Consider the following 134,828-nt stretch of genomic DNA (forward strand, 5'->3'; position numbering starts at 1 on the left):
CAGCTCCACCTCTCGGCTCGCTCCCCATGTCCCAGCTCCACCTCTCGGCTCGCTCCCCATGTCCCAGCTCCACCTCTCGGCTCGCTCCCCATGTCCCAGCTCGATCCCCATGTCCCAGCTCCACCTCTCGGCTCGCTCCCCATGTCCCAGCTCGATCCCCATGTCCCAGCTCCACCTCTCAGCTCGCTCCCCATGTCTCAGCTCGCTCCCCATGTCCCAGCTCCACCTCTCAGCTCGCTCCCCATGTCCCAGCTCCACCTCTCGGCTCGCTCCCCATGTCCCAGCTCAAGCCCCATGTCCCAGCTCCACCTCTCAGCTCGCTCCCCATGTCCCAGCTCCAACTCTCAGCTCGCTCCCCATGTCCCAGCTCCACCTCTCGGCTCGCTCCCCATGTCCCAGCTCCACCTCTCAGCTCGCTCCCCATGTCCCAGCTCCACCTCTCGGCTCGCTCCCCATGTCCCAGCTCAAGCCCCATGTCCCAGCTCCACCTCTCAGCTCGCTCCCCATGTCCCAGCTCCACCTCTCGGCTCGCTCCCCATGTCCCAGCTCGCTCCCCATGTCCCAGCTCCACCTCTCAGCTCGCTCCCCATGTCCCAGCTCCACCTCTCTGCTCGCTCCCCATGTCTCAGCTCACACCCCATGTCCCAGCTCCACCTCTCGGCTCGCTCCCCATGTCCCAGCTCCACCTCTCGGCTCGCTCCCCATGTCCCAGCTCCACCTCTCAGCTCACACCCCATGTCCCAGCTCCACCTCTCGGCTCGCTCCCCATGTCCCAGCTCCACCATTCAGCTCGCTCCCCATGTCCCAGCTCCACCTCTCGGCTCGCTCCCCATGTCCCAGCTCCACCTCTCGGCTCGCTCCCCATGTCCCAGCTCCACCTCTCGGCTCGCTCCCCATGTCCCAGCTCCACCTCTCGGCTCGCTCCCCATGTCCCAGCTCCACCTCTCGGCTCGCTCCCCATGTCCCAGCTCCACCTCTCAGCCTGCTCCCCATGTCCCAGCTCCACCTCTCTGCTCGCTCCCCATGTCCCAGCTCCACCTCTCAGCTCGCTCCCCATGTCCCAGCTCCACCTCTCAGCTCGCTCCCCATGTCTCAGCTCCACCTCTCAGCTCGCTCCTCCTACCCCAGCTCCCTCCCACTCTCTGCCCGCTCCCTGTGCTCCAGCTCCCACCCTCCCCACTCTGCCTGCTCCTCCTACCCCAGCTCCCTCCCACTTTCTGCCCGCTCCCCGTGCTACAGCTCTCACCCTCCCACTCTGCCCACTCCCGAGCCCCAGCTCCTTCCCGGCACTATCTCTCTTGCCCCCTCCCCTGCATGCTCCTCCCAGACCTGTGAGTCTGTTCCTGGAGACCTGCTGACATGTGCATTGTGTTGTGACATTTCGAATTCCATAAATGTCTGGGATCGTTCAGAATCTGTTTGCTGAAAGCAAACGATCCCTTTGAGAAAGGTGACTCTGGTGATTATGTATCTCCGTATCAAACTGAGTATTAAATATCAGCATGGTGCCGCTTCCTGTCAGTGATCTGTGCTGAGGGGACCTCGGCTGTTTGTTTTTCTTCTGTCTGCTCTGTTTCTCCATCCACATACACGTGATCCAGGGACACACAGCATCACCTTTACTGCTGCCCCAGTTGTGAGCAGTTCGATCACCAGAGAACAGTGGCAGCAAATTAAGAACATTGCCTGAGGAAAGCATGGCCCTGTTCAGGGGCAAAACCAGACCAGTGGTGAGCTGCTAATTTCCTTGGAGAAGAGAAGTGTGAGAGGAAATTTGATGAAGGCATTCAAAATCATGATGAGTCTAGACTGTGTAGATGGCGAGAATCTATCCCACTTATCAAAGGATTGAGAATGAGGGGGCACAGATTTAAGATAATTGACGAATGGCAATGGCAACATGAGGAAAAGCTTTTTCACGCAGCAAGTGGTTAGGCTCCGGAGTATGCTGCCGAGCAGTGTGGTAGAGGCATTCACCAGGGAAATGGATTGTTATCTGAAAATGTAGAATGTGCATGGTCACAGGCGAAGGTGGGGGAGTGACACTAGTTAATTGCTTCATTGACGAGCTAACACAGACATCACAGACCGAGTGGCCTCAGCAATAACTGACTGTAAAAGCTAACAGCCTCTTTTCTATCTTCCCCGTTCATAGGTTGGATTTGTGAACAGTTTGAAGTTTTCCAGTTCAGGAGATTTTTTGGTAGCTGGCGTGGGGCAGGAACACAGGTAATGATATGGGTCACAAGGTACGGCCCCCAGCTCGATTGCGCCCTCGTGCCCCCCCCCCCCCCCAGTGTGACCGCGTCATTGCAATGCACCCCTCCCCCGAGCACGACTGTGCCCCTGCTGCGGCCCCCATAGCGGACCCTGTCAGCGACTTTGGTTTTTCTCAGGGGATACTCTGGTGGAAAACCAATGGAACGTCAAAGAAATGGAGTGAATTGCTTAAAAATATCATTCTGTGTACATCAATTCAGGGTTAATCTGGCCTTGTAGAAATTCAGGCCTAGCAAGTTTGTTTTTTTAATAATCTTTATTGTCACAAGTAGGCTTACATTAACACTGCAATGAAGTTACTGTGAAAGGCCCCAGTCGCCACATTCCGGCGCCTGTTCGGGTACACAGAGAGAGAATTCAGAATGTCCAAATTACCGAACAGCACATCCGTGCCACCCACAGTTTCGGCTATTGTTCGCCCCATTTCCTCTATTTCCTGTTAATGGCCTTTTGAATGATGAAGTGCTCTGCTGGATGAGAATTGTTACAGCACGCAAATGAAATGAAATGAAAAATGAAATGAAAATCGCTTATTGTCACAAGTAGGCTTCAAATGAAGTTACTGTGAAAAGCCCCTAGTCGCCACATTCCGGCGCCTGTTCGGGTACACAGAGAGAGAATTCAGAATGTCCAAATTACCGAACAGCACATCCGTGCCGCCCACAGTTTCGGCTATTGTTCGCCCCATTTCCTCTATTTCCTGTTAATGGCCTTTTGAATGATGAAGTGCTCTGCTGGATGAGAATTGTTACAGCACGCAAATGAAATGAAATGAAAAATGAAATGAAAATCGCTTATTGTCACAAGTAGGCTTCAAATGAGGTTACTGTGAAAAGCCCCTAGTCGCCACATTCTGGCGCCTGTTTGAGGAGGCTGGTACGGGAATTGAACCCGCTCTGCTGGCCTGCCATGGTCTGCTTTAAAAGCCAGCTATTTAGCCCTGTGCTAAACCAGCCCCTTTCTGCTCATGTGGAATTGTCATTTAAAGCCGCGCACTGTAATTGTGAAACACTTATTTATTCATTGTTGGGATCCCCACTTGTTTGCTTGTGATTTTGTTTGTGACGTTTGACCTTTGGAAACATGCTTATCAATGAACATTGGGGCGGCACAATGGTTGGCACCGCTGCTCACAGCACCATGGAGACTAGATCAATTCCGGCCTCGGGTGACTGTGGAGTTTGCACTTTCTCCCCCTGTCTGCGTGGGTTTCCTCTGGGTGCTCCGGATTCCTTCCACAGTCCAAGCTGTGCAGGTTAGGTGGATTGGCCATGCTAAAATTGTCCCTTAGTGTTCAAAAGTTAGTTGGGGTTACGGGGATAGGGCAGGGATGGGACCAGGTGGAGTGCTCTTTCAGAGGATCGGTGCGGATTTGATCGGCCGAATAGCGTCCTTCTGCACTGTAAGGATTCCATGAATAGGTTGTCTGGAAATGTGTCAAATGTGTCAAAGTGTAAGATCAACTGGTAACTAGCATTGTGGCAGGTAATGAACACGATGGAAGGTTTGTGGAAAGGCCGTACATGAGAATGGGTGCACACGCAGATTGAGCAGGACCTGACTTAATACTGATCATTGACTAAAAGCCAGTGAAGCTGCAATCAGCAAAAACGATGTGACGTTTAGGTGACCGTGCAGTCCACATCAGCAAGTCTGATGTATAGTTGCTATTGATGACCCACTTTCTCACCCTCTCCAAGGTTTTTCCCTACCCGAGTATTATGACGTGTTGATGAGCGAGCCAACTACTGGATACATTTAATGTGCGTGCAGTGTTTCTAACCATCAACCTAAACTCTGCTGCAGCTGCTGTGTCGTTTTTCTACAGACTACAATTAAACTCTCACCAATATGATTAACGCTTGAGCAATGCCAGGGTCAACTTCTCTGGAAATCTGTGCTGCATTGATTCAAATAGCTGTACCTCCTTCACAATCAACTTACAGGACAGCACTCTGATCAGCAAGATCCCATGTCCAGGGATTTCTCTGAGCACAGACTTGTTCCTCAAGCCCATGTGTTTTGGATGTGGGAGAGGTGTGAAGGAGGAATTGGCCAGGGTTCCCACTGGACATGTATACGGCAGGTGGCTGGGCTGTGATGCTGCAATGTTGATTAGCCTTTCAGTGTCGGGCATGTGTATGAAACAACCATTTGGGCAAGCAAGTTAGAGAGCAGTTAGTAATAGTCATCCACATTGCTGTGGGTCTGGAGTCACCTGTAGGCCAGACCAGGTAAGGATGGCATATTTTTACAATTGTTTAATGGTCACCATTTCTGAGACTAGCTTTTCAAATTCCAGATTTCTGAATTGAATTTAAATTCCACGAGCTGCCAAGACGAGATTTGAACCCATGTTCCTCAGATCATTAGCCTGGATTACTTCTCCAGTAACATTGCCACGATGCCAACACCTCCCCTCAGTTGCTGTCCATATTGGGACTGGAAAAGGCCATTTGTCTCCAGCTTGCCCCATCCTATTTGATCCGTGCCTCCATTCCTTTGTTTCATATATCGTGGTAGCTTCACCGAGCAACTAAATGCCATCAAATAAGTGTTTGCAGAAGGAAAGGGGACTTTTATTTTAATAGAAAGGTTTTCGGGAAAGAGGAGCTTCAAGTTGTTTGTCAATTTGTGTAGCTTTGTAATGTTGTGCAGTAATACCGAGTGACAAGCTTCCAAGAATTTCATGCGCAATCTCCCAACATTAGCTGCTGAATTTACATTTTATTTTAAATCCCACAAGAGTAATTATTGATGCGAGGGTAGCAGATTGTGTTCAGGAGTTGCCAAGATTGTCTGGCCCCTCAGCAGGAGGATACTGCCACTGAGCTTTTATTACTGGATGTTGTTGGTTATGATCTTTGCTTTTGATCTTTTTGGAGTGTTTATTGCATACTGCCATTGTAATTATTTGTTTCTGACTTGAAAGTGATTACTTGTAAGCCACCATTACCAGATGTGTTGAGACCTGTGCCTTGGGGCCTTTTTGTGTGTTTCACTTGCAGTTATAAAGTGTTCTGATTTTAATGAATGCTACAAGTAAGGATTTCTATAAGACCTCTCCCAACTTCCATGCAATTAACTTATTCTGGACTGGTTGGCAGTGGTGGGGGGTGGTTTCTGGTAGCACTGATCAGCCAGTGTGACCCGCTGACAGATGATTGCGTCAGGTTGGCTTCTCAGGCTAACGTGTCTGCCAGCATTAGCAATGCAAGCTTGTGTGAAGAGTGAACCAGTTGATAAAGATAGCAGAGGAATAACCGTGTCTATGGAAACCACACCATTACAAGAGTACATGTGGAAATGGCATCAGTTTAAATTTAGCACTCTGATGAGATTGCCAATACCTGAGAATTTTTGCTTATTTGGCTGCATCTGAACTGCTCTTAAATTCTGTACAATTGAATAAAAGTTGTTTAATTGAATAAAATTTCTACTTTACTTTGCAGGTTAGGCCGCTGGTGGAGACTAAAAGAAGCTAAGAATGGAATCTATATTATCCCATTGAAGAAGACGGAGAACAAACAAGAATCTGGGGATAGCAAATAACTGTGGTGTGATTAACTAATGTTTAGACTGGATCGCCCATACTCCACCTTGGTGACTTTGAGAGTCTATATTTTGTAAATAAAATTGTGGTGAAAATCCCTCTGTTTGCTGTGATGTTCACACTGCTACACTCAGCTCTTTTCTAGAAAAACTTGTGGCACTCCCTCCTCCTGACACCATCTACCAATCCTTGTTCAGTCTCCAATTTTTGTCTGGACGTGACTATTTTCAGCAGCTTTCAATCACACATGGAATAGGGACTGGACTAGCAGCGCAGAAGACATCAGGAGCACTTTGGACCTCAGGCAAAAGATAACTATTCCTTCTTTGATATTAGATATTTTGATAGTAGATATTGATATTTGTTTTCTGGATTCTGCATCTTGAGAATAGCTTATTTAAACAAAGGCACTTTGAAATGGGGCAAACTGTTCAACACACAAGTTTGTGTTGAAAATCAAAGAGGAACAAGATTCAACCTTTGGTCAAGCACGGTGAACTCTGGTCTTTGGCGAGGTGCAGGCCAGCAGATTGAAACCAGGTGATTCTGCAGTCATTGGTCTTTATCTAGTGTGTAGAAAAGGCAGTGCTCTCTAATGTGTGATGCGTTCTGTGTGGTGCTCTGAATTCATCCGTACTTGCTTATCACTGCTAAATATATCCAATGTTAAACCTGTCCCATTGGAGAATCTACCATTGTTCACTTAACATTTTGGAGATCACAGTGTCAAAGGAGCGGTGATCTGTAACCATCTATATTCCATAGACCTGCCTTCTCAACCTTGCACCTCACTTGAGGTGTGGTGATCCTCAGGTTAAATCACCACTAGTAGCTCTCCCCCTCAAAGGGGAAAGCAGCCGATGGTCATCTGGGAACCCAGATCTTTCCTTCTTTGGAGGGCCAGATCAGGGAGATAGAGGGGTGGGGGAGACTGCTCGGAGGTCCCCAAGGATGGGATTTATCTTGGAAGTTCCATTGGGCAATTCCACTCCGTCTGGAAATCTCCAAAACAGAATTAAAGTTGGAGACTTTACGTAGCTACCCAGGAACGGTTCGAAGGATTAAAACCAGATCTAACTTCTAGGTAAGTATACTACTGGCCCCAGAGACAACCTACCCCCTCACCCACTAACCATACCCACTTACCTTCTCTCCTTGCTTGGCAAGGTGGATGACACTTTTTTTATACTTGCTGGGATATGGTAGCTAGTGCTATAAAGAGTGGGGGCACATGGCTTTGTTTACCCCGGATTCTCCTACACTACACTGAAGGACTCCAGGAGCATCTATGATTTTTTTTTTCTCAGCAAGCACGCATTGAGATTCTGGGTGAGAAATGTGTAACCCACGGGCAGCACGGTAGCATTGTGGTTAGCACAATTGCTTCACAGCTCCAGGGTCCCAGGTTCGATTCAGCCTTGGGTCACTGTGTGCGGAGTCTGCACATCCTCCCCGTGTCTGCGTGGGTTTCCTCCGGGTGCTCCGGTTTCCTCCCACAATCCAAAGATGCGCAGGTTAGGTGGATTGGCCATGATAAATTGCCCTTAGTGTCCAAAATTGTCCTTGGTGTTGGGTGGGATTACTGGGTTATGGGGATAGGGTGGAGGTGTTGACCTTGGGTAGGGTGCTCTTTCCAAGAGCCGGTGCAGACTCGATGGGCCAAATGGCCTCCTTCTGCACTGCAAATTCTATGATGAAACTGCAGGCGAAGCGAAGAAGATAAGATGCGGAGTGGCAATCCAATGTCACTACAGGAAGGATTCACCCATCATGCCATTTTTCACCCACCATTACTTTGCAATGGAGGTGTGCACGATGGAGACAATGATGCAATATCCCATTCGACTGTTCTGATCCACAGTAACATTACTGGGAGAAGGTTGCAAGAATTTGAGAAGTTTAATTTATCACTATTCCTTTCATGACTGGAATATCTCATTATTTGAGGAGCTGCAAATGGGCAAAAGGGCTGCGACCATCAGTGAACAGCCCTCGTTCTAATGGAGAGAAGCTGAGTATGTTTGAGCCTAGGACACCACACTGAAGTCCAGTCGAGTTGCATTGATGCCGTACAGGAGAAGCATCATCGTCATTGGTGAACCGTGGCTGGAGTTGCTCTGTGTGTCCTCCATACCTCTTTAAGGGAGGGTTTGGAATCTGGTGGTTTTTAAGCTCTCCACTGCTGCTGTTTCATTGACTTGCTCTCCTGCAGCTATGTCATGATTTGTAAGACATGGACACCATCACGTGTTTCAAGAATTGACTTGAGCAGCTTCTGACGACATTTTCTCTCTACTTCGCCAGAAATTCATCTTTCTGAAACTGATGATTCCTCCTGACTCTTAACCATCCCACCTGGCACTGACTGGCTGCACGAGCAAGTTTTAAAACTGAACTGTTGCCACAGGAGAAGCTGAGCTTATGTATTTCAGTGTTTGTCATCTGTGCACATTATTACTTCTAAATGTCAGTCCTACCATCATATCTGTGTTGACAGCTTGGCAGTATCATTGTACAGTACAAGTAGGAGATGGTTTTCATCTGATATGAAGCTGAAAGAAGTGATCCCCAGGGGATAATCTATTATTTTTCTCAAAGCTAGTCCAATCTCTAGCATCAGCTGAGAAAGCAATCTCCAGGCGCAGTTAGAAAAAGTGTTGCTGATTTCTGAGTGTACAGGGCTGACCGAGGTAGCTTCTGTTAACATAAGAACTAGGAGCAGGAGTAGGCCATCTGGCCCCTTGAGCCTGCTCTGCCATTCAATTAGATCATGGCTGATCTTTTGTGGACTCAGCTTCACTTTCCGGCCCGAACACCATAACCCTTAATCCCTTTATTCTTCAAAAAACTATCTATCTTTACCTTAAAAACATGTAATGAAGGAGCCTCAACTGCTTCACTGGGCAAGGAATTCCATAGATTCACAACCCTTTGGGTGAAGAAGTTCCTCCTAAACTCAGTCCTAAATCTACTTCCCCTTATTTGAGGCTATGCCCCCTAGTTCTGCTGTCACCCGCCAGTGGAAACAACCTGCCCGCATCTATCCTATCTATTCCCTTCATAATTTTAAATGTTTCTATAAGATCCCCCCTCATCCTTCTAAATTCCAACGAGTACAGTCCCAGTCTACTCAACCTCTCCTCATAATCCAACCCCTTCAGCTCTGGGATTAACCTAGTGAATCTCCTCTGCACACCCTCCAGCGCCAGTACGTCCTTTCTCAAGTAAGGAGACCAAAACTGAACACAATACTCCAGGTGTGGTTAACTGTTAGTATAGAGAAATACAGCACAGAACAGGCCCTTCGGCCCACGATGTTGCACCGAACTTTTGTCCTAGGTTAATCATAGAATTTTGGACAATTTTTCATGGCCAATCCACCCAACCTGCACATCTTTGGACTGTGGGAGGAAACCGGAGTACCCGGAGGAAACCCACGCAGTCACGGGGAGGATGTGCAGACTCCACACAGACAGTGACCCAAGTCAAAATCGAACTTGGGACCCTGGAGCTGTGAAGCAATTGTGCTATCCACAATGCTACCATGCTGCCCTTAAGAAGTTAACCTACACTCCCTTATTCTACCCTAATCCAAGTACCTATCCAATAGCCGCTTGAAGGTCCATAAATTTTCCGACTCAACTACTACCACAGGCAGTGCATTCCATGCCCCCACTACTCTCTGGGTAAAGAACCTACCTCTGACATCCCCTCTATATCTTCCACCATTTATCTTAAATTTATGTCCCCTTGTAATGGTGTGTTCCACCCGGGGAAAAAGTCTCTGACTGTCTACTCTATCTATTCCCCTGATCATCTTATAAACCTCTATCAAGTCGCCCCTCATCCTTCTCCGTTCTAATGAGAAAAGGCCTAGCACCCTCAACCTTTCCTCGTATGACCTACTCTCCATTCCAGGCAACATCCTGGTAAATCTCCTTTGCACCTTTTCCAAAGCTTCCACATCCTTCCTAAAATGAGGTGACCAGAACTGCACACAGTACTCCAAATGTGGCCTGACCAAGGTTTTGTACAGCTGCATCATCACCTCACGGCTCTTAAATTCAATCCCTCTGCTAATGAACGCTAGCACACCATAGGCCTTCTTCACAGCTCTATCCACTTGAGTGGCAACTTTCAAAGAACTATGAACATAGACCCCAAGATCTCTCTGCTCCTCCACATTGCCAAGAACCCAAACATTAACCCTGTATTCCGCATTCAGATTTGTCCTTCCAAAATGGACAACCTCACACTTGTCAGGGTTAAACTCCATCTGCCACTTCTCAGCCCAGCTCTGCATCCTATCTATGTCTCTTTGAAGCCGACAACAGCCCTCCTCACTATCCACAACTCCACCAATCTTCGTATCATCTGCAAATTTACTGACCCACCCTTCAACTCCCTCATCCAAGTCGTTAATGAAAATCACAAACAGCAGAGGACCCAGAACTGATCCCTGCGGTACGCCACTGATAACTGGGCTCCAGGCTGAATATTTGCCATCCACCACAACTCTCTGTCTTCTATCGGTTAGCCAGTTTGTTATCCAACTGGCCAAATTTCCCACTATCCCATGCCTCCTTACTTTCTGCATAAGCCTACCATGGGGAACCTTATCAAATGCCTTACTAAAATCCATGTACACTACATCCACTGCTTACCTTCATCCACATGCTTGGTCACCTCCTCAAAGAATTCAATAAGACTTGTAAGGCAAGACCTACCCCTCACAAATCCGTGCTGACTATCCCTAATCAAGCAATGCCTTTCCAGATGCTCAGAAATCCTATCCCTCAGTACCCTTTCCATTACTTTGCCTACCACCGAAGTAAGACTAACTGGCCTGTAATTCCCAGGGTTATCCCTATTCCCTTTTTTGAACAGGGGCACGACATTCGCCACTCTCCAATCCTCTGGTACCACCCCTGTTGACAGCGAGGACGAAAAGATCATTGCCAACGGCTCTGCAATTTCATTTCTTGCTTCCCATAGAATCCTTGGATATATCCCGTCAGGCCCGGGGGACTTGTCTATCCTCAAGTTTTTCAAAACGCGCAACACATCTTCCTTCCTGACAAGTATCTCCTCAAGCTTATCAGTCTGCTTCACGCTGTCCTCTCCAACAATATGGCCCCTCTCGTTTGTAAATACTGAAGAAAAATACTTGTTCAAGACCTCTGCTATCTCTTCAGACTCAATACACAATCTCCCGCTACTGTCCTTAATCGGACCTACCCTCGCTCTAGTCATTCTCATATTTCTCACATATGTGTAAAAGGCCTTGGGGTTTTCCTTGATCCTACCCGCCAAAGATTTTTCATGCCCTCTCTTAGCTCTCCTAATCCCTTTCTTCAGTTCCCTCCTGGCTATCTTGTATCCCTCCAGCGTTCTGTCTGAACCTTGTTTCTTCAGCCTTACATAAGTCTCCTTCTTCCTCTTAACAAGACATTCAACCTCTCTTGTCAACCATGGTTCCCTCACTCGACCATCTCTTCCCTGCCTGACAGGGACATACATATCAAAGGCACGCAGTACCTGTTCCTTGAACAAGTTCCACATTTCACTTGTGTCCTTCCCTGACAGCCTATGTTCCCAACTTCTGCACTTCAATTCTTGTCTGACAGCATTGTATTTACCCTTCCCCCAATTATAAACCTTGCCCTGTTGCTCGCACCTATCCTTCTCCATTACTAAAGTGAAAGTCACAGAATTGTGGTCACTACCTCCAAAATGCTCCCCCACTAACAAATCTATCACCTGCCCTGGTTCATTACCAAGTACCAAATCCAATATGGCCTCCCCTCTGGTCAGACAATCTACATACTGTGTTAGAAAAGCTTCCTGGACACACTGCACAAACACTACCCCATCCAAACTATTTGATCTAAAGAGTTTGCACTCAATGTTTGGGAAGTTGAAGTCGCCCATGACTACTACCCTGTGACTTCTGCACCTTTCCAAAATCTGTTTCCCAATCTGTTCCTCCACATCTCTGCTGCTATTGGGGGGCCTATAGAAAACTCCCAACAAGGTGACTGCTCCTTTCCTATTTCTAACTTCAACCCATATTACCTCAGTAGGCAGATCCCCCTCGAACTGCCTTTCTGCAGCTGTTATACTATCTCTAATTAACAATGCCACCCCCCCCCCCCCCCCCCCACCTCTTTTACCATCCTCCCTAATCTTGTTGAAACATCTATAACCAGGGACCTCCAACAACCATTTCTGCCCCTCTTCTATCCAAGTTTCTGTGATGGCCACCACATCGTAGTCCCAAGTACAGATCCATGCCTTAAGTTCACCCACCTTATTCCTGATGCTTCTTGCATTAAAGTATACACACTTCAACCCATCTCCTTGCCTGCAAGTACTCTCCTTTGTCATTGTTACCTTCCCCACTGCATCACTACGTGCTTTGGCGTCCTGACTATCGTCTACCTTAGTTGCTGGACTACAGATCCGGTTCCCATTCCCCTGCCAAATTAGTTTAAACCCTCCCGAAGAGTACTAGAAAACCTCCCCCCCAGGATATTGGTGCCCCTCTGGTTCAGATGCAACCCGTCCTGCTTGTACAGGTCCCACCTTCCCCAGAATGTGCTCCAATTATCCAAATACCTGAAGCCCTCCCTCCTACACCATTCCTGCAGCCACGTGTTCAACTGCACTCTCTCCCTATTCCTAGCCTCGCTATCACGTGGCACCGGCAACAAACCAGAGATGACAACTCTGTCTGTCCTGGCCTTTAACTTCCAGCCTAACTCTCTAAACTTGTTTATTACCTCCACACCCTTTTTCCTACCTACATCGTTGGTACCAATGTGCACCACGACTTCTGGCTGCTCACCCTCCCCCTTCAGGATCCTGAAGACACGATCAGAGACATCCCTGGCCCTGGCACCCGGTAGGCAACATACCTTTCGGGAGTCTCGCTCGCGACCACAGAATCTCCTATCTATTCCCCTAACCATTGAATCTCCTATTACTATTGCTTTTCTATGCTCCCCCCTTCCCTTCTGAGCCCCAGAGCCAGACTCAGTGCCAGAGACCTGGCCGCTGGGGCCTTCCCCCGGTAGGTCATCCCCCCTCAACAGCATCCAAAACGGTATACTTGTTTTGAAGGGGAACGGCCACGAGGGATCCCTGCACTGTCTGCCTGTTAGTTTTCTTTCCCCTGACTGTAACCCAGCTACTCTTGTCCAGTACCTTTGGTGTGGCTACCTCCCTGTAACTCTTCTCTATAACCCCCTCTGCCTCCCGGATGATCCGAAGTTCATCCAGCTCCAGCTCCAGTACCTTAACACGGTCTCTGAGGAGCTGGAGTTGGGTGCACTTCCCGCAGGTGTAGTCAGCGGGGACACCAGTGGTATCCCTCACCACCCACATCCTACAAGAGGAGCATGCAACTGCCCTAGCCTCCATCCCCTCTTACTTTACAAAATTAGCTGCCCCGTGGACCAACTGGACCTCCGCCCTCCGACTTTACTTCCAGTCAGCTGTACTCTAAACTCCTGTCTCCCTTCACGCTCTTTGATAAATATAGGAAATGAAATGTAAGGAGCACCTTACTCCCTCCTCACCTAACTCCCTCAGTCACCAAACTCTCACTATAGCACTCAAATGCCACAAGCTCAGCACTCAGTGTTGTAACCCATATCTGGTCAATTTAAATCCGTGTCCTAGCACTGAATTACCTGTTTCCAGTGTTACGGGCGCTTGGTCAGCTCTCAACGATGGCTCAGAGACTGGACGAGATGCCATAACCTTTTTTATGTGTTAATTGATACATTCCAGGAGTAATATAAGAAATAGGGCTTGGTTATTTTAAAAACAAATTATATTAAAACAAAAGAAAAGAATATTTAAGCTTTTACTTCAGCTCTAACGCTGACAGATTTATATGCAGTTTCTTAACCTTAACATGCTAGTTCCTATTGAACATCACTTTAGCCAACCAATCCGCTCTCATGCCGCCTACACAGACAGGTCAAGGCAGTACTTGCATTTACAAAGCAAATTTTCTTCTGTTAGGGGCATTTGTTCAGAATCCTTTTTCAAAACCTGCTTCAGTGGCAACTTTCATGACCTCTCTGGTTGATTTCCACAGCCTTCTGCCTGTAACTGTAACACTAAAAGAGCCTTTCTTTGCTCTCTCTCTCTCTCTCTCAGCTCTGCCCAGAGACTCACTTTTCAATTTCCAGATTTGAACCTATTGTATTCTTGGCTGATGGCCCACTCCCGTTTATACAAAAGAACAGAGCTATGCAATTTATATGCAACAAAGCTTCCATTGATGGACAAATAGGTCATCAGACTCTATGATGGGCGGCTGGTTAAACAAGGTTGCCCATCTTTTCCCTCAGTCTGTTTATCCTTCAAATTGCCTGCAGCATCTTGGGACCCCATTTCTGGACCCAAGTTCCTAATATCTCCCTGTTATGACAACAACCCATCATATGCACATGATGGGACACAACAGGAGAAACCATGGTAGCTAATTTTGCGCCTAGCAAATTCCCACAAATTGATGTGATAATGATGATGAAATCCGTTTTGTGTAGTTGAATGCGAGATAAATACTGTCTAAGATAACTCTTCAAAATAATGCTCCTTTGGTGATACCACATAGAATCCATACAATACAGAAGAAGGCCATTCAGCCCATTGAGTCTCACCAACCCTCTCTGAAACTGCACCCCACCTAGGCCCAATCCCCCATCCTATCCACTTACCCTCACCTAGGGGCAATTTAGCATAGCCAATCCATATAACCAGCACATCTTCGGACTGTGGGGGGAAACCGGAGCACCCAGACGAAACCCACGGGAAGAGAGTGCAAACTCCACACATACAGTCAGACGAGGTCAGAATCAAACTGGGGTGTCTGATGTGAGGCAGCAGTGCTAACCACTGCCAACATTATACAGTTTTGATTTCCTTACTTAAGAAAGGATGTAAATGTTTTAGAATCAGTTGAGAATATTATGATCGAATCCCTACAATGCAGAAGGGGAGGCTATTCGGGGCATCAAGTCTGCACTGACCCTCTGAAAGAGTCCCCCCCACCTGGACCCCATGCCTGTAACCCCACCTAATTGTTGGACACCAAGGGGAAATTTAAGCATGGTCAGTTCACCTAACCTGCACATCTTTGGCTTGTGGCAGGAAGCTCCGGAACACCTGAATGAAACCCACACAGACACTTTGGCCCACAGGGGACACAGTTTAAAAGTAAAGGGTCTCCCATTTAAGATGGGACAGTGGAAGAAATGTTTTCTCGTGTGGGGTTCTGAATCTTGGAGCGTTCTTCCCCGGAGAGCGGAGTAGGCGGGATCATTTAATATTTTTAAGGCAGAGGTAGGTAGATTCTTGAATAACATGGGAGTCAAAAGGTCAGTATGGGGAAGCAGAATGTGAAGTTGAGACCACAATCATAACATCTAAGATCTTATTGAATGGCCTAGCAGGTTCGAGGGGCTTAACGACCTAATCCTGCTTCTAATTCATATGTTCATCTATCTGGGCAGGCAGGTAGAGCCACAGTTTAACGCAATCGAACGTCGGCCTTGATTTTGTGCTTAAATCCTGGAGTGAGGTTTAAAGCTGAAACTTTGTGTCTCAAAAGGTGTGAGTGCTACTGACTTGAGCACAACAGACATTCCGTTAGACACCGCAAATAGGCACTGGTCGTCTTACCAAGTACTCTATCTCAGGAGTTTGTTTACACGTGGCTCATTGGCATAAATCACTGACAATTCCTGCAGTTTGATGAGGCTCTGACTTACTTACCATAGCATCTGGATTGTGGGGGGGGGGGGGGGGGGGGGGGGGGGGGGGAAACAGTCATGTTGGCTGGCCGAACAGTTTCATCTGCACTCTCGACATCAGGGTGTATTACTTGAACTGTTTAATATTCGTATTGTAGTTATGCTGTTAACATTGCTCGATGTCCACAAGTGCACTACTGTCTTCAGTCAATTATCAAGACTACAGGACTGTTCCATTTGTAGAAAGTAATGTTTGTTTCAATAGTCAATGTGATCACGCTATGCAAAGGCAAAATAAAACCAGATGGATGACTTGGCATTGACGTAGGCATCTGATTCTGACATGAAAAAGGTCTGCTGAGCCCAGCTCAACTGTGAAAGAGAAACCTACTTGAGCTCACCCTCATCAGTCTACCTGTTCCTTGTTATCTATCCCTCACCCTCCTGACTTGTATCTTGTAGATGGTGGACAGGCTTTGGGGAATCAGGGGGTGAGTCACTTGACACAGAGTTACCAGCCTCTTCAGCTCTTGTAGCTATAATATTTATTCCAGTTAAGTTTCTGATCAATGCTAAGCACCAGGATGTTGGTGGGAGATTCAATGATGATAGTGGTGTTGAATGTCAGGAGATGATGGTTAGATTTTCCCTTGTTGGAGTTGATCAATGCTCACAATTGAATTCCAACAAAAGGAATTGACTCAGCTCTCAGTCCAAATGTCAGCAGATATACCCCCACCTTCTGGAGATTGTGCAGTTACTTTACTGGCCCACCCAACATTGAGTAGACACCAGACCCTGTTGTTACATGAGCAGGGTTTAAGATCTGACACTGCAAGAGAAGTAGTTTCATACATTTCAGTGAATTTGTCAGCTATATAGATTGTCTCTGATCATAAACATCAGTCTGATCATCTCACAGGTGTCGACAGCTTGGTATCATTGTACAACGCATATAGGAAATGATTTTTATCATCTGATATGAAGCAAGTGCAATCTGAGTGATGCTGATGGTTATTTTTCTCAAAGCTAGTCCAGTCTTTAGCATCAGCTGCAAAAACAGTCTCCAGGGACAATCAGGAAAAAGAATTGCTGATTTTAAAGTGTGCAATGCTGCCTGAGGATGCTGTTCATTTTAATAACACATATCCAGCTATATTTGTCAATGTCAAATTGAGTATCTAGTTCTGCAGATCCTGTTTATTGACCCTTGGAAATAGGGAAGGCGAAGTCAGGATGAGAAACGATTGTACTAGTGCCCTATCACTTCATTCCCCCATGACAAATTCTGCATTTTCTGATGAGTTTACATGAGGTTGAGCATTGAGCCCTCTAGAGTATAGTTAAAGCCATGTGTTTTTCTTTAATCGTATCAAAGTTTTATTAATGAACTAAACATACTAAACATCTGAGATGCAAGAGCCAGTGCTGAACTCCATGCCATCTGTACAGGCACCCAACAGGAGAAAGCCACATGATGTGATCATGACACAGATGACATGCCCATGCAGAAAACATGTGGCTCACCTTTCACCTCACAGACAACGCGGTTTCAAATCTCTGCCCGCACACTCCTGGCAAACGTCCAAACAATCGAAAACGAGCTGGATGAGCTCAATGCTAGACTCACCTCTCGGAGGGAGATAAGAGACTGCTGTGTGCTCTGTTTCACAGAGGCATGATTCATCCCTGCCTCACCAGACTGTGCCATATAACCTGATGGCTTCTCAATACACCAGATGGACCGCACGGCATCAGCGGGCAAAGCGAAGGGTGGAGGGGTTTGCCTCCTCGTCAACTCCTAGTGCTCAGATGTGGTGACCCTGGCGAATTACTGCTCCCCGGACCTGCAATACCTGACTGAAGTTTCACCCGTACTACCGTCCACGGGAGTTCACCATCATCATGGCAGTCCACATCCCACCCCAGGCTGAACTGAAGAAGGCACTTGACGAATTTTACACTGCTATAGATAACAATGAAAAAGAATACCCGGAGGCCTTGTTCATCATGGCCAGGGACTTCAACCAGCCCAACCTCAAGAGTGTACTGCCAAAATTCCACCAACACATCTCTTGTCCCACCAGGGGCGCCAACGTTCTTGACCACTGCTACACAAAAATCAAGGGCGCCTACCGATCCATCCCCTGACCGCACATCGGAAAATCGGATCATTCGGAGAGGTGACTTAATAGAGACATATAAGATAGTCAGAGGGTTAGATAGGGTGGACAGTGAGAGTCTTTTTCCTCGGATGGTGATGACCAACACGAGGGGACATAGCTTTAAATTGAGGGGTGATAGATATAGGACAGATATCAGAGGCAGTTTCTTTACTCAGAGAGTAGTAGGGGTGTGGAACGCCCTGCCTGCAACAGTAGTAGACTCGCCAACTTTAAGGGCATTTAAGTGGTCACTGGATAGACATATGGATGAAAGTGGAATAGTGTAGGTCAGATAGGCTTCAGATGGTTTCACAGGTCGGCGCAACATCGAGGGCCGAAGGGCCCGTACTGCGCTGTAGTGTTCTATGTTCTATGTATTAGATAGTGCTCCTTCTCCCGGCATACAAGTAGAAACTTAAGCGGGAGAATCAGTTAAGAATGTCGTGCAGTGCTGGTCCGAGGCAGCAGAAGAGCTCTTACGTGAGTGCTTGGAGTGGTCCATATTCAAGAACTCAGCGACCAACCTGAACGAGTATGCCACCACCGTCGGAGACTTCATCAGCAAGTGTGTAGAAGACTGCATGATAAAGAAGGTAGTATGTACGTTCCCCAATCGGAAACCATGGTTAATCGGGAGATTCACTCCCTGCCAAAGGCCAGGTCTGAGGTGTTCAAGACAGGTGACCCTGACCTATACAAGGTCCCTATACAAGAAATCCAGGTATGACCTCCGCAAAGTCACCAGGGATGCCAAGAGACAATACCAGACTAAGTTAGAGTCACAGACTAACGTCACAGACTCTCGTCGGTTGTGGCAAGGCTTAAACACCAGAACGGGCTACAAAGCAAAGCCGAGTAGAATCTCCGGGAGCAGCGCACCCCTCCCCGAACTCGATACATTCTATGCCTAGTTCGAGCAGGAAACCATCAAAACCTGGACTGCGAGGAAGAAATTGTGACAAAGCATCTCCCAAAAGACATTTCAGAATGAGCAAGGTGGAAAGTCAATCCTGGGACTCTGCCAACTAGGCAAGTCAATGTAAGGGAAGTGCTGTCCTACGATTGAACATTGTGTACACATGTCACCCGCTGTCCCTGTGTTATGGGTAGAGTCTCATTGTGATAATTCTCTGTTCAGAGGCCCAATGTTGCTTGTGTTTGGCCTATAAACCAAAATGAGGTCTATTGCCATTGGAGGATACAGCATAGTATTTGAGTTGATTGGATTTCTACTTGGACCTATACATGTGTTTATTCCTCGATCAACATCAGTAAAACATCAGTAACAACTAGTTTCCTCCTACAGTCCAAAGATGTGCAGGTTGGATGGATTGGCCATCTTAAATTGCCACTTAGTATCCAAACATTCAGGTGGGGTTACTGGGTTACGGGAATAGGGTGGGGTTGTGGGCCTGGGTAGGGTACTCTTTCCAAGGGTCATTACAGACTTGGGCCTTCTGCACTTTTGGAATTCTTTGATTCTATTCTATGATTCTAAAACATTATCTGATCATTGCAGGAACTAGCTGTGCCGAGATTGACTGCCCCATTTCCAACATAATAATGGTAGTTACATTTCAAATGTACATTATTGACTGTAAAGCACATAGGAAAGTTTGCGATTGTGAAAGTTGCCAATTGAATTTAGTTTCCTTCATTGATGCATCGGCATCCATTGCATGATATAGGCCATAACTTCCCAGCTCCAGGGCAGGATATTTGAGAGACACGGTACCCCAAAGATGTGCTGGGAAACCCTCTTTCCCCCCCCCCCATTCCCTGCTTGGACTTCTGCCAACCCCCTGAATCCCCAGGGAACTCCCCCATAAACCTCCAAACACCATGGGAACTCCACACCCCCGCAGAACTTTTTTCCTCTCACCCCACCTCGGGGGGACTTCACCCCCAACCCCGACTGCCCACCCACATGAGACCCCTCTCCACCACCCTCACCCACCAGTCCAGCTGTTGGCCTTCATGACCCTCTGCTGACCAGTCTTTCCGCGCCCTGTCATACATAATATAATATAATAATCTTTATTGTCACAAGTAGGCTTACATTAACACTGCAATGAAATTACTGTGAAAAGCTCCTAGTCGCCACATTCCCGCACCTTTTCATCTACACAGAGGGAGAATTTGGAATGTCCAATTCACCTAACAGCACGTCTTTTGGGACTTATTAGAGGAAACGGGAGCTCCCATGGAAACCCACGTAGACACAGGGCGAATGTGCAGACTCCGCACAGACAGTGACCCAAGCCGGGAATCAAACTTGGGACCCTGAAATGAAATGAAAATCGCTTATTGTCACAAGTAGGCTTCAATTAAGTTACTGTGACAAGCCCCTAGTCGCCACATTCCGGCGCCTGTTCGGGGAAGCTGGTACGGGAATTGAACCATGCTGCTGGACTGCCTTGGTCTGCTTTAAAAGCCAGCGATTTAGCCCAGTTTGTTAAACCAGGTCCTGGATCTGTGGAGCAACAATGCTAATCACTGTGCTACCGTGCCGCCCACATAACTGACAACCTCTCCCGACAAATCTCCCAACCAGCTCCACCTCCTCTCCTCCATCTTTTAATGTTTGTTTTTAGTAACCTATCACAAATTTAGTTGCTTTAGTGCTGTTGGCTTTTTAAAACAAATCTGAACATTGTCGCGGAAATTAACTTAATCATAAAAGATGCAACACAAGGAGCAAACAGAGCACATACCTGGCATTTAACTGTCAGTGGGCATATCTACACCACATGGACTGCTGCAGTTCAAGAAAGCAGCTCAGCGTCACCTCAAGGACATTGAAAGATTTAGGATCCTGAGGGGACTTAACAGGGTAGATGGTTAGAGGATGTTTCCCCTTGTAGGAGAGACTACAACTAGGAGAAACGGTACGGTAGCACAGTGGGTTAGCACTTTTGCTTCACAGTGCCAGCGTCCCAGGTTTGATTCTGGCTAGGGTCACTGTCTGTGCGGAGTCTGCACTTTCTCCCCGTGTCTGCGTGGGTTTGCTACGGGTGCTCCGGTTTCATCCCACAAGTGCCGGAAGACGTGCTTGTTAGGTGAATTGGACATTCTGAATTTTCCCTCAGTGTACCCGGAGCGTGGTGACTAGGGGCTTTTCACAGTAACTTCAGTGCAGTGTTAATGGAAGCCTACTTGTGACAATAATAAAGATTATTATTATTATTTCCATGTTAAGAGTGAGACGAGGAGACATTTTTCTCTCTTGAGGGTCATTAGTCTGTGGAATTCTCTTCTACAAAGAGCAGTGATGGCTGGTTCATTGAATATATTCAAGGCTGAGACATAGATACTTGATCAACAAGGAGGCCCAAAGGATTATGATGGACAGAAGGAAAGTGGGGTTGAAGCCACAATCAGAGCAGCCATGATTCTATTGAATGGTGGAACAGATTCGAGGGGCCGAATGGCCTATTCCTGCTCTTAAAATTTGTGTTCCTGTGACAAATAGGGATGGCCAACAAATGCTGGCAGAGCCAACAATACCCATAAATTGCCAAAGAAGGAAAAAAAGTTGTTTTTCTGATTTCTCCAAGTATGTAGTATATTTTAATCCAATCACATTAAGCAATCTCCGTTTTCATCTTACTTTATCATTGGGTTTTATGTTTCATTGCCGTCTGAGTCATTAACATGAGATTTCACTGAGTTTGTATCTACACTGAGAACTAGTAAAGAACTATATTTAAATATATCTAGGGGAATAAAGACAGAGTGGAAGTACAAGTACTAATAATGCCAGATGTGGGATAGGAACTCCTAGATTGTTGGGCAATCTTTATAAAAGGCTTTGATTAATTTACTTTCATAGATGCTGTTTGTGTGGAAGTGTCTGCGTATGAGTGTGGGTGTGTATTGGACATATATTTACACACATATATATGCAAGATGCTCTTTGTGTGATAAAATGCTTCTGGGTTTCATTCCTGAATTGTTTAGCTCTAACTTCAAGATGGTTCCTAATTGTTCTAATTCCTCACCAGAGGGTGAAGATGATATAATTAATGGGAAGAATCTGTAGTTGTGGTTAGTTTCTGGAATCTGAACAATAGTTTTTACAGAAGGCTGTAAGATTCAGCATTAATCTGACAGACCGGGTTCTTCTGCAAGCTGTTTACTGAAAGGATCTTTCTCTCTTCAAGCAGTCTTTTAAAATAACTCTTTATCCAGAGGCTGGCAAGTAATCCTGTGTTTGCTAATTTTATTTAAAAGTGTTTTTTGACCTGTTATGGGTTTTGTTTGATTGGAGATAAAGGAGGTATCAGTGAGGAGTTACAGTTTCCTTTCATTGTTAAGCATTGTGTTACGACACCTGGGCTGTGCTCAGTCGATTCCAGCCCTGGAGTCCCAACAAGTGAATTAATCAATAATCCATATAAAAATTCTGGAAATCTTTGGCCCTTGGCTGCCCAATAATTTACACTCACCAGGTTTGTAAGTTGAAACACAATTACTGCTTATTTATGACCGAAGTAAAGATGAAATTTGCAAGAAATCCTACTACCTCCCTTCAACTGTCCCATCTTCTATCCCTATCCACAGAAGACAAACAAAAACAGAGGAGTGGAAAGGGCTAAAAATAAGGATTATGGTAGAAAGGATAACAGGCCTTGCTTTTGATGTTGAATTATTTGCAGCAGGCTGTCCTGTCAGCACGCTGATTGATCAAAGCCACCGGAGTACAGTTGGTGATGGTCTTCTTGCAAAAACATTTATTCAGTACTCACGGGCAGTAGGATTTCTTCTGGAGAGACATGTTAGCCTTTATTAAACTGGGCCTTCAACTCAGAGTCTACTTCTCTCTTAAGACTCTTTGTCTTGCACCAAACCCAGCTTCCTGTCTGAGTTTTAACCTCAAACCTTTGCAGTTTCAATAAAATGACATCCAGCCTTACTAGGGAGAGAGAAGAGTTCTTACACTGGATTTTTAGAGGGAATTCATCAAATCATTGAGAGAGAGAGCTGGTATTCCTCCATCAAGCTTACAGAATGAAAAGTGAAGGAAGAAAACCAGTCTTGTGACTCAAAAGCACCTCAAAGGAAAAATATCCAATCACTACCTGTTGCTAAGCAGAATATATCCTTTTAGGCTCATTCATTGCCCCGCCCCCCAGCTGTCAATCAAATTGAGTCAACACTGATGCCAGCCAATCTGCAAACACCAGCCTAAAACTGCACAGTCTTCTGGAAACTGCATGTTTGAATTAAAGGCTGTTTCTTTAAGAACTGCTTTGCCTTAAAGTCACAGGTCAATCTCCAAACCAGCCCAGGCTTCGGCTCAAATTAAAGACACGGGTCCATTAATCATCCTTGGATCAAAATGTCATTAGCAAAAGGAAATAGGCAGGAAAAAGTAGGACCCTTGCAATTGTTTAACTAGTAATTGTAAACTATACTCCTGTGGTGTTTGTTTAGTTTAATGTTGTGTTAATAATAAAGTTTGTTTTAATATGCCATATCCCTACTTGTGAGTGGGATCACTCCTAGAGTGAAGTATTCTTTCCTCACAGTTTACAAATTTATACAAAGGAATTGGGGTTCCAGTCTAGTATCATAGCAAAGGTTGGGATCTGGGATTGTAATACATCTGTAAAGATGGATATACAACCCTCTAATCCGGTGTTTTACAAACTTTTTTTCCAGGGACCCATTTTTACCAACCGGCTGACATTCGGGACCCACACCGGCTGACCTTTGTGACTCACGTCAGCCGACATTTGTGACCTTCACAGTCTGAACTTCACGACCCACCATGTTTGCTTACGTTTAATGCGACATGTGAGCCTGCTTGGTTCTCATAATCGCACTTGCTTTGTTATTCAATGTTACTTTCTGAGCAGGTGACGTGGTGACACAGTGGTTAGCACTACTGCATCACCACCATGGATCTGGGTTAGATCCTGGCCCCGGGTCACTGTCCGTGTGGAGTTTGCACATTCTCCCCGTGTCTGCGAGAGTCTCACCCTCACAACCCAAAGATGTGCAGTGTAGGTGGATTGGCCATGCTAAATTGCCCCTTAATTGGAAAAAATAATTGGGTACTCTAAAATTATTTTTAAAATATTACATTTCTGTATGGGTTGTTCATCAGTGGTCCTGGATCTCACACCAATACTGCTTTATCCTGCCATGGACTTTCCTGCGAAGCTCTCTCCAGCAGATTCAGTTCTAAGATCCTGGCCTGTTGGTGTCCATGGCCCTCCTTTGTCTAAAAAAATAAATCATGTTCACCTGGTCCATCTCAGACACTTCCCTTCTCTAACTTGATCTTTCTGTCTCCATTTTAGGCATTAGACTATCCACTACACGCTCACTGACTCCCACAACTATCTGAACTATAGCTCTTCACACCCTATACCCTGTAAGGACTCCATCCCTTTCTCTCAACTCCTTCGCTTCCGTCGCATTTGTTCCGACGATGCCACTTTCCAAAATGCTGCTTTGAAAATGTGTTCCTTCCTCAACCGTGATTTCCCACCTACAGTTGTGGATAGGGCTCTCAACAATGTGCGGTCCATCTCCTGTGCCACTACCCTTGCCCCCTCCCCATCCTCCCAGAACAAGGATAGAGTCCCCCTCATTCTCGCATTTCACCCGACCAGCCTCCGTATGCAAAGCATAATCCTCCGTCATTTTCGGCAACTCCAGCGTGATGCCACCACCAAACACATCTTCCCTTCACTCCCTCTGTCAGCATTCTGCAGAGACCGTTCCCTCTGAGATAATCTAGTCCACTCTTCCACCATACCCAGTACCTCTCCCATCACCTATGGTACCTTCCCATGCAATTGCAGAAGGTGTAACATCTGCCCCATTACCTCTTCCATGCTTAACATCCCAGGCCCAAAACACTCATTCCAGGTTAAGCGGCGTTTCACTTGCATCTCTTTCAATCTGGTCTGTTGCTTTCGCTGCTCCCAATGTGGCCTCCTCAATATCTGAGAGACCAAACGCAGACTGGGTGATCGCTTTGCTGAGCATCTTCGATCTGTGTGCATTCAGAACCTTGACCTTCCCGTTGCTTGCCATTTTAACACAAGACCCTGCTCCTATGCCCATATTATTATTACTATAATTATTTTTATAATTATTATATTATGTCTGTCCTTGGCCTGCTGCAATGTTCCAGTGATGCTCAATGCAAACTGGAGAAACAACATCTCATCTTCTGGTTAGGCACACTGCCTTCCAGTCTCAACATCGAATTCAACAACTTCAGATGTTCAGCTCTACCCCATCTCAACCCATTTGTTTTCATCCCATTTAATTTTAACTGTCTTTTATAATTTATTTCTTTATATATATTTCACTCCCCACCCCTGTGTCTTATCCACCTTTCCTTGCCCTTCCTCCCCTTTGCTTCCTCCTTCCCCTCTGCCCACAACTACATCTGTCACAGTTTACCCTCTGATGTTAGTTTCTCTGCTGTTTGGCCTTTCACATCTTTTGTCCTCTCTGGGCACTGCCATTAGCACTCTTTCCCATTGGTTTCTGCGGCTATTAGCACCCTGTTTCCCTAGGTTTCTGTGGTTATGACTCATCTTTCATTCTCTCACTCCACAGTATAAATATTTCCTACTTTCTCTGTCTTCTAGTCTTGACAAAGGGTCATCTGGACTCGAAACGTTCGCTCTTTCTCTCCCTAGAGATGTTGCTAGACCTGCTGAAAATTTCCAGCATTTTCTCATTGGTTCAAGATCCATCTTCAGTTCTTCACACAGCTTGTTTGTTTGCTGACAGCTACAAAGCAGAGGAAGCTCTCCCCAGTAATTATGTGCCCAGTGTACCTGATGTCAGCGTACCAGGTGTGTGGCCTGCTCTCTGCCGCCGCTTCTGGTGGCAAGAAGCTCCTGGGATAGCTCGCTGACTGACATACGGAGGAAGCAGTCTGCCCTGCTGGGCTCCGGGTCTGCATACTGCTACATCTGGCTGAGGGGGCACACATGTGCAGGATGGCTGGCATTTTTCAAAGCTGGTCGCAGCCGGCATTTATAAAGCCTGTCGCGACCGTTGGCCACTTCTTCTTATAATTGGGAACATCGTGACCAATCGCTCCCCGACCCGTCTGACACCCGCCTGCAACCCACCCATGGATCGTGACCCTGAGTTTGAAAATGTTCCAATCCTTCAATAGCAGCAAAATACTGTAGATGCTAGAGATCTGAAATACAAAGTGCTGGAAAAGTCAGCAGGTCATAGAGGCCAACAGCACAGAGAAGGCCCTTTGGCCCATCATGTCTGCACTGGTAAATAAACAACATCTAAATATTCTAATCCCATTTTCCAGCACTTGGCCCAAAACCTTACCTTGGCATCGCAATTGCACATTGAAATATTTCTAAAATGTTATGGGGGTCTCTGCCTCCATCACCTTTTCAGGCAATGAGTTCCAGGCTCTTGCCACCCTCTGGGTGTAAAGGTTTTTCCTCACATACCCTCTAACCCTCCTGCCCCTTGCCTTAAATCAATCCCCCTGGTTATTGATCCCTCCACCAAGGGGAAATGTTTCTTCCTGTCTACTCTATACCCCTCATAATTATATCCATCTCAATCATGTCCTCCCTCAGTCTCCCTTGCTCCAAGGAAAACAACCCCAGTCTATCCAATCTCTCTTCATAGCTAAAACTCTCCAGCTCATTTTCATTTTTTTTTCCATTTTTCTCAGGCAACATCCTGGTAAATCTCCTCTGCACCCTTTGTGCTATCACATCCCTCCTTTAATGTGGATTCCAGAACTGCACATAGGACTCTAGCTGTGGCCTAATCAACATTTCACACAGTTCCAGCATAACCTCCCTGCTCCCAAAATCTATCCCTTGGCTCATAAAGGCAAGTATACCATATGCCTTCTTCACCACCTTATCCGCCTGCCCTGCTACCTTAGGGACTGACGTACGTGCACACCAAGATCCCTCTGATCCTTGGTGCTACCCAGGCTCCTGTATCATGTATTCCCTTGCCTCGTTTGTCCTGCCCAAATGCATCCCATCGCTCTTATTGGATTGAATTCCATTTCCCACTGATCAGCCCATCTGACCACCCGTTCTGTATCTTCCTGTAATCTAAGGCTATCCTCCTCACTATTTACCACCCTGCCAATTTTTGTATCATCAGCAAACTTACTGATCAACCCTCTTACATTCATGTCTGAATCATTTATACAGGCAGCAACGGCCCAACACTTATCCTTGCGGGACCCCACTGGACACAGGTTTCCAGTCAGAAAAACACCCCTTGACCATCGCCCTCTGCTTCCTGCCACTCAGCCAATTCTGGATCCAATTTGCCAAATTTCCTTGGATCCCATGGACTCTTACCTTTGATATTAGCTTCCCATGTGGCACCTTATCAAAAACCTTGCTGAAGTGCAAGTAGACTATGTCAGATCCATTGCCCTCATCTACACACCTGGTCACCTCTTTGAGGTTTGGCAGCACTGGTGGGGCGAGAAACAGTGTTAACGTTTGAGTCCAATATGACTGTCCTTGGAACTCCGTTAACTCTGTTTCTCAGATGCTGCAGGAGCTGCTAAGCTTTTCCAGCACTTTCAGTTTCCAGCTCGAATCCTTCACCCCAAGTCACTAATAAATATGATGAATTGCTGAGGCCCCCGTTCCGATCTCTGGGCATCACTACTTGACACATTTCATTAATCAGAGGATAATCCCCATTTTCCATCCTCTGCCACTCGCGCAACTATCAACACACCTCCCAAGATTACCTCCACAATCCATTTACACTCATTTCATAGAATTTACAGTGCAGAAGGAGGCCATTCAGCCCATCGAGTCTGCACCGGCTCTTGGAAAGAGCACCCTACCCAAGGTCAACACCTCCACCCTATCCCCATAACACAGTAATCCCACCCAACACTAAGGGCAATTTTGGACACTAAGGGCAATTTATCATGGCCAATCCACCTAACCTGCACATCTTTGGACTGTGAGAGGAAACTGGAGCACCCGGAGGAAACCCACGCACACACGGGAAGGATGTGCAGACTCCGCACAGACAGTGACCCAAGCCGGAATCAAACCTGGGACCCTGGAGCTGTGAAGCGATTGTGCTATCCACAATGCTACTGTGCTGCCATTTGTGTTCATAGTGCCTTGTAATAATAATTTAATGCCTTCTGAAAGTCCATGAAGAGAATAACCATGGACATTCCTTTTAAACACCATGTTGGTGACCTCCACAGAAAAAAGTAACTGGACGGACATGTCCAACCTTTCACAAATTCACTGACGAATAAGCACTGATGACCAAAGTGCTGCTGCACACTTTGCCCTCCCTGCCATTACTTGTGGTTTCAATGTGTGCAGGTTGCAAAATAAATCAGCAACTAAGAGGTTTTTCTCACTCTGGTTTTTATTCAGCACCTTAGGTTTTCAAATACCTACAAAATATGAACTCAGTTTAAAAAAAACACTAAACACTTTTAAGTTCTCCAATAAAACATTCAGCACTGATTCAGTACAGTTTTGAATAAGCATTTTGTCCTTTTGAAAACTTTACAGCGAATGCTCCATTCAATCTATAACAGGATGCATTGGAAACCTGGTGGACTGCCCTGGAGAACCTGACCTTGGGAACACTGCAAACAAACACCTTGTGATTTCCTTCAATCTGTGATGTCCTTCTATGATTCTGAATCTCCCTTACTTACGACCTTGGTATCCATGATATACAAGGTCTTTGCTATCTCTGGCCACACTGATGTACCTTATCTTAGTACCCCTGTCCATCTTGGTGTGTTTGACACTCTTTGGTTTTCCTTGGGCGGGATTCTCCGTCCCGTCAGCCCATTTTCCGGCGCAGCGAGCCCCCGCTGGCAGCAGGATTCTCCGTTCCCTCAGGCACGTGTGTGCTGCCGCGAGGCGGAGTGTCCCGCCGATGGAGAATCCCGCAGCTTGTGTCCATAGATGTGCGGGTTAGGTGGATTGGGCCGCTAAATTGCCCATTAAGGTTAGTTGAGATTACAGGGATAGGGCACGGCACTGGGTACAGGTAGAGTGCTCTTTCAGAGGGTCAATGCAGACTCGATGGGCCAAATGGCCTCCTTCTGCACTCTAGGAATTCTCTGGATTCTCTCCTTTGTGGCCCTTAATGTCCTTGGAACACCTGGCCACTTAGACTTCCCTAATCTGCTCAGTCATCCTGGACAGTCTTGTAACCCTGGTTTGTTCCAGGTAGCATTTAATGTTCTCTCTTAGAAGCGAAAGTGGGATCAAGAAAGCTGTGAATTCAATTGCATCCCACGAGCGGAGTACAAAATCCCAAGTTGAAGCTCCAGTATAGTGCTGGGGGAACCTGTGTTTATGTAATACATTGCATGGCCTCAGGGCATCCTAAAGATTTCATAGCCACTAAAGGCTTAATTAAATTAGAAAATTGTTGCCATGTAGGAAAGCACTGCGACTAATTTGTGCATAACTAAATTCAAGAAGCAGAAAAATGTTAGTTGATGGATTAATCTCTGCAGCGCACTGGGTGAAATACCTCCTATTCCTCAAATAGTGCCATCTGATCTGGGAGAACAGCGAGAGCTTTGGTTTAATGAGGAGGCAACCAAGAAACAGCACTTTAATAGTGCAGCACCCCACCCCCCGCCCCCAAACCTGTACTACACTAGAGTATTGGCCTAAATGAAATGCTCAGTCCTGGGATGTTGGTTTAACACAAGCTTCAAAGAGTGCTACCCACTGGGCTATGGCTGAGAACAAGTAACCCTGCAGATAAGATGTTAAACTGAGGCCTATTTAGCTGCTCCAGTCTATAGCTGAATGTTAAAGATCCCTTTGCACCATTTCGAGAGCAGAGATTTCTCTGGGAACAAAGGAACAGAAATAGGAGGAGAGGTAGGCCTTTTGAGAGCTCAATTTACCTCAACTTCACCTTCCCACCCTATCTCCATATTGCTTGATTTTCTTAGTCCCCAATTGTCATAAACCCCACGAGGATCACGGGGAAACCATCATTGATCTCTCCGTGGAATACAAGCTCTCCAGGTAAGGGCAGAAGCTACCCACCTGGGGCTCGTTATGAGCTAATATAAAAACAAGCCTAAAACTGGATTGTAGGAGTGATATGCTGTGTTATGCAGACCTTTGTAAATAGTGTAAATAAATCTAGTTAGTTCACCCCAGCCTCGTCATTAAGCCAGTAATCTATATATTTTAGCCTTGAATATATTCTTTGACTGAGCATTCACATTTCTCTGAGGTGAAGAATTCCAAAGGTTCACAATCCTTTAAGTGAAGACCTTGCTCCTCATCCTAGTCACCCAAAACAGATTAACTGGTCATTCTTAACTTAATTATTAACTTGTGATTTGTTCAAACTTTGCTTTGTGCAAAATAGCTGCTATGATCACATACAGCAGTAACTGTATTCCAAAGAAAAAAGCACGGGAAGCACTTTGAGATTGTTTCCAAGAGGTGTAACCGGCCACTTTGATGCCTCTGATTCTCACGGTCTAGCTGCCAGCTAAGATGCCCCCAAAGTCTTTGGCTATCTTTCTGACACTGAGATTGTTTGATCTCTTTGGCGACACGAATGTTCCTGATTTCTTAGAGCTCAACAACTGCGTCAACAACTTGCATTTATACAGAAAGTTTAACATTGTGAAATGTCCTAAAGGGTTTCACTGGAGTGCCCTCAAAGCAAATCTGACACTGGACCTCTGGGGACATTGACCAAAAGCTCGGTCAAAGAGGCCATTTTGAAGGAGTGTCATAAAGGAGGAAAGAGAGGTTGGGCGGTAGAGAGGTGGAGAGATGTAGGGAGGGAATTTCAGAGCTTGATGCCTCGACAGCTAAATATGCAACTTTGGTGGAGCAATTCAAATTGGAGATGCTCAAGAGGCTAGAATTGGAAGATATTTTTGAGGGTTATGGAGCTGGAGGAGGTTACAGGGATAGGGAGGGGTGAGGCCAATGTGTGATTTGAAAACAAGGATAAGAATTCTAAAAACAAGGCATTGTTTAACCAGGACCCGATATAGGTTAGCAGGCACAGGGATGATAGGATAATGGGACCCAATATAGGTTAGCAGGCACAGGGATGATAGGATAATGGGACTTGATCTGCATTAGGATATGGCACCAGACCTTTGGATGAATTTAATTTTATTTTGGGTGGAAAATGGGTGGTCAGTCAGGAGCACATTGAAATCATCAAGACCAGAGATGACAAAAGCATTGTGAGGGTTTCATCCGAGGATGGGCTGAGGGAGGAGCAGAATCGAATGATGATGTGAAGGTGGAAATGAGCGGTCTTAGTGACGGGGAGAACATGTGGTTGGAAACTCACCTCAGGATCAAATATGGCACCAACCTTCCTGACAGTTTGGTTCAGCCATTGAAAGTTGCCAGGGAGAGTTGGTTGTTAGGGAGCAGAGTCTGTGGTTGGGGCTGAAGATAATGCCTTCAGCATTTTCCCAATATTTAGTTGGAGGAAATTTCTGATCATCCAGTACTGACTGTCTGATAATGTAGAGACAGCGGAGATGTCGAGAGAGATGGGGTAAGCAGGATTTCAGCGTCGCCTGCCAACGTGTGGATGATATCACTGAGGAGCATCATGATGCGAAATCTGTTGTCGCTCTGCTGTTCCCAATCACGGGTGGGATTCTCCGACCTCACAACCGCGTGTTATTTGGCCGCAGGAGGCGGGGTGCTGTTCACTGGCGGAGGGATTCACTGCTTAAGCCGCTGTCGATGGGAATTCACATTAAAACCACCCCACACCGCCGGGACACCTGTGGGCAGGGGTGTGCTGCCAGCGACATGGAGAATCCCACCGCCAGCAAACGGTCAGAGAATTCTGGCCCATGTTAATGTCCTGACTTCTGAACTCCTTATTCTTCCTGGCCTCTCTGACACCCTCTATCTCCTTGATGTCTCTGAATGTTTGGGTGTCTCTGACCTTCCTGTGAGTGATGCAGCAATTCGGGGAGAAGTGGACTTTCTGAATTTCTTTGAAGTTAAAGGTTTCTGAATTGTCTTCCTTCATTCACAGAGCCAGAGGGGAGGGTCATTGACATTGACTGTTACTGACCACCAAGGTGAAGGAAGCATTACATTTCACTGCACGAGCAAATTATGTTTTAATTAAAGCTCTTTGCTAAAAATCTGTCTGGAATGTTGTATAATTGAATAAAAGTTTCTAAATACTCTAATATTCCTAATCTTGCTGGCCTCTCCAGCCAATTTGGCTGCTTGTCAAACCCTTGCTGTTTGCTAGTCCCAATCTTTTGGAATTTCTCCCAGTTTTAGATTAAACTGTTTATGCTGGATTCACAGATTTTATGCTGTCCATGTCAAATAAACCACCTAAAACACCAGTATAATGTAAACAAACAATTTGATAACATATACATATAATTCTAACCACTGTTAAGTTTCAAAATAAGTGGTGACCCCTTTTATGTTAATAGCAACCAAATCCAAGCAATTAAACAACATATTCCCAGACTCTGCATCCACATTCTACTATTCAGACAAAAAGTATAAAATATAAACTAATTCTTCACAAATTCTGTTACAACAACCCTGAATAAAAAAATGAGAAAGATATTTCAGCAGCATCTCATCGAAACTCCTTTCTTGTCCTGAATACCTTCTGATCATACCTCGGATTGTTGTTATCTTTGCTTTTTGCAGCTGCTCAACATGTAACTTCACAGTATCTGACAGCATAGAAAGAGGCCATTCAGCTCCTCATGTCTGTGCTAGATCTTTCAAAGATCTAGTCAATTAGTCCCACTCCCCTTCTCTGTTCCCCAACACTCTCCAAATTCTTCCTTCTCAAATAGATATCAAATTCCTTTTTGAAAGCTTCTGTTACTCTGCTTCCTCCACCCCTCCAGGCTATTCTTGTGGTCACTTGAGACTGAGCTTGTCAGCTCGTGTGAGAGTTTATGGGAAGCTTTGTGAGGAGCTACGGCCGCTGGAAACCGGGTTAAAATTGTTCTAATGCCATTAACCCTAATGGCCTTGAGGAAGGAGTCAATAAGATGAGATGGCAACATTTAAAATGTAAGTGGCTCCAAATTTACACCTTGTAAACCCATTGACTGGTGTGGAAGAGAGCTGGACGATTTAGTGAGATCTCACTTTGTTCTCCTTAGAGCAGAGAAGGTTGAGGGGGGATTTAATATGGAATTAAACATTGAGAAAGTTTGATTGAGTAGACAGAGGAAAACTGTTTCCAGGGGCACAAGGACCAGTAACCGGAGGACACAGAGAGAGTGAGAGAGCAGTGGAGACTGGGTTACTGAATGAATTCAAGGTCGAGTTACATAGATCCTTGATTGACAAGCGAGTCAGAGATTATGTGGATACAGACAGGGGCCAAAATCAGATGACCTTATCAATTGGCGGAGCAGACTCAAGGGGCTGAATGGCCTCCTCCTGATCCTAATGCTTTGTGCTTGTAACATAGTTGGTAAAGAAGCCAATGAGAATGTTTTAATGCAGTGAGTGTGTTATGACGATCTGGTACGCACCGTCTGCAATGGCACTGGAAGAAAATTCAAGAGTAACTTTCGAAAGGGAATTGGAGAAATACTTGCAAAGATTTGTGTGGAAATGGAGAGAGAGCAGGGAATTGGCACTAATTGGATAGCTCTTTCCATGAGCTGACATGGGCACAATGGGCTGAATGGCCTCCTTCATGCTGTACGTCCTACGATTTTATTCTATGATTTGATCCCCATTCTGGACTGTTTCAGCTAATAGCAGCCAGGAAAGGAAAGAGCATATGAGAACTGGCCTAGTATAGGGAAGAGTAAAAGTAACCAAGGATGCTGTACCAGTTGCAATCAATTGAACTTGGGTACATCAGATGAGGACAGAATGGAGCTCGGCTCTGATGCCTGCCCGGGTTGACTACACCCAACACCACGCACGCATTAAAAATGAGTCCATGGCTATACGACAGGGGAGCTGACTCCAGACAGGAGCTGCATGGCCTCTGGATGGGGATTTTCACAGCGAATCACAATAATCTCCCATTAAAATTCTAGAACCACCCAGAACAGAGACCATCCAACACATCCTGCATGTGTCTGCTATCTGATAAATCCCATTCCCCTGCTCTTTCAATTCTTTTCTCTTTTCAAGTATTTATCTATTTCCCCTTTTGAAAATTAGTAACATTTTCTCCCGGTGCCCATTCAGGCAGTAGATTCCTGATCGCAACAACTTGCTGTATAAAATATTTTCTCCTCATCTCCCCACTGGCTTGTCAAGCCTACACTGTTTGGTTGCTGAACCTCCTGCCAAGGGCAGCAGCATCTCCCTATCGAAACCACTCAACAGCTTGGAAATCCCACAGTCCCACGTGATAAAGGAGGCATGGAACTCACCATGGATAGGCTTTCCAAGTCCTTGCCTTCTGCTGTGAGCACATACTGGGAAGCTGGTGGGAAAAGAGTGGGAAAACATGGCAAATCTGGTCGCCGTGAACCAGTGACCATGGTCAGCTTCCTCAGGAGGCAGAGCCAGTGTGGGGTGGGGGGAACTTTTTAGACAAGAAAGTTTGACACCAGGGAGTCACTAGGAACCTCTTAGCTGCCAGAATTTCATACATTGTTGGGATCTACTTGATAATAATTTGTCCTAATGACTCCACTGACCTGGTTCTAATCTAGGAGTGGTTACGAGTGACTAGGTTACACTATTTATTAAAAAAACCCACTTTATTTACATTAATTACAATAGCACAAACTAATTCACGAGAAGTCCACTTATTAAAAACCTTTTATACATTGAACATAATAACCAGTTTTGTCACTTTTATTTGTACATTTCTCTGGAGGAGTCATGGCGAAGGGAGTGGGGGGGTGGGGGGGGGGGGGGGGGTCATTAGCAGGTGAGGAGGTTAGTGGCAGGTAGACAGGCCTACATCCAGTCCTCATAGTGACGATGTCGTGGAGTCCACGATCTCGCGCCCGTTACACACAGTTGGTACATAGTGCACGGCGGAACCTGCAAAGAGAAATGACAAGGTTTAGCTCAGCGACACCTCCTGTGGGCTGCCGTGCACTGCCATGGCAACCAGCAGTTACGGCAGCTTGGCAACACCAAAAGCAACAAAGCAGAGTGTCAATTGGGAGCTTCATGCACACGGCTGGGGGCAGAGGCTGCCTCTCAAGGATTGGCGTTCGCGAAGGCGAGCCAAATGAAAACACCCCACCAAAACGGATTGTTTTCTGTATGTCCGTCATCTCTCCTAGATAGAAGGATGCAAACACTGCTGTCCCTGCACTTATCGGGGCCCACAAGCTCTCTGTATCTGTGCACATGTTGGACACGTGTGGTGAAAGGAGGGGCACAGTTGTCTTCAGTGTCCTCTCGCTCGACTCATGGAGGGAGAAGTTCAGTCTTGATTTCTCTGTCCCCACAAATATATTTAAATAGCTTATCATTTGGACTTTGAAGTGTGAAGAGTGCTCAATGGGCTGTAAGGTCCAATGCTCAGGGGGGCTGAGATTGACACACAAAGGGACCATACCCCAACAGAAGTCAATAGTACAGGGAGAGGGAGGAAGGAGGTTACTGGTGTAGGGTGAAAACTCTCACAAAACGAGCACTTCCGGTCATCTATACAAATGTAAACCATTTTTTAGACAAGTACATAGGGAGCATCAGGCAGAGGAGCAGTGGAAGGGTTAATCCTCTCTGTGAGAGACGAGGAAACCTGAAAATCCAGCCTGAGGCAGGGGGAGATACTCACCGTGAGAGTGGACAGCTCCTGACCCAGTCACGCTGAAGCGACTGGTCGCCACCCGGTGAGTGACCACATTTTTCTGAGGCTGGAAAAGGATGATGTGGATTTTGGGGGCGAACAGACAACCCAACACGACGGAGCCACTCAGACTAATGGAGATACACATGGTGGTGGTCTGGACCTGTGAGGAGAGAGAGAGGGAGAGCGTCAGATCAAAACAAGGACTCCCTTCGGACAGTGTTGCTCACTAAAACCCAGGCATTTCTCCATAAGACAGGCCAAATCCTGAACTGGATCCATAGAATCCCTACAGTGCAGAAGGAGGCCATTCGGTCCATCGAGCCTGCACCGACCCTGCCAAAAACACCCTACCGATGCCCACTCTCCCCACCCTATCCCTGTAACCCCACCTAACCCGCACATCTTTGGACGGTGGGAGGAAACTGGAGCACCAGGAGGAATTCCACGCAGGTATGGGGAGATTGTGTAAACTCCACATTGTCACCCAAGGCCAGAATCGAACCCAGATCCCTGACACTGTGAGGCAGGAGTGCTAACCACTGTGCCAGTGTGCCACCCCTAGAGCCACACTGTCTATTTATGGAGATGGAAATGATGCCTTGCCACTTTCCCAAAGAAAAGCACAGAGTTCTCAGTGTTACCTCCATGGCAGATTTAATTGGTCATTTATTTCATTTCATGTTTGTCGGATCCTACTCTGTACTAAACTGGTTTGTGTATTACCTGAAATACAATGTTGCCTACACATCTGAAGCAATTAATTGGCTGCAGAAGACTTTGGAATGGTCTGGTAATATGAGGGGTGATCTATATGAACTATATGTAACTCCAGTGACTCATTCGCCCCTACGATGTGTCAAACCTAAAAGAAGCTACCATCTTCTCAGGGCAGCGAAAGAATGGCAATAAGTGCCAGCCTTGCCAATGTCCCCCCCCCCCCCCCCCCCCCCCCCCCAACCCCTCCCCCCCGCCCAGAGAATAAATTAGCAGAAATAGATCAGTTCCAGGCCTTTCCTTTTAAGGTGAAATCCCAGATCCGGTGAATGACTCAGCGACACGTAACCCAAGACAACTGCTGCCTTCATTTCACTTCTACACGCAAAATGAATAGTTCATCCATAGCATGTATTATTAAATAGTCAGATATGAATAAGAACAAAGATAAATAATTATTTATAGTTATAAAAATCCAACAGGATGACAATTGGCAGTGTTCTTTACGTGGCTCAACCCGACTCATTGTGACGACAATATTATCAGTCACGTCGGAGATCGCTGTTTGATGATTAAGATGGTGAAGGTTACAATTCCAGCTTAAAGAAACATCTCTTAAAGCTCTTCAAAGTTTCCCAATGTCTATTAGCTATTCAACATGTCAGCAATATAGTGAGCATGACCAGACTGGTCGCAGATGGAGAGGGACAATGAGAAAGGGGAAGATGTGGAGGGAAAGATATAGATGATCCTATCAAGTCAAATATAGGGAGAGGACAGAGGAGGTCACAGGGTTCATTCAAGGGTAGAAGGCAGAGTTCATAGGTCATTAATGGGAAGATAGTAGAGGGGTCGTACATGGGGAGAGGGTAGAGATCACAGGGCCATACACGGGGTGAGGGTAAACGAGGTCACAAGGTCGTACATAGGGAGAGGGCGGAGGAGGTCACAGGGTCGTACTTGGGGAGTATAGCAGAGGTCACAGGATCATACATGGGAAGAGGATGGAAGTCAGAGGGCCATACACGGGGAGAGATTAGAAACGTCACAGCAACATACACAAGAGGGTGGCGAAGGTCACTGGGCCATACATGGGGAGAGGGTAGAGATCACAGGGTCATACATGGGGAAAGGGCAGCATGGTGGCACAGTGGGTTAGCACAGCTGCCACACAGCGCCGAGGTCCCAGGTTCGATCCCGGCTCTGGGTCACTGTCCATGTGGAGTTTGCACTTTCTCCCCGTGTTTGCGTGGGTTTCACCCCCACAACCCAAAAGGTAAGTGGATTGGCCACACTAAATTGCCCCTTAATTGTAGAAAATGATTAGGTACTCTAATTTTCTTTTAAAAATACACAGGGAGAGGTTGGAGGAGGGCACAGGGTCGTACATGGGGAGAGGGCAGAGGTCACAGGGTCATACATAGGGATTGGGTAGAGGTCATAGGGTAATTCATGGGAAGAGGGTAGAGGAGGTTACAAGGTCGTACATGGAGAGAGGATAGAGGTCACAGGGTCATTCATGGGGTGAGGGTAGAGGAGGTCAGAAGATCATACATGGTGAGAGGGTAGAGGTCACAGGGTCATACATGGGGAGAGTTTAGAGGAGGCGAGAGACTTATACGGGGAAAAGTTAGAGGAGGTCACAGGGTCACAGGGTGGCACATGGGAGAGGGTCAAGGTCACAGAGTTGTACATGGGGAACAGGCGTGAGGTGAGTGATAAGCTTGAAAATTGGAGGTGGGCTTGGGGTGCTGTTCAGGGAAGAGAAGCAGTTGAGGTTGATTTAAACTCAGAGATAATGAAAGTGAGGTGAAGCCAATGGAAATAGAATCAGGAATAAAACCGGAATGAATTAGAATCAGTAGCAGGAAATGTAAGTGGATGGTAGCAGAATGAACCCAGTGCCTGTGTAAACACCATCTATCCCCCAATGGGACTTGTTCAGATTCAGATGGTGAAGGTTATGGTTCCAGCTTAAAGAAACATCTCCTAAAGCTCTTCAAAGTTTCCCAATGTCTGTTAGCTCTTCAACATAGAACAGTACAGCACAGAACAGGCCCTTCGGCCCTCAATGTTGTGCCGAGCCATGATCACCCTACTCAAACCCACGTATCCACCCTATACCCGTAACCCAACAACCCCCCCCCCCCCTTAACCTTACTTTTTTAGAACACTACGGGCAATTTAGCATGGCCAATCCACCTAACCCGCACATCTTTGGACTGTGGGAGGAAACCGGAGCACCCGGAGGAAACCCACGCACACAGGGGGAGGACGTGCAGACTCCACACAGACAGCGACCCAGCCAGGAATCGAACCTGGGACCCTGGAGCTGTGAAGCATTTATGCTAACCACCATGCTACCATGCTGTCAACATGTCAGCAATATAGTGACCATGACCAGATTGATGGGATGGGATGAAATTCTCCTCTGCCAGCTGATATCAGGTCGCGGGAGATTATTCTGGGTAGTCCTGACAGGAATGGAGTCAGATGACAAAAACAACTTTGCATGACATGACAATTGTGCTCAGAGAGGCTACAGGACAGCTAGGGATGTGATAAATGTAAAGAGATGGCCACACCAGAACAGCGTGATTGTTCATTGATGTAGCTAAGGGGAAGCTGGGCAAATCCATGGTGGCAGACAGTGCAGGGCAAATACAGTGAGGGACTGAAAGGAATATCAGGATCTTCTGGTGGGGTGACATGAGGTAAAATGAAAGGGGATCTGTGAGGGGCTTAAACCCTAGCACACAATTGCCATTTTTCTGTTTTTTCCTGCTATAAATGTTATGTAATTCTTCTAAGGGTTAGAGCTGTCGTGCATTGGAGGGTGAAATGGAGGAAGCTGTACGCTAATACCCGTGTCTGTGTTGTCCATGTGATAAGAGTGTTCGATGCTCATGCTGGGGGCCCGAGAAAGAAACAGACTCCATTTCCCAGCACGAACGTGCCTCATCTCAACTAGCACACAAATCCAAACTCAGACCAGGATCCGGTTGAATACCCATGGTGGGAACAGGATAGAGGAAATGAGAGAAAACCAGGACAGGGGGGAGTGATTGGTACTGTGGGGGAAGGTGGGCGGGCCAGCGAGCCGGACCTTGGGGACCATGAGGATTTATAAAATATTAAATAACCCATGGAAAATCAGGGCCACGTTTGGCTTCAGAACTATGGGGCAAAAATGAGAAATGTTGCTGAAGTCTGGGCCAGCTCGTAAGTAAGTGCTCAGCAATCAGACGTTAGGGTCAGTTTAAGGTTGGTTCCTTCCTGGTACAGTAAAGACCTTGGCACATTGCTTACCCGATAGTCGCTGGAGGTGACGTAGAAGATTGGCAGGAAGGCCAGCCAGATTATGCATGTGGTATACATGGTAAACCCGATGAACTTGGCCTCGTTGAAATTCTCCGGGCACTTCCTTGTTTTAAAGGCATACACAGTGCAGAGCACAATGAGAACCACCGTGTACGTCAGTGAAGTGAGCATGCTGGACTCCTTCGTGTTACACTTCAGAGTGACAATGTCCCGTTTCTCGGGTGTTGTCTCCTTTCTGGTGCCGGGCGTTTCCACCACGAGCCACACGGTGACGACAATCAATTGGCAAGAGATCAGTGCCAAGCAGATGACTACTTGGGAAGTCGGGCTGATGCAGCGCGGTCTCTGCGTGCCGTCTTTGACCCCGTTGAAGATTCTGGCGATGCGGTTCGTCTTGGTGAGGAGGGCCGAGTAGCAAACTGCGAAGGAGGATCCCAATCCTAACCGGCGCAAGGTACATACTGTGGTGGAGGGTTTAGCGATGAAGATGAGGGTCATGCTGTAGCACATCAGAACCCCGATGAGAAGGATGTAGCAGAGTTCGCGTCCTGATGCTTTTACCACTGGGGTGTTGTTGTTTTTAACAAAGATCCCAAACACACAGAGCGTTGAGATGAAGCCAAGGCAGGAGATGGTGATGGGCCCAATGGCCCAGGAATCCTCCCATTTGATATACTCTTCTGGAAGGTCATAGCAGCTGCTGAGATCCTCAGTGGGCCATCTCCCAGGCCCACAATCCATGCAAGTGAACTCATCATAGAGGAACTCGTAATGATGACAGGGAATACAGAGCCAGCAGCACACATCTCCTCGCTGCATACTCTTGGCTTCATTCTTGGCACAGGGATCACTGCACTGAGAAGTGGGGATGGATGAATCGGCCCAGGGAATCAAGCTGGTGTTCAACGTGAGATCTTCTCCCCAGTACCCAACTTTCTGATAGGTGTATCTCCCACCTTTCGACTGGTAATTTAAGATATTGTACCGGCCAATCCCATCTCCAAATGTGTCAAATCGGATTTCACTCCTTGTACCTTGAGGTCGGAAAGGAGCTGGGGAGAAAAGAGAAAAGGATTGACAGGGTCTCTGAAGTAAATTAATGCAGTGAGGCAACAGGATCAAACTAGCACACATAGGATCAGACCGTAGGTAATGAGATTCTGGCCTTGTCAAAGTTCAACACACCATCCACCTACTGGAGGTGCACAGTAAGGTGTGTGTCCCTGATTCCTGTTCTATCCTTCACCACCTGACAAAACAATCAGAAGGACGAGCACTACCTGAATTGTCTCCTCCACACTCGCCCTGGGGCACTGAGGCAAATTGTCCTGCCCGACAAAGTGCCTTCTGCTGATATCAGCTTCCTCAGCACAGAACTAGAATCAATTCTAGGTCGTGGCTTTTTATCTGTATCGCTCAGCTCCACGGTGAGCAGCAGGGTGATCAACTCTGGGAGAATAAATTGGGGGAAGCTTTGAAGGAGGAATGGTGTTGGAGAGAGTGTGAAGGGAAGCTGCCAAATCTCTGAGAGAGGGGTGGGGGTAGGGCAGTCTGTCCTTGACCCAGGATGGAGGGCTCATAGCCCTCATTCCAGACACCTACTGGAACACAAGTCACCAACCTGCCACAGTTGACGTATGTGCAGAAAGCTACCCTGCTCAGCAGATGAAATCTGGGGCAATATGCATCCCAGGATGACCTGACTTGGGACGCTAGAAGTAAAGGAAAATTATGGGACAGTCCCAGAAAACCTGGGATAGTTGATCACCCTGGATTTATCAAGTGAGCTGCTTAGGAGTCACTGTTATCATGTCCATTCCTTGCCTGATTGACATCCCGGCCCACTCCATAGAATCCCTACAGTGCAGAAGGAGGCCATTCAGCCCATCAAGACTACACAGACCCTCTGAAAGAGCACCCCACTTAGTCCCACTCCCCGCCCTATCGCCGTTGTCTCGCCTAACTTGAACAGCTTTGACTCAGGGGGCCTCACTCAGTCTTCCTATGTGAACCAGGGCTAACCCACAGCCAGATAAATCCAGTCTCATAGTTAACATTCGTCCTGTGGTCTGAGAGCGCTAACAGGAAAAGGAAGAAAATGAGTAAATGGAAATGACATGAGCAAAATACATCCAGTGGAAACAGTAAGAGCACTCTGGTGCTAATGTACTGTCTGATGTGTCAAAGGTTATCAGGGTGGGAGTTGGGGGGGGGGGGGGGGGGTAGGTGTAATATGGGCCAATCAGATCAGCCAATTATTTTATTGAGTGATGGAGCAGGCTCGAGGTTGCCAATGGCCTACTCCTGCTCCTAATTCGGATGTTTGTATGCAATATTTATCCTGTAAACATCACTGTAAAGACAATCGAATCATTTATCACTTGCTGTTCATGGGGCTTGCTATGTGTAAATTGGCTGTGGAATTTCCAATATTATAACAGTGACTTCAATAGTCTGTAATCGGGGGTAACATGCTTTGAGATGTCCTGAGCTCATGAAAGGCGCTCCAGAAATGCAAGTCCTTCTTTTTATTTGCTGAAGTACAGCAACGAGGAAGAATTAATTTACCATCAAAGTGAACTTTGATGATGTAATCCTTGTAAAACTTCTTCCCATTCATGGGTCTCATGTTATGGCAGATCCTGGTGCTGTTGGGACAGAGGGCCTGTTGCATGTTGTGGAGGGCGTGGGCCATGGCGTACACCGCATTCAACACAAACATGATCTTTGTCTCCTGCTCAAACTTCACTTTGAGAGAGTTCCTCCCACAGTCAAGTGTCCTTAAGCTGCAATGGAACTTCTGTTCCCAGAACTCCCTAAACCAGGAATTCCTGATGTTGTTGTGAGGATTGAGGTTGACGAAATAGGTGGTAAACTCCTCAATGTTGTGGGATGCCAGCTCGATAGTTATGGCCCCATCGGCTGCCTGCTCGTTGCCTTTGACCACGTTCTCCAGCGCACCCCAGCCATCACTGGCCACCCACATGAAGGACACATTGAGCCTGCGTGCAGCAGCCAGCAACTCCCGGGCATCCTCGCTCTTTGTGAACAGGACCACCACTTTGGCGTTGGGCTTCTGCATCAGCGCTTTGATGACCCCATCGTAAGTCTTCTGGTTCATGGAGCGGCCAACCTTCTCCGAGGTGGCGATGCAGATGTTCCTGGAGCGTGCCTCCTGCTCAAAAGCCTCGATACCTGTCTCGCCATAGTCACCCTCAGATGCCACGGTGGAGACGTACGTCCAGTTGAAGAAACGCAGGATGTCAGACATGGCTTTTGCTTGGTAGAAATCTGGAGGTACAGTTCGCGCAAAGTAATCGTAGCGCGATTTATCACTTAGCTTGGCACTGGTTGAGGCATAGCTGATCTGCGGGATCTGGAACAAACGCAGCAAGTTGGCCACCTAGGAACAATCAAAAGAAGAGTTTTAGTACACCCTCCTCTTGGGGAAAGCCCTGCACTAGGCGTACACTCTGCCTGATTGCTTGGTTCCCCAGTATGTTGTGCAAAATTCCTTAAAATTTGAATGAGGCTCTGAAAGCCTGTTTCTAACAGAAATCAAAGAACAAAGAACAATACAGCACAGGAACAGGCCCTTCGGCCCTCCAAGCCTGTACCGGTCATGATACCAACCTTTGCCAAAACCCTCAGCACTTCCTTGTACCGTGTCCCTCTATACCCATCCTATCCACGTGTTTGTCAAGATGCCTTTTGAACGCCGTTAAGGTATCTGTTCTCCCAACCTCCCCTGGCAATGCGTTCCAGGCACTCACCACCCTCTGCGTAAAATACTTTGCCCCACGGGCCTTTAACCTGTGCCCCCTGGTGACTGACCCCTCCACCCTGGGAAAGAGTGCCTGCCCATCCACTCTATCCATGCCCCTCATAATCTTGTAGACCTCTATCAGGTCGCTCCTCAACCTCCGTCTTGCTAATGAAAACAGCCCAAGTCTATTCAGCCTCTCCACATAGCTGACACCCTCTAGGCCAGGTAACATCCTGGTAAACCTCCTCTGCACCCTCTCTAAAGCCTCCACATCCTTCTGGTAATGTGGCAACCAGAATTCTTTAAAAAAAAACATTTAGAGTACCCAATTATTTTTTCCAATTAAGGGACAATTTAGAATGGCCAATCTACCTATCCTGCACATCTTTGGGTTGTGGGAGTGAAACCCACGCAGACACAGGGAGAATGTGCAAACTCCACACGGACAGTGACCCAGGGCAGGGATTTGAACCCGGGTCCTCAGCGCCGTAGGCAGCAATGCTAACCACTGTGCCACCGTGCTGCCCGGCAACCAGAATTCTGCGCAATATTCCAAGTGCGGCTTTACCAAGGTTCTATACGACTGTAGTATGACTTGCTAGTTTTGTAACTCGATGCCCAGTACAATGAAGGCAAGCACTCAGGGCAGCATGGTGGTGCAGTGGTTAGCACAGCTGCCTCATGGCGCCAAGTCCCAGGTTCAATCCTGGCTCTGGGTCACTGTCTGTGTGGAGTTTGCATATTCTCCCCGTGTTTGCATGGGTTTCGCCCCCACAACCCAAAATGTGCAGGGTAGGTGGATAGGCCATTCTAAGTTGCCCTTTAATTGGAAAAAATGAATTGGGTATTCTAAATGTATTCCGTATGCTTTCTTGACTACCTTGTCCACTTGTGTTGCCACCTTCAAAAATCTGTGGACCTGCACACCCAGATCTCTCTGACTTTCCATATTCCTAAGCGTTTTGCCATTTACGGTATATTTCCCCTCTATGTTAGACCTACCAAAATGCATTACCTCACATTTGTCTGGATTAAACTCCATTTGCCATTTCTCTGCCCAAGACTCCAACCTATCTATGTCCTGCTGTATCCTCTGACAATCCGCAACACTATCTGCCACTCTACCAGCCTTGGGGTCATCCGCGAACTTACTAATCAGACCGGCTACATTTTCCTCCATATTGTTTATGTATACTACAAACAACGGAGGCCCTAGCACAAATCCTTGTGGAACACCATTGGTCACAACTTTCCATTCAGAAAAACACCCTTCTACTGCTATCCTTTCCCTTCTGTGACCGAGCTAGTTCTTGCCACCTCACCTCTAATCCCATGTATCTTACATTTTGTACCATGAGGCACCTTGTCAAATTCTACACCTTCCAATTGCTCCTGTTATGGACGATAGGTGGATAAGGTTCCCAGTGAATTCTGCCCATTACAACCCAACTCCTGACTGCTGTTCTACCTCAGCTCAAATCCTGTCGTGGACTTGGCAATCCCAGTTCGAGACCTCACATCTGACAGTAGGAAATGCTGCGAATCTAATCGTTACCATTACAATCAAATCAGAGCGAGTTGCCGCCAGTTAGAGTTGCCGGCACTGAGTGTCAGGGTGTCTTCTGTTAACAAAGATACATAGTGTGGGCTATCACACCACTGCCTTTAGATATACATTAATACCCTATCCTCACCCCACCCTACAAACAAGGAACAAGAGGATGCCATTCAGCTCCACGTTTTGCTGCAATATTCAATTAGACCATGACATGACCTGGCCCTCAGCCCCATTTTCCCACTGTTACTGCAGGGTTCCTGGTAGTCTTCCCCAACAAACATCTGTCAGTTTCAAGCTCCAATTGTCTTTTTTTAATAATCTTTATTGTCACAAGTAGACTTACTGTGAAAATCCCCTAGTCACCACATTCCAGCGCCTGTTCGGCTACACGGAGAGAGAATTTTGAATGTCCAAATGACCTAACAGCACGTCTTTCAGGACTTGTGAGAGGAAACCGGAGCACTCGGAGAAAACCCACGCAGACACGCGGAGAACGTGCAGACTCCGCACAGACAGCGACCCAAGCGGGAATCGAACCTGGGACCCTGGCGCTGTGAAGCAACAGTGCTAACCACTGTCGTATTTCCCTCCACTCCATCCACAAGGACTATAGGTTCTTCATCCTGCTTGTAATGGTAATGATTGGATTCGATGAACCCAGGGCTACAGTTGAGCCTTTCCGTCTCTATCAGAACTGTTAAGTTAGTGAAGACTGTCTCTTCTTTTACCCATGTTGGCTGGTTTAATCTCTTGACTGGGTTACTCTGCCCTTTTGGGACATACATCATGTGAATAAGCTGGGAAATCTGATTAGTTATGTACCATCCTTCGAAACTCATCCTTTCAGTGCCTTAGTGATCCATCAGATACATCTATCATGTTTCAAAGATCTCCAGTCATTCTGCCCAGTGAATTATTATAAACATTTAGCAAAGTTCTGCAGGAAATATAGAAAAATTGAAAATGCTAGAATTACTCAGCAGGCCTGGCAGCACCTGTGAAGAAAGAAGCAGAGTTAATGTTTCAGGTCAAGGACCTTTCATCTAGAGGAGGGATAAATACCAACAGCAGAATCATTCGCCTTGAGTTCCCACCAACAAAATGAACAGCAGTTATTATCTGAAATTGTTGAAGATTGTGTCCTGAAGGTTGTAAAGTTCTTCCTAACATTTATTTTAAATTCACTTTTAACTCCTTTAAATTTAAATAAAATGCACAGTCTCAAAGGTAATTGTCACAATATGTGGACATTGTAGAGTACATAAAGGGTTAATGTAATGTTACTACTCTAGTCACTAGATGGTGCAATAGAGCAACCATATAAATATCACAGGCTGGATTCTCCGTATCCGAACGCCGAAATCATGTTCGGCGACGGGGCGGAGAATCCGTTTTCCCGCACAAAATCAGGACCGGCTCCGCTTCCGCTATTCTCCATCCCCCAAAAAATGGCGTACTCGGGGAGTACACGCGCCGAGTATCCACCGTCTCAGGCAATGGCTTGAGGCCAGCCCCGCTATTCTCCGGCCCTGACCAGCCACATTCCCGACGGCGTGGTTCTAATATGGTCCTGCCATTCGGGAACCTCGCATGGCAGCTGGGGACTCAGTCTGGGGCCGCCACAGTTGGGGGGTGCGATCGGAGGGCAGGGGAGGCTTAATTCAGGACTGGAGCTATGTGTGCGGGCAGTCCGGGTTGGGCGAGATGCTGATACGGGGCACTATTTCGGCGGTCAAGGTCCGCCATGGAGCACGGCGCAGCTGCTGGAAGCCACCGCCATGCGCATGCGCGACCTCTGACCAGAAGTGTGGATGGGCTGCATCGGCAGCTGGAGCTGCGAGCTCTACGACATCTACCTTTTTTTTTTAATTTAGAGTACCCAATTATTTTTTTCCAATTAAGGGGAAATTTTGTGTGGCCAATCCACCTATCCTGCACATCTTTTGGGTTGTGGGGGTGAAACCCACGCAGACACGGGGAGAATGTGCAAACTCCTCACGGACAGTGACCCAGGGCCGGGATTCGAACCCGGGTCCTCAGCACCGTAGGCAACAATGCTAACCACTGTGCCACCGTGTTGCCTCTACGACATCTACCTGTTATCCCCCTGCAAGACGGTGAATCTGTAGCGTTTTGATGCCAGTTTTCCTGACGTAAAAGGCCACAGTTTTCACGAGGACGTGGGGGACATAGTCTCAAAAATAGAGAATCCAGCCCCACATGCCTCCTTGACTTCTGGGAGAGAGTGGGAGAGAGCAAGAGAAGTAGAGACAGAGTAGGTGTTAGATAGTTTAACTGATAGCATAGTTTAGTATTGTCGATGCATAGTGTAAACTTTATTTAACTATTTCCTTTGTAATATGTTCAAATCTAATTCAGTGTAGTGTAATAAATTAGCTTTGTTTGTTAAACACTGCTTGCTGTTCTTTGTTAACACTACAGCCATCACCATCCTGAGACAACAAAAATAAAGAACACAACAGTAATCATCCCTGGATTTCTACCTGAACCACAAGCAAACTGGCAGTGGGTCGAACAGATTGAAGAGTTAAATGCATGGCTGAAAGACTGGCATGGGGAAGAAAGGGTTACATGGGACACTAATGCTCAGGAAAGAGGGAGCTGCTGTGTTGGGATAGGTTTCACTGAAACTAGATTGCGACTAATGTCGCAGTGAAATGTGCAACAAGGACTGTGGATGGGGCTTGAAACTAATGGGTAAGGGGGGGGGGGGGTAGGAGGGTTTAGGTGAAGGGAGATTTCAAAATCCAAAGAGGGAAATTGAGACAGTTGTTGGAACCAACTATTCTACGGACACGTGCTTGTAGGATTAGAATAGCGGTTTTAATATACTCACAACAGAGCCAGCCTGTTAGCCATTGAACTTTTGGTGAACTGGCCGGCTGACCATGTGGCACTGATCTTTATGCAGCAGCTCCCGTGGGAGGAGTCCAGGGCGGAGCAAGGGAGAAGCCCAGTACAATTCTCGAGCATTCCCAGAGCTACTCCCCCGGTGGTCAGGTAGTGCAACTGCACTTACAATATAGACACATGTATATACAGATTATAATCCGGTGTGAATCACATTCACCACATTCACCCCCTGTGAAAAAAATCGAGTCCAGCGGGGGTGGTGGCTCACAGAGTTAGTCTGTCCGGTGGTTGAACTGTTCTTTTCGCTCTGTGGAGCACCGGGGTTGCAGCCTCTTGCGGTGGCTGGGTGGTTGTTGAGAGCTGGGGTACGATGGCAGACTCCGGGGCGGGTCTCGTCCGAACTTTATACACCTATGGCTCGACCGGAGACTCCCCAGCTGGGGCGGGCTGGTTCTGGCGCGTGGAACCGGTGGGGTGAGTTTGCGGAATCGGGGGCGCGAGGGGGCGGCAGCATAGGGAATGGGGTAAGGGGTTCCTCAGCGGGGGTAGGGGGGTCTGGAACCAGCGGGTGCCAGATCCCGAAGGGATACTGTGTCCTGACGACCGTCCAGGAACTCCACGAATGCGTACTGGGGGCTGGAATGGAGGAGGCGCACCTTTTCAACAAGAGGGTCTGTTTTGTGCGCCCTGACGTGCTTCCTCAGGAGGACAGGGCCTGGTGTCCTCAGCCACGCCGGAAGTGAGACTCCCGTGGTAGTGCCCCTAGAGAAAATGAAGAGTCGCTCGTGAGGGGTTTGATTTGTAGCTGTACAGAGGAGGGATCTGATTGCGCGACTTCTTGCCATTGGGAGACTTGGAGTTTTCTAGACCGGAGGGTCAGTAGGACGGTCTTCCAGACCATCGCGTTCTCCCTCTTCACCTGTCCGTTCCCCCTGGGGTTGTAGCTGGTAGTCCTGCTCGAGGCGATGCCCTTGTCGAGCAGGTACTGACGCAGCTCGTCGCTCATAAAGGACGAACCCCGGTCGCTGTGCACGTAGCTGGGGAAACCAAACAGGGTGAAGACACTATGCAGGGCCCTAATGACTGTGTGGGAGGTCATATCAGGGCATGGAATGGTAAAAGGGAATCGGGAGAACTCGTCGATGATGTTGAGGAAATAAATGTTCTTATTAGTGGAGGGGAGTGGCCTTTGAAATCGATCGCAAGGCGTTCAAAGGGCCTAGAAGCCTTGACCAGGTGGGCCCTGTCTGGTCTATAGAAGTGCGGTTTGCACTCTGCACAGATCGGGCAGTCCCTGGTGACTTCCTCGTTGGAGAAAGGCAGGTTTCGGGCTCTGATGTAGTGGGCGAGCCGGGTGACCCCTGGATGGCAGAGGTCAACGTGGATTGCTTTCAGACGGCTGATCTGCGCGCTGGCGCATGTCCCGCGGGATAGGGCATCCGAGGGCTCGTTGAGCTTCCCCGGTCGATATTTAATATCGTAATTATAGGTGGAGAGTTCGATCCTCCACCGAAGGATTTTATCATTTTTATTTTGCCCCTTTGAGAGTTGTCAAACATAAAGGCAACCGATCGTTGGTCGGTGATGAGGGTGAACCTCCTACCTGCGAGGTAGTGGCTCCAGTGACGAACAGCCTCCACGATGGCTTGTGCTTCCTTCTCGACTGAGGAGTGTCGGAGTTCTGAAGCGGATAGGGTACGGGAGAAAAATGCAACAGGCCTCCCTGCCTGATTTAAAGTGGCTGCTAGAGCTACCTCTGAGGCGTCGCTCTCAACCTGAAAGGGAGTGGATTCATCCACCGCCCGCATGGCTGCTTTGGCGATGTCCTCCTTGATGCAGCTGAAGGCCTGGCGCGCCTCAGCTGACAGGGGAAATCGTGTGGCCTTAAAGAGTGGGTGGGCTTTGTCCGCATATTGAGGGACCCACTGGGCGTAGTATGAGAAGAACCCCAAGCACCGTTTGAGGGCCTTGGGGCAATGGGGGAGGGGGAGTTCTGAGAGAGGGCGCATACGGTCCGGGTCTGGGCCCAGGACTCCGTTCTCTACGACGTAGCCGAGGATGGCCAGTCTGTTTGTGCGGAAAACGCATTTCTCCTTGTTATAAGTGAGATTTAATTTCTGTGCCATTTGGAGAAAACGGTGGAGGTTGGCGTTGTGGTCCTGCTGGTCATAGCCGCAGATGGTAACATTGTCCAGATACGGAAACGTGGCCCACAGCCCGTACTGGTCTACCATTCGGTCCATTGCTCGTTGGAACACCGAAACCCCGTTAGTGACGCCGAAGGGAACCCGGAGGAAATGGAAGAGGCGGCCATCGGCCTCGAACGGCGTGTAGTGGCGGTCCTCCGGGCGGATTGGGAGCCGGTGGTAAGCAGACTTCAGATCCACCGTGGAAAATACCCGATATTGGGCGATCTGATTAACCATGTCTGCAATTCTGGGGAGGGGATACGCGTCTAGGAGCGTAAAGCGATTTATGGTCTGGCTATAGTCGACGACCATGTGAAATTTTTCCCCGGTCTTGACGACCACCACCTGAGCTCTCCAGGGACTATTACTGGCCTCTGTGATCCCCTCACTGAGCAGCCGTCAGACCTCCGATCAGATAAAGACCCTATCCTGTAGGCTGTATCGCCTGCTGCGAGTAGCTACTGGTTTGCAATCTGCAGTGAGATTGGCGAAGAGAGGAGGGGGAAGATGCGCAGTGTGACTAGGCTGCAGATAGTGAGTGGGGGCAGGGGCCCGCCGAAGCTGAGGGTAAGGCTCTTGAGGTTGCACTGGAAATCCAGGCCTAACAAGAGTGGCGCGCAGAGGTCGGGCAGGACATAAAGTTTAAATTTCGAATAACTAGCGCCTCGAATTGTGAGCGTAACAACGGTGTGTCCTTGGATTTGGACTGAGTGGGAGCCCGAAGCGAGGGCGATAGTTTGGCTCACCGGAAAAATAGAAAGTGAACAGCGTCTTACCAGCTCTGAATGTATAAAGCTCTCGGTTCTCCCGGAGTCAAAGAGGCATGGCGTGCTGTACCCGTTGATCTGGACCTCCGCCATCGAACTTCGTAGGTGCTTGGGGCGGGATTGATCCAGGGTGACTGCGCTGAGTTGCGGGTAGTCGGCGGCTCGATCAGCTGGAGTGGCCCCGTGATGACTGCCCTCTGAGTTCGTAGTCGTCGAGGTGAGTTTCAGAGTTTGAAGGGGATGGATCCCAAGATGGCCGCCCCCATGAGTCGCACATGGCCGGCCGCATGGAGGAGGATTGCCAAGATGGCTGCCGCCATGAGTCGCACATGGCCGGCCGCATGGAGGAGGATTGCCAAGATGGCCACCCCCATGAGTCGCACATGTCGGGTGGGGGCGGAGTCGGCATACAGGCTGCAGCATTTCGAGGCCTGCAGGCCTGTGAATTCAGGGAACAAGTGCTTTGAGCAGTGGGAGGGTTAGAGGCTGGGGCGGAACAAGTGCTTTGAGCCGTGGGAGAGTTAGAGGCTGGGGCTTTCTTCACCAGACACACTCTGGCATAGTGTCCTTTTCGGCCGCAGCTGTTGCAGGTCGCGTTACGGGCCGGGCAGTGCTGCTGCGTGTGCTGGCTTTGGCCACAGAAATGGCAGGCTGGAGCAGCCGAGTAGCTGGCTGGGGCACCAGAGTAACTGGCTGGGGCAGCAGAGTAACTGGCTTTGGCAGCGCGGTAGCTGGGGGGCCGTGTGGCACAGACTTGGGGGGACTGTTGGTCGGGGGTCCACGATGAGGTCACGGGGTCCGCGGGAAACGAGGTGAGGCTGCGGAAGGAAACTTCCATAGTGGTAGCAGCCTCCACAGTAGTGTCTAAGTCCTGGGCCCCCTTTTCTAGCAGTCTTTGGTGTACATAGTTAGACCTAAGGCCCACCACGAAAACGTCCCGCACAGCAAGCTCCCTATGTTCAGCCGCGGTAATGGCTTGATAATTACAGCCATTGGAAAGATTGTTCAATTCCCTTACAAACTCGGCTAGCGTTTCTGTACGCCGCTGACAGCGAGTCGTAAACACGTGGCGTGCATAAACCTCGTTAATGGGCCTAACGTATATTTTGTCCAATATCGCCAGCGCTGCGGTGTAAGAACCGGCCGGATTTAGCTGTGTGGAGATTCTGTGGCTTACCCTCGCGTGCAGTAGGCTGAGTTTTTGTTCCTCCATTGTTCCGGCAGTGCTGGCTTCTGTCAGGTAGGCTTTAAAACATCTCAGCCAGTGGGAGAAAATTTCCTTAGCCTCTGCATCCTGCGGGTCGAGTTCTAGGCGTCCGGGCTTGAGGGCTGCTTCCATGATTTCTTCGACTGTTTCCTGAGTATATTAAATTGTTGGAACCAACAATTCTATGGACATGTGCTTGTAGGATTAGAATAGCGGTTTTAATATACTCACAATAGAGCCAGCCTGTTAGCCATTGAACTTTCGGTGAACTGGCCGGCTGACCATGTGGCACTGATCTTTATACAGCAGCTCCAGGCGGAGGAGTCCTGGGCGGAGCCAAGGGAGAAGCCCAGTACAATTCTCGAGCATTCCCAGAGCTACTCCCCCTGGTGGTCAGGTAGTGCAACTGCACTTAAATATAGACACATGTATATACAGATTATAATCCGGTGTGAATCACACTGTTAGCTCAGCAGAATGGGACAGGAAGAGACAGAGAGTTTAACTCTGATAGTGCATCTGCGAAGAAAGTCCATGCAAAGAAGAACAGTTAGAAAATAGTAAATAGCTCTTTACCTGAATGCACAGAGCGTCCGTAATAAGATGAATGAACTAGCAGTACAAATACAGATAAAAGGTTCAGATCTAATCACCATTAGAGACACATGCAGCAGGCGCCCAATCACCGAGAAGCTCTGTGTAATAGCAAACAATCAGGGGCGGGCTGATAGGTGATGAGAAAGCCACCCGGGAATATTACAGGCCACGCTCCCCATCTGTAAATCAATTGATGGGAAATTTATAATATTTTTCCCTTAGTTAAAAGGTGACCAAGGCTGGGAAATAAATATTCTCGGGTATTCAACATATTTTGAGATGGACCGAATAGTAAAGGAGGCGTGGTATCCCTAACAGTAGATAGAAGAACAGTAGTGAGAAATGATCTTGGCTCAAAAGATCAGGAAGTAGAATCGGTCTGGGTGGAGAATAGGAATAGCAAGAGTCAGAAACTGATGGTAGGAATATTTCATAGATTTGCACCTCGCCCACACCAACAAATATTTTGTGTCTGTCTTCACAATAGAGGGCACAAGTTACACACCAGAAATAAAGGGTAACCGAGAGGCTAAAATGAATGAGGAAATTAAAGTAATCAATATCAGCGGAGGCAAAAGACTGGAGAAACATAATGGATTAAAATCAATCAAATCTCCAAGACCTGTGGATATCAGTCACATAATTGCAGAATTATTGCAACACAGAAGAAGGCCATTCGGCCTTGCACTGGCTCTCTGACTGAATACTACACCTAGTACCATTCCCCTGCCTTCTCACCGTGCCTTTTCACTCGCTGCGTCAAAAAGGTTCTCCTCATGTTGCCAGTGCCTCTTTTGCCAATTACTTTAAATCTTTGCCCTCTCATTCCCGATCCTTCCACCAATGGGAACAGGTTCCCCCTACCTATTTTGTCCTTACCCCTCATGATTTTGAATAACTGTATCAAATCTCCTCTCAGTCTTTTCTTTTCCAAGGAAAACAATCCTAACGTTTCCAATCTGTACACCTAACTGAAGTTCATCACCCCTTGAGCCATTCTCATTGATCCTTTCTGCCCTCTCTCTGATGGGTTCACATATTTCACAAAATGTGGCACCCAGAACCGAACAAACTTATTCAAAACATTGGGGTATTAAGTTTAATATGATTTCCCTGTTCTTGTACTCTACCTGCCCTTAATAATGAAAAAAAAAATTTAGACATTGTGGACATCGTTGGCTAGGCAATTAGTTATTGCCCATCCCTAATTGCCCTTGTGAACATAGAACATACAGTGCAGAAGGAGGCCATTCGGCCCATCGAGTCTGCACCAACCCACTTAAGCCCTCACTTCCACCCTATCCCCGTAACCCAATAACCCCTTCTAAGCTTTTTGGTCACTAGGGGCAATTTAGCATGGCCAATCCACCTAACCCGCACGTCTTTGGACTGTGGGAGGAAACCGGAGCACCCGGAGGAAACCCACGCACACACACACGGGGAGAACGTGCAGACTCTGCACAGACAGTGACCCAGCGGGGAATCGAACCTGGGACCCTGGCCCTGTGAAGCCACAGTGCTATCCATTTGTGCTACCATACTACCCCTAGGTGGTGGTGAGATGTTTTCCTGAACCGCTGCAGTCCATGTGTTGTAGGAATGCCCACAGTGTTGTTGGAAAGGGAGTTCCAGGATTTTGACAGCGAAGGAATGGTGAGATATTTCCAAGTCAGGATGTTGTGTGGCTTGGAGGGGAATTTGCAGTTGCTGGTGTTCCCAGGTATCTGCTCTTTTTGTCATTTAATTGGTAGAGGTCATGCAAAAGCCATGACAATTCAACCTGGTAAATGACTGTCCAGCATTCTACTTTCGATCATCAGAAGGTGATGGAAGGGATCTTCAACAGCCCTTTCAAGAGACACTCACTCACTGACGCTCAGTTTGGGTTCCGCCAGGGCCACTCAGCTCCTGGCATCATCACAGCCTTGGTTCAAACATGGACGAAAGAGCTCAACACCAGAGGTGAGGTGAAAGTTACTGCCCTTGACATTAAGGCAGCATTTGACCATGTATGGCATCAAGGAGCCCTAACAAAACTGGAGTCAATGGGAATCAGGGTGAATACTCTCCACTGGTCAGACCCATACCGAGCACAAAGCAAGATTTAGAACATAGAACATAGAACAGTACAGCACAGAACAGGCCCTTTGGCCCTCAATGCTGTGCCGAGCCATGATCACCCTACTCAAACCCACGTATCCACCCTATACCCGTAACCCAACAACCCCCCACCCCTTAACCTTACTTTTTTTTAGGACACTACGGGCAATTTTTAGCATGGCCAATCCACCTAACCCGCACCTCTTTGACTGTGGGAGGAAACTGGAGCACCCGGTGGAAACCCACGCACACACTGGGAGGACATGCAGACTCCGCACAGACAGTGACCCAGCCGGGAATCGAACCTGGGACCCTGGAGCTGTGAAGCATTTATGCTAACCACCATGCTACCGTGCTGCCCCCTGACCGGCTTGTTGGAGATCAATCACCTGAGCCCTGGGACATCACTCCAACAATGTGAATTTGCTGGTAAGAAAAAATAGTGTTGTGTGTGCCTCTGTAAGTAAACAATGCAAGTTCCAGTAATTAAAACCACAATCAGATAGAGGAATTTCAGGCACCAAGTCTTATTATCTTGCTGGATGCTATACTTTGACTAGGCAAAACTGACCAAAATAATTGTTACCTTTCCCAGTTTTCCAAGAATGATTCAAAACAACATTTTGTAGAAATTAACTGGACACCTTCATTGTTCCTTTCACCATACATCAAATACCTTTCACATAACCATTAATTATGCAACCCAAATATTTACTATAAATACATGAACATATTTTGAATAGGTTTGATTCATTTTAGATTTGCTTCAAACCTAACAAGTCTTATACACGCTCTGAGGTTAAGGTAACTTCAACGGGCGGCATGGTAGCACAGTGGTTAGCGCTGTTGCTTCACAGCGCCAGGATCCCAGGTTCGATTCCCGGCATGGGTCACTGCCTGTGCAGAATCTGCATGTTCTCCCTGTGTCTGCGTGGGTTTCCTCCGGGTGCTCCATTTCCTTACACAAGTCCCGAAAGACGTGCTTGTTAGGTGAATTGGACATTCTGAATTCTCCTTCTGTGTACCCGAACAGGCGCTGGAATGTGGCGACGAGGCGCTTTTCACAGTAACTTCATTGCAGTGTTAATGTAAGCCTACTTGTGATGATAAAGATTATTTTTATATTTGATAGATATCCTTTCCTTCTTTAAAAGCATTATATTTGTAGCAAATAAAGTTTACTTTTATCTTTATTAGATATAAAAGCTGGAAAACTTTTCTCTTTCAGGATTTATCTAGTTTTGCGATTTATATTTTTATCTAACATTGAACTACATACTTGCTTATTATAATAAATTTTCATGTGTTTTAAAATTTAAATTGTCTGTATCAATAAATCAAGGAACCTGTTTCCTCCGGGTTTCCTCCGAGTGCTCCGGTTTCCTCCCACAGTCCAAAGATGTGCAAGTTTAGGTGGATTGGCCAGGCTAGAATTGGTCTTAGGGTGTCCAAAAAGGTTAGGTGGGGGATAGGGTGGAGGTGTGGGGTTTAAGTGGGGTGCTCTTTCTAAGGGCCGGTGCAGACCCGATGGGCCGAATGACCTCCTTGTGCGCTGTAAATTCTATGTTTTGTTGTAACCTACATGAGCCCCACGGGGCCGGGCCGATTAGGCTCCCTGTGAGTCTCGTGGATCACAAGCTTCGCTACTGAAGGCCGGAGCCTCCTGATCAGCGGGAGAGCAAACTGGAATATAAAAACCTCTGTCCGGGTGTGGGCTAGGCGCACGCATTTAGTCCTTTCTGGGACCAGTGTACATCGAGTCTTCGTTCTTCTGCAAATAAATCTTTCGATCCTTATGCTTTCTGTGTGTCTGTTTCTTTAAAGTCAACAGAACCAAACTCCTATTCCTTTTTGCTGGGGGAATATTTACTGGGGAGTTTCACGTGGACGCTTATAATATCTCGAAAATTACAAAATAGCTAAAAACTAATTGAAAATATGATGATCGGGAAGAAGGTAATAATTAATTACATTCTTCTCCTTTGGTTGGAGTCTGTTTTGGCATAACGCATCCAATTATGTGTCTTGGAGTCTGAATCCTTCTGGTTGAATTTGAGGGACGTTAATCAGGAAGTGCACCTGATCTCAAATAGCCCCAAAAATGCGACTTAAATTTAATACAACACAGTCTAATCACCTCCCCTTGACATTCAATGACAGTAACATTGCCAAATCCCCCACTAATAACACCCTGGCAGTCACCATTGACCAGAAACTGAACTAGACCAGTCATATAGGACAGAGGCTGAAAATTCTGCACTTCCTGATTCCCCAGTCTTTTTGCCACAAGACACAAGTGAAGAGTGTGACTGAATACTCAACACTTGCCTGGATGAGTACAGCTCCAATAACACTCAACATCCAAGACGGCACGGTAGCACAGTGGTTAGCACAATTGCTTCACAGCTCCAGGGTCCCAGGTTCGATTCCCGGCTTGGGTCACTGTCTGTGCGGAGTCTGCACGTTCTCCCCGTGCCTGCGTGGGTTTCCTCCGGGTGCTCCAGTTTCCTCCCACAGTCAAAAGATGAGCAGGTTAGGTGGCTTGGCCATGATAAATTGCTCTTAGTGTCCAAAGAAAAGGCTGGGTGGGGTTACTGGGTTACAGGGATAGGGTGGAGCTGTGGGCTTAGATAGGGTGCTCTTTCCAAGGGCCGTGCAGACTCGATGGGCTGAATAGCTTCCTTCTGCAGTGTAAATTCTATGAAGACAAAGCATCCACCCCATCCACCATGTTAAACATACACTTCCTCCATCACTGGCATGGTATGTACCATCCACAAGATGCACAGCAGCAACTTGCCAAGGCTCCTTCAACAGCACCTTCCAAACTCGTGATCTTGGCCACCTAGAAGAACAAAGGCAGCAGATACATGGAAATACCACCACCTGCAAGTTCACCTCCAAGCCACTCAGCATCCTGACTTGGAAATATATCAGCATTCCTTCACTGTCACTGGGTCAAAATCCTGTAACTCCCTCCCTGACAGCATGGTGGATGTACCTACACCACATGGATTACAGAGGTTCAAGAAGGCAGCTCACCCACTATCATTTCTTAGCGAGTGATGGCATTGCCAATGTTGTGTCATCAGCAAATAGTAACTCATAAATTAGGCCTTTCCATTTTGATTGTGGCACACAGTTATGCCAAGTTGAACAGATTGCTGTCAGCTCTTGTATCCAGGTCTACACCCTCACTTGAGTCACCATATCTGGACAATAACAACACGGAGAAAATTATATAAGAACATAAGAACATAAGAACTAGGAGCAGGAGTAGGCCATCTGGCCCCTCGAGCCTGCTCCGCCATTCAATTAGATCATGGCTGATCTTTTGTGGACTCAGCTCCACTTTCCGGCCCGAACACCATAACCCTTAATCCCTTTATTCTTCAAAAAACTATCTATCTTTACCTTAAAAACATGTAATGAAGGAGCCTCAACTGCTTCACTGGGCAAGGAATTCCATAGATTCACAACCCTTTGGGTGAAGAAGTTCCTCCTAAACTCAGTTCTAAATCTACTTCCCCTTATTTTGAGGCTATGCCCCCTAGTTCTGCTGTCACCCGCCAGTGGAAACAACCTGCCCGCACCTATCCTATCTATTCCCTTCATAATTTTAAATGTTTCTATAAGATCCCCCCTCATCCTTCTAAATTCCAACGAGTACAGTCCCAGTCTACTCAACCTCTCCTCATAATCCAACCCCTTCAGCTCTGGGATTAACCTAGTGAATCTCCTCTGCACACCCTCCAGCGCCAGTACGTCCTTTCTCAAGTAAGGAGACCAAAACTGAACACAATACTCCAGGTGTGGCCGCACTAACACCTTATACAATTGCAACATAACCTCCCTAGTCTTAAACTCCATCCCTCTAGCAATGAAGGACAAAATTCCATTTGCCTTCTTAATCACCTGTTGCACTTGTAAACCAACCTTCTGTGACTCATGCACTAGCACACCCAGGTCTCTCTGAACAGCGGCATGCTTTAATATTTTATCGTTTAAATAATAATCCCGTTTGCTGTTATTCCTACCAAAATGGATAACCTCACATTTGTCAACATTGTATTCCATCTGCCAGACCCGAGCCCATTCACTTAACCTATCCAAATCCCTCTGCAGACTTCCAGTATCCTCTGCACTTTTCGCTTTACCACTCATCTTAGTGTCATCTGCAAACTTGGACACATTGCCCTTGGTCCCCAACTCCAGATCATCAATGTAAATTGTGAACAATTGTGGGCCCAACACGGATCCCTGAGGGACACCACTAGCTACTGATTGCCAACCAGAGAAACACCCATTTATCCCAACTCTTTGCTTTCTATTAATTAACCAATCCTCTATCCATGCTACTACTTTACCCTTAATGCCATGCATCTTTATCTTATGCAGCAACCTTTTGTGTGGCACCTTGTCAAAGGCTTTCTGGAAATCCAGATATACCACATCCATCGGCTACCCGTTATCTACTGCACTGGTAATGTCCTCAAAAAATTCCACTAAATTAGTTAGGCACGACCTGCCTTTTACGAACCCATGCTGCGTCTGCCCAATGGGACAATTTCTATCCAGATGCCTCGCTATTTCTTCCTTGATGATAGATTCCAGCATCTTCCCTATTACCGAAGTTAAACTCACTGGCCTATAATTTCCTGCTTTCTGCCTATCTCCTTTTTTAAACAGTGGCGTCACGTTTGCTAATTTCCAATCCAACGGGACCACCCCAGAGTCTAGTGAATTTCGGTAAATTATCACTAGTGCATCTGCAATTTCCCTAGCCATCTCTTTTAGCACTCTGGGATGCATTCCATCAGGGCCAGGAGACTTGTCTACCTTTAGCCCCATTAGCTTGCCCATCACTCCCTCCTTAGTGATAACAATCCTCTCAAGGTCCTCACCTGTCATAGCCTCATTTCTATCAGTCGCTGGCATGTTATTTGTGTCTTCCACTGTGAAGACCGACCCAAAAAACCTGTTCAGTTCCTCAGCCATTTCCTCATTTCCCATTATTAAAACTCCCTTCTCATCCTCTAAAGGACCAATATTTACCTTAGCCACTCTTTTTTGTTTTATATATTTGTAAAAACTTTTACTGTCTTTTTATATTCTGAGCAAGTTTACTCTCATACTCTATCTTACTCTTCTTTATAGCTTTTTTAGTAGCTTTCTGTTGCCCCCTAAAGATTTCCCAGTCCTCTAATCTCCCAGCAATCTTTGCCACTTTATATGCTTTTTCCTTCAATTTGATACTCTCCCTTATTTCCTTAGATATCCACGGTCGATTTTCCCTCTTTCTTCCGTCCTTCCTTTTTGTTGGTATAAACCTTTGCTGAGCACTGTGAAAAATCGCTTGGAAGGTTCTCCACTGTTCCTCAACTGTTCCACCATAAAGCCTTAGCTCCCAGTCTACCTTAGCTAGTTCTTCTCTCATCCCCTTGTAATCTCCTTTGTTTAAACACAAAACACTAGTATTTGATTTTACTTTCTCACCCTGTATTTTAAATTCCACCATATTGTGATCGCTCCTTCCGAGAGGATCCCTAACTATGAGATCATGAATCAATCCTGTCTCATTACACAGGACAAGATCTAGGACCGCTTGTTCCCTCGTAGGTTCCATTACATACTGTTCTAGGAAACTATCGCGGATACATTCTATAAACTCCTCCTCACGGTTGCCTTGACCGACCTGGTTAAACCAATCGACATGTAGATTAAAATCCCCCATGATAACTGCTGTACCATTTCTACATGCATCAGTTATTTCTTTGTTTATTGCCTGCCCCACCATCTCTTTACTATTTGGTGGCCGATAGACTACTCCTATCAGTTACTTTTTCGCCTTACTATTCCTGATTTCCACCCAAATGGATTCAACCTTATCCTCCATAGCACCGATGTCATCCCTTACTATTGCCCGGATGTCATCCTTAAATAACAGAGCAACACCACCTCCCTTACCATCCACTCTGTCCTTCCGAATAGTTTGATACCCTCGGATATTTAACTCCCAGTCGTGACCATCCTTTAACCATGTTTCAGTAATGGCCACTAAATCATTGTCATTTACGATGATTTGTGCCATCAACTCATTTACTTTATTCCGAATACTACGAGCATTCAGGTAAAGTACACTTATGTTGGTTTTTTTACCTCTGTTTTGAATCTTAACATCTCCAGTTTTATTCCTTTTGTTATTACTGGGCCTATTCACTGTGCTCCCCTCAGTCACTGTACCTTGTACTGTCGCCCTTATGGATTTCTGACTATGTCTTCTCTGCCTTGCACTTTTCCCCTTACTTCCTTTTGTTTCTGTCCCTGTTTTACTACCTTCCAACTTCCAGCATTGGTTCCCACCCCCCTGCCACATTAGTTTAAACCCTCCCCAACAGCTCTAGAAAACACCCCCCCTAGGACATCGGTTCCAGTCCTGCCCAAGTGCAGACCGTCCGGTTTGTACTGGTCCCACCTCCCCCAGAAGCGGTCCCAATGCCCCAGGAATTTTAATCCCTCCCTCTTGCACCATCTCTCGAGCCACGCATTCATCCTATCTATCCTGACATTCCTACTCTGACTAGCTCGTGGCACTGGTAGCAATCCTGAGATTACTACCTTTGAGGTCCTACTTTTTAGTTTAACTCCTAACTCCCTGAATTCCGCTTGTAGGACCTCATCCCGTTTTTTACCTATATCGTTGGTGCCTATGTGCACCACGACAGCTGGCTGTTCACCCTCCCCCCCCCAGAATGTCCTGCAGCCGCTCCGAGACATCCTTGACCCTTGCACCAGGGAGGCAACATACCATCCTGGAGTCTCGATTGCGTCCACAGAACCGCCTGTCTATTCCCCTTACGATCGAGTCCCCTATCACTATAGCCCTGCCATTTTTCTTCCTGCCCTGCTGTGCAGCAGAGCCAGCCATGGTGCCATGAACCTGGCTGCTGCTGCCTTCCCCTGGTGAGCCATCTTCCTCAACAGTATCCAAAGCGGTATATCTGTTTTGCAGGGAGATGACCGCAGGGGACACCTGCACTGCCTTCCTACTCTTGCTCTTTCTTTTGGTCACACATTTTCTATCTCCCTCAGTAACCTTCACCTGCGGTGTGACCAAATCGCTAAACGTGCTATCCACGACCTCCTCAGCATCGCGGATGCTCCAAAGTGAGTCCATCCGCAGCTCCAGAGCCGTCAAGCGGTCTAACAAGAGCTGCAACTGAACACACTTCTTGCACGTGAAGGAGCCAGGGACAGTGGACGTGTCCCTGAGCTCCCACATTGCACACAAGGAGCATGACACGGGTCTGGGATCTCCTGCCATGTCTTAAACCCTTGGTAAACTTAAACAACTACAATTTCAAAATAAAATAAATAAATTAGACAATGAAAAGAAAAAGAGAGACTACTTACCAGTCACTTACCAGGGTTAAAAAGCACCTCCTCACACTCTGCACCGAATTACCTCACTGCACCAAATTACCAAGTTTCAATCCTCCACTCTGTATGAGTCTCACTCCGGATGAGTCTCCTGGAAAGTGCTCGCTTCTTTCCAGGAGACTATGAAGAGAGTTGGCATTGGGATGCAGCCCTGCTTTACCCCCACTGCTGATCTTGAAACCATCTGATGATTCTCCATTGTAACTGAAAAAACACTGCATGTTCTCACGGAAAGTAGAAATGAGGCGCAAGAGTCCAGGTGAGAAACCTATTTTCCACAGCAGTTTAAAGAGTCTCTGTCTGCTGACCATGTTGAAGGCCTTTGCGAGTTCTATGAAAGCAACGTAGAGTGATCTGCACTCTTCATATAATTTCTCCTATCTCTGCTGAAGTGGAAAAACTGTGCCAACTATTGATTTGATGCGAGCAAAGACCTTCCCCATAATGCTTACAAGGGCATGCCTTGGGAATTCCGCACACCACAAAATTCCCACAGATCCTAAAATACGCAGACACCACATCATCCCAAAATTGCTCTGAACCTCGACATTCATAGAAACATAGACAAATCTATACATTCCAATGTTTTCATGTAATCCAGAATTTCTACACCCACCAACTTTTCCACATAACCCCAAAATACCTCATATACCCATCAAATCCAAATTTTCTCATGCCTCAACATTGCACATTCCACAACAACCCTACATAGTTCAAAGTTCCTAACCATCCCAACATTTCCACAAAGAATGGCATGTCTATACATTTCAAACTTCCTACACATCACAAATTTCCTACAAATTCAATATTCCTACAGACCCCAACATTCTAATACAGCCCAATGTTCCCATAGACCCCAACAATCTTAAATAGCCCAATATTCCATTAGGTCCCAACATTCCAACACAGGCCAATGTTCCCATAGATCCCAAAAATCTTACATAGCCCAATATTCCATTAGATCCCAACATTCCAACACAGCCCAATATTCCCATAGATCCCAACAATCTTACATAGCCCAATATTCCATTAGATCCCAACATTCCAACACAGCCCAATATTCCCATAGATCCCAACAATCTTACATAGCCCAATATTCCATTAGATCCCAACATTCCAACACAGCCCAATGTTCCCATAGACCCCAACAATCTTACATAGCCCAATATTCCATTAGATCCCAACATTCCAACACAGCCCAATGTTCCCATCGATCCCAACAATCTTACATAGCCCAATATTCCATTAGATCCCAACATTCCAACACAGCCCAATGTTCCCATAGATCCCAACAATCTTACATAGCCCAATATTCCATTAGATCCCAACATTCCAACACAGCCCAATGTTCCCATAGATCCCAACAATCTTACATAGCCCAATATTCCATTAGATCCCAACATTTCAACCAACACAGCCCAATATTCGAATAAACCCCAATATTGCTACAAACGCAATATCCGATGGACCCTACCATACCAACTCAGCCCAATATTCCATTAGATCCCAACATTCCTCCACAGGTCAATATTCTAATAGACCCCATTATTCCTCCATCCCCATATTTCTATCAACCCCGAACATTTCTACACATCCCAATAATCCTCTGGACCCCAACATTCTGACATAGCCCAATATTACTTTGGAACCCAACATTTCCACACATTCCAATGTTCCTATACACCTTAACGTTCCTACACAGCCCAACATTCCTATGGATCCCAACAATCCTACACAGCCCAATATTCCTATGCACACCAACATTCCAACACAGCCTAAAGTTCCTATAGACCCCAACATTCCAACACAGCCTAAAGTTCCTATAGACCCCAACCTTCCTACACAGTTCAATATTCCTATGCACACCAACATTCCAATACGATTCAATATTCCTAAAGATCCCAACATTCCTACCAAGCCTAATGCTCCTATAGACCCTAAGATTCATACACATGCCAATATTCCTGCAGAACCCAACATTCCTAGACTGCCTAATATTCCAATAGACCCTAACATTCCTCCACCCCCATATTCATAGAGACTGTAACATTCCAACATAGCCCAATATTGATATAGAACCCAACATTCCTGCACAACCTCATATTCCTATACTCAGCAACATTTCTCCACCACCAAATATTCCTACACACCCCAACTTTCCAACACCGCCCAGTGTTCCTATATACCTTTAATTTCCTACATGTTGCTATAGATCCCAAAAATCCTACAAACCGAATATTCCTGTAGACCCTCACAGCCCAATACTTCATCAGACCCCAAAATTCCTACACAGCCCAATATTCCTGTAGAATCCAATATTCCTACAGAGCTCAATATTGCTATGGACCCCCAAATCCCTAAAATGCACAATATTCTAATAGACCCTAAAATTCTTACACCACCTAATAGGCCTAACGATTCCTAAATTTCTCATGGCCCAATATTCCTTTCTTTAAAAAATATTTTTATTCAGGTTTTGACATTTTATTGCAAACTTTACATAACAAGACAAGGCCAACACATATATTTACAAAAGATTAGTGCCACTGTGGTTGAGGCAGTAATTTACACTGTCATGTGAGTGTCCCTTTAATAAAGGTTTTTGTCTTATCACATGGCTTCAGTGATGTCATTTTGTGGGTGGAGCTGAGCCGTGGCTTTCAGCTGTTTTTACTTCCACTTTCAGATTTGACTGTGTGGACTCAGGGAGAAAGACACGTTTTATTCCTGTCTTTTTATTTTTATTTTAAATATCTGTTCCAGTAAAAAAAAACATTGATTATAGCCACCTGCTTGGTAACTTAAAACATATAGTTTGCTTTCCCGAAGTGTTTAAACCTGTTGGTGAGACCGGGTCAGAATCTCAGGAAAAGCCAGTCTTATTCAAGTGAGAATGCACAGTGCTGGGCCACGCCCTTAAAAGAGGATTTTGGTTTATGGGATTTTGTTTTTGAATTGGAACAGTCAAGGGGGAATTCATTAAGTGTTATACATAGATTACTGTACCTGTGGGGTCTCTTTATGTTTGTAATTGATAACAATTCTTGCTGTGTGTTTATATAAATGTTAACTAAGTTCTTAGAATAAAGCTTATTTTGATTAAAGTGTCGAGGAAGACTGTTGAATCAGACCTGAAGGGCAGGCTCTTGTGCTCATCCTAGCCAAATTCAACAAAAAGTTATAAGTCAGGTGAACTCCATAATACACTTTGGAGTTTCTAAACCCTGGCCCATAACAATACGCAAACTGTCCCTTGCGGGTTTTCTTCTCCTCTACCTGTCCCGTGTTTTCCTTGGATGCTTTCATCCCCAAACCGACCAACCCAACCCCCCCACTCCCCCCATGTTCTTCCTTCCTGCCTTTCTTTTCCTTATTTTGTGACTTATCATGGCTCCTTCTCCTCCTCCCCCACCCCGCCTGCCCCTCTCACTACTTTATTGATTGCTGGTTCTGAACATGTCTTGGAACAAGTTGGTGAACAGCATCCACATCTTGTGGAATCCTTCCTCCGATCCTCGGATGGCGTACTTAATTCTGCCAGGTCGGACAGTCAATCTGCAGCCTTGGTTGGTGCTGCTGATCGTCAGCTGAGCAGGAACCTTCGGCTGTTGATCAGGGAGGTAAAGGCAAGGGCATCAGCCCCCTGCCCGTGAAGAGCTTTGGCTGTTCTGATACCCCAAAGACCACCACTAATGGGCACGGCTCCACCCTCCATCCCACAACCCTGGACATGGCCTCAAAGAAGGATGTCCACTACCCAACAAGTCTGGGACAGGAGCAGAACATGCGGGTGGGGTTGGCTGGGCCTCCAATGCACCATTCACACTTGTTCTCCACCTGCGAGAAGAACCCGCTCATTCATATTCAGATTAGGTGTGTCATGTGAGCCACCTTTAGCTGCATTAGGCTCAGTCCTGTGCATGTGGAGGTGAAGTTTGCTCTGTGTAATGCTTTAATCCAGAGTCCTTCCCCCATCGCCCTGCCTAGTTCTTCCTCTCATTTCTTTCTTGTCTCATTCAGGGATGAGCGTACCTCCTATAATAGTCCCAGGGATGAGCGTACCTCCTATAATAGTCCCAGGGATGAGCGTACCTCCTATAATAGTCGTCCATACATGTCCAAAAGATCCCCTCTACTAGTTCACTCACGTTTAGTAGACCTTCCAGTAATGAGTGTCCTGGTATCTGGGGGTACGTCATTGTTTCCTTGCGGAGGAAGTTTTTGACCTGTATGTATCTCAGGTCGTTCCCTCTCGGGAATTGGAACTTGTCCGTACGTTCCCCCAAGGTTGCTATTTGACTGTCAGCGTACATGTCCCTAACCGTTAATGTCCCCTCCGTCCATCTCTACCCTTTGAAGGAGGCTTCCATTGTTGCGGGGTGCAACTGTGATTTTGGTAGATGGAGGCCAAGTTGGACAACTCGGTCAGTCCGAAGTGCTGTCTCATTTGATTCCACGATCGGAGTGTGGCCATTACCACTGGGCTTTTTGAGTATCTGGCTGAGGGGCCGCGGGGGTGCTGCAGTTATGGCCGGAGCTCGAAGGGATGTCCCCGTACAGGAGCTCTCCTCCATTTTGACCCACTCCGTTCCCGGTTCCTAGACTCATCCCCATACCCTTTCTGCGATGACTGCCCAGAGGTAGAACTGGAGGTTCAGGACGACCAGGCCTCTCACATTCCTCCTCCTTTATGGGACCATCTTCCTAATCACCGGGCTTTTCCTCCCCAAACAAAAGGCGTGATTAGTTTGTCCACTGTGTTGAAAAAAGCCTTGGGGATGTAGATTGGGAGGAATCTGGACAGTACATTCATTTTGATTGTCTGCACTCTATCTCTGTCAGGGAGACTGGGAGTGGGCCCAACCTTTGAAGGTCCTTTTAACTCCCTCCAGCAGATTCATCAGGTTCCATTTGTGGTTCTGTGTCCAGTCATTGGTTATTTGGATCCCCAGGTATGGGAATTTGGTCTGGGCCAGTTTGACCAGCGTTTTCCCCAGCTCTGCTCCTCCCCCCTGTGGATCCACAGGGAAGATTTCCCTCTTACTCAGGTTTAGTTTGTAACATGAGAAGGCTCCGAATTTATCCTTCCCATGCTGGCCAGGGAGTTCAAGTTATAGAGCAGCAGTCAGCAAACATTTCTCGCGGGTGTAGGGCCAGAGCTGAAATGAAGTATGTCGGCTATTGCAATGTGCAACATGTCGTAACCAGCGTTCTACACACACCTCCCTCATTCCACCTCCCTCCTACCCCCTGATTCCTCCTCTGGGCCTGTCTACCCCTCTTGTTCCCCCCACCTCCCTGCACCCCTGTGGCCCCCCCATAGTCTCCCCCCCCCCCCCCCCCCCCCCCAAACCTAGACTTTTACCCCCCCCCCCCCCCCCCTTCTGTCAGGCACTTCTCCCCATCGGGAGCTGTGCCATGGCGCCCCCATTCCCCCCTGTGCTAACATGGTCGCACGTGAGGTGGTCCCCTGCCTGGGAGCAAACTTTACCTTCCTCACCTGTGGTGTTCTTCTCCCCCTCCCTCTCCTTTCCCGTTTCTGCACCTTCCCACTCACACCACCTCCTTCTTGGGACTTGTAACAGATTGAAAACCAATAAAAGCAAATTACTGCAGATGCTGGAATCTGAAACCAAAAAGAAAATGCTGGAAAATTTCAGCAGGACTGCCAGCATCTGTGGGGAAAGAAAAGATCTAACGTTCCGAGTCCAGATGTCCCTTTGTCAAAACTGACTCTCCCTACTGGCTGCTCTCCCTTTTCTCTCCCTGAGATTTTCTAGCATTTTCTTTTTGGTTTCAGATTGACAACAAAGCTGTTTTATCCCGTGCAATTGTCCCTTAAAGTTTGTTCTCATTGCTGCTTCTGCCTTCCCATTCCGTGCCTGCACACAAATCCACCCACTCGGCCGGTGCAATGAAATAATGTTCTTCTCCTTGAAAGATTACCCAGTGTTTGGCCGGGTACAACATCCCGAACTATACCCTGACCTTGTGTACGACCGCCTTGGCTGCATTGAATTCACCCAGGCGCATGGCCAGATCTGCCCCAATGTCCTGGTAAGGTAAAGTAGCCATAGTCCCAGATGACCACCAGAGGCTTTCCTCTTTGAGGGACAGCTGACTGGTGGTGATTTAATCTGAAGATCACCATACCTCAGGGGCATGGCTGAGAAGGCGGGGCCTACATGAATAACCTCAGCCGGTACAGGATTTAACCCACGCTGTTGGCCTCGCTCTGCACTACAAACCAGCTGTCTAGCCAAGTGAGCTAGATACGCCCCCGGCCTGGTATATCCTGGTATACCCGGATCCAGTGTCGCTCCCATTTACAGGACCATGCCTATCTCGCCCAGTTTAGGATCCTCTCTCTATCCTGGCCCCGTGGCTGCTCTTCCACCTTTAGCCTCGGCCGGTGTTACCTGTGGGCTCTGTCTATCTCTGGAGGTTTGGGGAATTTCTCTCCCCTCCCCCCCACTCCCCCCGCAACCAGTTTACCCAGCATCTGGACCACGTACTCTGTGGGGTTCCTGCCCTCAATACCCTCCGGTAGGCCCTTAATGCAGAAACTCTAGTGGTGCGACCGAATCTCCTGATCCTCTATGTTCCCCTTGTGTCCTCCTTGTGTCTCCACCAACCTTGCCACCTCAGTTTCCGATGAGGCGATTCAGTCAGTTTGATCGGTCGCTGCTTTTTCCAGCTCCCTTATCATCCCTTCCTCCGCCTCAACCATAGATCCGTCTTTTCCAGCACCTCCTTGAAGGGGTTCAGGGCATCCGCGACCGCCGCCTTCACCATTGCCATCATCTCCAGCTTAATAGGGTCTCTGTGCTTCAGGAGCTCCTGCGTGATGCGACCATCAATTCACTCAAGACACGAGTAGAAGTAAACTGTGGCTTTAATCGACTTACAACTGAGCTTGCCTGCGACCAGATGAACTGAGGGCAGGCTCGCAAGACCGCAGCACTTTATACTTCCGGTTGTGGGAGGAGCCATGGGCGGAGCCAAGGGTGGAGCCCTGTACATGCTCCTCCTCTCCCCCTGTGGGCAGAGCCGCGCAACGGCTCACAGATGGAGCCCACAGGGACAGTGATACACAGTGTGAATTATACATTCACCGCATTCACCCCCTGTTAAAAAAATCTAGTCCGGCGGGGGTGACGGCTCTATAAATTGAGTTGGTCCGGTGCTCGAATCGTTCACTGGGATCGGCAGAGCACCGGGGTTGCAGCCGCTTCAGATGGCTGTGTGCTGATGTCTGGTGTGAATCTGAGGGTGGACTCTGGGGGGTGGTTCATTCCGAGCTTCGTTCCTGACCGGTGTGACGGGTGAAAGGGGGCGCAGGAAACCTGTAGGCGCGGGGGCTCAGGGCGTGGGGGGTCGGGTGGGGTGTGGAGTGAGGGCTAACTCGGTGGTGGTGGTGGTGGTGGGGGATCCTGCAGGTGCCAGGTCCCGGAGGGAAACGGTGTCCTGCCGGCCGTCGGGGTTTCGATAAATGTGTAGTGGGGGTTTGAATGCAGGAGTAGGACCCTCTCTACCAGTGGGTGTTTTATGTGTCCGGACGTGCTTCCGAATGAGGACAGGGCCCGGTGTCCTCAACCAGGATGGAAGCGAGGCCCCCGTGGTAGTGCCCCTAGGGGAAACAAATAATCGCTCGTGAGGAGTCTGATTAGTGGCCGTACACCGGAGGGACCTAATTACATGGAGTGCGTTGGGGAGGACCTCCTGCCAGTGGGAGGTCGGGAGATTCCTGGACCGTAGGGTCAGTAGGACGGTCTTCCAGACCGTCGTGTTCTCCCTCTCCCCCTGCCCGTTCCCCCTGGGGTTATAGCTGGTAGTCCTGCTCGAGGCGATGCCCTTGCTGAGCAGGTACTGACGCAGCTCATCGCCCAGTCTAATTTCCCAGTGATCCAATGTCCATTCTTGCCTCTCTCTTACCTTTTATGTGTTGAAAAAGCTCTTGCAGTCGTCTTTTATATTACTAGCTAGCTTACACTTATATTTCACCTTCTCCCCCCTTATTGCTTTTTTAGTTGTCCTCTGCTCGCTTTTAAAGGATTCCCAATTCCCTGGCTTCCCACTAATCCTCGCCACTTTGTATGCTTTTTCTTTTGCTTTAACGCTGTCCCTGATTTCCCTTGTCAGCCATGGTTGCCTTGCCTTCCCCTTAGCATGCATCCTCCTCCTTGGGATGAATTTCTGTTGCACCTCCCGAATAACCCCCAAAACACCTCCCATTGCTGTCCAACTGTCTTCCCTGCTAGGCTCCCCTTCCAATCAACTCTGACCAGTTCCTCCCTCATGTCTTTGCCATTACCCTTATTTAATTGTAATACCATTACATCTGACTCCAGCTTCTCCCTCTCAAACTGCAGGGTAAATTCTATCATATTGTGGTCACTGCTCCATAAGGGTTCCTTCACATTAAGTTCCCTAATCAAGTCTGCCTCATTACACATCACCAAATCCAGAATTGCTGGTTCCCCGGTGGGCTCTACCACAAGCTGCTCCAAAAACCATCTCTTAGACATTCCACAAATTCCTTTTCTTGGGATTCGCTTCCAACCTGTTTTTCCCAATTCACCCGAAACATTACTACAGGCACCAACATTCCAAAACATTCTGACATTCCTACACCTCTGAGAATTACCACAGACACCCTACATTCCCACACACTGCAACATTCCTAAACCGCCACTCTCTGACATTCCAACAGATCTAACTTTTACCACACACCAACGTTCCCACATACTCTGACTTTCCTACACACCTAAACATTCCCACACACCTAAACATTACCACACACCTAAACATTACCACAGACACCAACATTCCCACAGACTCCAACATTCCTACACGTCTCAATATTACCACACACACCAACATTTCAATTCACACCGACATTCCTACACACCTAAACATTACCACAGACACCAACATTCCCACAGACTCCAACAGGGGCAGCAGGGTAGCATGGTGGTTAGCATCAATGCTTCACAGCTCCAGGGTCCCAGGTTCAATTCCCGGCTGGGTCACTGTCTATGTGGAGTCTGCACGTCCTCCCCCTGTGTGCGTGGGTTTCCTCCGGGTGCTCCAGTTTCCTCCCACAGTCCAAAGATGTGCGGGTTAGGTGGATTGGCCATGCTAAATTGTCCGTAGTGTCCTAATAAAAAAAAGTAAGGTTAAGGGGGGGTTGTTGGGTTACGGGTATAGGGTGGATACGTGGGTTTGAGTACGGTGATCATGGCTCGGCACAACATTGAGGGCCGAAGGGCCTGTTCTGTGCTGTACTGTTCTATGTTCTATGTTCTATTCCTACACGTCTCAATATTACCACACACACCAACATTTCAATTCACACCGACATTCCTACACACCTAAACAATACCACAGACACCAACTTCCCAAACACGCAAACATTCCCACACACCTAAACATTACCACAGACACCAACATCCCACACACTCCGGCATTCCTACACACCCAAACATAACCACAGACACCAACATCCCCCCCACTCCGGCATTCCTACACACCTGTGCATTACCACACACACCAACATTCCCCCCCCCCCCCCCCACTCCGGCATTCCTACACACCTGTGCATTACCACACACACCAACATTCCCCCCCCCCCCCCCCCCACTCCGGCATTCCTACACACCTGTGCATTACCACACACACCAACATTCCCCCCCCCCCCCACTCCGGCATTCCTACACACCTGTGCATTACCACACACACCAACAATCCCCCCCACGCCGGCATTCCTACACACCTGTGCATTACCACACACACCAACATTCCCCCCCCCCCACTCCGGCATTCCTACACACCTGTGCATTACCACACACACCAACATTCCCACACACTCCGGCATTCCTACACACCTGTGCATTACCACACACACCAACATTCCCCCCCCCCCCCACTCCGGCATTCCTACACACCTGTGCATTACCACACACACCAACATCCCCCCCCCCCCCCCCACTCCGGCATTCCTACACACCTGTGCATTACCACACACACCAACAATCCCCCCCACGCCGGCATTCCTACACACCTGTGCATTACCACACACACCAACATTCCCACACACTCCGGCATTCCTACACACCTGTGCATTACCACACACACCAACATTCCCACACACTCCGACATCCCTACACACCTGTGCATTACCACACACACCAACATTCCCACACACTCCGACATCCCTACACACCTGTGCATTACCACACACACCAACAATCCCCCCCACGCCGGCATTCCTACACACCTGTGCATTACCACACACACCAACATTCCCACACACTCCGACATCCCTACACACCTGTGCATTACCACACACACCAACATCCCCCCCCACTCCGACATTCCTACACACCTGTGCATTACCACACACACCAACATTCCCACACACTCCGACATTCCTACACACCTGTGCATTACCACACACACCAACATTCCCCCCCCCCCCACTCCGGCATTCCTACACACCTGTGCATTACCAGACACACCAACATCCCCCCCCCCCCCACTCCGGAATTCCTACACACCTGTGCATTACCACACACACCAACATTCCCACACACTCCGACATTCCTACACACCTGTGCATTACCACACACACCAACATCCCCCCCCCCCCCCCCCACTCCGACATTCCTACACACCTGTGCATTACCACACACACCAACATCCCCCCCCCCCCCCCCCCACTCCGGCATTCCTACACACCTGTGCATTACCAGACACACCAACATCCCACACACTCCGACATTCCTACACACCTGTGCATTACCAGACACCAACATTCCCACATACTCTGACATTCCTACACCCCACATATTGTCACAAACATCACCATTCCCATACACTCCAATATTCCTACAGCCCTAAACATAACACTGACACATCTGTACTTTACAACAGTCCCCAACATTCCCACACAGTCCGACATACCTAACACATGTAAATTACCAAAGGCTCCGACAACCCTACAACCCGAAACACAGTCACAGACACCAACATTCCCACACACTCCGACATTCCCACAACCTGAAACATTGCCACAGACACCAACATTCCAATGCACTCTGACATTCCTACAACCCTGAGCATTACCATAGACACCAACATTCCCATTCACTGCGACATTCCTACACATCTAAATATTACTGCACTTCGAAATGGGCAGCACGGTAGCACAGTGGGTAGCACTATGGCTTCACAGCACTAGGGTCCCAGGTTCGATTCCCCGCTGGGTCACTGTCTGTGCGGAGTCTGCACGTTCTCCCAGTGTCTGTGTGGGTTTCCTCCGGATTCTCTGGTTTCCTCCCCCAAGTCCCGAAAGACGTGCTGTTAGGTACTTTGGACATTCTGAATTCTCCCTCTGTGTACCCGAACAGGCGCTGGAATGTGGCGACTAGGGGCTTTTCACAGTAACTTCATTGCAGTGTTAATGTAAGCCTACTTGTGACAATAAAGATTGTTAAATTTTTAAAAATCCTACACACCTGTACATTCTCACAGTCATCAACATTCCCATCGACTCCGACATTCCTACATCCCAAAACATTTCTTCAGACACCAACATTCTCACATGCTCCGACATTTCTTTTTTGTTTTATAAATTTAGAGTACCCAATTAATTTTTTACAGTTAAGGGGCAATTTAGCATGGCCAATCCACCTAACCTGCACATCCTTGGGATGTGGGGGTGAAACCCACGCAGACACGGGGAGAATGTGCAAACTCCACATGGACAGTGACCCAGGGCCGGGATCGAACCTGAGACCTTGACACCGTGAGGCAGCAGTGCTAACCACCGTGCCATCGTGCTGCCCTGTGCTCCGACATTTTAACACACCTAAACATTGCCACAGACACCAACATTCCCACATACTCCAACATTCCTACATCCCTAAGCATTGCCACAGACATCAACATTCCCACACTCTCTGACATTCCTACACCCCTAAGCATTACCAAATACACAACACTCCCACATACTCCGACATTCCTGCACCCCAAACATTACCACAGACACCAACATTTCCACACACTCCTGTGACATTATACAAATATACAGCATGTGAAGAGTTAATGTTATGTTAAACCTAGCCACTAGAGGGAGCTAGGGTACAGTACTATATATTGCACCGGCTCGTGGACTTCTGGGAGAAAGTGGATTAGAGCTGAAGAATACAAGATTAGAAGTGTATTGCAGAGCTAGTTAAGCTATTACAGCCACGGTTAGTAGATAAAGATAGTGTTGGTGAGTGTAGTTTAATTCTTAAATATGTATGTTTACTATTTGGAATAAGTCTCATACTCTAATTTAGGAGTGTAAATAAAATTAGTTTAGTTCTTAAAAGGAACTTCAAGTGTCTTTATGATCACTACGCCTTCCGTCCTAGAAACCCCTCACAAAGATCACCACAACTCCAACATTCCTACACCCGTAAGCATTGCCACAGCCACCAACATTCACACATTCCGAGTTTGAAAGCAAGGTCTTTCCGATCTTCCTGATAGCTCTCGCCTGCTCATTGTTGGAGGCAGTGCTGTTGGCATGGTGTTCAGAGAGGAGGGTTGTTTCAGCAGTTTATTGGAGGATCTTGGAGGATGACTGGGTGTACATAAAGTGGGTTAAGGCAAGGTGGGAGGACACGTTGGGGCTGGTGCTGGAGGAGGGACTGTGGTGTGAGGTGCTGCGGAGGGTAAATGCCTCGACTTTGTGCGCAAGGCTGGGGCTAATTCAGCTAAGGGTAGTATACAGGGCCCACCTTACAAAGTCTAGGATGAGCCGACTGTTCGCTGACTGTGGGAGGGGCCCTGCGAATCATGTGCATATGTTTTGGTCCTGTCTGATGCTGGAACGTCTTTGGAGGATGGTGTTCACCATTTCAGGTTTTCTACATGTGGACATGGAGCCCAGGCCCCTGGAAGCCATATTCGGGGTGTCAGACCGGCCGTAGTGCAGGCGGGTGCGGGGGCTTTGCCCCGATAATTGCTCGCAGGTGGGTCCTGTTGGGGTGGAGGTTGGCTTCTCCAATCTGTGCCTCAGCGTGGCGGGGAGCCTACTGGACTTTCTGACCCAGGAAAATGTGCTCTGGGGGGGGGGGGGGGGGGGGGGGCGGGGGGTGATGGGTTCTACGATTCTGGGGGAGGTGGGACCAGTACAAACCGGCACTTGGGCAGGACTGGAACCGATGTCCTCGGGGCGGGGGGAGGGGGGTGTTTGCTAGAGCTGTTGGGGAGGGTTTAAACTAATGTGTCAGGGGGATGGGAACCGATGCAGGAAGTTGGAAGGTAGTAAACCAGGGACAGAAACAAAAGGCAGTAAGGGGGAAAGTGTAAGGCAGAGAAGACATAGTCAAAAATCAAAAAGGGCGACAGTACAAGATACAGTGACTGAGGGGAGCACAGTGAATAGGCCCAGTAATAACAAAAGGAATAAAACTGGAGATGTCAAGATTCAAAACAGAGGTAAAAAAACCAACATAAGTGTACTTTACCTGAATGCTCGTAGTATTCGGAATAAAGTAAATGAGTTGATGGCACAAATCATCGTGAATGACTATGATTTAGTAGCTATTAAATGAAACATGGTTAAAGGATGGTCACGACTGGGAGTTAAATATCCGAGGGTATCAAACTATTCGGAAGGACAGAGTGGATGGTAAGGGAGGTGGTGTTGCTCTGTTATTTAAGGATGACATCTGGGCAATAGTAAGGGATGACATCGGTGCTATGGAGGATAAGGTTGAATCCATTTGGGTGGAAATCAGGAATAGTAAGGCGAAAAAGTCACTGATAGGAGTAGTCTATCGGCCACCAAATAGTAACGTTATGGTGGGGCAGGCAAAAAACAAAGAAATAGCTGATGCATGTAGAAATGGTACAGCAGTTATCATGGGGGATTTTAATCTACATGTCGATTGGTTTAACCAGGTCGGTCAAGGCAACCTTGAGGAGGAGTTTATAGAATGTATCCGCGATAGTTTCCCAGAACAGTATGTAATGGAACCTACAAGGGAACAAGCGGTCCTAGATCTTGTCCTGTGTAATGAGACAGGATTGATTCATGATCTCATAGTTAGGGATCCTCTCGGAAGGAGCGATCACAATATGGTGGAATTTAAAATACAGATGGAGGGTGAGAAAGTAAAATCAAATACTAGTGTTTTGTGTTTAAACAAAGGAGATTACAATGGGATGAGAGAAGAACTAGCTAAGGTAGACTAGGAGCAAAGACTTTATGGTGGAACAGTTGAGGAACAGTGGAGAACCTTCCAAGCGATTTTTCACAGTGCTCAGCAAAGGTTTATACCAACAAAAAGGAAGGACGGTAGAAAGAGGGAAAATCGACCGTGGATATCTAAGGAAATAAGGGAGAGTATCAAATTGAAGGAAAAAGCATAAAAAGTGGCAAAGATTGGTGGGAGACTAGAGGACTGGGAAATCTTTAGGGGGCAACAGAAAGCTACTAAAAAAGCTATAAAGAAGAGTAAGATAGAGTATGAGAGTAAACTTGCTCAGAATATAAAAACAGACAGTAAAAGTTTTTACAAATATATAAAACAAAAAAGAGTGGCTAAAGTAAATATTGGTCCTTTAGAGGATGAGAAGGGAGTTTTAATAATGGGAGATGAGGAAATGGCTGAGGAACTGAACAGGTTTTTTGGGTCGGTCTTCACAGTGGAAGACACAAATAACATGCCAGCGACTGATAGAAATGAGGCTATGACAGGTGAGGACCTTGAGAGGGTTGTTATCACTAAGGAGGTAGTGATGGGCAAGCTAATGGGGCTAAAGGTAGACAAGTCTCCTAGCCCTGATGGAATGCATCCCAGAGTGCTAAAAGAGATGGCTAGGGAAATTGCAGATGCACTAATGATGATTTACCAAAATTCACTAGACTCTGGGGTGGTCCCGGTGGATTGGAAATTAGCAAACGTGACACCACTGTTTAAAAAAGGAGGTAGGCAGAGAGCAGGAAATGATAGGCCAGTGAGCTTAACTTCGGTAGTAGGGAAGATGCTGGAATCTATCATCAAGGAAGAAATAGCAAGGCATCTGGATAGAAATTGTCCCATTGAGCAGACGCAAGGGTTCATAAAGGGCAGGTCGTGCCTAACTAATTTAGTGGAAATTTTGAGGACATTACCAGTGCAGTAGATAACGGGGAGCCAATGGATGTGGTATATCTGGATTTCTAGAAAGCCTTTGACAAGGTGCCGCACAAAAGGTTGCTGCATAAGATAAAGATGCATGGGATTAAGGGTAAAGTAGTAGCATTGATAGAAGATTGGTTAATTAATAGAAAGCAAAGAGTGGGGATTAATGGGTGTTTCTCTGGTTGGCAATCAGTAGCTAGTGATCAGGGATCCGTGTTGGGCCCACAATTGTTCACAATTTACATAGATGATTTGGAGTTGGGGACCAAGGGCAATGTGTCCAAGTTTGCAGATGACACTAAGATGAGTGGGAAAGCGAAAAGTGCAGAGGATACTGGAAGTCTGCAGAGGGATTTGGATAGGTTAAGTGAATGGGCTAGGGTCTGGCAGATGGAATACAATGTTGATAAATGTGAGGTTATCCATTTTGGTAGGAATAAAGCAAATGGGATTATTATTTAAACGATAAAATATTAAAGCATGCCGCTGTGCAGAGAGACCTGGGTGTGCTAGTGCATGAGTCACAGAAAGTTGGTTTACAGGTGCAACAGATGATTAAGAAGGCAAATGGAATTTTGTCCTTCATTGCTAGAGGGATGGAGTTTAAGACTAGGGAGATTATGTTGCAATTGTATAAGGTGTTAGTGAGGCCACACCTGGAGTATTGTGTTCAGTTTTGGTCTCCTTACTTGAGAAAGGACATACTGGCTCTGGAGGGTATGCAGAGGAGATTCACTAGGTTAATCCCAGAGCTGAAGGGGTTGGACTATGAGGAGAGGTTGAGTAGACTGGGACTGTACTCGTTGGAATTTAGAAGGATGAGGGGGGATCTTAGAGAAGCATTTAAAATTATGAAGGGAATAGATAGGATAGATGCAGGCAGGTTGTTTCCACTGGCGGGTGAAAGCAGAACTAGGGGACATAGCCTTAAAATAAGGGGAAGTAGATTTAGAACTGAGTTTAGGAGGAACTTCTTCACCCAAAGGGTTGTGAATCTATGGAATTCCTTGCCCAGTGAAGCAGTTGAGGCTCCTTCATTAAATGTTTTTAAGGTAAAGATAGATAGTTTTTTGAAGAATAAAGGGATTAAGGGTTATGGTGTTCGGGCCGGAAAGTGGAGCTGAGTCCACAAAAGATCAGCCATGATCTAATTGAATGTCGGAGCAGGCTCGAGGGGCCAGATGGCCTACTCCTGCTCCTAGTTCTTATGTTCTTATAAGATTGTTATATGATTGTTTGGGTTTGTTCATCATGCATTTTCAGGGTTGGTTACCGTTGACTGTTGAGGGAGGGTGGGGTTTGGGTGGGCTGGGGGGCTTTTGTGGAGTTGTTTTGTATTGTAAAACTATTGAATGAAAATATTTGCAAAAAACATTCCCACACACTTCAACATTCCAATACACCTGTACCTTACCTCAGACATCAGCATTCCCAGAGGCTCAGACATTCCTGCACCCCAAAACATTTCCTCAGACACCAACATTCTCACTTACTCTGAACATTCCAACACACCCAAACATTGCCACAGACACCAATATTCCCACACACTCCAACATTCCTACATCCCAAACATTGCACAGGCACCAACATTCCCACACACTCCAGCATGCCTACATACCTGTACATTATGACAGACATTAACATTCCCAAAGACTCACCAACACCACCATTCCCACACACTCCGGCATTCCTACACACCTAAACATTTCCACAGACACCAACATCCCACACACTCCGACATTCCCACACACCTAAACATTACCACAGACACCACCATTCCCACACACTCCGACATTCCCACACACCTAAACATTACCACAGACACCAACATCCCACACACTCCGGCATTCCTACACACCTAAACATTTCCACAGACACCAACATCCCACACACTCCGACATTCCCACACACCTAAACATTACCACAGACACCAACATCCCATACACTCCGACATTCCCACACACCTAAACATTACCACAGACACCAACATCCCACGTACTCCAACATTCCTACACATCTAAGCATAGCCACAGACACCAACATTCCCACACACTCTGGCATGCCTACGCACCTGTACATTGCGACAGACATCAACATTCCCATAGACTCCGTTATTCCTCCACCCCAAAAATTGTCACCGGCACCACCATTCCCACACACTCCGGCATTCCTACACACCTAAACATTACCACAGATACCACCATTCCCACACACTCCAACATTCCCACACACCTAAACATTACCACAGATACCACCATTCCCACACACTCCGGCATTCCTACACACCTAAACAGTTCCACAGACACCAACATCCCATACACTCCGACATTCCCACACACCTAAACATTTCCACAGATACCACCATTCCCACACACTCCAACATTCCCACACACCTAAACATTACCACAGACACCAACATCCCACACACTCCAACATTCCCACACACCTAAACATTACCACAGACACCAATATCCCACACACTCCAACATTCCCACACACCTAAGCATAGCCACAGACACCAACATCCCACACACTCCGACATTCCTACACACCTAAATATTGCCACAGACACCAAGCTTCCCACACACTCCGACATTCCTTCAGAACTCAAAATCTGAAAATTCTTACTGGCCTGTATCTTCCTGCACAGTCAAACATTCCTGCAAATCTCAACAATCCTAAAGAATCCACCAATTCCACTCTACTTTTGAACACAAACTATTGTCCTTTAGGCCCCACCATTCCCAGACACCCCAAAATTAATCCTGCCAGGGTCACTTAGCTCCTGACCTCATTACAGTCTTAGTTCAAAAATGGGCAAAAGAGTTGAACACCAGAGGTGAGGTAGCAGTGATTGCCCTTGACTACAGTTCCGCCTTCAACACCATAATCCCAGCCAAGCTCATATCAAAGCTCCAAAACCTAGGACTTGCTCTCCACTCTGCAACTGGATCCTCGACTTTCTGACCAACAGACCACAATCAGTAAGAATGAACACCAACACCTCCTCCACAATAGTCCTCAATACCGGTGCCCTGCAAGGCTGCGTACTTAGCCACCTACTCTACTCCCTGTACACACAGGACTGCGTGGCAAAACCTGGTTCCAACTCCATCTACAAGTTTGCTGACGATACGACCATAGTGGGCCGGATCTCGAATAACGACGAGTCCGAATACAGGAGGCAGATAGAGAACCTAGTGGAGTGGTGTAACGACAACAATCTCTCCCTCAATGCCAGCAAAACTAAAGAGCTGGTCATCGACTTCAGGAAGCAAAGTACTGTACACACCCCTGTCAGCATCAACGGGGCCGAGGTGGAGATGGTTAGCAGTTTCAAATTCCTAGGGGTGCACATCACCAAAAATCTATCCTGGTCCACTCACGTCGACGCTATCACCAAGAAAGCACAACAGCGCCTATACTTCCTCAGGAAACTAAGGAAATTCGGCATGTCCACATTAACCCTTACCAACTTTTACAGATGCACTATAGAGAGCATCCTATCGGGCTGCATCACAGCCTGGTATGGCAACTGCTCGGCCTAGGACCGCAAGGAACTTCAGAGAGTCGTGAATACCGCCCAGTCCATCACACGAACCTGCCTCCCATCCATGGACTCCATCTACACCTCCCGCTGCCGGGGGAAAGCGGGCAGCATAATCAAGTATCCCTCCCACCCGGCTTACTCACTTTTCCAACTTCTTCCATCGGGCAGGAGATACAGAAGTCTGAGAACACGCACGAACAGACTCAAAAACAGCTTCTTCCCCACTGTCACCAGATTCCTAAATGACCCTCTTATTGACTGAACTCATTAACACTACACCCTGTATGCTTCAACCGATGCCAATGCTTATGTAGTTACATTGTATATCTTGTGTTGTCCTATTATGTATTCTCATGTATTTTCTTGTATTTTCTTGAATTTTGTTTAATTCCCTTTTCTTCTATGTACTGAATGATCTGTTGAGCTGCTTGCAGGAAAATACTTTTCACTGTACCTCGGTACACGTGACAATAAACACATCCAATCCAATCCAATCCAATCCAAGGCAGCATTTGACTAAGTGTGGGATCAGGTGATCGAGCAAAACTGGACTCAGTGGGAATTTTGGAAAACTCTCTGCTGGTTGGAGTCAGACGTAGAACAAAGAAAGATGGCTGTGATTGTTGGAGCTCAATCATCTCAGCCCGAGGACATCATTGCAGGAGTTCCTCAGGATAGTGTCTGAGGATCAACCATCTTCAGTTGCTTCATCAATAACCTTCCCTCTATCATAAGGTCAGAGATGGGGACATTTGTGACTCCTCAGATTCTGACAGAGCAGTCTATGTCCATGACCTGGGCACAATCCAAGCTTAGCTGATAAATGACAAGTGACATTTGCGACACGCAAGTGTCAAACAATAAACATCTCCAACAAGAGAGAATCCAACTATTTGCCCTTGACATCCAACAGTATAACCCCATGTCTTTCACCTACCAAGCCCAGCATTGCCACGGAGCCTGACATTTCTACCAACACCAGCATACTTATCAGACTTCACATTCCTTCAAATCAACGTTCCTCCAAATTCCAACGTTTGTACCAATCCCAATATTCACATGCATATGATCCCAGGTCAGACCCCAACAGTTGCTAGGATACTGAATAGAAAGCACAATATTTTATTTTAATTTTGTAAGACTGTGAGGAAAGTATACCTCACTCCAGAAGGGATTTCACAAAGAAATGGGGATATGGTATATTAAAACAAACTTTATTACTAACTTTATTACTAACACAGGATTAGAATATCTTTAACACACCAGAAAATAGAACATAGAACAGTACAGCACAGAACAGGCCCTTCGGCCCTCGATATTGTGCCGAGCAATGATCACCCTACTTAAACCCACGTAACCCAACAATCCCCCCATTAACCTTACACTACGGGCAATTTAGCATGGCCAATCCACCTAACCCGCACATCTTTGGACTGTGGGAGGAAACCGGAGCACCCGGAGGAAACCCACGCACACACGGGGAGGACGTGCAGACTCCACACAGACAGTGACCCAGCCGGGAATCGAACCTGGGACCCTGGAGCTGTGAAGCATTGATGCTAACCACCATGCTACCGTGAGGCCCACAAAATAGCTTACAACTACCCCTTAAACAATAATACTCAACACAGTGAATACAATACCTTTAATTGCTATCTTTATTCTCACTTAAACAAGAAAAATAAACCATCTCAGCTCTCAATCCACCTTAAATAACAATGGCACAGAGAAATACTTCCTTTACACGGATATTCTTTGAGAAAAAGATCTCTTGACACAACTTTGTAGAAAAGATCTGACTCCTGTCAGAACCTCTGGCTGAATGTCTTCAAAAGCTGTTTCAACTGGCATGTTTCAGCCCCCTCTTGTCCTCAGACATGTCTGCAATGCTTTCAATACTGTTAATCTCTTTTAACCAACCTACCGTGAGGGCAGAACTATTAGGTGTTCGAATGGTTGAACCGCCTTTGTTGTCTGGCCTGTTTTCTTTTCCTTTGGTATAGATTTTGAATGTAATTTGCCTTAAAAACTGGTTAGCCTTTTCATGATGAATTCATGAAATTCGTTGGCATGACATTTATTTTGTCTGAACAATGTCCATGTTATGTTTCTAATGCTGGCATTGTTTTGGACTGTGCTGCTAAGTTGTCCCTTCAGTTTCACAGTTGCACCATTGTGTACAGTGTGTTGTTTCGTAGTTTCTGTTTTTGTGCTCAACTGTTTCTATTCCTTCTGGATTGTTTGAATCATTTTAAAACTTTTTAGCATCAGTGTCCTTTGAATTATCTGATGTTTCATTGCACTTTATGATCTTGGTGACATCAGTCATTTCTGAGCTATAACTAATAATAAAGTAACATTGAATCTGTCTAGCAGTAATCAATAATCTAGAAGTCACTAATGACATCCTCGTGTTAACTCTGTCTAATCTATTCCACTCCTCATGCTGTTCTCAGTCTGTCTCCTCTGCTAACTACCCAGCATTCCCTGAGATCTGATATTTATACTGGGAACTGGTGGTGCCCTCTAGTGTTTGAATTACATTGAGATGTAATAATTAACCCTTCACTGGGGTGCCTATATACAGATCATTACAAATGGCAGAAAGATTTTTTTTTTAAATATTTTTTATTCTCCACCTTTTTCATATTTTCTCCCAAATTTACACCCAACAATAAACAATAATCAGTATTGTCAATCCCCATATCAATAACAACGATCCCATCCTCCCACCAAAGCCCAAGATATTAGCCAGCATATTAACATAAACAAATGACAAAAAGGAATCAGGAATCATCCATAGTCACCATTAACACATACAGTCCCTCGCCTCCAACTCTCCCAGACCCGCCCCCATGTTCGATGTGATCCAATTCTCGAAAGTGCATAATGAACAACGCCCATGAATTGTAGAACCCCTCCATCCTTCCCCTCAGTTCAAAGTTGACCTTTTCAAGCGTCAAGAATTCCAGCAGTCCCCCCGCCCCCGCCCCCCGCCACGCCAGGGCACAGGGTGGAGAGGTTGATCTCCACCCTAACAGGATCCGCCTTTGGGCGATCAATGAGGCGAAGGCTATAACATCTGCCTCCATGCCCGTTTCCAACCCCGGCTGGTCCGACACCCCGAAAATGGCCTCTCGAGGGCTTGGGTCCAGTTTCACGTGCACCACTTTAGAGATTACCCTAAAAACCTCCTTCCAGTAATCCTCCAGTTTTGGACAGGATTAAAACATATGATAGTGATTTGCGGGGCCCCCCTCGAAATATTCACACACATCTTCTACTCCCTCAAAGAGCCGGCTTATCCTGACCCTGGCTCTATGCACCACCTTCAGCTGTATCAGCCCCAACCTTGCACACGAGGTGGAAACATTCACCCTCCAGAGCACCTCACATCAGAACCCCTCCTCCATACCCTCTCCCAACTCTTCCTCCCACTTTTCTTTGATTCCTTCTAGTGGCGCCTTCTCCTCCTCCAAAATAGCCCGTAAACCGCCGACACTACCCCCTTCACCATCCCCCTGTTGTCAGCAGCTCCTCCAGCAATGTGGAAGCCGGCACTACTGGGAAGCTCTTTATCTCCTTTCTGGCAAAATCTCAAACCTGCATGTATCTAAATGTTTCCCCTGCTCCAGCCCATACTTCACTCCCAGCTTCTTCAATCCCGCAAAACGGCCACCAAGAAACAAATCTTTTAGTGCCCTAATTCCTTTCTCTTCCCATCTCTGAAAGTTTCCATCCCACCTCCCTGGCTCACATCTGTGGTTCCCCTGAATCGGCATTTCCCTTGACCCTGCCCTCAACCCGAAGTTCTGTCGAAACTGCCTCCAAATTGTCAATGAAGCTATTACTACCGGACTCCCTGAGTAGCCAAAATAGGTTTTTAATTGATCTGGTATAGACTTCTGAGGACAAATGAGGCATCTGCAAGGCATCATGGGAATTTAAAGCTTGAAGCACAATAACTGCTGTCATCTACAATGGACTGGAACTGATAAAGGGTTTGAATGAAGTGTCAGTCACAATTAGAGCGACGTTTTTGGATGAAGGTTCAAAATGCAGCCATTAAGTGGTCCATTTGTTTATAGTTCTGCTTCCATTTTGAATGTTGAGCCTCTCAAAGGTGACTACATTAGTTTGATGAGAGAACTGTGGACACCATTATGACTGTACCTCGTTTGCTATCCCAAGTTTGCCACCGTTTTTAAAAAAAAGGTGTATTACAACACTGTAATTGAACATTTCAGAATATTAAACAGCTAAATTCCTGGGAGCAGAAATATAAACATTTCTATCAGTCTGCAAATTGAATTTGAGACTGCACAACTTTTAAGTGACCATACCTTTAAAATAAAATGGAGTGTGGCATCCGTTAAATGGTCTGCTTTTCAGGCGGAGGGTAAGAGGCTGCATGCAATGGCTTGGACTGCAACGCGTTCTGCTTAAAATCATCCTCTGTGTATTTTGATGGCAGTGAGCTTTAATCTGCTTCCCACTGCAGCTTCCTTCCCCAGATTTCCAGGATGTTAAGAGAACCATAGTCTCCCTTTGAGATACAGTTCCATTAGGAGGAGAGGGGAGAGGGGCCCAGGCACCCTTACAGCGAGGTGGATATTGGGTGGGGTTCATGCATTGTATAGATTCAGACACTGGGATATATGCTGATATATTTATACCGAACGTGGGTCCAGCTGCACATTTGAGTTCTTCAAGAGGTATTCGATTAGGTTAAGCATCCTTATTTCATACGTAATTCGACCCTGCATCCCAGCCTTTACTAACCGACTCCTAATGAGCAATGGTGTGATCTGAGGGGCAGCGGCTGACATTGAAAACCTCTTGTTCTGTGAATAAAAACTATAGCAGCCTCTGTGTCAGTATCGATGCTCCCTGTCAGTACATGGGAAGTGGGATGGGAATTCCTATCAGTATACGGACAGTGGGATGTGAATCCCTATCGGTACAGGACAGTGGGACGTGAATCCATATCGGTAAACGGACAGTGGGATGTGAATCCCTATCGGTATACGGACAGTGGGATGTGAATCCCTATCGGTACACGGACAGTGGGATGTGAATCCGTATCGGTATACGGACAGTGGGATGTGAATCCATATCGGTATACGGACAGTGGGATGTGAATCCATATCGGTATACGGACAGTGGGATGTGAATCCCTATCGGTATACGGGCAGTGCGATGTGAATCCCTATCGGTATACGGACAGTGGGATGTGAATCCCTATCGGTATATGGACAGTGGGATGTGAATCCCTATCGGTATATGGGCAGCGGGATGTGAATCCCTATCGGTATATGGACAGTGGGATGTGAATCCCTATCGGTATACGGACATTGGGATGTGAATCCCTATCGGTATACGGACAGTGGTATGTGAATCCCTATCGGTATACGGACAGTGGGATGAGAATCCCTATCGGTATACGCAGAGTGGGATGTGAATCCCTATCGGTATACGCACAGTGGGATGTGAATCCCTATCGGTATACGGGCAGTGCGATGTGAATCCCTATCGGTATATGGACAGTGGGATGTGAATCCCTATCGGTATACGGACACTGGGATGTGAATCTCTATTGGTACACGGACAGTGGGATGTGAATCCCTATCGGTATACGGACAGTGGGATGAGAATCCCTATCGGTATACGCACAGTGGGATGTGAATCCCTATCGGTATACGGACAGTGGGATGGGAATCCCTATCGGTACACAGACAGTGGGATCTGAATCCCTATCGGTACACGGACAGTGGGATGTGAATCCCTATCGGTATACGGACAGTGGGATGTGAATCCCTATCGGTATACGGACAGTGGGATGTGAATCCCTATCGGTACACGGACAGTGGGATGTGAATCCCTATCGGTATACGGGCAGTGGGATGTGAATCCCCATCGGTACACGGACAGTGGGATGTGAATCCCTATCGGTATAAGGACAGTGCGATGTGAATCCCTATCGGTATATGGACAGTGGGATGTGAATCCCTATCGGTATACGGACACTGGGATGTGAATTTCTATTGGTACACGGACAGTGGTATGTGAATCCCTATCGGTATACGGACAGTGGGATGAGAATCCCTATCGGTATACGCACAGTGGGATGTGAATCCCTATCGGTATACGCACAGTGGGATGTGAATCCCTATCGGTATACGGGCAGTGCGATGTGAATCCCTATCGGTATATGGACAGTGGGATGTGAATCCCTATCGGTATACGGACACTGGGATGTGAATCTCTATTGGTACACGGACAGTGGGATGTGAATCCCTATCGGTATACGGACAGTGGGATGAGAATCCCTATCGGTATACGCACAGTGGGATGTGAATCCCTATCGGTATACGGACAGTGGGATGGGAATCCCTATCGGTACACAGACAGTGGGATCTGAATCCCTATCGGTACACGGACAGTGGGATGTGAATCCCTATCGGTATATGGACAGTGGGATGTGAATCCCTATTGGTATACGGATAGTGGGATGTGAATCCCTATCGGTACACGGACAGTGGGATGTGAATCCCTATCGGTACATGGACAGTGGGATGTGAATTCCTATCGGTATATGGACAGTGCGATGTCAATCCATATCGGTACACGGACAGTGGGCTGTGAATCCCTATCGGTATACGGACAGTGCGATGTGAATCCCTATCGGTACATGGACAGTGGGATGTGAATCCCGATCGGTATACGGGCAGTGCGATGTGAATCCCTATCGGTACATGGACGGTGGGATGTGAATCCCAACGGTATCCGGACAGTGGGATGTGAATTCCTATCGGTATATGGACAGTGGGATGTGAATTCCTATCGGTATATGGACGGTGGGATGTGAATCCCAACGGTATCCGGGCAGTGGGATGTGAATCCCTATCGGTATACGGACAGTGGAATGTGAATCCCAACGGTATCCGGACAGTGGGATGTGAATCCCTATCGGTATACGGGCAGTGGGATGTGAATCCCTATCGGTATATGGACAGTGGGAAGTGAATCCCTATCGGTACATGGACGGTGGGATGTGAATCCAAACGGTATCCGGACAGTGGGATGTGAATCCCTATCGGTATACGGGCAGTGGGATGTGAATCCCTATCGGTATACGGACAGTGGGATGTGAATCCCTATCGGTATACGGACAGTGGGATGTGAATCCCTATCGGTATACGGACAGTGGGATGTGAATCCCTATCGGTATACGGACAGTGGGATGTGAATCCCTATCGGTACACGGACAGTGGGATGTGAATCCCTATCGGTATACGGGCAGTGGGATGTGAATCCCCATCGGTACACGGACAGTGGGATGTGAATCCCTATCGGTATAAGGACAGTGGGATGTGAATCCCTATCGGTATACGACACTGGGATGTGAATCCCTATCGGTATACGGACAGTGGGATGTGAATCCCTATCGGTATACGGATGGTGGGATGTGAATCCCTATCGGTATACGCACAGTGGGATGTGAATCCCTATCGGTATACGGACAGTGGGATGTGAATCCCTATCGGTATAGGGCAGTGGGATGTGAATCCCTATCGGTATACGGACAGTGGGATGTGAATCCCTATCGGTATACGGACAGTGGGATGTGAATCCCTATAGGTATACAGACAGTGGGATGTTAATCCCTATCGGTATACAGACAGTGGGATGTGAATCCCTATCAGTGTACGGGCAGTGGGATGTCAATCCATATTGGTATACGGACAGTGGGATGTGAATCCGTATCGGTATACGGACAGTGGGATGTGAATCCGTATCGGTATACGGACAGTGGGATGGGAATCCCTATCGGTATACAGACAGTGGGATCTGAATCCCTATCGGTATACGGGCAGTGGGATGTGAATCCCTATCGTTATACAGGCAGTGGGATATGAATCCCTATCGGTATACGGGCAGTGGGATGTGAATCCCTATCGGTATACGGACAGTGGGATGTGAATCCCTATCGGTATACGGGCAGTGGGATGTGAATCCCTATCGGTAAACGGACAGTGGGATGGGAATCCCTATCGGTACACGGACAGTGGGATGTGAATCCCTATCGTTATACGGGCAGTGGGATGTGAATCCCTATCGGTATATGGGCAGTGGGATGTGAATCCATATCGGTACACGGACAGTGGGATGGGAATCCCTATCGGTACACGGACAGTGGGATGTGAATCCCTATCGGTATACGGGCAGTGGGATGTGAATCCATATCGGTATATGGGCAGTGGGATGGGAATCCCTATCGGTACACAGACAGTGGGATGTGAATACCTATCGGTACACGGACAGTGGGATGTGAATCCCTATCGGTACACGGGCAGTGGGATGTGAATCCCTATCGGTACACGGACAGTGGGATGTGAATCCCTATCGGTATACGGGCAGTGGGATGTGAATCCCTATCGGTACACGGACAGTGGGATGTGAATCCCTATCGGTACACGGACAGTGGGATGTGAATCCCTATCGGTATACGGACAGTGGGATGTGAATCCCTATCGGTATACAGACAGTGGGATGTGAATCCCTATCGGTATACAGACAGTGGGATGTTAATCCCTATCGGTATACAGACAGTGGGATGTGAATCCCTATCAGTGTACGGGCAGTGGGATGTGAATCCATATTGGTATACGGACAGTGGGATGTGAATCTATATCGGTATATGGACAGTGGGTGGTGAATCCCTATTGGTACACGGACAGTGGGATGTCATTCCCTATTGGTATACGGACAGTGGGATGTGAATCCCTATCGGTATACGGACAGTGGGATGTGAATCCCTATCGGTATACGGACAGTGGGATGTGAATCCCTATCGGTATACAGGCAGTGGGATGTGAATCCCTATCGGTATACGGACAGTGGGATGTGAATCCCTATTGGTATACGGACAGTGGGATGTGAATCCGTATCGGTATACGGACAGTGGGATGTGAATCCCTATCGGTATACGGACAGTGGGATGTGAATCCCTATCGGTATACAGACAGTGGGATCTGAATCCCTATCGGTATACGGGCAGTGGGATGTGAATCCCTATCGGTACACGGACAGTGGGATCTGAATCCCTATCGGTATACGGGCAGTGGGATGTGAATCCCTATCGGTATACGGACAGTGGGATGTGAATCCCTATCGGTATACGGCCAGTGGGATGTGAATCCCTATCGGAAATGGACAGTGGGATGGGAATCCCTATCGGTACACGGACAGTGGGATGTGAATCCGTATCGGTAGACGGGCAGTGGGATGTGAATCCCTATCGGTAAACGGACATGTGGGATGTGAATCCCTATCGGTATATGGGTAGTGGGATGTGAATCCATATCGGTATACGGACAGTGGGATGTGAATCCCTATCGGTATACGGACAGTGGGATGTGAATCCCTATCGGTATACGGACAGTGGGATGTGAATCCCTATCGGTATACGGACAGTGGGATGTGAATCCCTATCGGTATACGGACAGTGGGATGTGAATCCCTATCGGTATACGGGCAGTGGGATGTGAATCCCTATCGGTATACGGGCAGTGGGATGTGAATCCATATCGGTATACGGACAGTGGGATGTGAATCCCTATCGGTATACGGACAGTGGGATGTGAATCCCTATCGGTATATGGGCAGTGGGATGGGAATCCCTATTGGTACACAGACAGTGGGATGTGAATCGCTATCGGTACACGGACAGTGTGATGTGAATCCCTATCTGTATACAGACAGTGGGATGTGAATCCCTATCAGTGTACGGGCAGTGGGATGTGAATCCACATCGGTATACAGACAGTGGGATGTGAATCCCTATCAGTGTACGGGCAGTCGGATGTGAATCCATATCGGTATATGGGCAGTGGGATGGGAATCCCTATCGGTACACGGACAGTGGGATGTGAATCCCTATCGGTATACGGACAGTGGGATGTGAATTCCTATCGGAATATGGACAGTGGGATGTGAATCCCTATCGGTACACGGACAGTGGGATGTGAATCCTTATCGGTATATGGACAGTGGACTATGAATTCCTATCGGTATACGGACAGTGGGCTGTGAATTCCTATCGGTATACGGACAGTGGGATGTGAATCCCTATCGGTATATGGACAGTGGGATGTGAATTCCTATCGGTATACGGACAGTGGGATGTGAATCCCTATCGGTATACGGGCAGCGGGATGTGAATCCCTATCGGTATATGGACAGTGGGATGTGAATCCCTATCGGTACATGGACGGTGGGATGTGAATCCCAACGGTATCCGGACAGTGGGATGTGAATCCCTATCGGTATACGGGCAGTGGGATGTGAATGCCTATCGGTATACGGACAGTGGGATGTGAATCCCTATCGGTATACGGACAGTGGGATGTGAATCCCTATCGGTATATGGGCAGTGGGATGTGAATCCCTATCGGTACACGGACAGTGGGATGTGAATCCCTATCGGTATACGGACAGTGGGTGGTGAATCCCTATTGGTACACGGACAGTGGGATGTCAATCCCTATTGGTATACGGACAGTGGGATGTGAATCCCTATCGGTATACGGGCAGTGGGATGTGAATCCCTATCGGTATACGGACAGTGGGATGTGAATCCCTATCGGTATACAGGCAGTGGGATGTGAATCCCTATCGGTATACGGACAGTGGGATGTGAATCCGTATCGGTATACGGACAGTGGGATGTGAATCCCTATCGGTATACAGGCAGTGGGATCTGAATCCCTATCGGTATACGGGCAGTGGGATGTGAATCCCTATCGGTACACGGACAGTGGGATCTGAATCCCTATCGGTATACGGGCAGTGGGATGTGAATCCCTATCGGTACACGGACAGTGGGATGTGAATCCCTATCGGTATACGGACAGTGGGATGTAAATCCCTATCGGTATACGGGCAGTGGGATGTGAATCCCTATCGGAAATGGACAGTGGGATGGGAATCCCTATCGGTACACGGACAGTGGGATGTGAATCCCTATCGGTACACGGACAGTGGGATGTGAATCCCTATCGGTATACGGACAGTGGGATGTGAATCCCTATCGGTATATGCGCAGTGGGATTTGAATCCCTATCAGTATACGGGCAGTGGGATGGGAATCCCTATCTGTACATGGACAGTGGGATGTGAATCCCTATCGGTATACGGGCAGTGGGATGTGAATCCATATCGGTATATGGGCAGTGGGATGGGAATCCCTATCCGTACACGGACAGTGGGATGTGAATCCCTATCGGTATATGGGCAGTGGGATGTGAATCCATATCGGTATACGGACAGTGGGATGTGAATCCCTATCGGTACACGGGCAGTGGGATGTGAATCCCTATCGGTATACGGACAGTGGGATGTGAATCCCTATCGGTATACGGACAGTGGGATGTGAATCCCTATCGGAATATGGACAGTGGGATGTGAATCCCTATCGGTATACGGGCAGTGGGATGTGAATCGCTATCGGTATACAGACAGTGGGATGTGAGTCCCTATCGGTACATGGATAGTGAGATGTGAATCCCTATCGGTACACGGACAGTGGGATGTGAATCCCTATCGGTACATGGACAGTGGGATGTGAATTCCTATCGGTATATGGACAGTGGGATGTGAATCACTATCGGTATATGGACAGTGGGATGTGAATTCCTATCGGTATATGGACAATGTGATGTGAATTCCTATCGGTATACGGACAGTGGGATGTGAATCCCTATCGGTATACGGGCAGTGCGATGTGAATCCCTATCGGTACATGGACGGTGGGATGTGAATCCCAACGGTATCCAGACAGTGGGATGTGAATTCCTATCGGTATATGGACAGTGGGATGTTAATTCCTATCGGTATACGGGCAGTGGGATGTGAATCCCTATCGGTATACGGGCAGTGCGATGTGAATCCCTATCGGTACATGGACGGTGGGATGTGAATCCCTATCGGTACATGGACGGTGGGATGTGAATCCCAACGGTATCCTGACAGTGGGATGTGAATCCCTATCGGTACACGGACAGTGGGATGTGAATCCCTATCGGTATACGGGCAGTGGGATGTGAATCCATATCGGTATATGGGCAGTGGGATGGGAATCCCTATCGGTACACAGACAGTGGGATGTAAATCCCTATCGGTACACGGACAGTGGGATGTGAATCCCTATCGGTACACGGACAGAGGGATGTGAATCCCTATCGGTACACGGACAGTGGGATGTGAATCCCTATCGGTATACGGACAGTGGGATGTGAATCCCTATCGGTATACAGACAGTGGGATGTGAATCCCTATAGGTATACAGACAGTGGGATGTTAATCCCTATCGGTATACAGACAGTGGGATGTGAATCCCTATCAGTGTACGGGCAGTGGGATGTCAATCCATATTGGTATACGGACAGTGGGATGTGAATCCGTATCGGTATACGGACAGTGGGATGTGAATCCGTATCGGTATACGGACAGTGGGATGGGAATCCCTATCGGTATACAGACAGTGGGATCTGAATCCCTATCGGTATACGGGCAGTGGGATGTGAATCCCTATCGGTACACGGACAGTGGGATCTGAATCCCTATCGGTATACGGGCAGTGGGATGTGAATCCCTATCGGTACACGGACAGTGGGATGTGAATCCCTATCAGTACACGGACAGTGGGATGTGAATCCCTATCGGTATACGGACAGTGGGATGTGAATCCCTATCGGTATACAGACAGTGGGATGTGAATCCCTATCGGTATACAGACAGTGGGATGTTAATCCCTATCGGTATACAGACAGTGGGATGTGAATCCCTATCAGTGTACGGGCAGTGGGATGTCAATCCATATTGGTATACGGACAGTGGGATGTGAATCTATATTGGTATACGGACAGTGGGTGGTGAATCCCTATTGGTACACGGACAGTGGGATGTCTATCCCTATTGGTATACGGACAGTGGGATGTGAATCCCTATCGGTATACGGACAGTGGGATGTGAATCCCTATCGGTATACGGACAGTGGGATGTGAATCCCTATCGGTATACAGGCAGTGGGATGTGAATCCCTATCCGTATACGGACAGTGGGATGTGAATCCGTATCGGTATACGGACAGTGGGATGTGAATCCGTATCGGTATACGGACAGTGGGATGTGAATCCCTATCGGTATACGGACAGTGGGATGGGAATCCCTATCGGTATACAGACAGTGGGATCTGAATCCCTATCGGTATACGGGCAGTGGGATGTGAATCCCTATCGGTACACGGACAGTGGGATATGAATCCCTATCGGTATACGGGCAGTGGGATGTGAATCCCTATCGGTACACGGACAGTGGGATGTGAATCCCTATCAGTACACGGACAGTGGGATGTGAATCCCTATCGTTATACAGGCAGTGGGATATGAATCCCTATCGGTATATGGGCAGTGGGATGTGAATCCCTATCGGTATACGGACAGTGGGATGTGAATCCCTATCGGTATACGGCCAGTGGGATGTGAATCCCTATCGGAAATGGACAGTGGGATGGGAATCCCTATCGGTACACGGACAGTGGGATGTGAATCCCTATCGGTAGACGGGCAGTGGGATGTGAATCCCTATCGGTAAACGGACATGTGGGATGTGAATCCCTATCGGTATATGGGTAGTGGGATGTGAATCCATATCGGTATACGGACAGTGGGATGTGAATCCCTATCGGTATACGGACAGTGGGATGTGAATCCCTATCGGTATACGGACAGTGGGATGTGAATCCCTATCGGTATACGGACAGTGGGATGTGAATCCCTATCGGTATACGGACAGTGGGATGTGAATCCCTATCGGTATACGGGCAGTGGGATGTGAATCCCTATCGGTATACGGGCAGTGGGATGTGAATCCATATCGGTATACGGACAGTGGGATGTGAATCCCTATCGGTATACGCACAGTGGGATGTGAATCCCTATCGGTATATGGGCAGTGGGATGGGAATCCCTATTGGTACACAGACAGTGGGATGTGAATCGCTATCGGTACACGGACAGTGTGATGTGAATCCCTATCTGTATACAGACAGTGGGATGTGAATCCCTATCAGTGTACGGGCAGTGGGATGTGAATCCACATCGGTATACAGACAGTGGGATGTGAATCCCTATCAGTGTACGGGCAGTCGGATGTGAATCCATATCGGTATATGGGCAGTGGGATGGGAATCCCTATCGGTACACGGACAGTGGGATGTGAATCCCTATCGGTATACGGACAGTGGGATGTGAATTCCTATCGGAATATGGACAGTGGGATGTGAATCCCTATCGGTACACGGACAGTGGGATGTGAATCCCTATCGGTATATGGACAGTGGACTATGAATTCCTATCGGTATACGGACAGTGGGCTGTGAATTCCTATCGGTATACGGGCAGCGGGATGTGAATCCCTATCGGTATATGGACAGTGGGATGTGAATCCCTATCGGTACATGGACGGTGGGATGTGAATCCCAACGGTATCCGGACAGTGGGATGTGAATCCCTATCGGTATACGGGCAGTGGGATGTGAATGCCTATCGGTATACGGACAGTGGGATGTGAATCCCTATCGGTATACGGACAGTGGGATGTGAATCCCTATCGGTATATGGGCAGTGGGATGTGAATCCCCATCGGTACACGGACAGTGGGATGTGAATCCCTATCGGTATACGGACAGTGGGTGGTGAATCCCTATTGGTACACGGACAGTGGGATGTCAATCCCTATTGGTATACGGACAGTGGGATGTGAATCTCTATCGGTATACGGGCAGTGGGATGTCAATCCCTATCGGTATACGGACAGTGGGATGTGAATCCCTATCGGTATACAGGCAGTGGGATGTGAATCCCTATCGGTATACGGACAGTGGGATGTGAATCCCTATCGGTATACGGACAGTGGGATGTGAATCCCTATCGGTATACAGGCAGTGGGATCTGAATCCCTATCGGTATACGGGCAGTGGGATGTGAATCCCTATCGGTACACGGACAGTGGGATCTGAATCCCTATCGGTATACGGGCAGTGGGATGTGAATCCCTATCGGTACACGGACAGTGGGATGTGAATCCCTATCGGTATACGGACAGTGGGATGTGAATCCCTATCGGTATACGGGCAGTGGGATGTGAATCCCTATCGGAAATGGACAGTGGGATGGGAATCCCTATCGGTACACGGACAGTGGGATGTGAATCCCTATCGGTACACGGACAGTGGGATGTGAATCCCTATCGGTATACGGACAGTGGGATGTGAATCCCTATCGGTATATGCGCAGTGGGATTTGAATCCCTATCAGTATACGGGCAGTGGGATGGGAATCCCTATCTGTACATGGACAGTGGGATGTGAATCCCTATCGGTATACGGGCAGTGGGATGTGAATCCATATCGGTATATGGGCAGTGGGATGGGAATCCCTATCCGTACACGGACAGTGGGATGTGAATCCCTATCGGTATATGGGCAGTGGGATGTGAATCCATATCGGTATACGGACAGTGGGATGTGAATCCCTATCGGTATACGGGCAGTGGGATGTGAATCCCTATCGGTATACGGACAGTGGGATGTGAATCCCTATCGGTATACGGACAGTGGGATGTGAATCCCTATCGGAATATGGACAGTGGGATGTGAATCCCTATCGGTATACGGGCAGTGGGATGTGAATCCCTATCGGTATACAGACAGTGGGATGTGAGTCCCTATCGGTACATGGATAGTGGGATGTGAATCCCTATCGGTTCACGGACAGTGGGATGTGAATCCCTATCGGTACATGGACAGTGGGATGTGAATTCCTATCGGTATATGGACAGTGGGATGTGAATCACTATCGGTATATGGACAGTGGGATGTGAATTCCTATCGGTATATGGACAACGTGATGTGAATTCCTATCGGTATACGGACAGTGGGATGTGAATCCCTATCGGTATACGGGCAGTGCGATGTGAATCCCTATCGGTACATGGACGGTGGGATGTGAATCCCAACGGTATCCAGACAGTGGGATGTGAATTCCTATCGGTATATGGACAGTGGGATGTTAATTCCTATCGGTATACGGGCAGTGGGATGTGAATCCCTATCGGTATACGGGCAGTGCGATGTGAATCCCTATCGGTACATGGACGGTGGGATGTGAATCCCTATCGGTACATGGACGGTGGGATGTGAATCCCAACGGTATCCGGACAGTGGGATGTGAATCCCTATCGGTATACGGACAGTGGGATGTGAATCCCTATTGGTACACGGACAGTGGGATGGGAATCCCTATCGGTACACGGACAGTGGGATGTGAATCCCTATCGGTATACGGGCAGTGGGATGTGAATCCCCATCGGTACACGGACAGTGGGATGTGAATCCCTATCGGTATACGGACAGTGGGTGGTGAATCCCTATTGGTATACGGACAGTGGGATGTGAATCCCTATCGGTATACGGGCAGTGGGATGTGAATCCCTATCGGTATACGGGCAGTGGGATGTGAATCCCTATCAGTATACGGGCAGTGGGATGTGAATCCCTATCGGTATACGGGCAGTGGGATGTGAATCCCTATTGGTATACGGACAGTGGGATGTGAATCCTTATCGGTATACGGACAGTGGGATGTGAATCCCTATCGGTATATGGACAATGGGATGTGAATTCCTATCGGTATACGGACAGTGGGATGTGAATCCCTATCGGTATACGGGCAGTGCGATGTGAATCCCTATCGGTACATGGATGGTGGGATGTGAATCCCAACGGTATCCAGACAGTGGGATGTGAATTCCTATCGGTATATGGACAGTGGGATGTTAATTCCTATCGGTATACGGGCAGTGCGATGTGAATCCCTATCGGTACATGGACGGTGGGATGTGAATCCCTATCGGTATACGGGCATTGGGATGTGAATCCCTATCAGTATACGGGCAGTGGGATGTGAATCCCTATCGGTATACGGGCAGTGCGATGTGAATCCCTATCGGTATACGGACAGTGGGATGTGAATCCCTATTGGTACACGGACGGTGGGATGTGAATACCTATCGGTACATGGACGGTGGGATGTGAATCCCAACGGTATCCGGACAGTGGGATGTGAATCCCTATCGGTATACGGACAGTGGGATGTGAATCCCTATTGGTACACGGACAGTGGGATGGGAATCCCTATCGGTATACGGACAGTGGGATGTGAATCCCTATCGGTACACGGACAGTGGGATGTGAATCCCTATCGGTATACGGGCAGTGGGATGTGAATCCCCATCGGTACACGGACAGTGGGATGTGAATCCCTATCAGTATACGGACAGTGGGATGTGAATCCCTATCGGTATACGGGCAGTGCGATGTGAATCCCTATCGGTACATGGACGGTGGGATGTGAATCCCAACGGTATCCAGACAGTGGGATGTGAATTCCTATCGGTATATGGACAGTGGGATGTTAATTCCTATCGGTATACGGGCAGTGCGATGTGAATCCCTATCAGTATACGGGCAGTGGGATGTGAATCCCTATCGGTATACGGGCAGTGCGATGTGAATCCCTATCGGTACATGGACGGTGGGATGTGAATCCCTATCGGTACATGGACGGTGGGTGTGAATCCCAACGGTATCACGGACAGCGGGATGTGAATCCCTATCGGTATACGGACAGTGGGATGTGAATCCCTATTGGTACACGGACAGTGGGATGGGAATCCCTATCGGTACACGGACAGTGGGATGTGAATCCCTATCGGTATACGGGCAGTGGGATGTGAATCCCCATCGGTACACGGACAGTGGGATGTGAATCCCTATCGGTATACGGACAGTGGGTGGTGAATCCCTATTGGTATACGGACAGTGGGATGTGAATCCCTATTGGTATACGGGCAGTGGGATGTGAATCCCCATCGGTACACGGACAGTGGGATGTGAATCCCTATCAGTATACGGGCAGTGGGATGTGAATCCCTATCGGTATACGGGCAGTGGGATGTGAATCCCTATTGGTATACGGACAGTGGGATGTGAATCACTATCGGTATACGGACAGTGGGATGTGAATCCCTATCGGTATATGGACAGTGGGATGTGAATTCCTATCGGTATACGGACAGTGGGATGTGAATCCCTATCGGTATACGGGCAGTGCGATGTGAATCCCTATCGGTACATGGACGGTGGGATGTGAATCCCAATGGTATCCAGACAGTGGGATGTGAATTCCTATCGGTATATGGACAGTGGGATGTGAATCCCTATCGGTATACGGGCAGTGCGATGTGAATCCCTATCGGTACATGGACGGTGGGATGTGAATCCCTATCGGTATACGGGCAGTGGGATGTGAATCCCTATCAGTATACGGGCAGTGGGATGTGAATCCCTATCGGTATACGGGCAGTGGGATGTGAATCCCTATCGGTATACGGACAGTGGGATGTGAATCCCTATTGGTATACGGACAGTGGGATGTGAATCCCTATCGGTATACGGACAGTGGGATGTGAATCCCAACGGTATCCGGACAGTGGGATGTGAATCCCTATCGGTATACGGACAGTGGGATGTGAATCCCTATTGGTACACGGACAGTGGGATGTGAATCCCTATCGGTATACGGACAGTGGGATGTGAATCCCTATCGGTACACGGACAGTGGGATGTGAATCCCTATCGGTATACGGGACAGTGGGATGTGAATCCCTATCGGTACACGGACAGTGGGATGTGAATCCCTATCGGTATACGGACAGTGGGATGGTGAATCCCTATTGGTATACGGACAGTGGGATGTGAATCCCTATCGGTATACGGACAGTGGGATGTGAATCCCTATCGGTATACGGGCAGTGGGATGTGAATCCCTATCGGTATACGGGCAGTGGGATGTGAATCCCTATGGGAATACGGGACAGTGGGATGTGAATCCCTATCAGTATACGGGTAGTGGGATGTGAATCCCTATCGGTATACAGGCAGTGGGATGTGAATCCCTATTGGTATACGGACAGTGGGATGTGAATCCCTTATCGGTATCCGGACAGTGCGATGTGAATCCCTATCGGAAAACGGACAGTGGAATGTGAATCCCTATCGGTATACGGGACAGTGGGATGTGAATCCCTATCGGTATACGGACAGGTGGGATGTGAATCCCTATCGGTATACGGACAGTGGGATGTGAATCCCTATCGGTATACGGACAGTGGGATGTGAATCCCTATAGGTATACGGACAGTGGGATGTGAATCCCTATCGGTATACGGGCAGTGGGATGGGAATCCCTATTGGTACACGGACAGTGGGATGTAAATCCCTATCAGTACACGGACAGTGGGATGTGAATCCCTATCGGTATCCGGACAGTGGGATGTGAATCCCTATCGGTATACGGACAGTGGGATGTGAATCCCTATCGGTATACGGACAGTGGGATGTGAATCCCTATCGGTACACGGACAGTGGGATGTGAATCGCTATCGGTACATGGACAGTGGGATGTGAGATCCCTATTGGTACATGGATGAGAGGGATGGTGAATCCCTATCGGTACACGGACAGTGGGATGTGAATCCCTATCGGTACACGGACAGTGGGATGTGAATCCCTATCGGTACACGGACAGTGGGATGCGAATCCCTATCAGTACACGGACAGTGGGATGTGAATCCCTATCGGTACACGGACAGTGGGATGTGAATCCCTATTGGTACACGAAGTGGGTGGTGAATCCCTATTGGTACACGGACAGTGGGATGTGAATCCCTATCGATTATACAGGCAGTGGGATATGAATCCCTATCGGTATACGGTAAGTGGGGATGTGAATCCCTATCGGTATACGGACAGTGGGATGGGAATCCCTATCGGTACACAGGACAGTGGGATGTGAATCCCTATCGGTACACGGACAGTGGGATGTGAATCCCTATCGGTATACGGGCAGTGGGATGTGAATCCCTATCGGTATATGGGCAGTGGGATGTGAATCCATATCGGTACACGGACAGTGGGATGTGAATCCCTATCGGTACACGGACAGAGGGATGTGAATCCCTATCGGTATACGGGCAGTGGGATGTGAATCCATATCGGTACAGGGCCAGTGGGATGGAATCCCTATCGGTAACACAGACAGTGGGATGTGAATCCCTATCGGTATACGGGACAGTGGGATGTGAATCCCTATCGGTACACGGACAGTGGGATGTGAATCCCTATCGGTACACGGACAGTGGGATGTGAATCCCTATCGGTATACAGACAGTGGGATGTGAATCCCTATCGGTATACAGACAGTGGGATGTAAATCCCTATCAGTGTACGGGCAGTGGGATGTGAATCCATATCGGTACACGGGCAGTGGGATGTGAATCCCTATCGGTATACGGACAGTGGGATGTGAATCCCTATCGGTATACGGGCAGTGGGATGTGAATCCCTATCGGTATACGGGCAGTGGGATGTGAATCCCTATCGGTATACGGACAGTGGGATGTGAATCCTATCGGTATACGGACAGTGGGATGTGAATCCCTATCGGTATACGGACATGGGATGTGAATCCTATCGGTATACGGACAGTGGGATGTGAATCCCTATCGGTATACGGGCAGTGGGATGTGAATCCCTATCGGTACACGGACAGTGGGATGTGAATCCCTATCGGTATACGGACAGTGGGATGTGAATCCTATCGGTATACTGGACAGTGGGATGTTAATCCTATCGGTATACGGGCAGTGGGATGTGAATCCCTATCGGTACACTGGACAGTGGGATGTGAATCCCTATCGGTATACGGGACAGTGGGATGTGAATCCCTATCGTATACGGGCAGTGGGATGTGAATCCCTATCGGTATACGGGCAGTGGGATGTGAATCCCTATCGGTATACGGACAGTGGGATGTGAATCCCTATCGGTACACGGACAGTGGGATGTGAATACCTATCGGTACATGGACAGGTGGGATGTGAATCCAATCGGTATCCGGACAGTGGGATGTGAATCCCTATCGGTATACGGACAGTGGGATGTGAATCCCTATTGGTATACGGACAGTGGGATGTGAATCCCTATCGGTATACGGACAGTGGGATGTGAATCCCTATCGGTATACGGACAGTGGGATGTGAATCCCTATCGGTATACGGGCAGTGGGATGTGAATCCCCATCGGTACACGGACAGTGGGATGTGAATCCCTATCAGTATACGGACAGTGGGATGTGAATCCCTATCGGTATACGGGCAGTGCGATGTGAATCCCTATCGGTACATGGACGGTGGGATGTGAATCCCAATGGTATCCAGACAGTGGGATGTGAATTCCTATCGGTATATGGACAGTGGGATGTGAATCCCTATCGGTATACGGGCAGTGGGATGTGAATCCCTATCGGTATACGGACAGTGGGATGTGAATCCCTATCGGTATACGGGCAGTGCGATGTGAATCCCTATCGGTACATGGACAGTGGGATGTGAATCCCTATCGGTACATGGACAGTGGGATGTGAATCCCTATCGGTACATGGACAGTGGGATGTGAATCCCTATCGGTATACGGACAGTGGGATGTGAATCCCTATTGGTACACGGACAGTGGGATGTGAATCCCTATCGGTATACGGACAGTGGGATGTGAATCCCTATCGGTATACGGGCAGTGGGATGTGAATCCCTATCGGTATACGGACAGTGGGATGTGAATCCCTATCGGTACACGGACAGTGGGATGTGAATCCCTATCGGTATACAGGACAGTGGGATGTGAATCCCTATCGGTATACGGACAGTGGGATGTGAATCCCTATCGGTATACGGACAGTGGGATGTGAATCCCTATCGGTATACGGACAGTGGGATGTGAATCCCTATCGGTACACGGACAGTGGGATGTAAATCCCTATTGGTATCCGGACAGTGGGATGTGAATCCTTATCGGTATACGGACAGTGGGATGTGAATCCCTATCGGTATATGGGCAGTGGGATGTGAATCCCTATCGGTATACGGACAGTGGGATGTGAATCCCTATCGGTATACGGACAGTGCGATGTGAATCCCTATCGGTACACGGACGGTGGGATGTGAATCCCTATCGGTATCCAGACAGTGGGATGTGAATTCCCTATCGGTATATGGACAGTGGGATGTGAATCCCTATCGGTATACGGGCAGTGCGATGTGAATCCCTATCGGTACATGGACAGTGGGATGTGAATCCCTATCGGTATACGGGCAGTGGGATGTGAATCCCTATCAGTATACGGGCAGTGGGATGTGAATCCCTATCGGTATACGGGCAGTGCGATGTGAATCCCTATCGGTATACGGACAGTGGGATGTGAATCCCTATCGGTACACGGACAGTGGGATGCGAATCCCTATCGGTACACGGACAGTGGGATGTGAATCCCATATCGGTATCCGGACAGTGGGATGTGAATCCCTATTCGGTATACGGACAGTGGGATGTGAATCCCTATCGGTACACGGACAGTGGGATGGGAATCCCTATCGGTATACGGACAGTGGGATGTGAATCCCTATCGGTACACGGACAGTGGGATGTGAATCCCTATCGGTATACGGGCAGTGGGATGTGAATCCCTATCGGTACACGGACAGTGGGATGTGAATCCCTATCGGTATACGGACAGTGGGTGGTGAATCCCTATTGGTATACGGACAGTGGGATGTGAATCCCTATTGGTATACGGGCAGTGGGATGTGAATCCCTATCGGTATACGGGACAGTGGGATGTGAATCCCTATCAGTATACGGGCAGTGGGATGTGAATCCCTATCGGTATACGGGCAGTGGGATGTGAATCCCTATCAGTATACGGGTAGTGGGATGTGAATCCCTATCGGTATACAGGCAGTGGGATGTGAATCCCTATTGGTATACGGACAGTGGGATGTGAATCCTTATCGGTATACGGACAGTGGGATGTAAATCCCTATCGGAAAACGGACAGTGGGATGTGAATCCCTATCGGTATACGGGCAGTGGGATGTGAATCCCTATCGGTATACGGACGGTGGGATGTGAATCCCTATCGGTAACGGACGGTGGGATGTGAATCCCTATCGGTATACGGACAGTGGGATGTGAATCCCTATAGGTACACGGACAGTGGGATGTGAATCCCTATCTGTATACGGGCAGTGGGATGGGAATCCCTATTGGTACACGGACAGTGGGATGCGAATCCCTATCAGTACACGGACAGTGGGATGTGAATCCCTATCGGTATCCGGACAGTGGGATGTGAATCCCTATCGGTATACGGGCAGTGGGATGTGAATCCCTATCGGTATACGGACAGTGGGATGTGATCCCTATCCGGTATACGGACAGTGGATGTGAATTCCCTATCGGTTACTACGGACATGTGGGATGTGAATTCCCTATCGGTATCAGGACAGTGGGAGTGAATCCCCTATCGGGTACACGGGGACAGTGGGATGTAAATCCCATATCGGTTATACGGGGTACAGTGGGATGGAATCCCTATCGGTATACGGGCAGGGGGATGTGAATCCCTATCGGTTTATACGGACAGTGGGATGTGAACCATATCGGTAACAGACAGTTGGATGTAAATCCCTATCGGGTACACCAGACAGTGGATTTGCAAATCCCTATCGGTATAAGGGAGGGGATGTGAATCCCTATCGGTATACGGACAGGGGATGTGAATCCCTATCGGTATACGGACAGTTGGGATGTGATTCCATACGGTAACCACAGACAGTGGGATGTAACCCTCTCCGGGTTTACACAGACAGTGCGGATGTGAATCCCATCGGTATTAGGGAGTGGGATTGTGAATCCCTATCGGTATACGGGCAGTGGATGTGAATCCCTATCGGTATATGGGCAGTGGGATGTGAATCCATATCGGTACACGGACAGTGGGATGGGAATCCCTATCGGTACACGGACAGTGGGATGTGAATCCCTATCGGTATACGGGCAGTGGGATGTGAATCCATATCGGTACATGGGCAGTGGGATGGAAATCCCTATCGGTACACAGACAGTGGGATGTGAATCCCTATCGGTATACGGGCAGTGGGATGTGAATCCCTATCGGTACACGGACAGTGGGATGTGAATCCCTATCGGTATACGGACAGTGGGATGTGAATCCCTATCGGTATACAGACAGTGGGATGTGAATCCCTATCGGTTATCAGACAGTGGGATGTGAATCCCTATCAGTGTACGGGCAGTGGGATGTGAATCCATATTGGTACACGGACAGTGGGATGTGAATCCCTATCGGTACACGGACAGTGGGTGGTGAATCCCTATCGGTATACGGACAGTGGGATGTGAATCCCTATCGGTATACGGACAGTGGGATGTGAATCCCTATCGGTATACGGACGGTGGGATGTGAATCCCTATCGGTATACGGACAGCGGGATGTGAATCCCTATCGGTATACGGACAGTGGGATGTGAATCCCTATCGGTATACGGACAGTGGGATGTGAATCCCTATCAGTATATGGACTGTGGGATGTGAATCCCTATCGGTACACGGACGGTGGGATGTGAATCTCTATTGGTTAAGGGGCAGGTGGATGTGAATCCCAATATCCAGCACTGTCTCCTTTCGCCTGCTCCCTCTGTCCTTGTGTGAATTCTGTGCAAGGTGGCCAGTTGTGGGATGACAATGAATTTTAATATGCAGACCTTTCATCATTTCAGGCAAAGGAAGATATGGCTGGCAGGGAGTTGAATCTGATCTTTACCGAGAGCTCAAAGAGGATCCATAGTGAGTCAGGTTCTGATTCTTCAACATGCCTGAACCTCTTGCTATTGAAGCTTGCAGGTGGCACGGGTGCACAGTGGTTAGCACTGCTGCCTCTCAGCACCAGGGACCCCGGTTCAATTCTGGCCTTGAGTCACTGTGTGGAGTTTACACTTTCTCCCCATGTCTGCGTGGGTTTCCTCCAGGTGCTCCAGTTTCCTCCCACAGTCCAAAGATATGCAGGTTTGGTGGCTTGGCCACGGTAAATTTTCCCTTAGTTTCTTGGGGGTGTGCAGATTAGGTAGAGTTGGCCTTGATCAATGTGTGGGGCTACGGGGTAGGGTGGGGGAGTGGGCCTTGTAATGATACGTATCATGTAAGGGGAGTAAAGGGTAAACAAGATGATGTTCATGTATCTCAACACTAGATGCCATCACTGAGTAGTCTTCTAAAAGGCTGTGTCTCTAAGCATTCTGGGAGAAGCTTATAGAGAAGGATAGTGAGAGGTTGAGATAGAGGGCTGGATTCTTTGTTTGAGAGACTAAGTCACCATGCCGGCATGAAAATGGTGGTGTTTTATGCCAGGAAAACTGGCTTAAAACGGCCATCGATTCCTTGCTCCAGGGAGGGGGTTAGCAGCCAGGCAGTGTAGAGCACCCAGCTCTAGCTGCCGATACGGCCTGGAGCATTGCCGGGTCCATGGCCGCGCATACACATGGCGGCAGCCTGCAGCGGCCATGCCGTGTTCATGACGGACGCAGCCCGCGGATTCGGACCGCAAAAATGGTCCCCCCCCTTTAGCTGGCTCGCGGGCCTCGTTTCACCCCCCCCAAAGTGCCCCCAGCACCGAATAGTGCCCCCCCCCCCCCCGCCCATGGATCGGCCCTCCCCCCGACTGTGGATTGAGTCCGCAGCTGCCACACTGTGTTCCCGATGGGTGAGACCACACGTGTCCCACGCGGTTGGGAACTCGGCAGCTCGGGGACAGAGCATCTCAGGGCGGACCTCGGGCAATGGTTGAGGCCGTGGATACAGCATGTGTCTGTATGGGTTTACTCCGGGTGCTCCGGTTTCCTCCCACAGTCCAATGATGTGCAGGTTAGGTGGATTGGCCATGCTAAATTGCCCGTAGTGTCCATAAATATTAGATGGGATTACGGGAATAGGGTGGAGGTCTGGGGATAGGGTGGAGGTGTGGGCTTACGTAGAGTATTCATTTCAAGGGCCAGTGCAGAGTCGATGGGCCGAATTATCTTCTTCTGCACTGTAAATTCTACATCATTGACATAATAATATCGTCATCTGCTCGTCAAGAACACAATGAAAGACTCCTGCAAGTGTTACAGAGAATGAATGAAAAAAATGAAAATCGCTTATTGTCACGAGTAGGCTTCAATGAAGTTACTGTGAAAAGCCCCTAGTCGCCACATTCCAGCGCCTGTCCGGGGAGGCTGGTACGGGAATCAAACCGTGCTGCTGGCCTGCTTGGTCTGCTTTAAAAGCCAGCGATTTAGCCCAGTGAGCTAAACCAGCCCCATACACTGGGGCAGAATACACAAATACGGATTAAAGCTTAATGGAGCCAAGTGCAACTTAAGTATCTCAACTTCTGGGTGTCCAAATATCAGAACATGGCGTGCATCCAGATAATGATTAGATTGCTGCTATCCAGAAGATGTTCATCCCAGAATTAGAATTAGAATTAGAACAGTACAGCACAGAACAAGCCCTTCGGCCCTCGATGTTGTACCGAGCAATGAACACCCTACTCAAGCCCATGTATACCTATCCCAGTAACCCAACAACCCCCATTAACCTTATTTTTTAGGACACTAGGGGCAATTTAGCCTGGCCAATCCACCTAACCCGCACATCTTTGGACTGTGGGAGGAAACCGGAGCACCCGGAGGAAACCCACGCACACACGGGGAGGACGTGCAGACTCCGCACAGACAGTGACCCAGCCGGGAATCGAATCTGGGACCCTGGAGCTGTGAAGCATCCCAGAAGATAAATCCCAGGAGATTTCTTGGTGTCGTGAATTTCTTAGGAAAATTCATCCCCAACCTTGTTTCACAAACAACTGCCTTGTGTCACCCATTAAGGAAGAACACACAAAAGAATGGTCTGATCTCAAGTCAGCACTGACCAACGCACCTGTCCTTTCCTTCTTTGACCCTGGGCGAGAAATAAAGATTTCCGCAGATACAAATCAAAATGGGTTTGGGGCAGTCCTTCTTCAAAAGAATGATGATGATATTTTAAGACAGATGCATCCAGATCCATGACCACCACAGAACAACGTTACACTCAAATCGAGAAAGAGTGTTTAGGCTTGCTTACGGGAGAACAGAAATTCCATGACTATGTGTATTGGCTTCCGATGTTCATGGTAGATACAGATCACCAACCACTAGTTCACATAATCAAGAAAGATTTGAATGATATGACTCCAAGACTGCAACGAATTATCGTGAAACTAAGAAGGTACAACTTTCAACTGGTCTACACGAAGCACGATAGCACAGTGGTTAGCACATTTGCTTCACAGCTCCAGGGTTCCAGGTTCGATTCCCGGCTTGGGTCACTATCTGTGAGGAGACTGCACGTTCTCCCCTTGTCTGCGTGGGTTTCCTCCGGGTGCTCCGGTTTCCGGTTTTCGCAGTCCAAAGATGTGCAGGTTAGGTGTATTGGCCATGATAAATTGCCCTTAGTGTCCAAAAAAGGTTGGATGGGGTTACAGGGATCGGGTGGAGGTGTGGGCTTAGGTGGGATGCTCTTTCCAAGGGCCGGTGCAGTCTCAATGGGTCGAATGGACTCCTTCTGCACTGTAAATTCTGTGAATCCTGCCCCCGCCGGCTGCCGAATTCTCCAGCGTCGGAGATTTGGCGGGGGCGGGAATCATGCCGCACTGGTCGGCGGCCACTGGCACCGGCACCCCGGTGATTCTCCGGCCCGCGATGGGCCGAGTGGCCGCCCGTTTTCGCCCAGTCCCGTTGCCGTATATTACATTGGGTATTTGCTGGCGGGACCTGGCCGCGCAGGTGGCCTCTGGGATCCTCGGGGGTGTGGGGGGGGGACCTGGCCCCGGTAGGTGGCCCACGGTGGCCTGGCCCACGATTGGGGCCCACCGATCCGTAGGCGCCCTGTGTCGTGGGGTCACTCTATTCTTCCGCATCGGCCATAGTGGTCCTCCGCGATGGCCGATGCGGAGATGAACTCCCCCTGCGCATGCACTGGGATGTGGCCAGCACACGTTGGCGCTCCCACGCATGCGCCAACTCGTGCCATCCGCCGGAGGCCCCTCGGCACCAGTTGGCGTGGCGTCAAGCCCCTTCCCCGCCGGCTGGTGCGGTGCAAACCTTTCTGGCGCTGGCCTGGCCCCTGAAGTTGCAGAGGATTCAACACCTTTAGAGATGCCCGATGCGGGAGCGGTTCACGCCACTCCTTTACGCCGGAGTTGCCCGTCCCGCCGATTGCCGCAGAATCCCGCCCCTTATACTTGCCGATGCATAACCTTGTGCTATGGAAACAAATGAACAGCAGCCTGAGATAGTTCAACTTGTAGAAGCTCAAGAGGAACTTTTAGCTGAAACTCTTCCTGCCTCTGATGAAAAACTGGAGCTCATCAGAGCAGATACTGAAAAAGATGAAGTGTTATGAGTAATCAGCCAGAAATGGCTGTCACAAGGTGGCATCATTTTCAGGTGATTGGAGGAAGGTACAGGGGAGATGTCACAGGTTGGTTCTTTACACAGAGTGGTGGGTGTGTGGAATGCACTGTCAGCAGAGGTGGTGGAGTCAGAGTCATTAGGGTCATTTAAGCAACTCTTGGACAGGCACATGGACAGCAATAAATTGAATGGTGCAGGTTAGGTTGATCTTAGATTGGGCTAAGTGGTCGGCAGAACATGGTGGGCTGAAGGACCTGTTCTGTGCCGCATTGTTCTCTGTTCCATATGAAAAATGATTGGCCGAAAAGAAGCTGTTCAAATTCCAGAAATATTAGATCTGATCTCACTGACGTAGATGGATTTCTACATCGTCTCGATCGTCTTGTCATTCTTACAACACTAAGACACATGATCCTCCAGAAGGTTCATGAAGGTCATTTAGGTATAGAAAAGTGTAAACGCCAAGCGAGACAAACAGTGTATTAGCCTGGAATGAATACTGACATATCCAATTTTGTGCTAGAATGTGAGACATGCCAGCGAAATCAGTCGATACAGAGAAAAGAGAAACTCACACCTCGATCTCGAGAAGATTCCATGGTCGAAAGTTGGTATTGACCTTTTTCATTTTAATGGTCGTGATGATGTACTGATCATTGACTATTTTTCCAACTACCCGGAAGAAATGCAATTGTCTAATTCTACTTCGAAATCCGTGATCAGAGCGACTAAAAAAAATTTGCACATCATGGGATACCTTGCAGAGTTATAACAGACAATGGACCTTGCTTTGATAGCAATGATTGGACAGAATTTGCTCGTAACTATAATTTCACTCATATCTAGTCCTCTTTGTCTGCAATCTAATGGTTAAGGTGAAAAAGGTGTTCACATTGTGAAACAACTTTCTAAGAAAGCACTTGACTCTGGCTCAGATATGTTCTTAGCTTTATGAATTATAGGGACTCTCTCAACTGATTTATCTCCTGCTCAGTTATTAATGAATAGATCGTTGCGTGAAACTCTTCTATGTTTACAACTAGCTGAATCCTGATCTTTCAGCAAGTCATAGAGAAAATACAGAATCAAAGCATCTTCAGGAGAAATACTATAATGGAACATGCAAATCGATGGAACCACTTGATCCAGATGATCTAGTGACAATTCAGATTCCCATTGGAGGATGGTTCGACTTAGCTAAGGTCATAATCCAAGCAACACCTCAGTTGTATATTGTTAAAGCGACTGATGGTTCTGTTCTCAGAAGAAACTGACGTGCTCTTTTGAAAGTCAAGTCTTCTCAAACTTTGTTTCCATGTCTTAAGTTTGATGGTAATTTATTACATAATACCACAGGACCTGATGATGAACAAGGTGACTTCCAGAAGCCATTGGAAACATCTGCAACTCAATCGACTGGATTGAGGAGATCATCAAGAATTAGAAAAAAACCTGAAAGACTTAATTTGTGAAGAAAAACAAAAAAAAGTTTTACAAATTTTGACTCACCTGTTAACGTTTTTTTAAATAAACTATTTTATTGAGGTATTTTTGGCATATAGAACAGCAACATTATACCACAGTGTACAAAAAGCAAATAAAACATAATGCAAGCATTGGCTCCCCTCTCGCAAGAACCTGCCTAAGCAACCCCCTACTCTACGCTACCCTACCCCCACTCCCCCGCTGATGATTAATTCTCCGCGAAGAAGTCAACGAATGGCTGCCACCTCCGGGCGAACCCTGACAGCGACCCTCTCAAGGCGAACTTAATTTTCTCCAGCCCGAGAAAGCTCGCCATGTCCGAAAGCCATACTTCAGACTTCGGGGGCTTTGAGTCCCTCCATGCCAACAGTATTCGTCGCCGGGCTACCAGGGAAGCAAAGGCCAAGATGTCGGCCTCTTTCTCCTCCTGGACTCCCGGGTCCTCCGAAATCCCCAAAAATTGCCACCTCAGGGCTCATTGCTACCCTAATTTTCAATACCCGGGACATGACGTCTGCGAATCCCTGCCAGTACCCCTTAGTTTAGAACACGCCCAGAACATGTGCATATGGTTCGCTGGTCCTCCGGCACATCTAGCACATTTGTCCTCCAGCCCAAAGAATTTTCTCATCCGGGCCACTGTCATGTGGGCCCGATGTACGACCTTGAACTGTATCCGACTGAGCCTGGCGCATGTTGCGGTTGTGTTTATCAAAGCGTCTGCCCATATACCGGCCTCTATCTCCCCCCCGACTTAAGCTTCAATTCTTCGGTCTGTGCCTCCTCTGCTCCCTTTAGTTCTTCATAAATGTCGGACACTCTCCCCTCTCCCACCTCTCCTCTGGGAACTACCCTGTCCTGGATCCCCCTTGGTGGGAGGCGTGGGAAGGATGGTACCAATCTGCGTACGAAATCCCGCACCTGCAAGTACCTGAAATCATTCCCTTTCACCAGCCCGAACTTCTCCTCCAACACCCTCATGCTCGGAAAGCTCCCTTCCAGGAACAGATCGCCCATCCTCGCAATCCCCGCCCTCCGCCATAATTGGAACCCACCGTCCATATTCCCCGGGGCAAATCGGTGGTTACTGCAGATTGGGGACCAAACCAATGCTCTCAATTCCCCATATGCCTCCTGCCATTTGTTAATTTTTGGCATACATATCAATGTTATCATGTAATATCATTACTTATATATTCCTGTTTGTACTGTACAAACATCTACATCTAAAAAAAAGGGATGTAATGATATTTATTGTGTAAGGAGAGTAAAGGGTTAACAAGATGATGTTCATGTATCTCAACACTAGATGGCATCACTGAGTAGTCTTATAAAAGGCTACTCGGCAAATGCGCAAAATCGTAAAGGCTGCCGTGAGACAGGCCGTGACCCACGGCAGCCTTCACGCCCACTTCCGGGGCCGATTCTCCCCCCCCCCCCGGGCGGGGCTAGGAGCGCGGCCCCGTGCGTCACGGCGGCGCAGCCTTGACGACGGTCGTCAAGGCCGCACGCCAAGCGTCACGTCGGTTGACGAGGCTGATGACGTCAGCCGTGCATGCGCGGTTGCCGTCTTTTCCCTCAGCCGCCCCGCAAGACGTGGCGGCTTGATCTTGCGGGGCGGCGGAGGGAAAATAGTGCGTCCGTTACGGACGCACGGCCCGCGATCGGTACCCACCGATCACGGGCCTATGCTCCCCTTGGCACGGCCGTAGGGCCCCCAGATGCCCCAAACGGGCCTCTGCCGCCCGTTTTACGACGGCAGCAAGCATCGGCCATCGGCCTCGGAGAATGGCCGCTCATCGTAAAAAATGGCGAGCGGCGATTCGTGGCAGGGGTCGGGCGTGGGGGGGGGGGCGGAGAATAGCGGGAGGGCGTGAAAAATGTCGGGAGGCCCTCCCGCTATTCTCCCACCCGGCTTGGGGGGGGGCGGAGAATCGCGCCCCTGTGTCTCTAAGCATTCTGGGAGAAGCTTATGGAGAAGGATAGTGAGAGGTTGAGATAGAGTGTTGGTTGTATTAGAGAGACATTATAGATTACTGTATCATAGATTTAATACTGTTGTTTTGATAGCTATCACTGAGTAGAATGTGCAAACCATTTAAAGTAGTATAAAATAAACTAGCTTTGTTTTAAATACATAGCTTGATGTTCTTTGTAAACACGACAACATTTAGCTAACTTGGAGAACTGTACAAGGAACATCACAGGCCTAGGTAGGGTGCTCTTTCAGAGGGTCAATGTGGACTTGATGGACTGAACGACCTCCTTCTCCACTGTAGGGGTTCTAATAATTCTAAGTTATTAGAGAATTGTTACATTGACTCTCTATCACTTGGTTCAAAATTTAAAATCTTGGCAACATTTTCCAAATGAATGAAAACTAAAATCTGAAGCAGTGGGCTACCTGTTCACCTGAATTTTTTTTTACCCTGCTTGTGGAGATCAGCTTTACCCACCTGCATTTATTATAGAATCTTTCAGCACATTCTTTCAGGACATTCCAGATACTTTACTGTCAATAAAGTTCACCTGAAGTGTAGGCACTATTGAAATATGTACACAGAACACTCCCACAAACAGCAATGACCTTGTAACAGTGCAAGGCCTACACCAATTGTGGCCCGAATTGTGCAGTTGTATCGAGGTTGTATACGAGCTGCCAGAAGGGGGCAGTATCTGCCAAGCTTGGTGGTGCTATGCATTCTGCGGCCATTATTAATGCAGGGCATAACTTTATTCCTTTTAACCTTCCTTATTCACAAGAAAAACAAAGATGGTTAAGAATTAGGACAGAATCCCCCGTGTAGGGCATCACTTGGGGGCTGAGCAAAAGAAAAAGACAAAGTTGTTTGGGTGCTGGCAGGTACATCCAAGTGTCTGGTTGATCGAATCAAACAGTATGTTCCTTTGGTTATTCATAATAGGAAAAGAACAGACCATGCTCAACCAACCCACACTTGCAAAACCTACTTACTTGCCCAACCTACTTTAGGGCATTTACCCACGATCTACCGGCCTCCCAGAATCTAACGGCCTCCCCAGGGAGACCCCAGCTGGTCACCGTTCAGTATTGGTCCACACAAACTGGGGGGTCTCCTGGGCCATCGGAAGTCCCTAGGTGGTCAGGGACAGGGCAGGGTGGCTCCCTGGAATGTGGGCACCTTGGCACTGCCCAGCTGCCACCTTGGATCTGCCACCCTAACACTGTCAAGGTGCCCGGGGGGCACCGCTAAGCTAGCAGGAGTAAGGTGCCAGGGTGGCACTGCCAAGGGTCAAGGCCTGAGGGTGGAGTGTGTGGGGGACCTCAAGTTTACTTAGACATCAGGCACCTATTCAAAATGGCGGCCTGATCTCTGAGGAGCCAGTCTGGCCAGTGGGTTCAGCTCCCCAGTGATGAAAATAATTCTAAGTGTGGGCTAGCCCAGTGAGAAACTCCCGAGGGTCCAAAGAAGTGACTACAGGTGTGATTTAATTAAATGGGAACAAAGTCCCAAAGCAAGCACGTTTAGGCACATGTTTCCCTGCGCTCGCAGCACCGAGAAACACAACGTTTCCAAACGTCACTCGGATTAGATACGGAGCCTCAGCAGGATGGCCGAGGCCGTACCTAGTCCCATTTCCTGCACGGAGGAACTCCGCTCGACGGAACTCCTCAGTATAGTACAGGATCGGCACTGAAGGTGTCCCCAGGCCCCTCTTACCCCACAACACCTGCACAGGGCACCCCCTGCCGATCGCCGCCATGCTCAAAAAATGTCACCTTGGTAACCTGGTACCATGCCAGTGCCAGCTGGCAGTGCCACCTGGGCATCTCTGCAGTTCCAGTCTGGCACCCAACTGGCACTTCCAGGGTGCCAGGCTGGCAGTGCCAAGGTGCCCGGACGGAACCCCCATGAGTGCAGTTCCGTCTGGTCCCCCTTTGCGGAGACCAGTTCTGAACGCCGCTCACCCGAGGTCTCCGAGATAAAGGGGATTGATTCCAACGCCTCGGTTGCCTCGGCAAACTGCATATTAAAGTGATACTCACTATCTCGCTCTTACATGCAGATTTGCCCACAGTGAGCGGGATTCACATTGCAACGTCTTGCAAGGTCGCTTTAGATCTCATGAGGCATTGCCAGCCGGGTAAATCCCGGGAGCGGGGTCTCCCGGCTTCTATCGGCCATGTTGCACTGCAACACGCTGCTTTTCGGGAACAGCGTGACCATTCGATCATGCCCTAAGTGTCGTTAGATAGTGGTGGGGAACTCGCCGACAGAGCCGGTGGGAAACACCCAACAAAACCCGCCACAAATGAAACTTAGAAATCTTTTCGTTAGATCGCGCCCTTGGCTCTTATTTGGGGTCCATCATAATAGGTCTTCACCTTATAGAGGTGATGAACTGTTGGTCTTGATCCTTAACCCACAACCCTGTCCCGTGGGCCTTGGCCTTTGGTCAGATGTCCTGTACTGTCGATTTTGGCCTTTCACCTAGAGCCTTGACCCTTAGATGGGTTTCTCGGCAACAACAAGAATGAGTTTGCTCACAGTGGTGCAGTATCACTGAGCTGTTTCCGACTGTGCTGACAAAGTTATTTTAAGAACATTTCCAACCAGCTCTTTGTTTCTCATTATCTCACCGGAGTGTGAAAGGGTTTCAGTACGGAGGCTCATGCACAATATTATGCAGCCTGACAGGGCTGCCTGAAGACTTCCCTCCTTAGTAATAGAGTAAACGTCAGGCACCATCTTATTCACATCATAGCCTTCCCTTTAATTAACCCTTCAGTGAAGGCACTAATTACCAACCACTAGTTTAACCACAAGGTATTATATCAAGCTCCCACTGTTCGTACCTGCTGACCTCCTGCCTAACAGATTTCATGCATTTGACAGTAATTGGCAGCTTAAAATATATATGGCCACCACCGATGCTAAGGTCTGAGACGTGTAAACAGTATAGAAACAGGTGTAGACCATTCAGCCCCTCGAGTCTGTTCTATCATTTAATGCAGATCATTGCTGCCGTGTACCTCAACCCCATTTACTCACATTTAGTCCATATCCTCTGAAACTCTTACTGAATAAAAAGCTGGTCACCGCAGTCTAGAAAGTTTGAATTGGCCGCCCAGCATCCAAGCCTTCTGGGAAGAGAATTCCGGATTTGACCACTCCCTTCTGTGAAGCGAAAGTAGGAGGAGAAATTCGGTCGGGCCAGGAGGTAAGGGTCTGGCTGACGTTCTGAGTGGGTTGTTTCTCAATACACCAATCCATGTGCACATAGGGTGGCACGGTGGCACAGTGGTTAGCACTTCTGCCTCACAGCGCCAGGGACCCAGGTTCAATTCCAGCCTCGGATCACTGTCTGTATGGAGTTTGCACTTTCTCCTCGTGCCTGGGTGGGTTTCCTCCCACAGTCCACAGATGTGCAGGTTAAGTGGATTGGCCATGATAAAATTGAACCTTAGTGCTGAAAGGTTAGGTGGGGGTTACAGGTTTAAGGGATATTGGGCCTGGTAGGGTGCTCTTTCGGAGGGCCAGTGCAGACTCGATGGGCCAAATGCATTGTAGGGATTCTACGATGCATTAGGGTTCCTGTACAGTTATCAACAGGTCTCCATGCTCTTGAAGGAGACGGTTCAAGTCAGCTAGTTCGGAATGGTGACAAAGGACAGCTATTGCCCCGTAGGGATAGAGCCAACTTTTCATGGTCAACTTGTGTCACTCCCATGAGAATCTTCACAACTGGTTGGCAGCTAAGTCAACTCCTAGGATGGACGCAAGCTCCACTCTAGCCCCTCCTCTGCCCAATCAGGTCAGGGTGTTCAGTTCATAAAGTGACAAAATGACACATGAAAAATTGCCAATAAACCTCTGGCCACAGCGAAAGCTGATCTGGGCACGTGTGATGCCACCAATGAAGGGGACAAGAAAGAGCTTGCATTTATTTCAGAAGCTCAAAGCATTTTACAGCCAATGAAATGGTCCTAAAGCACAGTCACTGTTTTAATTTGGGAGGTTGTGGCACAAAACAAGATCCCACAAATATTAAAATGGTAAATGACCAGAGAGTAAATTTTAGTCATGTTGGTTGAGTGATAAATGTTGACCAGCATATCAGGAAAATGCCCCTGCTCTCCTTCACAAAGTGCTGTGGGGTCTTATATGTCCACCTTTCAGATGAGATGGGGTTTTGGTTTAACCTCTGTAAGGAAGCACCTTTGTCAGTGTGAGTGCCAACCGAGATTACAAAAAGAACAAAGAACAAAGAAAAGTACAGCACAGGAACAGGCCCTTCGGCCCTCCAAGCCCGTGCCACCCATGCTGCCCATCTAAACTAGAATCTTCTACACTTCCTGGGTCCGTATCCCTCTATTCCCATCCTATTCATGAATTTGTCAAGATGCCCCTTAAACGTTACTATCGTCCCTGTTTCCACCACCTCCTCCAGCAGCGAGTGCCAGGCACCCACTACCCTCTGTGTACTAAACTTGCACATCTCCTCTAAACCTTGCCCCTCGCACCTTAAACCTATGCCCCCTAGTAATTGACCCCTCCACCCTGGGAAAAAGCCTCTGACTAGCCACTCTGTCTATGCCCCTCATAATTTTGTAGACCTCTATCAGGTCGCCCCCTCAACCTCTGTTGTTCCAATGAGAACAAATCGAGTTTATTCAACTGCTCCTCGTAGCTAATGCCCTCCATACCAGGCAACATCCTGGTAAATCTCTTCTGCAGCCTCTCTAAAGCCTCCACATCCTTCTGGTAGTGTGGCGACCAGAATTGAACACTATACTCCAAGTGTGGCCTAACTAAGGTTCTACACAGCTGCAACATGACTTGCCAATTCTTGTACTCAATGCCCTGTCCATTGAAGGCAAGCATGCCGTATGCCTTCTTGACTACCTCCTCCACCTGTGTTGCCCCTTTCAGTGACCTGTGGACCTGTGCACCTAGATCTCTCTGACTCTTGAGGGTTCTACCATTCACGAACTCATGGCTCTGGAGTAGGGCCGAACTAACAACCCTAATATTGCCATAAAAATGACCAAAACAGATCTTCCCACCCCTGATTACTCAAGGTATACAATACAATCTGTTCACCAAAGCGCATTGTCAAGTTCTAACAATTGTCTCAATGGAAAAACTGAATATCGGTTTCTTTCGCTGACACAATTCAACATGCTTCGTTGCTTACCCCATGGTAAAGTACTGTGTGTTCCTTACCTGGATGGATACATCACTGTAGGAGCCACCAATTACTCCAGCTATAGCAAAGGTTGTGTCATCATGGATGGCATAAGACCCATCTGGGCAGATGTATTCTGTCTCGTCTACTTTCGTCAGGGAAGATCTCACAAATTCTAGCGACTGCTCCAGAGCATAAGTGTCCTTGGAACAGGTGTCCAGGATGTGGGCTCCAAGCTGAATTCCGGGTAAAATGTTGGGGTCTTTGTTTAACGCGTCCAATGCAAACAGCATAGCCTCGAGTCTTTGGATGCCGCGTTGCTCATTGATCCTTCCACAATCTTCCAAACCGTTCCCTTTCTCGTGGATTGGGAACAAACCCCCGATCACTAGATCCCCCTCAATCGCAATCTCCTTCTTCCCACTGGGCAGGTTGTTGGAGGACAAGACGGTCGCTTGAAGCAGGAGGTGGAGGACGACGAGCTGTAGTGAGTGGGACATGTCCAGATTCCTCATAGAGCAGCTCTTATATCAAGATCTCACGGCTTCTGATGGATGGGAGCCCGTAATTTCCTTAAACCTGGGAGCTAATTGCATCGTTCTAGTCCATTGGCTGCAGGGAGAGATTTATAAAGCTCGAATTAGAATAGTAATTTCAACACCATCATCCAAACAGGAAATTGATTTAAATATTGTGACAGAAATGTCACTAGCTCAGCTTTTTCGAATATATCATCAGCAGAAAACATTAAACAATTACATGCTCATGAAGATTCGACTCACCCACACTTTAGACACAATGGGTAAAATATCTTTTCATCCAAATTTGCTCATGATGGGGATAGCACGAGACATTACAGCTAATATTCTGATAAATCCTGCCTCATTGTTGAAGTGCTTAGCCGTCACATACTTACCATTGTGTCCACCATCATTCCCATGAATCTGCTGGTCCTTAATGAGTTTTCCAACTTATATCACAATTGCCCAGAAGTTACAACATGTAAACAGGTTATTGGGCATAACCAATCTGTATTGAGGTTTATTGTCCAGAAAAGCAGTATTCAATACCCTTGAGACTGTGCTGTTCCCATCTCCCTTGATCCTTCAATCACCTGTCAGTTCTATTCTTAACCATTGACATGGTTTCTGCTTCAATCACCAACTTTGGCTGTGCAGTCCACAGTATCTGAACCTTCTATGTTATAGACTACTTCCTGCTCCCAGTCCCAAATATTATAAATCCCCTTGGACCCCTCGGTCACTGGGAACCGTCTGTTTCCATCCATTCTTTCCTCATCATTTCAAACATCCCAGCCAAATAAATTGGTAATCGCCGACAGCGCCGGTTTTCCAACCCTTTCCGTGTATTTATATTTCCTCACACCAAGGGAGTGCCCGAGTGAGCCTCTGCTATACCCTCAACACCCTTGTTACTATAATACTGAGCTTGGCCTGCCCTTGGTACTCGCACTGCGTTGTTGCTGAGGTTTTTCTTGAGATTCTTCGCCAGTACCTCTTCCCATTAGCGCCAGATTCCCATTCGGTTCTTTTAGGGGTTTTTCCACTCGAGGTACCCCTTGAAAAAATGGACTTCACTCTTTTCATGGGATGTGGGTGGTTGCTAACCGGGCCAGCATTTGCTGCCCATCCCTAATTGCCCTTGAACTGAGTGGTTTTCTAAGCCCTTTCAGGAGGCAGTCTAAGAGTCAGCCACATTGCTGTGAGTCTGGAGTCATGTGTAGGCCAGACTGGGTAAGGGTGGCAGATTTCCTTCTCTAAAGAAGCATTGGTGAGACATTAGTAAACCAGTTTTTTCTTTAATAAGAATCGAGGATAGTTTCACAGTCACCATCACTGAGACTAACCTTCAATTCCACATTTATTAATTGAATTGTAAATTCCACCAGCTGCCTTGGTGGGTTCTGAACCCATGTCCCCAGAGCATTAGACTGGCCCTCTGGATTACCTCAACACCACCATCTCCCCCTAACTGTTCATACCTTGTGAACCAGACCCTCCAAATTCGTCTACTTTTCTACATAACTCTCTTTGGCTTCATTCCTGCAGGTGACATCCCATGATCTCCAGCCACCCCAGCGCCCACACTCCATGGTGTCTGGCCTTGCTGCGGCCTTTGCAAAGCAATTGGACTTTTGATAGTCATGTGGAAAAGTCTTCACTCTTACTGAAACTTTTATTTCCAGCATGTCTGCCCTTCTATATATTTTTTTAAATGTGCAAAGAAGAAAAAAATACCTCACATATTTTCTCTGGGCTGCTCCTGGAGACTAATCTTTAATTCCTGAAAATCCCCTGGGCTATCGGGTGGGTTGGCAGACCTACTTCCTTCCATTCACTCAAAGTATAATTATTACATACTTTTTAATCAAAGTGTACCATCTCACACTTGGTAACATGGCCACATGTTTGTCAATTCCACCATCTTGTTAGTTTTTCCTTGCTGCTTCATTTGAACCTTGAGTTTATTTGTTGAGCCTCCTGCGTTAGAATCATTTGTAAATTTGGAGACCAATCTCCCAAGACGTGGTCCTGAGTGATTAATGCAAAGGTGGTGCCAGAGCAGAACCCTGTGGGCAATGCTTACCCATCACCATCGAATGTGAGAGGCTCCTTACCCACCACCATCGAATGTGAGAGGCTGCCTTTAACTCTTACTGGCTGTCTCTGCTCTCAAATCATTCTTAAATCCACATTAATACTGCTCATCCTTCCCCAATAGTGCCATATATAATATAATCCAGAACCAAGCCAAAGGCTTCCTGAAGCCCCTGTATGCCACATCTGCTGCACTTCCTTGCCCACCATCTCTTTCACTTCCTCAAACAATTCTGCCAAGTTGTCAGCATAATCTATTCTGGAAATTATTGCTAGTTTTCTTTTCGTTTGGATGATTTCATAACGTTACAGTGTAGAATTTCCACCTCGTTTTCACTTAATCTCCCAACATAATTCAACAGACGAGCCCACACAATTGATATAAATGGCCATTTCCCAAGGCTTGCGGTAATCTCTTACTCATAATTCAGTGGACAATTGGGGAAATGTCCTGTGGAAAATGCAGCTGCTTGCCTTTAAATTAAATTGTGGCGTGCTCTAGGGTCAGCTGTAGCTCGATGAGTAACCCTTGCCCCATTGAGACTGATGGTTTCTCTCGCCGCACTCTTTGACTTCAGCACAAAAATCAGGAATGACACTCTCGTGCCGAGAGAATGTTGCAGCGTTGCATCTATGTTTTCCAGATGAGAGGTTGAATCTAGTCACCATCTGCTCTCTCAGCTGGACTTCAAAGATCCCCATGGAGCTATTTTGCAGACGGGTTATCCCCAATGTCCTGACCAACATTTATCCGTCAACTAACATCATAAAACAGATTGGCTGGTTGTTATATTGTTGCCTGTGGGATCTTGCTGAGTGTAAATTGCCTGCTGTGTTTCCTACCATACAACAGCGACTAGACTTCAAAAAGGACTTCATTGGCTGCAAGCTGCTTTCAGGTGTCCATTGGTTGTGAGAGGCACTATATAAATGCAAGTTTATCTTTTCAAACGCTTTCCGAGCCACAAGTGTTAGATTAATTCAGCTTTTCCAGATTACCGCTATCTTGTTTTCGAAAACATGCCACACTGAACACTCTCCAAACCTAGACAAACATCCGCACTCACTAAATGAAGAAGAGAGGAAAAAGGAAGAGAGTAGCAAAAGTAACAGTTGGTCTAGACAGGAGAAATTATAATGGGCATTCAGAAAATGTTTTAAAAAATATGTTCATGGCAGAAGACAAACCTGCAATGCAAAAATAATGGGAAATCAAGGAGGTAATGGGAGTGAAGAACTAAAAGCAATTAATATTAGTAGAAATTATACTAGAGAAACAAATGGAAAAGCCTTGAAATCCCCAGGATCTACATGATGTCCACACCCAAATGTTCTAAAAGACATATCTGCAGAGATTATGCATGCCTTGGTTGTGATCCTCCAAAATTCCCTGAATTCTAGAATTCTGGGGAATTCAGGGTAATCCTACAATTCAAGAAAGGAAGGAGAGAGAGAGAGCAAGGAACTACAGGCCAGTTAAACCTAACAGCAATAGTAGAGAAAATACAGGAATCCATTATTAATGAGATATCAACAAGATATTTTGAAAATCAGTGTGGTTAGACAGAGTCAACTTGGTTTTATGAAAGGGAAATCATGCTTGGCAAAGTTATGACCTTTTTGGGGGGTGTAACAAGGAGGGTGGATTAAAGGTAAGTAGTGTCTTGTGTATTTAAATTTCCAAAAGGTATTTGATAACTGTCACATGTTACGACACCCTGGACAAGTACGCAATCAATTCCAGCCCCACTCATCAATCAGACCGAGCCATGGAATCATAGAATCATAGAATTGACAGTGCAGAAGGAGGCCATTTGGCCTATCGAGTCTGCACCGGCTCTCAGAAAGGGCACCCTACTGACAGTGACTCAAGCCAGGAATAGAACCTGGGACCCTAGAGCTGTGAAGCAACAGTGCTAACCACTGTGCTACCATGCCTTCCCACTGTGCTACGATGCCGCCCATCACTGGGGCCAGCCAATCTCCAATCCCCAGTCTAAAACAGCCTTCTGGAATCTGCTTATTTGAATTAAAGGCTGTTTTGTGCTTTGCCTTAAAGTCACAGGTCTATCTCCAGTTTAAACCAGCCCAGGCTTCTGCTCGGATTAAAGGCAGAGGCCATGTAATCATCCATAGATCAAAATGTTAATAGCAAAAATAAAAGAAAGGGAGAAACAAGAGAATAGACAGGGAATAAACAAGAAGGAACAGGAAGGACCCGTACACATAGAAAAGAGTAGTACACAAGTAAGGGGTTGAGCTAATTGACTAACGTGGATAGAGAATTAGGTGATGGAAGGAGAATTGGAAGGCAGGATAAATGGATAGTTTCAGTGGATATAATCAGTGCCATTTCATTTTCTATTTCAACTTTAAACTGCATAAAGTTATAGTCAGTGTTCGTGCACAGTTAGATCATCTGTTTTTTTCTATTTTGTTACTCTTAACCAAACCTAGCTATGGCCCACTCCTCATCGGGTACATTAAGTTTCTGACACATTCCTCGTTTGTTTCCTGAGGATAACACAGAGGAAAGAGGAGAGTTGTGGATTGAAGACTGACCTGGTTGGACCGCCTGTACCCCAGAGTCACAGGTCCTCCAATTAATTTGGCAGTGTTTGGTGACCCTCCAAATCCCACTCCAGATCTTGAGCACAAAAATAAACGCTCACACTCCAATGTCATTTTGAGAGATTGCTGCATTGTCAGAGTGAATGTGATGTTAAATTCAGGCCTTAAATTGTTTGCGTGGATATCAAAGATCCCATGACACTAGTTTTAAGAAGAGCTGGGGTGTTACCCTTAAGGTCCTGTCCCTCAATAAACAATACAAAAACATATAAGCTGGTCATTATTCTACCTGCTGTGTGCAGGTTACCTGACGAGCAAGAGAAGACACAGTGCATACAAGAGTTTTAGCAGAGGGAATTATACAGGCCTGAGGAAATGTTTGCCCAAGTAGACTTGGCACAAATAATTGAGGGTGGGCCAGTTGAAGGAACAATGGCGGATGTTGCGGTAGATATTAAATACATCTCAATTAAAGGATATTCCTGAGAGGAAGAGGAATTGTAAAAGGGAGAAAAATGTTCACTGGCTAAATATGGAACTCAAACAGGACATAAAGGGCAGCGCAGTAGCATTGCTGCCGAGGGGCTGGTTTAGCTCACAGGTCTAATCGCTGGCTTTTAAAGCAGACCAAGCAGGCCAGCAGCACGGTTCGATTCCCGTACCAGCCTCCCCGGACAGGCGCCGGAATGTGGCGACTAGGGGCTTTTCACAGTAACTTCATTGAAGCCTACTCGTGACAATAAGCGATTTTCATTTTTTCATTTTATTTCATTGTGGATAGCACAATGGCTTCACAGCTCCAGGGTCCCAGGTTCAATTCCGGCTTGGGTCACTGTCTGTGTGGAGTCTGCACATCCTCCCCGTGTGTGCGTGGGTTTCCTCCGGGTGCTCCGGTTTTCTCCCACAGTCCAAAGATGTGCAGGTTAGGTGGATTGGCCATGGTAAATTGCCCTTAGTGTCCAAAATTGCCCTTAGTGTTGGGTGGGGTTACTGGGTTATGGGGATAGGGTGGGGGTGTTGACCTTGGGTAGGGTGCTCTTTCCAAGAGCCGGTGCAGACTCGATGGGCCGAATGGCCTCCTTCTGCACTGTAAATTCTATAAAGGCAAAAACTAGGGCATGCCATACTGCAGAAGCTAGTGGTAAGCTGTAGGTTTGGGAGAACTTTAGGGGTCAGCAAAAAGCTACCAAAAATAGAATCAAAAGAACTAAGATGAACTACGAAAGGAAACTAGCAGAATACATAAACACTGATACCAAGAGCTTCTATAAATATATAAAGAGGAAGAGAATAACTAAAGTAAATGTTGGCCCTTTAGAGGAAGATACTGGTGAGTTAATAATGGGAAACACAGAAATGGCTGAGGCACTGAACTAATATGTTGCCCCTGTCTTCACGATAGAGGATTAGAATTTTTTTCCAAGAACTGCAGTTAATGCAGAGGAACTTAGTGCAATATCCATCGCTAAGGAGAAGGTATTGGGCGGGATTCTCCCTTGTGGGGACTAAGCCCCCACTCCCGCTGGAAAACGGGCGAGAATCACTCTGGACTTTTTCCTCGAAGATCCGGGGTGATTCTCCGTTTTCAAGGGGGCTAGCAGGGCTCCGGCGTGCGTTCTGCAGCTCCGGCTGCCAGTGGGGCCCTGCAGATACGCCCATGTGGCCGCGCATGCGTACGGCATAACTGCAGGGGCCCAGCGCGGAGGAACATAGCCCCCCCCCCACCCCCCCGGAACGAGCACGCCCGCCGATCAGTCACCCCCAATCCTGGGCCTGGCCACTGTGTAGGCCCTCCCTGGAGTCGGATCCCCCCCTCCCCCACCAGGATGACCCCTGCAGCCGAGTTCCCACGGGGTGGGACCACATGTGAACCACGCCGGCGGGACTCGGCAGGCACTCTGCCTGTCGAGCGTGGGGAATAGCCGAGGGGGCCGTTGCCAGTGCCGCGGATCTGGCGGGTCCACGAAGGGTCGCGCCGGATGTCCGGCGTGAATGGCCATTCTCCGCTCCTGCGCCGGACGTGATTCCGGTGCAGAGGGTCAGAGAATCCCACCCATTGAATAAACTAATGGGACTAAAGGCAGATAAGTCTCTGGGACCTGATGGCCTCACTCTAGGGTATTAATGGAGGTGGCAGCAGAGATAATGGATGCATTGGTTATGATATTTTAAAATTCCTTGGATTCTGGAAAGGTCCCAGTCGATTGGAAACTCGCAAATGTAACTCCGCTATTCAAAAAGGGAGAGAGGCAAAAAGTTGGAAACAATAGACCGCTTAGCTTGACTACTGTGTTGGAATCAACCATTAAGGAGGAAACATTTGGAAAGACAAAGCTCAATCCACCATTATAAGCATGTTTTTATGAAGGTTATGTCAGGCTTGACAAAGTTGCTTGCATTCTTTGAGGATGTAACTAGCAAGGTGGATAATGGGGAACCTGTGGATGTAGTATATCTAGACTTCCAAAAGGCGTTTGCCAATGTGCCGCATAAAAGAATGATCGAGAAGGTGAGATTGGGGATACAATCCTAGATTAGATTGAGGATTGGCTGACTGACAGAAAGCAGAGGATCGGGTTAAATGGGTCCTTCTCTGGTTTGCGAACTGTAACCAGCAGGTATGCAAGTTTCAGATCTGGGACCTCAACTGTTTGCAATCTATAGAAATGATCTTCAAACAGGGAGAGAGTGTAATTTAGCAAAATTGGCAGATTATACTACAATAGGTAGGAAAGCAGGCAGCGAAGAGGATTTTACAGACGGATATAGATGGGCTAGGAGATTGGGCCAAAATTTGATATGTGGGGCAGGATTCTCCAATCGCCGACTCCAAAATAACGTTCAGCAATCGGCCAGAGAATCTATTTTTATGCCAGAATCAGGGGCGGCGCTGTTTTTCTGATGCTCCGCCCCCACAAAAGCGGCATACTTGAGGAGTACGCCCCACACTGTTGGGACGGCCTCAGGATGTCACCTGAGGCCCTCCCTGACCTGACGTTCTGCCCCCGATGGGCCGACTTCCTGCCAGCGTCGGACACGTATCCTCTCACTGTGTCCAGCGCTGCCACAGTCGGAGAGGAGCCATTCCTCTGGTGGGGGAGCTGCAGCGGGGTCTGGGGGGACTGTTGGGGGGTGGTCCAGGGGTGACAAGGAGGGTTACAGAAGCAGATTTTGATAGGCCGGGTTCATGCATGACGGTGCCATGTTGTAGGGCGCAGCCGTCACTGTGCGCATGCGTGGCACGGACCCGAAAATCCTCCGTCTGTTTTGGCGGGTAAAGCTTCCGTGGGGTGGCTGCTAGCTCCCCACCAGGTGGAGCATCTGTGCAGGGCGACACTGACCTTTTGGTCATAAGACCAGATGGATGCAATAGTAATAGGAGACTCAATGGTTCGGGGAATAGATAGGAGATTCCGTAGTCGCGAGCGAGACTCCCGGAAGGTATGTTGCCTCCCGGGTGCCAGGGCCAGGGATGTCTCGGATTGTGTCTTCAGGATCCTTAAGGGGGAGGGGGAGCAGCCAGAAGTCGTGGTGCACATTGGTACCAACGACGTAGGTAGGAAAAAGGGTGTGGATGTGATAAACGAGTTTAGGGAGTTAGGCTGGAAGTTAAAAGCCAGGACAGACAGAGTTGTCATCTCTGGTTTGTTGCCGGTGCCACATGATAGTGAGGCTAGGAATAGGGAGAGAGTGCAGTTGAACACGTGGCTGCAGGAATGGTGTAGGAGGGAGGGCTTCAGGTATTTGGATAATTGGAGCGCATTCTGGGGAAGGTGGGACCTGTACAAGCAGGACGGGTTGCATCTGAACCAGAGGGGCACCAATATCCTGGGAGGGAGGTTTTCTAGTACTCTTCGGGAGGGTGTAAACTAATTTGGCAGGGGAATGGGAACTGGACTTGTCGTCCAGCAACTAAGGTACGCAATGTTCAGGACGTCAAAGCGTGTAGTGAGGCAGTGGGGAAGGTAACACTGACAAAGGAGAGTACTTACAGGCACGGAGATCGGTTGAAGTGCGTATACTTCAACGCAAGAAGCATCAGGAATAAGGTGGGTGAACTTAAGGCATGGATCGGTACTTGGGACTACGATGTGGTGGCCATCACGGAAACTTGGATAGAAGAGGGGCAGAAATGGTTGTTGGAGGATCCTGGTTATAGATGTTTCAATAAGATTAGGGAGGATGGTAAAAGAGGTGGGGGGGTGGCATTGTTAATTAGAGATAGCATAACAGCTGCAGAAAGGCAGTTCGAGGAGGATCTGCCTACTGAGGTAGTATGGGTTTAGTCAGAAATAGGAAAGGAGCAGTCACCTTGTTGGGAGTTTTCTATAGGCCGCCCAATAGCAGCAGAGATGTGGAGGAACAGATTGGGAAACAGATTTTGGAAAAGTGCAGAAGTCACAGGGTAGTAGTCATGGGTGATTTCAACTTCCCAAATATTGAGTGGAAACTCTTTAGATCAAATAGTTTAGATGGGGTGGTGTTTGTGCAGTGTGTCCAGGAAGCTTTTCTAACACAGTATGTAGATTGTCCGACCAGAGGGGAGGCCATATTGGATTTGGTACTTGGTAATGAACCAGGGCAAGTGATAGATTTGTTAGTGGGGGAGCATTTTGGAGATAGTGACCACAATTCTGTGACTTTCACTTGAGTAATGGAGAGGGATAGGTGCGTGCAACAGGGCAAGGTTTACAATTGGGGGAAGGGTAAATACGATGCTGTCAGACAAGAACTGAAGTGCATAAGTTGGGAACATAGGCTGTAAGGGAAGGACACAATTGGAATGTGGAACTTGTTCAAGCAACAGATACTACGTGTCCTTGATATGTATGTCCCTGTCAGGCAGGGAAGAGATGTTCGAGTGAGGGAACCATGGTTGACAACAGAGGTTGAATGTCTTGTTAAGAGGAAGAAGGATACTTATGTAAGGCTGAGGAAACAAGGTTCAGACAGGGCGCTGGAAGGATACAAGATAGCCAGGAGGCAACTGAAGAAAGGGATTAGGAGAGCTAAGAGAGGGCATGAGAAATATTTGGCGGGTAGAATCAAGGAGCTGGTTTAGCTCACTTGGCTAAATCGCTGGCTTTTAAAGCAGACCAAGCAGGCCAGCAGCACGGTTCATTTCCCGTACCAGCCTCCCCGGACAGGCGCCGGAATGTGGCGACTAGGGGCTTTTCACAGTAACTTCATTGAAGCCTACTCGTGACAATAAGCGATTTTCATTTTTCATTTTTTCAAGGAAAACTCCCAAGGCCTTTTACACATATGTGAGAAATATGAGAATGACTAGAGCGAGGGTTGGTCCGATCAAGGACAGTAGCAGGAGATTGTGTATTGAGTCTGAAGAGATAGGAGAGGTCTTGAACAAATACTTTTCTTCAGTATTTATGAATGAGAGGGGCCATATTGTTGGAGAGGACAGTGTGAAACAGACTGGTAAGCTCGAGGAGATACTTGTTAGGAAGGAAGATGTGTTGGGCATTTTGAAAAACGTGAGGATAGACAAGTCCCCCGGGCCTGACGGGATATATCCAAGGATTATATGGGAAGCAAGAGATGAAATTGCAGAGCCATTGGCAATGATCTTTTCGTCCTCACTGTCAACAGGGGTGGTACCAGGGGATTGGAGAGTGGCGAATGTCGTGCACCTGTTCAAAAAAGTGAATAGGGATAACCCTGGGAATTACAGGCCAGTTAGTCTTATTTCGGTGGTAGGCAAAGTAATGGAAAGGGTACTGAGGTTTAGAATTTCTGAGCATCTGGAAAGACACTGCTTGATTAGGGATCGTCAGCATGGATTTGTGAGGGGTAGGTCTTGCCTCACAAGTCTTATTGAATTCTTTGAGGAGGTGACGAAGCACGTGGATGAAGGTGAAGCAGTGGATGTGATGTACATGGATTTTAGTAAGGCATTTGATAAGGTTCCCCGTGGTAGTCTTATGCAGAAAGTAAGGAGGCATGGGATAGTGGGAAATTTGGCCAGTTGGATAACGAACTGGCTAACCGATAGATGTCAGAGAGTGGTGGTAGATGGCAAATATTCAGCCTGGAGCCCAGTTACCAATGGCGTACCACAGGGATCAGTTCTGGGTCCTCTGCTGTTTGTGATTTTCATTAATGACTTGGATGAGGGAGTTGAAGGGTGGGTCAGTAAATTTGCAGATGATACGAAGATTGGTGGAGTTGTGGATAGTGAGGAGGGCTGTTGTCGGCTTCAAAGAGACATAAATAGGATGCAGAGCTGGGCTGAGAAGTGGCAGATGGAGTTTAACCCTGAAATGTGTGAGGTTGTCCATTTTGGAAGGACAAATATGAATGCGGAATACAGGCTAATGGTAGGATTCTTGGCAATGTAGAGGAGCAGAGAGATCTTGGGGTCTATGTTCATAGATCTTTGAAAGTTGCCACTCAAGTGGATAGAGCTGTGAAGAAGGCCTATGGTGTGCTAGCGTTCATTAGCAGAGGGATTGAATTTAAGAGCCGTGATGTGATGATGCAGCTGTACAAAACCTTGGTAAGGCCACATTTGGAGTACTGTGTGCAGTTCTGGTCACCTCATTTTAGGAAGGATGTGGAAGCTTTGGAAAAGGTGCAAAGGAGATTTACCAGGATGTTGCCTGGAATGGAGAGTAGGTCTTACGAGGAAAGGTTGAGGGTGCTAGGCCTTTTCTCATTAGAACGGAGAAGGATGAGGGGCGACTTGATAGAGGTTTATACGATGATCAGGGGAATAGATAGAGTAGAGAATGTGAGACTTTTTCCCCGGGTGGAACAAACCATTACAAGGGGACATAAATTTAAGGTGAATGGTGGAAGATATAGGGGGGATGTCAGAGGTAGGTTCTTTACCCAGAGAGTAGTGGGGGCATGAAATGCACTGCCTTTGGAAGTAGTTGAGTCGGAAACATTAGGGACCTTCAAGCGGCTATTGGATAGGTACATGGATTATGGTAGAATGATGGGGTGTAGATTGATTTGTTCTTAATCTAGGACAAAAGTTCTGCACAACATTGTGGGCCGAAGGGCCTGTTCTGTGCTGTATTTTCTATGTTCGATGTTCTATGTTCTATGGATCCTGCGGATATAGCAGCAGAAACAGAAAATCCAGCTCATGGAGTTTAATGTGGATACGTGTGGGGACAGCACGGTGTCACAGTGGTTAGCACTGCTGCCACACGGCATCGAGGTCCCAGGTTCGATCCTGGCTCTCCGTCACTCTCCATGTGGAGTTTGCACATTCTCCCCGTGTTTGCAAGATAGCTGGATTGGCCATGCTAAATTGCCCCTTAATTGGAAAAATAAATTGTGTACTCTAAATTTATTTCAAAAAATATATAAAAATGTGGATAAGTGTGAGGTTATCTATCCATTTTGGCTGAAAAAATAGTCAGGCAAATTATTATCTGAATGGAATGTAGATTAAAAATGCGCCTGGGCAGAGGGATCTGGGTGTCTTTGTTCATGAACTGCAGAAAGTCTGTCTGCAGGTACAAAATGTAATAAGAAAGGCAACTGGAATGTTAGTGTTTATTGCAAAAGGAGTGGCGTATAAAAGTAGAGAAGTGTTGTTGCAATTGTATAGGGTGTTGGTGAGACCACATCTGGAATATTGTGTCCAGTTTTGGGGAGGTTCACCAGATTGATTACAGGGATGAAGGGGTTGACGTATTGGGAGAGATCAAACAGTTTGGTCTTATATCCGCTGGAGTTTAGAAGGATAAGAGGCGATCTGATCGAAGTATATAAAATACTAAAAGGGATTTGATAAAGTAACTGTAGACCAAATGTTTCCCCTTGTGGGGCAATCCAGAACAAGAGTCAAAGATATAGGACAGGATTCTCCAACCCCCCGCCGGGTCGGAGAATCGCCAGGGGCTGGCGTGAATCCCGCCCCCCGCCTCCCGAAGTCTCCGACCGGTAAAAAGTCGGCGAGGCGTCAATCCCACCGCCCGCCTCGGAGACGGGTGGGTGCCGGCGCGACGCTATGGACACCGGTGCTGCCCGTATTCACCCGGCCGGATGGGCCGAAGTCCCGCAGACGTGATCACGGAACCCCCCAGGCCTCGCATCCTGCTCCCCATCTCTGACACCGTCGCACCCATTGCCTCCACCGTGGACGCCACCCGTGCGCTTTTGGCCTGGGTGACATGCATGACCGGCACCAAGCCCAGCTCCTGGATGCGGGTGGACTCCTGCAGCCGCTCAAGCCAGCCATCATCCTCTTCCTTCGTCCCAGGTTTGGTGGCTGCATCGGGTCTATGGGTGGGTGTGGTAACTCCAGGAACCCGGGACCCGTCTGGGCGGCAGATGTTCGCTTGCGGCAGGACGCCCTCCGGCCTCCCGGCCCCTCAGCTGCTCCTACCTCCACCTGCTGTACCGGTACGGCAGTGTTGTGCGCACCAGTGAGTGTACCAGGAGCCTCATCACTAAAGTGCCCAACCGAGGTGAGTGTCTCTGCGATGGTGGAGGGTGTTGGAGAAAGCAGTGGCGTTGTGTCGTGCGCATCGTCAGACTCCGAGTCCATGGTCCCCTGGGGTGGCGCCTCATCTCCACCTGTCCGCTGTGTGTCACTGTCCTGTCTTCCAGTCTCATGTGTGGCATTGTCCTGGGTAGGGGTGCCCTGGGTAGGTGTGTCCTGGGTAGGGGTGTCCTGGGTAGGGTGTCCTGGGTAGGGCTGTCCTGGGTAGGGCTGTCCTGGGTAGGGGTGCCCTGGGTAGGGGTGTCCTGGGTAGGGGTGTCCTGGGTAGGGGTGTCCTGGGTAGGGCTGTCCTGGGTAGGGGTGTCCTGGGTAGGGGTGTCCTGGGTAGGGGTGTCCTGGGTAGGGCTGTCCTGGGTAGGTCTGTCCTGGGTAGGTGTGTCCTGGGTAGGTGTGTCCTGGGTAGGCGTGTCCTGGGTAGGGGCTGTCCTGGGTAGGACTGTCCTGGGTAGGGCTGTCCTGGGTAGGGTGTCCTGGGTAGGTGTGTCCTGGGTAGGTGTGTCCTGGGTAGGGGTGTCCTGGGTAGGACTGTCCTGGGTAGGGGTGTCCTGGGTAGGACTGTCCTGGGTAGGGCTGTCCTGGGTAGGGGTGTCCTGGGTAGGGGCTGTCCTGGGTAGGACTGTCCTGGGTAGGGCTGTCCTGGGTAGGGGTGTCCTGGGTAGGGGTGTCCTGGGTAGGTGTGTCCTGGGTAGGAGTGTCCTGGGTAGGGCTGTCCTGGGTAGGACTGTCCTGGGTAGGGATGTCCTGGGTAGGGGTGTCCTGGGTAGGGGTGTCCTGGGTAGGGGTGTCCTGGGTAGGGCTGTCCTGGGTAGGGGTGTCCTGGGTAGGGCTGTCCTGGGTAGGGGCTGTCCTGGGTAGGGCTGTCCTGGGTAGGGCTGTCCTGGGTAGGGCTGTCCTGGGTAGGACTGTCCTGGGTAGGGGTGTCCTGGGTAGGGCTGTCCTGGGTAGGAGTGTCCTGGGTAGGGGTGTCCTGGGGAGGGCTGTCCTGGGAGGGCTGTCCTGGGTAGGGGTGTCCTGGGGAGGGCTGTCCTGGGTAGGGGTGTCCTGGGTAGGGGTGTCCTGGGTAGGGGTGCCCTGGGTAGGGGTGTCCTGGGTAGGAGTGTCCTGGGTAGGTGTGTCCTGGCTCGGCTGCGAGGGGGGCCTGTGGCTGATCCCCTCGTTGCTGGGTGTCACACGCCTGCGTCGCTGCACCCGCACGAGGCGGGGGCGTTGTCTCCGTGTTGCTCTGGGTCTCTCCCTCTCTCGTGGCCACCCTGGGGCATCCTGCAGGTGCTGCATGCCAGAGGGGCCGTGTCTCTCCCTCTCTCATGGCCACCCTGGGGCGTCCTGCGGGCGGTCGGCATCCGTGGGGACGGGTGCCTCGTTGTTTGGTCCCGCAATACACAATACAGCAGCATGGTTAGACACATGGACGGTGATCGGGGGATATGGGGGAGGGGGGATATGGGGTAGGGGGGGATATGGGGGAAGGAGATGATATGGGGGATATGGTGAAGGGGGATATGGGGGAGGGGGGATATGGGGGAAGGAGATGATATGGGGGATATGGTGAAGGGGGATATGGGGGAGGGGGATATGGGGGATATGGGTGAGGGGGGATATGGGGGATGGGGGATATGGGGAGGGAGGATATGGGGAGGGGGATATGGGGAGGTGGGGATATGGGGAGGCGATATGGGGACATGGGTGAGGGGGATATGGGGAGGGGGATATGGGGGATTTGGGTGAGGGGGATATGGGGGATGGGTGATATGGGGAGGGAGGATATGAGGAGGGGGATATGGGGGAGGTGGGGATATGGGGAGGGGATATGGGGGGCATGGGTGAAGGGGATATGGGGGAGGGGGAATATGGTGATGGGGGATATGGGGAGGAGATATGGAGAGGGGATATGGGAGAGGGGGATATGGGGGAAGGGGATATGGGGCATATGGGGCAGGTGGGGATATGGGGGCTATGGCGGAGGTGGGGATATGGGGGAGGGGGAATATGGGGAGGTGGGGATATGGGGGAGAGGGGATATGGGGGATATGGGGGAGGGGGATATGGGGATATAGGGGAGGTGGGGATATGGGGAGGGGGATATGGGGGATATGGGTGAGGGGGGTATGGGGATATGGGGGAGGGGGGATATGGGGGATATAGGGGAGGTGGGGATATGGGGGAGGGGGATATGGGGAAGGGGGATATGGGTGAGGGGAATATGGGGGATATAGGGGAGGTGGGGATATGGGGATATGGGGAAGGTGGGGATATGGGAATATGTGGGATATAGGGGAGGTGGGGATATGGGGATATGAGGAAGGTGGGGATATGGGGAGGTGGGGATATGGGGGAGGTGGGGATTTGGGGGAGGGCGAATATGGGGGATATGGGTGAGGGGTATATGGGGATATAGGGGAGGTGGGGATATCGGGGAGGGGGATATGGGGGAGGTGGGGATATGGGGAGGGGGATATGGGGGATATGGGAGGTGGGGATATGGGTATATGGGTGAGGGGGATATGGGGAGGGGGATATGGGGGAGGTGGGGATATGGGGAGGGGGATATGGGGAGGGGGATATGGGGATATGGGGAAGGGGGATATGGGGAGGTGGGGATATGAGGGATATGGGTGAGGGGGGATATGGGAGATATGGGGAAGGGGGATATGGGGGATATGGGTGAGGGGGATATGGAGAAGGAAGATATGGGGAGGGGGGATTTGGGGGAGGGGATATGGAGAGGGGCATATGGGGAGAGGGGGATATGGGGAGGGGGATATGGGTATATGGGTGAGGGGGATATGGGGAGGGGCTTATGGGAGAGGTGGAGATACGGGGAGGGGATTTGGGGGAGGGGGTTTTGGGGATATGGGGAAGGGGGATATGGGGAGGTGGGGATATGGGTGAGGGGGATATGGTAGATATGGGGAATGGGGATATGGGGGCTATGGGTGAGGGGGATATTGGGGAGGGAGATATGGGGAGGGGGGATTTGGGGAGGGGATATGGGGAGGGGCATATGGGGGAGAGGGGGATATGGGGAGGGGGATATGGGTCATATGGGGGAGGGGGGATTTGGGGGAGGGGATATGGGGAGGGGCATTAGGGGAGAGGGGGATATGGGGAGGGGGATATGGGTCATATGGGGGAGGGGGATATGGGGGATATGGAGGAGGGTG

The 134,828-nt window shown here is 48.1% G+C and overlaps 2 protein-coding genes across 2 annotated transcripts in view; one reads left to right on the forward strand and one right to left on the reverse strand.

Moving 5' to 3' along the window:
- Positions 1-5,931, forward strand: part of rrp9 (ribosomal RNA processing 9, U3 small nucleolar RNA binding protein) — a gene marked incomplete at its 5' end in the record, with an annotated part of 58,254 nt that extends 52,323 nt beyond the window's left edge. The window contains 2 exons of the mRNA XM_038812193.1: positions 2,156-2,229; positions 5,733-5,931. Of these exons, the coding sequence (XP_038668121.1) occupies positions 2,156-2,229; positions 5,733-5,832 (174 nt within the window). The remainder of the gene's footprint in view (positions 1-2,155; positions 2,230-5,732) is intronic.
- Positions 5,932-28,134: 22,203 nt separating this feature from the next.
- Positions 28,135-118,607, reverse strand: LOC119973182 (metabotropic glutamate receptor 3-like). The gene is made up of 5 exons (XM_038810827.1): positions 118,038-118,607; positions 42,144-42,978; positions 39,564-40,627; positions 35,526-35,700; positions 28,135-34,777 (listed from the first exon to the last, which is right to left on the reverse strand). Exons 1-5 carry the CDS (start codon positions 118,512-118,514, stop codon positions 34,704-34,706), a joined length of 2,625 nt encoding a protein of 874 aa, XP_038666755.1. The 5' UTR covers positions 118,515-118,607; the 3' UTR covers positions 28,135-34,703.
- Between the last annotated feature and the right edge of the window lie 16,221 nt (positions 118,608-134,828).

This window comes from Scyliorhinus canicula, chromosome 11, assembly GCF_902713615.1.
Source record: "Scyliorhinus canicula chromosome 11, sScyCan1.1, whole genome shotgun sequence".
NCBI lineage: Eukaryota > Metazoa > Chordata > Chondrichthyes > Carcharhiniformes > Scyliorhinidae > Scyliorhinus > Scyliorhinus canicula.

Coding starts and splice junctions, on each gene's coding strand:
- LOC119973182 (XM_038810827.1), bottom strand. CDS start 118,514: ATGAGGAATCTGGACATGTCCCACTCACTACAGCTCGTCGTCCTCCAC. Junction 40,628..42,143: donor CATCAAAGTTCACTTTGATG/GTAAATTAATTC, acceptor TTTTCTCCCCAG/CTCCTTTCCGACCTCAAGGT. Junction 35,701..39,563: donor TCACCTCCAGCGACTATCGG/GTAAGCAATGTG, acceptor CTCTCCTCACAG/GTCCAGACCACCACCATGTG.